This window comes from Tasmannia lanceolata, unplaced genomic scaffold, assembly GCF_043159265.1.
Source record: "Tasmannia lanceolata isolate RefF3 unplaced genomic scaffold, GAP_Taslan_0.1 ptg000016l, whole genome shotgun sequence".
NCBI lineage: Eukaryota > Viridiplantae > Streptophyta > Magnoliopsida > Canellales > Winteraceae > Tasmannia > Tasmannia lanceolata.
Genome location: NW_027518693.1, coordinates 16,346,350 through 16,490,528, shown reverse-complemented (window position 1 = coordinate 16,490,528; position 144,179 = coordinate 16,346,350). Strand labels below are relative to the sequence as shown.

Here is a 144,179-nt window from a genome sequence, read left to right as displayed (position 1 = left end):
TCTTATTTTCACCACATTTTATTTAATTTTGTCAGGGTACTAATCTTTATACTGGTAAATCTGAATTTATTTGAATTAATGAGGTTTTGGATCACTTGATAATACACCACCACCTACTTTATCAACTATTTAATAAAATATAATGGAATTAGCCACCTCTTTGCGCTCAAACAGAACTAGTACATTAAACTTTTGGATCATTATTATTATAAAATAATTAAATTGCTTCTAGTACTGAAAAAATTAGTGTGTCCGTTATGTCAATTAGTGGTTCGTATAGCGGGTCCCCCTTTGCGGGTCCCCAAAAAGGTGACTAATGGGAGGCTTTATAAGTGGTTCGTATGTTGGGCAATTTATGTTGATCATTAATAATATGCAATTCATATTGATCTCATTAGGGATAACATCCACCAACTAGAAAGTCACTACACCACCACTTGAAATGCATATCTAGAAAATCTACTTGTTTCTAATATTTGTTAGAAGACAACACTATCGCTTTGCAATGACAAAATCAATGAAAATAAGAAGAATTACACGTATCTATATGATTCACTTCCACACTATGCCCATGGGGAAGACATTTAAAGAGTATGTGTGTGGGATAAGAAGATTGGAATAGGAATAAATATTTCCATCAGTTTAACTAGAATATTGGATTTGGGTATGAAAATTGAAAATTGGATTTGGATTTGGGTATGGAAATTGAGAGGAAGAGCTCATCAGCAACCTGAAGGCTCGAGGGAAAGAGCTCATCAGCAACCTGAAGGCAAGTTGGGAGGCACAAACAACTGGCCAGATGGGTTTGGATGGTATTCATGGATCTTGGGCGTTCTAGATTTGGATTTTGCCTGTGAAGGTTCTAATTTGTGGTTGCTTCAAATTTGGGTTTTGAAAATTTGCATTCTGGGTGTCTCTGACGATATTGGATTTGGGTATTTTGGACCTTTCTGTGTTTGAATATCTGATATTTGTGGTGGGTTTTCGTAATCTTTGATGGGTTTGAGTTGGGGTATGTGAAAACTTTGAGGTTTTGGGTCTTTGTTGGGATTCAATTTTGTGGTTCTGTGGTATAGGTCTCTTTGCAGAGACCATTCGTGAAGGGCACGGTTCTAGGCAGTTTAAAGTTGCAGAAATGCTCTTGCAATTACGCCTCCTTGATGTTTGATGAAATGCCTCAAAGAGACTTGCCAACTATTGTTTGCAGGGACATTCCAGCAGTGATGCCCACCAGGTGTTTGAAGAAACGTCTATGCGAACCATATTGCGAAGGGGCATAGCGTAAACCCATATAATCTCTTCCATTTTCGGTCTTTATATAGCCCATTCATCATCACCAATCTCAGCCGATTGCACCACGGATTGTCGACGGTCATTCAGGAATCACTCAATACAAGTTACTCTCGGAGAGATACTATAAGTAGGAGCCGTGAGGGCTATACCCGCCTTCTAGTGCCACCGCACCGTTAGTATCTCAACACCTGGACACCTTGTGTGTAAAACGGACATAGTTCGTATGCCGGACGATAGTCACAGCATACAAGTAACTATGCACCCGGCCAGGTGGACCTCACGACATTAAATCTGGTCGCCATCTACAGAAAGATTCTCGTACAAGGATAATTTTGCAGGGAGAGGGATCTTCTTCTCATCTGTATCCTCTACCTCTTCTTCTTCAGCTCCTTCAGATTCGGTGTCTTCCTCCATCTCGGTCTCCGCGTGGGTTTCCGATCCAGAATCCGGTGGATTCTCACGGCTCGGTGGTCGGCACATTTTGCAGAGTGGAGGAGGATTCCGTGACAATTATGACCTCCGTCGGGGTGAGAGGTGTTGGGGGAGATCGCCCTAGATGGGCCAGTGGGGCGAATTTGATCCCTCTTGGGGTCCGGCGGATCAACCCCGAAGCAGGCCTTTTGGGCGATTCTGTAGGAGGTTGGAAGAAGTTTGGCTCTGAGCCGGCAGTTGGGCAGAGAAATTGGCCTCACCGATATGAAGAGGAGGAGTGGCTACCCGTCCGAAGCAAGAAGGGAAGACGAATGGAGAGTGCCTTCCACAAAAGAAAGAATAGAGAACTGGGAGATTGGAGATGTTGCAGATGTGCTTTCAGGAATTTTCGAAGGAGGGTTAGATGTTGGAAGTGTCATAAAGTCTGGTCCAGTTCGGACTTCAATTTTCCAGGGCACCAAGAACAGTCAGCGGATCCGATGGTGAGGAGGAGGCTTGTTCCTAAACCAACAGCGCCTCAAGCAGAGAATGTTAGAATGGAGCCGTTGCTTCCTGCAACTTCGGAAGGTGTAGCTTTCAACCTTGAAGTAGTCCCCCTTAAGTCTATTAGTAATGCAGACTTAGGCTTATGGGGGAAGATGAAGGAAGGGTGGGATGGTGATCTGGATGCGCTGGAAGACTGGCTCTCTCGCAATAGCAGGACTAAAGCTGTGGTGTATAAAATTGCTCCTTTAGAAATCCAAATTTCCATCCCAGCGGGCGCTAATCGATCTCACTTAATCAGAGATTGGTGCTCTCCATCCCATTCTCCTCTGGAAGATCTACAGAAGTGGGATACAAAATTTCCTAAGGCGGGGAAGCCTTCCTGGTGGAAAATAGAAGGAGTTCCGCCTGAAGCATGGTGCGCCGATAATTTTCAGCGTATAGGGAGGAAAATAGGCCAGGTGGTGGAGGTAGATTTGTCGTGTTATGCGGGTTTCGGATATGAAGTGGGTAGGATGCTGATCATGTCTGAAGGACGCCCCGGAAGTGAACTATCTCTCCAAAGCTCTATCGATGGCACAATTCGTTGGATTCTAGCCTCACGGGAAAGAGTTGACGACGACTCTGCAAAAATCTCCTCTCCTTCTCCGGCTGGGCAGATGGTTTCCGAAGAAGAGTTGGGTCTTCCTTTAAATACTCCTACTGAAGGGGTAAGTGAAGCTGAAGTAGTTCACCATCCCATAACTGCAATCCATGATGTCTTCAATGCCATCAATGAAACCTCATCATTGCTGTCGGTGCCGGAGATAAATGCTGGGGTCGTCGGGTTGGTGGAGTCGGAGATTCCTTCACATTCAGCCTATTGTGCGCAGAAAGCGGCACCGGTTAGCAGCATCTCACCTGGCAAAAATGTTGAATTTCAAAAAGGGGGTCCCTCACATGCATACAGGTGGTCCAGTGTAGCTGGTCCTATTCAAGACTCATCAGCAACAGCTACTCCTTACTCTAAGGTCAACAGCTTTGAAGATATTATCTCAGCCTTATCCCCTCCGCACCACATCGACTCTCCTCAAGTAGATGTAATCTACGTGCCCGATTCGGGTCCAATGGAATTTTCTGAAAGAGAAGTTGCTTCAGAGGACCTTTGGGCTTCTCCACTGGTGAGTCCTGGGAACCAGGAGGAGAGCCTCATCCACGACTCAAGCACAATGGGCGCTACTCGCACGTATTCTGAGACTGAGGAGGAGCTCGGTGACAACCGGGTGTGGGGGCATAGTCTGCAACGTCACAAGAGTAGGTGTATCCTTATCTCTCGTGATGACCGTTTCTTCATTCAGTGCCGGGTGGGGCAAAGGAAGGTGATCATTGATTATAGTGGTTTGGGAGGTATGAAGCATTTATTCTCTGGTGAAGTTAGGGAGTGGTCTTTTCGCTCGCTCGTCAGGGTATCGGTTGGAAGTTTCTCCCATCTTTGTCCACTGAGATGGTGTAGCAAGGCGGATTTTCAGCTCCTGCCTTGTGACTCAGAACTCTCTTATGTCCCTCCACGGAATGACTCGGGCTTGGTTTCTTCCCAACAGGTGCTTGAATTGATGGTGGATCATACCATGCACATTAGTTCTCATCTGGGTCTAATATTTCCGGGTCCCGTTGAGGAATATAGGTCTAGCATAAAGGAGGCAGAACTACGAGAGGTCGCTGGAGTGTCATCTCCAGTCTCCATATCCGAAGTAAACCTGAAACGCACGGAGCGCGAATTGGTGAGACTTCAATCGGATATCAATTATGATTCTGGATCGAATAGCAAAGGTCTCACATCCCAGAAAAAAGGAAGAAAGTCTGGTATCAGGGCGGGGAGGAATTCATCGGAATATAGTTGTTAATGAAGATTTTATCCTGGAATATAAACGGCTTGGGCTCTCTGGAGAAAAGAATTCAAATCAAAGCATTAGTTAAACATCGGCGCCCTGAGGTTGTTTGTCTTCAGTAAACAAAGATGGAGCAAATCCGTAACATAGATATGAGAAGCATGGGGTTCAATACTGACTGGAATTTTGCTTTCGTAGCATCCAAAGGAGCTTCAGGGGGCATCTTGGTGGCTTGGGATTCAGTCTTGTGGGCCAGCACGGATGTTTGGCGTGGAGTTTTCTCTCTCTCCGTAGCTTTCCGTAAATGCAATGATAATTCAGTCTGGTTCTTCTCAGGTGTCTATGGTCCTTTGTCATCCTCTGAGAAGTGTCTTTTTTGGGAAGAATTAAATCAGACGCGTCGCCTATGTTCCGCTCCTTGGTGTATCGGGGGGGATTTTAATGAAGTTCTAGGATCAAGAGATCGACTTGGGGGTCAGCGAGTCACTGCGGGCATGAGATCTTTCGCTGATTTCATCGCAATCAACGAGCTCGCAGATTTACCTTTGGGTGGCTCCTCTTTCACCTGGGCCAGAGGTTCGAACCGGAGTCGGCTTGACCGATTTCTTCTCTCGGGTGACTGGTTGGCAATTCTTTCTGAAGTCTATCAGCAGGCTTTACCCCATTCAGTTTCCGACCATTGCCCTCTCCTTTTGTCTCCTAAAATGGAGTTCTGGGGCCCGCCCCCCTTCAGATTTGAATTAGCTTGGCTGGAAAATCCCCAAATGGAGGCTCTCTTAGTCCGATGGTGGTCTGAAAGCGTCTTTGAAGGTCCAGGGGACGTAGTTATAGGCAAAAAATTACGCTTCATTAAGGGGAAATTAAAAGAGTGGGATAAGGAGCAGAAAGAAGTGGACCAAGGCAGGAAGAGGATTCTTGAGGACAGATTGATGGAGATAAATACATTGGTAGAGAGTGGTTTGGCCTCGGCGGAGGATTATGAGCAACAAGGAAGATTAATTCAAGAGCATAAAGAGTTGTTGATGCTTAAAGAAATCTCTTGGCGCCAAAGATCTCGAGTCAAGTGGTTGTTGGAGGGAGATAAAAACACAGCCTTCTTCCATGCCATGGCTAGTGCTCGCAGAAGAAGGAACATAATTGAATCCTTAGAAGTGGAGGGGGAGATTGTATCTGACAAGGAGCGAATTATTGAAGAAATTATTGAATTCTACAGATCTTTATACTCAGCTGATGGGATGTTACGCCCAATTCCTCAAGACATTTGTTTTGCTAGCTTAAGCCTGGAAGCCTCAGCCGGATTGGAAATCCCTTTCTCTGAGGTGGAAATCCGATCAGCACTATTTTCTCTGGCAAAAGATAAAGCCCCTGGACCCGATGGTTTTTGTTTGGCTTTCTTTCAAACTTGCTGGGAAACAGTAAAATCGGATATTCTTCGATTCTTCATAGAATTTTTTGAGGGAGCCATCCTTGACAAAGGGACAGGTGCAACTTTTCTCGTCCTCATTCCAAAAATTGAAGGAGCAACAAAAAGCTCGGATTTTCGCCCGATTAGCTTGGTGGGCAGCCTTTACAAAGTCCTCGCAAAGGTTCTGGCGGATCGTATCAAAGTGGTTCTTCCTTCAATTATATCGGTTTGTCAAAGTGCCTTTATAAGCAACCGGCAAATTCTTGATTGTTCTTTAACAGCCAATGAAGCCATTGACTATTATCGGAGGAAGGGGGAAGGCGGCATTCTATGCAAGCTTGACATGGAGAAGGCATATGACCGAGTGGATTGGGCAGCATTAGATTTTCTCATGGGTCGTATGGGCTTTGGGGGAAGGTGGAGAGGGTGGATCCGGAACTGCTTATCGTCCGCCTGGTTTTCTGTCCTCATCAACGGATCAGCAAAAGGATTCTTCAAATCTTTTAGAGGATTGCGGCAGGGCGATCCTCTCTCTCCTTTTCTTTTCCTGATTGTGGCTGAATCACTGTGCAGACTGCTGAAAAAAGGAAGTGAGTTGGGGCTATATCAAGGGTTCCTTATTGGCGAGAGCAAGGTGGAAGTATCGCTTCTTCAGTTTGCGGATGACACTCTTCTGTTATGTTCTCCGGTCATATCCCAGATTCTTAACCTTAAAGCTATGCTTCGTTGTTATGAGATGGTTTCGGGTCAAAGATCTAATTTCGCAAAATCTCGGTTGTTCGCGATCAACGTTTCTGAGAGCGATGCATCCTTTTTCGCCGGAATTATGGGGTGTGATTTAGATGTCTTTCCAGCAACCTATCTGTGGACCCCGATCCGAGATAGGCGGCGAGGGAACGGGTCCCTAACACCATCTGGATCATCCACGTGTGAAGGAGAGCTCTACCAGGGAACTCTCGAAACGAATGCCACCCTCATAGCATAGCACGAGTGGCGATATAAAAGAGATACCTTTCGATTCGGGAACAAATCCGGATTCGAAACGTACCTAAACAAACTCAGAGTCGCCATCCACGGTATACGGCCATGGATCCTTTAAACAAAAATATGCTTTGTATACCATGGATAACCAAAAATATATATGGGTCCGTGCCTGATTACGAATGGAGAAGGTCTGAGAGCACCCCCAATTCGTCCAAGTGCAAGCACTTGGTCTCTTATGCCATTTATTATTAACCTCAAAGAGTTTCGGGCGAAAATCATGTGAAATGGGAACAATCCTCAGGAATCGTCTACCTAAGCATGCATTTCCTGAGGATAAAGAAATAAGCATACAAAATAAATAAAAAAATGTGTCACCTAAGCAAAGCTAAGTTATGGGTGACATGTCTAATGGGTGTCTAAGTTCTGGTAGACATACACATGCAAGCTACAGCTAAAGGTATAGTATCAGTACAAGAAAGTAAGAAAACACATCAAAACATAAAACACAAGTCAAACCTATATATGACAGGACAAGACAAGTCCTAACTCTAATGCGACTTGACTCGGACCAAGATGGCCGTCCATCCCAGCTGCTCTACGTATCCCGGCCTCAGGAAGAATCGGAGTCAACGTAGTTCGAATGACCTATTCTAAGCTATGATGCCTAAGACACCTAGCCCTCTATCTTAGACTCGATCTAAAAGACCGGACCAGTTATTAAAGTTTCTTATACGATTATTTAAGTTCCAGTGAATTGTGAATTTTAGGACACCCTATATGCCCTAACTAAATGCAGATTAGCCCTAGGCTAATGCAGGTGGTTCCTACAACCTATGTGTAACTAGGCTGTGTTTCCTAAGGAAAACAAAGGTTGACTATATGCCTAGTCTAGCCATCGGTTCGACTAAATGTCTAACCGATCGACTCGAGGCCTTCTAACTCTAGGGACACTCACACGACAGGACACACCATATCAATACAAATCAAGACAGACTCCTAACTCTAGAACACACTAAACAGCTAGGACAGACTCCCAACTCTAGAGGAAGATCTTTTAAAAAGGTTTTGAAGAAGCTTTGTATTTTTTTTTTTTGAAGGTTTGACAAATTTATTTTTAAAGGTTTGGCTGGACTTGGGATATGGATCCCAAGCTGCACTACGTACCTCGTGAGAGAGGATCAAGCCAACGTAGTTCGAATCGAACTCTCCTAACTGCTATCACTAAAAGCAAACACTCCAAATGATTTAATGGCTTTTTAATGTTTTTCAAATGTTTTTGATGTTTTAAATTTCTAATGTTTTTGAGTTTTAAAATATTCAAAGTTTTTGGATTTTAAAACTTTTTACAATGTTTTTAAAGTTTTTAAAGAGTTTTTACCCTTTTGGTCAAAGACCTAAGGGAAAATACAAAGCAAAACCTTAGGGCCAAACCCTAGGGCAAACAGGGGAAACCCCTAAATCAAGTAATCAAATGCCAAAGGCAAGGAAAAAGAAAGGACCTCAAAAGGCCAAGCTCTAATGAGACTGTGCTAGTCTAAGACAAATAAGAGCAACGACAACTAAAGAGAAGAAAAAGGCTACCAGGTAATCTCAAGTTTCCATTTAATTATTATAAAAAAAAAACAAATCAAGTATTAGCAAAGTATGATTTATAACTAAAAAGCGCACAATCTGTAAGAATAGCAATCATAAAATGATAAACAACATTAATTAGTCCAGACCAGCCGCTGGATAGCCTAATAAAGTAAAACAATATCAAACACTTCAATGCCAACCACAAACCCCAATACGGGGACTCAGCGAAACCAGATGATGCCAAAGTAATCATCTGATTTCAATACACATATAATAATATTCTTACAAACCGCCTTGAAATCAGACAGTACTCATGTCGATAATATCGAATAGAGTAGTGTAGACACCCCATTTTGCTCTGCTTTGATTAAAAAAGAAATTAGGGTTTCGCTGTCAATTTTTCAATGTTTTCTATTCCGGTGTTCGTCCCTTACGCTTTCTCAAATCTTTCTGGTCATTTCTGCATTGTTCTGATTTTTTTCGCTAAAGTGCGGAGAAGGGTTATTCGTGAGAATCCGAGCAAGGGAGAATTTGTACCCGTTTGGTGGGCCCGCATTGAGCATTTGTTTAAAATTGAATCAACCGGGGGCCCACATTGTGGGGCCCGCGTTGTGGGGCCCGCGTTGTGGGGCCTCAATGGGGCCTCTTGTGAGGCCTCTTATGAAGAGCAATGATGGTAGCTCTCCACTAAGACAACATGATGGGCCCTCCACTAAGAACAATAATGATGGATTCTCCACTAAGAAACATGATGGGCCCTCCACTAAGAACAATAATGATGGATTCTCCACTAAGAAACATGATGGGCCCTCCACTAAGAACAATAATGATGGATTCTCCACTAAGAAACATGATGGGCCCTCCACTAAGAACAATAATGATGGATTCTCCACTAAGAGGGACAACATGATGAGCTCTCCACCAACATATCTCTCTCTCTCTCTTTCTCTCCCTATATATATCTTCCTTCCCATCCATAAAAAAAAAAGAGAGAAATTTATCTTCCATTATCTCTTTCTCTTCCATTATCTCTTCTAATCACTCCCTCCAATCCCTTTCCTCAATATATTCTTCCATCCCTCTCCCTAATATTCTTCTTCCATTATCTCTTCACTCCCTCAATCACTCCCTCTAAACACTCCAGAGAAAGCGAAAGACGGCGGAGCGGATCGGCGGCTGCAGGATTTTTTATATTTTTTTGGATTGGGCGGAGATCTTCACCACAGGTAGGTGCATTGTTCTCAAAATATTTCTGTATTTTTCCGAATTTTTCTGATTTTTTCCGCAAATTGTGTTTTAAAAATGGAAAACTCTTCAAAAAACATCTTTTGACGAAGAAAAATTAAATTATATACCAAACAGATTCTAAAATTAATGAAATTTCGTGGGAAAATAATATGTTACTGATTCATTTTACCATGAATTTATAAAGATTTTTGGAGTTTATTTGGTATATTATTTAATATTTTCTTTGAAACTTATCAGATTTTAGGAGAATTTTTACTAACATCAGATCATCATTAAAATTCATACAATTTTTACAGTAGTCTTATCTTCTATATTACTTGTTACTGTAAAATTTTCGTGTTATTTAGATCTGTTTTAATATGGGATGTAGTGTTAATTTATAATCTGGTCTGGAAATTGTAAAATCCGAAATTGGTAGTAAATAATTTCTAAAATTCATGAAAATCTCACTGCATGCTATTTTGATTCATATAGTATTTCTGTAGAAATTTCATATAATTTAGAGTTATATTTCTACTAGTTTATGTGTTAATTGTGCAATCTGGACATTTAATGGTTTAATCAAGATTAAATGTGAATTTAATGTAAAAATATGCAAAACTCATCCTGTAAGCTACATAAATTTTCATCTTGCTGCTGTAGAAATTTCAAATCATTTCGAATTTATTTGCAACAATTTCACTTGTAAAACCGCTCATATGCTTAAAATTGATAAAATCCATGGAAAATTCGAAATTAATTGAAAGTCATATAAAAATTCCTAAAGAACTTTAAAATTCTGTCACATGTTCACTCCTTAATCCATTGAAACAGAAATTTTAGGATCTTTAGATTTTCCTGGAAAAATGGCTAGTGCATCCATAATCGTATCCCAATTGCAACTTGATCTTTGACAATTTGAATATTTAAGTTATAGCATGTTGTTGGCTCCGAGGTTATTGTCCACGGAAATCCTGAGATTCTGCCAGGCAATAAGATGCTATAACCTAAGTATTAAATTGCACAAGGAAAGAGCGCACGATTCCCTCCTTTGGATGCCATTCAAGGCCGAAATTGGTGAACCCTATAACCATTGGTAATCCTTAAATGTCTAGAAACTGAAAATCTTCGAAATCTGAAACTCATTAACCTCGAGAACTTAAATCGATTTATCTTGTGTCTTTCGGAACCATTGGATTATGGTTTCCAATCTAAGAACCATTAGAGCCCAATTTAGGAACACTGGTGTCGTGCCGTGTCCTAGGTTTTAGGGAGTCCTAGAGTTAGGAGTCCAGCCTCATCACGGACACTTGCTATGAATAGCAACCGTACCATAGGTCTAGTTACACTAGTCACCCAATCTTTCCTTAAGACAAGCCTAGTAAACTAGGGTGTAGGCAAACCTGCATTAGTCTAAGGAACAACTTGCATTTAGATAAGAATCATACAGCATCTTAGATGAAATCCTAAGATAATAAAATCCTCAACTTGAATTAAATAACTACTTTTAAAACTGTTGAAACAGTCAAATCCGTTTAAGTCGGTGTCCTAGTTGAGTTAGGCATAAGTAGCTTAGCTTAGGTGCACCGAACTACGTCGACTCTGATCCCAGTGAGGCTTGGGTACGTAGGCAGCTTGGATGTCTGATGGCATACCACCCGCGAGTCGGCACCACAACAAATTGTGGTGTTTTGTATATTAATTTTCTTGTAAATGCTTAATCAAATCACTTAGGATTTTTCATGAAATTAGAATTTTAGGAGAACTTTCACCTAGATTGGATCCAGACAAATTAAGAAATCAAGATACACATTTAGGATTCACATTGAAATTAGATCATAGGATGCATGTCACTTAGTTCGCACATTAACATAGAGTTGAATGAGCCATTTAAAATAAATTTAAAAGAGTTAGCTTTTGGAATCGAAGACCGATTATCGGGCAGGAATGGTGCATGTGGTGGATAACTCCCCATACCTTCCATTCTTGTAACCAGGTAGCGAGTCTAGATTTCTGGTTAATTATGGGTCCTAGATCCCACATCTAGGTGGCGACTCTGTCAGTCTCTTTCGTGTGGAATTCGGATTGCCTTAGTGATCCCAAGTCCACAGGAAAGACGAATTCAAATCAATAAATAAAATGCACACGCCAATCGCGTGGGAACGAGAGACCAAGAGAGAGCGCGCGGCGGCTCGCGCCCCACGCCCCTCTCGTGGGATCATGTCCCACAGTCTGGCGACTCTGCTGGGGACCACCTAACTTCATTACAATTCCAAAGGATAACTCATTTGAATCTATTTTAACTGGCTCATGAAAACTCTATCTCTTTTATGCTTGTTAGATTAGTTTGTATGCTTTATTTTCTCATCACATATACTCAAACTTAATCTAACAAAACCTGAAGGCATCATAGATTGCGCGAACTTATTGCACACACTTACATCACTTTCATCTAAACCCCTGCATCTCACATGCACACACGTCCTATTTTAGGAACCCGGAGTGTTATCTAGCATGGTTGACTGGGATTTCATCACCTGGTGCCTCTGTGCTAGAGAAGCATTCCACCCTTAGCCTAGTACCTTTATGGTACGTAAACGGATCTCTTGTTCACGTACTGATACGCCGGACACTGGTACAGTATATCGAACAGGGATTCGCGCTAAGGGAACTCTTGGCCTTACCCCTAGATTAACCCACACATGCATGTAGTATACGAACACATGTGCATCACGTGTGTGAGCCTAGTTTAGGATATCCTACCTATTTGTGTCTAGATTAGGCCGTAGACCATCTTCTAATGGCTACGATCGGTCCTAGGTACACAAACAAAGTCATGAGTCGAGATCCTCTCTCCACTCCGCTAGATTAGGATTAGGGTTGATGCCTTCAGGTAACACTGATAAAATGTGCAAAGATTAAAAAACTTTCCCTTTGGGGTTAGGATTTAAATCCCATTCATTTCCAAAGATCTCATAGGATTAGTCATTCATGATCCATCCGTTGAAAGCAATCTTATGCTATCTCATCTCATCTCGATCGTACGATTTTTAATCTTATATTATCTGATTCGATCGAGTATCCATACTTCCTTTATATTGGTAGGAACTCATCCTAATCTCATGTTCATGTAATCCTGATTATCCCTGTATCCTTTCTCCTGGCTTACAGACACCATGTCTACTCGTACAATTCTTGATTGGATCCGTGGTACATTAAGAGAATCCCATATCTATGCCATAAGTGAGCAAGAGAAAAATCTCTTCGGTTACGTGGCCACCATCAAGCTCGATTGGGGATTACTCTATGCTGCATCAGAGTGTTGGGATCCCGATCATCATGTCTTCCGTTTTGGCAACCAAGAAATGTGTCCCACCTTTGAAGAATGGTGTGCCTTATTGGAATATCCTGTAGATGGCCCTCTGGTGAAGCCATCTTACGTGTCGGATTATCGTCCTTTGTTCCTTCGCTTGATGAATAATCCAGATGAATCCATGAACTCTTTCATCAAAGACCAGGAAGTGTCCATGCAACAACTGATTGACATTTACCCTCCTGTTGGGCATATTGGTGCTGTTGATATTCAAAAAGCCCGAGGTCGCGCTCTGAGATTCTGCTCCTTTGCTAGGTTCCTCACTGTCCAGCCTTCTCGCTGTGCGTCAGCTGTTCTCTTGGACCTCGTTGATCAGATGGATCGTGGCGCCAATCCAATTCCTACTATGCTTGCAGAAACCTTCAATGGATTGGATGAGATGGCTCGTCTTCGTGCCAGCTCAGGTCCAGGCTCTTATGTTCGATCTTTTGTTGGGTCCTTCTCAGGATGTCCTGCATTACTTCACGTGTGGTTATGCCACAAGCTAAAAATTGCAGCTCCTGTGCATTTTGATCATACGTTATACACCTTCAGTGAATGGCGTCATGATGTTTCTTTCAATCATAAAGGCGATTGGGCTGAGTGGTTGAGTTCTCGCCATGAAGATCAGATTTATTGGCAAATCCCTGGAATCCAAGAAGCTGTCTTCAATACTGGAGAAGCTAACTACGTTCGCCTTCTTGGCCTCAAAAAGACTTCCTTTTATATTCCTGCCAGGATTCAGCGTCAGTATGGAAGGGAGCAATCCATTGTGCCTCCCCTTCGTCATTTCTATCCGCCTGAGGATCTCAAGCCCAAGATTGTCAAAGCCGTTTCATCTGCTTGGGATGTTCGAGTCATCAAATCTTTCAAGGAGTCAGTTGAGGAAGATAGTCGTCCAAAGAAGAAGTCTAGAAAGAGTGCTTAATGTCATGTTTTCTCTTATCAGTCTATCTTTGAAAGATCGAACCATGTACTCAAGCTTTAATGATCTATCAATAAAAGTTCACCTTTTTCTTTCAGTATCTTCGTCTATGCATACATCAGTGTCTACTTCTTTCTGATTTTAAATATGTCTTTCAAATATTACAGGGCCGTAGACACCATAGCTAACCCTAATACTCCTTGGGTTCGGGTCTCTTCTCGATTACAGAGGAAATCTGTATCCCCGCCACCTTCTCTGAGGACCCCAGCATCTCCTTCTTTCCCATCCTCATCCTCCCCAATGGCAGAAAACCAGGACAGTCCTCCACTCGCTGCTATCACCGATACTCTTACCTTGATTCTCCGGCAGCTTCAAGAACTCAAGGAAGAGAACCAAGTTATCAAGGCTCAACTTTCTGAGAAGTTCGGACAATCGTTGTCCAAGGATAAAGGGCCTGTGCACCAAGCAGCTACTTCAGCAGCACCTGTCCAGCCAGTGTTCATCAATATCCATGATAAAACCGAAGAAGATTTGGAAAAAGAGCAGTATAGCGAGAATCGCAGTAGACCTTCTCAGTCCATGGTTGATAAGTCTGTTATGGAGAAATTAGAGACTCTTACCAGAAAAGTTCAAGACATTCAGTTTCAAGACCAGGGTAGTTTCAATCCCAGTGATCTTACTCTATTTCCCGAAATCCGCCTTCCTGCTAATTTTCAAATGCCCGATTTCGACAAATATGATGGTGTGGGTTGTCCAATCACACATTTACAAATGTTCACCATCATGTGTCAGCCTCAAGGCTTATCTCCTGAGCAAATGGCTCAATTGTTCCCAGTTTCCCTAACCAAGGTTGCTAGGAGATGGTTCATGGTCTTGGACAAGACTCGTTACAGGACATGGAAGGATATCGGCGAGCAATTCATCAGGCAGTTCAAATATGATGATGGGACAGAAATCACCAGAAAGGATTTAGAGAGAACAAAACAAGACTCGAGAGAATCCTTTCTGATTTTTGTGAAAAGATGGAGGAGAATAGCAGCTCAGATGATGGAGCGCCCGTCTGAGGAGGAGCAAGTCCAGATAATCATGAAAAATATTTCCCCCCAGCTCCAGTATCACATGTCATTGCAATACTATCCAGACTTCAAACACTTCATTGTGGCTGGCACCCAGATAGAGGAGGCTATGGCTCAAGGTGTATTCAACCGTAGCAACCCAAATCCTAGAGATTTCAAAAAATCCCCACCAGCCCAAGTCAGTAGTATCTCCCATTCCAATGCTCAATCCTCTAAATCCCAGGAACCTCTAGTAATGGACTATGCTCAACCTGCGACCGCACCTCTGCAACAAGCCCGGGTAGAATTTACTCCTCTTCCCATTCCATCTTCGGAGGTGCTTAAGCAGTGTCTGGCTTCAGGTCGCATAACCCTACCTGCCACCCGGCCTCCCCCCAATCCTTTACCTGCCAATTGGCGAGCCGACCTACACTGTGAGTATCACAGGGGTCCTGGTCATCTTACAGACAATTGCATCGCCTTGAAATTCAGAATCCAGAAACTTATTGATGAGAAAGTCATTGCATTCCAACCAAGACCCAATGTTACCCAAAACCCGCTACCTGGTCATGCTAATCCTCCCGCTGCCGTTAATGCCATAACCATAGGAGATCCTGAGTTTGACCCTCTCACCCTCATATGTGCTTTAGAACCCATTTCTGAACCCGAAATCATCTTCTGTGATGAATCATACCTGAGGGAGTCTGTACCTCCCTTGGTAATCACCTATGAGCCACAAGTCCCTCAAATTATCACCTATGGTGAGCCAGAATTGGATGAAGTCAGACATGTGACAAGGGGTGGAAGAATTTTCAAACCTGCTGAATTAAGAGTCGAAAATCCAGGGGCATTGGCTCGAGGAGAGGAGCCGCAATACGTGAAGGACCCAGATGATGAAGTTGTTCAGCAGTTGAAGAAAACTCAGGCTGTCATCGAAGAAACACAGAGAGGCTGTGTTGAAAGAACTGAATACCACACAGGTGTCCTCAGAAATATCTCCAGAGCAACTAGCTGAAGTTGTCGCTCTGACACACGCCACCAGGGCCATTAGTTTCTCAGACCAGGAGCTGTCTCCTCAAGGTCGGAATCATGCTAGAGCTCTTCATGTCACTGTTGTTTGCGAAGGCAAGAAAGTACCGTCTGTGCTGGTAGATAATGGATCCGCGTTGAATGTATGTCCATTAAGAACTGCCATTACCTTGGGTTTCGGTCCCACTGATTTTGCCGAATCAACCCTTGGTATCCTCGCATATGACAATACCCGCAGAAATGTGGTCGGAGTCCTTACCACCAGGATCGTTATAGGCGGTCAAGAATTTGAGGTGGAATTTCAAGTTATTGATATCAAGGCCTCGTTCAATATACTTCTGGGACGACCCTGGTTGCATAAGGAAGGTGTTGTTGCCTCAACCCTTCATCAAAAACTGAAGTTCATTAAAGAAGGAAAATTGATCACTGTCAGAGGCGACGAAGAGCCAGAAATAGGGCAGATAACAGGAGAAACTCGGATTCTTCCAGTTACAAAAGCAGATGATTACAACTTGAATGGTTTCGCATTCGATGTTACTGCTATTTCCTATGAAGATGCCTCTCGGGAGGAGTTGTATTTGCCTTTTGCCATCAGTCCTGTGGTTGCCAAGATGATGAGAAAAATGAACTACTTTCCGGGTATGAATTTAGGCCGTGATCCAAGCAAAGCGTCTCACTGGCGCCCAATCAAAGCAAACTCTGGAGCTTTCGGTCTTGGGTATATACCTACTGAGGAGGAGGAGGAATCCATGAAAGAATTGTTGAAATTGAAGGAAGAAATCCGCCGCACTGGAAGGATACTCCCGATGACTCCATATTCCTTATCAATGAATGGTCACTTTATCAAAGAAGGTGAGACTTCTCCATACTATGGGTTTTCTGAACCATGGTATGACTCAGTAACAGGGATCATGATACCGGGTTTTGAAATATTCAGTGGCCTTGCTCTCCCAGAAACAGAACCGCCGGTATATTGTGTTGAAAAAACTGTTGAGGATTGGATAGTCTGCCTTGAGCCAGATATGTTGGGGTCTTTATTCGAAGAAGATGTGCCTGATGCTGTTTGTCAGGAGTTGCCCGTTTTAGATCATTCTAAAAAGCAAGAAGAGACTGACTGTGAAGATGTGCTAGTGGCGGTTATTCAGGGCGATGCTACCTTTACTGAACCTCAGAGTCAAATTGCACCTGCAACAGAAAATCTTTCCAACTGGAGTTCTGATATTTTTCCATCTTATTTTACGGCTAAGTCAAGTCTAGTCAAGCCAACTGAATCAGTGTCAGTGCCTAGTCCAGGCGAGTCGTTTTCTGAGTTTATTTACTATATGAATCCTGAGCCTGTTCAGGATGAGTCCAAGAATAATGATGTAATTTCTTTCAATTCAATGAAATCCGATTCTCAGTATGTCTCTGTGTTTGCTTCTGACTTTAATAATGATAACACTCCCTCCTCAGACGAGGAAGAAGGGATCGACGAAACTCCCCTTGAATTGCAGCATATGCTCAAACAAGAGGAGGAGCGCCGAGCCCAGCCTCTTAAAGATGAAATCAAAATTATAAACATCGGAACAGAAGATTTAATACAGGAAATACGAATTGGAAATACTCTATCCTCTGAAGAGCGCGATGAATTAATAAACCTACTTAAGGAATATAAGGAAGTTTTTGCCTGGTCCTACAAAGATATGCCCGGGTTGAGCGAAGACATTGTTCAGCACAAGCTACCTTTGTTGCCAGGAATTAAACCTAAAAAGCAGAAGCTAAGGAGAATGAAGCCCGAGTGGGTCTTGAAAGTAGAAGAAGAGGTTACTAAGCAGTTGAATGCTGGGTTCCTGCAAGTGGTGGAATATCCGGAATGGCTTGCAAATATAGTACCTGTACCGAAGAAAGATGGAAAGGTGAGAATGTGTGTAGATTTCAGAGATCTGAACAAGGCAAGTCCGAAAGACGATTTCCCTCTACCACATATCGATATCCTGGTAGACAATACGGCCGGGCATGAATTACTATCCTTCATGGATGGTTTCTCGGGCTACAATCAAATTAAGATGGCACCCGAAGACATGGCTAAAACCTCGTTCATTACACAATGGGGGACATATTGCTATCGGGTAATGCCATTTGGTCTTAAGAATGCTGGTGCAACATATCAAAGAGCAGCTACAGCTTTACTCCATGACATGATACATCGAGAAGTCGAAGTTTATGTCGATGATATGATTGTAAAAGCCAAGGAAAGGAGAGATCACATCCCGAACCTCAAGAAGTTCTTTGAAAGAATACTCAAATACCAGCTTCGCTTGAATCCTAGCAAGTGTGTATTCGGGGTTACCTCTGGTAAGTTGCTTGGATTCATGGTGAGTCAAAGGGGCATAGAGGTGGATCCTCAGAAAATTAAGGCTATCCAGGAGATGCCGCCGCCTAGAACCGAGAAGGAAATACGGGGGTTCCTAGGAAGGATACAGTTCCTAAGACGATTCATCGCTCATCTGACTTCAACTTGTGAACCTATCTTCAAGCTATTAAAGAAAAACTCTTCCAAAGAGTGGACGGAGGAATGTCAACAGGCCTTCGAGAAAATAAAGCAAAGTTTGTCTGAACCACCGATAGTAGCACCAGTAATACCGGGGCATCCATTGCTACTTTACTTGTCAGTAACAGAAACCACAATGGGCTGTATGTTAGCACAGCAAGATCCAGAAACCAAGCATGAAAAGGCTGTATACTATCTTAGTAAGAAGATGTTGGAGTACGAACAGAAGTATACTGTCCTAGAAAAAACCTGCTTAGCTTTGGTTTGGGCTACTCAGCGACTCAGGCATTACCTTTTATCACATAAGGTCTTGCTCCTGTCAAGGATGGATCCTCTGAAATATCTCTTTGAAAAACCAGCCTTGACAGGCAGGACTGCCAGATGGTTATTGTTGTTGTCTGAGTTTGACATCACCCATGTAACCCAAAAATCAGTAAAGGGCCGAGTCATTGCTGAACAATTGGCAGAAGCACCCCGAGAAGAAAATCAGCCTTTCAAGACGATGTTCCCAGATGAAGAGATCATGATGGTAGAAGATGAATATCCAGAAACTGGTTGGACCCTCTATTTTGATGGAGCAGCAAACCAAACAGGGCAAGGAGTAGGGGCATTGCTTGTGTCACCCCGAAATGAGCATGTTCCCCTTGCAGTTAAGTTACAATTCAATTGCACCAACAATATGGCAGAGTATGAAGCATGCATTGTTGGGCTTGAGGCAGCATTGGCCTTAGGCATAGAGAATCTTGACGTATATGGAGATTCAATGTTAATCATTTGCCAAACCCAAGGAGAATGGAGAACCAAAGAAGAAAAGTTGCTGCCATATCATGAATACTTGGATATTCTCGCTAAGCAATTCCAGCACATCACTTTCAGTTATTTGCCAAGGTTGAAGAATAGATTCGCCGATGCCTTAGCGACGTTAGCTTCTATGATTGACATACCTCACAATATGAAAATGAGGCCCATCACGGTTCAAGAGCAATGGGCTCCTGCATATGTTGATGCTATAGAGATAGCTGCAAGATGTTCCGATGGTAAACCATGGTATACGGACATAAAGAACTACATCTCGGGCCAGGGGCATCCCAATGAGGCGTCGAATAAGGAGATAAGGACTTTGCAGAGATTGGCAGTTAACTTTGTCATTTGTGGAGGAGAGCTGTATCGACGGTCCTTCGACGGAATCCAACTCTTATGTGTCACTGAAGATCAGGCAGAAGAAATTCTCGCAGATGTTCATGAAGGGGTGTGTGGACCTCATATGAATGGGAGGATGTTGTCAAAGAAGATCCTACGTCTGGGGTACTATTGGCCAACATTGGAAGCAGATTGTCACACATTTGTGAAGAAATGCTATAAATGTCAGATACATGCGAATCTCATTCATGTACCACCTACCGAATTGCATTCTCTTACTTCTCCTTGGCCGTTTTCGGTATGGGGAATTGACATAATTGGCAAGATTTCCCCTAAGTCATCTAGTGGTCACGAGTACATACTCGTTGCAATTGACTACTTCACTAAGTGGGTTGAGGCCGCTTCTTATGCAAAGCTTACATCCGCATCAGTTGCTAAATTCATACGAACCAACATCATATGCAGATATGGAATTCCCCATGAACTTATCTCAGATAACGGATCTCATTTCAAGAAAGAAGTTATCACTCTTTGCGAAGAGTTCAAGATTAAGCATCATAAATCTTCACCTTATCGGCCGCAGACAAATGGAGCGGTGGAAGCTGCAAACAAAAATGTCAAGACTATCATTAGCAAGATGTCAGAAACTTATAAGGATTGGTCGAATAAGTTGCCGTACGCATTGTGGGCTTACAGAACATCAATTAGAGCTTCAACTGGGGCAACCCCTTACTCTCTTGTTTATGGTATGGAAGCAGTGCTACCTGTGGAGATCCGTGTACCTTCGCTCCGAGTATTGACTGAAGTCAAGTTGCCAGAAAATGAATGGGCAGACGCCAGATATAAAGAGCTGAACATGCTAGATGAAAAGAGGTTAAAAGCACTTTACCATGTGCAGGGTTATCAGCGCAGAATAGCCCGGGCTTTTAATAAAAAGGTTAAAATCAGAGATCTCGAAGAAGGCAATCTTGTTCTAAAAGAAAATCGAGCACCAGTGCTTGACCCAAGAGGCAAATTCAAGCCTAATTGGTCAGGGCCATACATCGTGGACCAAATCTTACCCGGAAAAGCCGTCAAGCTCCGTAATTTAAATGGAGAAATATTGCCGGAACCAACAAATCTTGATCAACTCAAGAGGTTCTATGCTTGAACACCAGAAGGCCGTCTTTTGGCCGAATAAAACCCAAATTCATAACCCAAAATCAAAAAATATATAACCTTTTGCAAACCCTTTCGAGCCTACATAAAATTTTCCTTCAAAACCCAATGTACTAGGGGCATTCCCCTGAACTACGCATGACCTGATTCCTACACTGGGATACGTAGGCAACCTGTTCACAGGTTCGGTCGAAACTCTTGCAAAACCTTAAGCCATTCTTTGAAAAGCTCTACCTCACCTGTAAAGTCCTTTTGGTGTTCAAAAAAAAAAAAAAAAAAAAAAAATGGAGCTTGAAAATCCGCTAGATTGAAAACCTGAAAAGGCGATCTAGGCAAAATTCAGGATCATTCCTCTGCTAAGTTGAAAACCTGAAAAGGCAGCTTAGGCAAAAGTTAAGGGGGTAGCCTGCTGAGTTGAAAACCTAAAAGGCGATTCAGGCAAAAGTTAAGGTTGAACGGTCCGCCAAGTTGAAAATCTAAAAAAGAATACTTGGTCGTGGTAAGATGGGGTTCACGCCAGAAGAATTACATCGACCTCTGAACTCTCAGTAGGTCAGGCAAAAATAACAATGATTCCCGAAACTAAGGGCATTAATTTCAAAACAATCCGAAAGTTGATAGAAGGATATATGAAGTATCACTGTCTTAAAAAATAAGTGAAGATGTTTATCAGTGGAGAAACATTCTTTAAAAGAGGCTAACCTAACCCAAAAGAAAATACTGATAAGTCAGAAGCATCACGAGATCACTTGAGTAATCTTTCTTATTTTGTCTTTTTATTACCAATGTCTGTGGTTCTATTTTTAGAAAAATTTACAAATGCTATTTTAAAGAATTGTTGTAGGGTGCAATCACTCTGAAGGCAGGTTCATTAACGGATTCCGAGAAACTTGGAAAAGGTGCGACTGTCACGAATGGTGAAAAATCGTTGCAAGAATGATCTCTGGTCAATGAATAGAAGAAGGTTAGAAGGCCTTAAACTGGGGCAGGTTGCTAATAAAGTGGCATCTCATATTCAAGCCTTGAAAGACCTTTGCTGCATGGTGGTATTGAATCATTTGCTTCCAAAATTGTTAATTGGAGATTCCAGTTCCCCCTTTCCTGATAATCTCTGTTATCATATACTCTCTGAGTCCATTTGAAAGTGGTCTTCTTTCTTTGAACATCATACAAATATGATATCTCATTTCCTTGGAACTCCGTAAAAATACGGTATTCCATTTTCTTCTGAGTCCATTCAAAAATGTTCTCTTATTCTCTTTGAGCATCATACAAATATGATACCTCATTTCCTTGGAATTCCGTAATTCATCAAATCCAATTCTACGTTAAATTCAAATTCCCAAAATTCATCAAGTCCAATTCTACGTCAAAATTCAAAATCCCAAAATTCATCAACTCCAATCCTACGTCAAATTCAAATTCCCCAAATTCATCAAATCCAATTCTACGTCAAATTCAAATTCATAAAAAAACCTCCAAATTCATTAATCTCAACCGAAGATTGAAGCCGTAAAAATACGGTATTTCATTCTGAGTCCATTAAAAAATGTTCTCTTATTCCCTTTGAGCATCATACAAATATGATACCTCATTTCCTTGGAACTCCGTAAAAATACGGTATTCCATTCTCTTCTGAGTCCATTCAAAAATGTTCTCTTATTCTCTTTGAGCATCATACAAATATGATACCTCATTTCCTTGGAACTCCGTAAAAAATAAGGTATTCCATTCTCTTCTGAGTCCATTCAAAAATGTTCTCTTATTCTCTTTGAGCATCATACAAATATGATACCTCATTTCCTTGGAACTCCGTAAAAAATACGGTATTCCATTCTCTTCTGAGTCCATTCAAAAATGTTCTCTTATTCTCTTTGAGCATCATACAAATATGATACCTCATTTCTTTGGAACTCCGTAAAAATACGGTATTCCATTCTCTTCTGAGTCCATTCAAAAATGTTCTCTTATTCTCTTTGAGCATCATACAAATATGATACCTCATTTCCTTGGAACTCCGTAAAAAATACGGTGTTCCATTCTCTTCGAGTCCATACAACTACGTTCTCTTATTCTCTTTGAGCATCATACAAATATGATACCTCATTTCTTTGGAACTCCGTAAAAATACGGTATTCCATTCTCTTCAGGTCCATACAACTATGGTCTCTTACTCTCTTTGAGCATCATACAAATGTGATGTCTCATTTCCTTGGAAGCCGTAAAAATATGGTATTTCATTCTGAGTCCATTCAAAAATGGTCTTTTCTCTTTGAACATCATATAAATGTGATGTCGAGCGGCACCGCAGCGGGATTTTTTTACTACATTCCAATTCTAGGACTTCGTTTTGGGTTTTACATTAGGTAGTAAATGCTTGCGTCTAGGTTCCGTAGAGTCTTTTGTCGATTAAAGCTACGCAAAATGGTTCTGTCATTTTGACTTTGGTATTCGATGACTACGTCATCTCTACCAAAGAGGGGCATCTGTAGACACCCCATTTTGCTCTGCTTTGATTAAAAAAGAAATTAGGGTTTCGCTGTCAATTTTTCAATGTTTTCTATTCCGGTGTTCGTCCCTTACGCTTTCTCAAATCTTTCTGGTCATTTCTGCATTGTTCTGATTTTTTTCGCTAAAGTGCGGAGAAGGGTTATTCGTGAGAATCCGAGCAAGGGAGAATTTGTACCCGTTTGGTGGGCCCGCATTGAGCATTTGTTTAAAATTGAATCAACCGGGGGCCCACATTGTGGGGCCCGCGTTGTGGGGCCCGCGTTGTGGGGCCTCAATGGGGCCTCTTGTGAGGCCTCTTATGAAGAGCAATGATGGTAGCTCTCCACTAAGACAACATGATGGGCCCTCCACTAAGAACAATAATGATGGATTCTCCACTAAGAAACATGATGGGCCCTCCACTAAGAACAATAATGATGGATTCTCCACTAAGAAACATGATGGGCCCTCCACTAAGAACAATAATGATGGATTCTCCACTAAGAAACATGATGGGCCCTCCACTAAGAACAATAATGATGGATTCTCCACTAAGAGGGACAACATGATGAGCTCTCCACCAACATATCTCTCTCTCTCTCTTTCTCTCCCTATATATATCTTCCTTCCCATCCATAAAAAAAAAAGAGAGAAATTTATCTTCCATTATCTCTTTCTCTTCCATTATCTCTTCTAATCACTCCCTCCAATCCCTTTCCTCAATATATTCTTCCATCCCTCTCCCTAATATTCTTCTTCCATTATCTCTTCACTCCCTCAATCACTCCCTCTAAACACTCCAGAGAAAGCGAAAGACGGCGGAGCGGATCGGCGGCTGCAGGATTTTTTATATTTTTTTGGATTGGGCGGAGATCTTCACCACAGGTAGGTGCATTGTTCTCAAAATATTTCTGTATTTTTCCGAATTTTTCTGATTTTTTCCGCAAATTGTGTTTTAAAAATGGAAAACTCTTCAAAAAACATCTTTTGACGAAGAAAAATTAAATTATATACCAAACAGATTCTAAAATTAATGAAATTTCGTGGGAAAATAATATGTTACTGATTCATTTTACCATGAATTTATAAAGATTTTTGGAGTTTATTTGGTATATTATTTAATATTTTCTTTGAAACTTATCAGATTTTAGGAGAATTTTTACTAACATCAGATCATCATTAAAATTCATACAATTTTTACAGTAGTCTTATCTTCTATATTACTTGTTACTGTAAAAGTTTCGTGTTATTTAGATCTGTTTTAATATGGGATGTAGTGTTAATTTATAATCTGGTCTGGAAATTGTAAAATCCGAAATTGGTAGTAAATAATTTCTAAAATTCATGAAAATCTCACTGCATGCTATTTTGATTCATATAGTATTTCTGTAGAAATTTCATATAATTTAGAGTTATATTTCTACTAGTTTATGTGTTAATTGTGCAATCTGGACATTTAATGGTTTAATCAAGATTAAATGTGAATTTAATGTAAAAATATGCAAAACTCATCCTGTAAGCTACATAAATTTTCATCTTGCTGCTGTAGAAATTTCAAATCATTTCGAATTTATTTGCAACAATTTCACTTGTAAAACCGCTCATATGCTTAAAATTGATAAAATCCATGGAAAATTCGAAATTAATTGAAAGTCATATAAAAATTCCTAAAGAACTTTAAAATTCTGTCACATGTTCACTCCTTAATCCATTGAAACAGAAATTTTAGGATCTTTAGATTTTCCTGGAAAAATGGCTAGTGCATCCATAATCGTATCCCAATTGCAACTTGATCTTTGACAATTTGAATATTTAAGTTATAGCATGTTGTTGGCTCCGAGGTTATTGTCCACGGAAATCCTGAGATTCTGCCAGGCAATAAGATGCTATAACCTAAGTATTAAATTGCACAAGGAAAGAGCGCACGATTCCCTCCTTTGGATGCCATTCAAGGCCGAAATTGGTGAACCCTATAACCATTGGTAATCCTTAAATGTCTAGAAACTGAAAATCTTCGAAATCTGAAACTCATTAACCTCGAGAACTTAAATCGATTTATCTTGTGTCTTTCGGAACCATTGGATTATGGTTTCCAATCTAAGAACCATTAGAGCCCAATTTAGGAACACTGGTGTCGTGCCGTGTCCTAGGTTTTAGGGAGTCCTAGAGTTAGGAGTCCAGCCTCATCACGGACACTTGCTATGAATAGCAACCGTACCATAGGTCTAGTTACACTAGTCACCCAATCTTTCCTTAAGACAAGCCTAGTAAACTAGGGTGTAGGCAAACCTGCATTAGTCTAAGGAACAACTTGCATTTAGATAAGAATCATACAGCATCTTAGATGAAATCCTAAGATAATAAAATCCTCAACTTGAATTAAATAACTACTTTTAAAACTGTTGAAACAGTCAAATCCGTTTAAGTCGGTGTCCTAGTTGAGTTAGGCATAAGTAGCTTAGCTTAGGTGCACCGAACTACGTCGACTCTGATCCCAGTGAGGCTTGGGTACGTAGGCAGCTTGGATGTCTGATGGCATACCACCCGCGAGTCGGCACCACAACAAATTGTGGTGTTTTGTATATTAATTTTCTTGTAAATGCTTAATCAAATCACTTAGGATTTTTCATGAAATTAGAATTTTAGGAGAACTTTCACCTAGATTGGATCCAGACAAATTAAGAAATCAAGATACACATTTAGGATTCACATTGAAATTAGATCATAGGATGCATGTCACTTAGTTCGCACATTAACATAGAGTTGAATGAGCCATTTAAAATAAATTTAAAAGAGTTAGCTTTTGGAATCGAAGACCGATTATCGGGCAGGAATGGTGCATGTGGTGGATAACTCCCCATACCTTCCATTCTTGTAACCAGGTAGCGAGTCTAGATTTCTGGTTAATTATGGGTCCTAGATCCCACATCTAGGTGGCGACTCTGTCAGTCTCTTTCGTGTGGAATTCGGATTGCCTTAGTGATCCCAAGTCCACAGGAAAGACGAATTCAAATCAATAAATAAAATGCACACGCCAATCGCGTGGGAACGAGAGACCAAGAGAGAGCGCGCGGCGGCTCGCGCCCCACGCCCCTCTCGTGGGATCATGTCCCACAAGTAGTCATCTGATTTCCTTCTTCAATTAAACAATTTATTTAAATAAAGAATGAGTATGATAAGCTTTCAAGATAGTCTCACCTGAACAGTCCATTTATTACCGTCTACGAACCCTAATTCAAAACTTAGTATGAAAGAAAAGTATTAAATTTCCAACAGATTATAGAAACACATGAAATGATATTTAAATGTTTTTTTTTTTTTTTTTTGAATTTTAAAATATTCAATTGTTTTTAGGTTTCAATTTTCTAATTTTTTTGTGATTTTAAATGATTTCAATGTTCTTGAGATTCTAAGATTTCAATGGTTTTATGGATTTTAAAATTTTAAATGTTTTCACCCTCTTGGTCAAAGACCAAAAGGAACACACAAAGTAACACCCTAGGGTAAAACCCTTAGGGTAAAGGGGAAACCCCAAACCAACAAACTAGTAACTCAAAATAATTTGTAACAATCCACAAACAAGTAAACAAACATCTCAAGAATAATGAAAATGATCTAAGAACCCTAGCAGGTAAAAGCAACTTAAATGATAAACTTCTATCTAAAGACAAACTAAAAGGCTACGGGCGAATTCCTAACATGCAGGATAACCAATTCTAAATGAGAAGCCAACGAGTCCAAAATTCTCTATTGCTCTATACAGGAAGGCGAATGAGTCAAAGACTCGCTCTAGAAATGAGAAAGACACTAACATGAGGTTGAGTAAACCTCCTAAAAGAGGAACTCCCTAAATGAGACAAGGCTTGTCTCTAAATAAGGACTCCACAAATGAGGCAAGTCATGCCTCCTATGAGTACTCTTTTGCTAAGGTAAACTTCTCAAGGATACGCTCTAAATGACTCTTTCGTCACTTAAACAATGAAAAGGAGAAGCTATCATCTAAAAGATTAGAAAAAAGTTTCTAAATAAATAGGGAAAACCCTATTGGGACTAAGCAAGTCCCCTATAGATGGGTTTGGGCTACTAATGCCCAACGCCCAAACGCACTTAAAAGGCTAAGCTAGCCTACTAAAAGAAAGAAGGAAAAACTACTTGGACTAAACGAGTCCCCTAAAGATGGGCTTGGGCTAACGCCTTCATTGCCCTTACAAGGAGGACGGAAACCTGAGGCTCAAGGGCTTTTTAAAAAAAAAAAAAAACTAAGTAAGTCTAACTATACAATAGAGAGGAGCGCTACTTGGACTAAGTAAGTCCTCTCAAGATGGGAAAATAACTCGAATTTTAACAATATTGACACTTTAAGATTCAATTACATTATTATTAACATTACAATTAAAGAGATTTGAATATATATGATACTTTTATCAGTGTAATATCACAGTTACCACCCTATAGGCTTCCATAGATTTCATGTTATCAAGCAACTATGAGATCATGATTTGAGTGCTAATATAAAATCTGATTCCCTAAAAAAAATGCAATTTCCTTATATTCAATACTACTTAAAGAAAATTCTTATATATGACCACAAGACAATCAAGCTTTATCGAAAGTCAAACTCAACTGATCACAACAAAATAAGTCATTACAAGCATATCACAATTAGCACTGCATGATAAAATTTATTACAGATAAACAAAATTTCATTTTCCTATTAAATGATATAATTAACTTTAACTCAATAGAAAATACAAACTCTATGCTATATCTTATAGAGAATAGTATATCATGAAATCCCATATACAATAACTTGCCTCTAGAATTCAGTCAACTAAAAAAAATGATGGGTAGATAATTTCCCAAGTGAATGCTTTAATGATCATCAAATGACATTTTGATTCAATATTTTCCATTTAAAGTTCACTTTGGAAATATTAAATTCTAAGGGCTGCAATAGTCATAAGTCGAAACTACACAAGGTTTGTATACTGCTGATCAAAATTTGGTTACCATGAATTCGAGATGATAGTGAAAGGGTATGCGGCAAGTGGTGAGGCGGGCTTGATGGGTAAGCTATTGGACGAAATCAAAGAAAGAGAGGACGTGTATTGCGGTGTTCATGATTGGAACAATGTGATCCACTTCTAAGAAGAGATTGATGCAAGATGCTGAGAAGGCTCTAAAGAAAATGAAGGCTTTGGGGCACCAGCCTAATGCACAGACATTTCATTCGCTGGTCACTGGGTATGCTGCTCTTGAGGGAAAATATTTGAAGGTAATTGAGCTGTGAGGAGAAATGAAAGTGCTTTCCATTCCAGCTCAATTAAGTTTGACCAGGAGCTTTTGGACGCATTGTTGCATAGCTTTATGAGAGGTGGGTTCTTTTTGCGAGCTAATGAGGTCATGGAAATGATGGAGCAAGAGAGTGTTCATTGACAAGTATAAGTATAGAACCCTCTTTTTAAAATACCATAAAAACTTTTTATAAGGGTAAGGCCCCCAAGTTCCAGACAGAATCTCAGTGCCAGAGGAGGGAAACAGCCTTGGCTTTCAAAAAAAAAATGGGTTGGCCTTATATCTTACAGAACGGGGATTGAATCGTGGACTGAACTTGTGCAAAACTGGAGTGATTTGTGAATAGATTTCAGTGCAAAAACTGAGTTGAAATATGAACAGATTTTATGCAAAAAACTGAGCATGAAATGGGACAAATTTCATGGGCTAAACCGGGCAAGAATTGGGACAGATTTTGTGGGCTGAACCGGGCAAGAATTGGGACAGATTTTGGGGCAGAATCTGTGACAGATTCATAGGTGAAATATGGACAGATTTTGGGGCAGAATCTGTGACAGATTCATAGGTGAAATATGGACAGATTTTGGGGCTAAAACTGGGTTCAAACAAGGACAGATTCTGTATTGAAAAATGTGCTCGAATATGGACAGATTCTGTGCTGAAATTGTGCCTCCAATATAAACAGATTCTGTGTTGAAATTGTGCTCAAACATGGGCAGATTCTGTGGATGAAACCTGGACAGATTCGTGGGGCAGAATCTGTGCTGAAACAGAGGTGAAACATGGACAGATTTGTGGGCAAAATCTGTGCTGAAACAGAGGTGACAATGGGGTAAAACTATGCTCAAACGAAAAGGCTGAAGTAGGGGAAAACTGGGCTCAATAAAGAGAAAAGTCTGCTATGAGTTATTATCATATCTTTTAAACATGAAGTATACTTTATCTCTTAACATACAATCAGTCCAACAACAATTTATAACTTTTTGTTCTCAATCAAAAGTGTAGTAAATGTGTATCAAATTGAAAATTCAGTCTAAACCTTCCTCCACAGAACAAACATAGTATTATTCAACTTGTACAAAATCCAATAGTGACAAAGCAAGATCAAAAAGTTTCTATATTGTGTAGCAAAAGTAAAATAATGATTTAAAGATATTGACCTCAAAATTAATATTGAATAACTACACTTCATGGACAGCAAACCGAATGCTTGATTCTAATAAATAAAAGATGAAAAATTTCATACGATGACATCATCAAATTCAAAGCAATGAGCCCTAAGAAATGAACCATGTGTGGAGCTATGCTATATGTTTATAAAATCATCAAGACATAGTTGGGAACGAAACCTTATAAGATCTCTAAGACATGATTACATATGCTACCATTGTTAAAACATACATAAAAAAGGAAATCACCATCAGTCACTTGAATAATTAAAAGGCAGTAAAATAAAATAAATATTAATTTATAGGCATAAAACACTATATAATGTTTTAAAATGAAATCAATTTGTAAGTATATGGCAGTTCAAATGTACAAGGAACTGAACTATATGAGGATCAGAATATGAAATTTGAATGTGTAAAATCTGATAAAGGTTAAACCTTGGGTCTGTACTATTATGACTTGAACCCATATATCTAAACTCGTTAAATCATAAGGCTTGTGACACAAATGCCACTATGAAAAGCTAAGTAATGGGCGTGCCCACGTCTATGACAATCTATTTATATACCAAAGCCTCTTTTATCTTAACATATATTTTGAGTAATGCAATAAAATGTGAGACATTTTATGAACCTCATTAAACATAGAAATACTAATGCCAATTTCCTACAGAACACTAAATCAGTTAAGTATATCATAGGTGACACACAATAACCTTTATCACGAAAAGATTGATTACATCATAATTTCAATTTATTAATCATGCATCATTTAATTCATTTTATCGTCATTTTGTCCAAGGTATTCAATTATCATAAGTACATAACCAAACGTCCATACAGACAACATCTACCTTAGATAATGATCTATATGAATCTTCAAATACTCATGTTAAACTATCATCAAATTAACACACACACACCCGTCTTTATAACAGGTTATAACAATCCAGGCATATTTGCATTCTGAGTTATCATAATAAACATCCTCTTGCAACTGATGAGATTTCTAATCCAATTTAAGCGACTCACCTCCAACTGGATATCACACCCTATATAATATATTTAAATATAAATATTAACCTTGAATAACAACTAGTAACTTGAGAATAAGCTTAACATAACACAAAGCTTTTAACTCCAACAGTTTCATTATTACCAATTTATAACATCAATAGTTATGTTGCTGTCTAAAAATACATCCATATCAAATTCTTGAAACACATAAATGCTCTTTTCATGCTCTTCTCATTATCCTTAATCAATTCAAATACCAACTTACTCTAACTAATACATTTACATTACTTCATTCTAATCATAACATGAAATTATCATAGCTCCTTAAATATTATGAGAAGAACGGTACCAAAAATATAGAGCAAATTACACCCAGCCCACTCTCTATTTAAAATTATCATGTCTGTTGATCTAATCAAGATAAAAAACAACAAAATGAGCATGCCTATTATATGAAACTTGACTCTATGCCACTAAAAATCATTTTGTCATTCACTATAAAAACAAATCATGAAACATCATTAACATTTCCAAATAGTTCTAAAGAAAACCTCAAAACAGAGCATACAAACTGATCATGCTTCTGTCAAAACCTGATTCTGTTATTAACATGCCTAGAACTAACACACAGTCTACCAAAACAACCATAACTGTTTAACCACAGCTCCAAATTTTGACCAAGAGTACTTGTTGGAAAGATATTGAAAAGACCTAAAACTTCACAGTTTATCATGTTTCCTAATTCTGTCATTTACTAGCCTAAAAACACGATTTAAAACAGTCCAGAAACTTGTAGCGAGAATTACATCTACACCATTATAAGAAAAGTCTACCTTAACAGTGTATCATGAAAATCTGGAATGATAACAAATCAATGAATTCCTCTATAGCTTAGAATCATGAACAAGTTCCTTTTTAGCTCAGAATCATGAACAAGCTCACTTAGCTCAAAATTATGTACAAGATCAACTCAAAACAATACTAATTCTAAATTCCTTGTAAAAATCAATTCGAGCACCATACATATCAATGCTCAAACAAGAAGCCAAATCTCTAAAAAAAAAATTATAAATACCGCCAGATAAAAATAAATAAATAAATAATTGGATACAAAACATACACTTCAAGATCAAAACCTACTGGAATCTTAAATTGCTATAAACTATACTACCTATAAGGTTAATAAAGCAATAATAAATGATAACATGAACAATCAATTCAACAATTATAAAATCAAGGAACTAGAGATCATGTAGATCAAAGAAAAGTAATTCAATTAAAAAAATAAATACCTATTTCCTTCAGATTTTCTTCAGGCTACACAATCAATGGATCAAAGGCTTACAAGGCTAGATTTGCAGATGCTCCTTCCTTTCCTTCATATAAAATCCTCACAATCAACAGATCTAAGATTTTTCGAGAAAAAGATCACCGATCATAGATCTAAGTGTAAAAATTTGCAGATCTAAGATTTAAGCAAGGGAAAATTTCAGATCTACAAATTTCCAGGCTAGAAAGGGACGAAATTTAATGGAGAATGAAAATCTATACTGGATGCAGATCAAGGGAATAAAAGAGAGTTTTGGCTGAAATTGATCGGAATCTAGCCGGATCTTGCCTGAGAAGATGATCGGAGATAATAAATCTCACCAGAAAAAAATGGAGGAAAGGAAAAAAAAAAATAGATCCGGTTGGACTTTTGGAGTTTAAGGCGAAGACAAAGGTTTTTAGCTAGATCTAAGAAGAAACTTATGATAATGAGTGAAAACGAGATTAGATCTGCAGATCTCTCGATGAAAAAGGTGGCCGGACAAAAGGATTACACCAGCCGGAGCTTATGATCTCGCCGGAGTTTTGGACGGTGCTCGATCGGAGAAGAAGATCGGAGAATGTAATAAGGGTTTCAAAGAAAAAGAAAAGGGAAAATGGGTTTCTCTTCTATGAGCTCTGCTAGGGTTTGTGAAGAAAGCCTCAATCCCTTGCAAATGAGAGTCTAATCCCTTTTATAGAAAATCTCAAAATTTTTACCCCCATTATGCTATGGGACAACCCCCATTAGTAAATTTAGCTTTGCTTTTGGTATGAAAGGGTGGTCCACTGAAAAAATTTTAAATGAAAATTAGGAGAACAAATTCGTCCCTTTTTAATTGCCCCGGGACACCTTCCTGCAACAAATTACCCATGGACAGCCCCTATCTCGATTAACTCAACCCCCCTCTTTCACGCTTACACTACGGTCTTCTCCTGGCTCGTTCACTAAGCAAACGCGCTCGGATTTCGACGAAATTTTGCGGGTACCTAGATGAGACCCTAATCTAGCTTAAGGTGAAATTTGGGACCCTACCTAGCTGATTTGATAGGGTTTTGCACAAACACGAGAAGTTTACGGTACGGTCAAAATGGGGTGTCTACAGATGCCCCTCTTTGGCAGAGCGTGCTTGTCACGCGAATGCCAAAGTCGAACAGACAACACATTTTGATCGACGCGAAAACAAAAGAAAATAATTTTTGGGTTTTTTTAAAAAAAAAAAAAAAAAAAAAACGATATTCACAAAAGTAAAACAACTACAACAAGACTCAAAGCAAATAGGAAAGTGGTCTCTCACTAACCTTTAAAAATAAAGGTAACCATGATATCTCAAAGAGACAACCCTTTTCTAATGCTTATGACTCAACTCAACAAACAGAAAACACAAACACTCCTTCATTTTTATTTTTTATTTTTTTTTATATTTTTATTTTGAAATCACAAACACTCAGAGAAAATTTGTTTTACATGGTGCCACATAAACCAGCTGCTCCATAGAAATCCAAATTCATATGGCTCGGCATAAACTAGATCCATATGAATCTCCTCTTAGACATACTAAAACAAACATAAAACCAAACACTCAAAGAGTTTTTTTTTTTTATATGATGCTGCATAAACCAGCTTCTCATATATCCAGACTCTTATGGTTCTGCAAAAATCAGATCCATATAAGTCCTTCACAGATATACGATAATAAGCATAAAACCAAACACTCAAAGAGTTTAAAACCAGGGCGATAACTATACAGACCATTGCTAAAAATCCATCTGTTTAGTTATCCAGGTAACTCTGACTCCTCTCTTTCAAGGTAGCGAATCACCTAAGATTTATATGGTGCCGCATAAACCAGCTCCATGTAAATCCAGATTCATATGATTCTGCAAAAATCAGATCCATATGAACCTCTTCGCAGATATGCCTGACTCCTAACCAGTTAGGTAGCGACACATTACGGATGTATGGTGCCGCATAAACCAGCTCCATACAGATACAAAACCAAACACTCAAAGAGTAAGAAAAACTTCACCAAAACGATTATAAAACCAAACACTCAAAGAGTCTCATTTTAAAAATTAAAGAAAAAGACCAAACCACATAGCAAAAACTCCGGTAATTTCCAACTTCATTGAAAACTTCTCAAAACGCTAAATGAAAACCAAGACCGAGAAACACGAAGCATTTAATTTCTAATCTTATTAGAAACTTAAAACAAAGGATGATTGAAAGGAAAAGGCATTAAAAACTTTCAAATTGATGAAAGAAAAGTATCAGGTCATGAGATACAGACTCTGGTAACTTTCTACCTTAAAAAAAAAATCTCAAAACAAAGAAGCAAAAGATTGACTCTTATAGATTTCATTGATGAACAAATCATCTCTCACAAAGAGTAACTAAAAAAAAATCTCGGTCAAAGACCGGACTTGAATAATTTGAAGAAATTCTCGGGTATCAACTCTTTTTCAAAAGTAAAAAACATTTAACAAAGGTTTGAAGATTGTTAGAATGAATTCTAGACTCCACTGGGGTAGAGAATTTTCAAAAAATACTTGACTTCAAAGGAGAACAACCGGACTGAGGAATTCGACTTAAAAGAACACGCTCAAACTTCTCTAGTCGCTATCCAATGAAAATATCCATCTCAGAAATCATTACTTGATTGATATCTTTTATAACGTAAGTTATAAAAGATGCCCCTAGTATGATTACTTCCACAACAAGATTCATCATAGAGCAACACAAGAAAAATAGGCCAAAGGTTTTTCATTATCAAACACTTGGGATTTACAAAAGATTCTTCTCACGAACACTTGAATTTACAAGGCTTTTCATTGGGTACAAGAAACTTGTTCTGCTCGAAATTCTCTTCATTTCTGCCATTTGCTGATACTGCAAAGGAGTTTAAGGGATGTCATTTTTTGAACTCTGCTCGGTTTCACACTATCCACGAGAGTCGCTAATTCTCCTCTTCTCTGAGGGATTTTTTTTATCACCACAGCTTTGGGAGAACTCTGACTAACAAGACCTCAAAACTTGAACTCGACTCAACAAAGGAAAGACTTTGACAAAAACAAAACGAAGACTTTGACAACACATGACTTTTACACTAAGAGACACTGGATCTGCTTCTTAGACTGATAAATGTTTTTTTTTTAAAAGGTTAAAAGTCAACCACTCTCAGAATCTTTTGAATACCGCGTTTAAAGGTGTTTTATTCCCCCTTTCGGTATTTCAGTCATGGTTATTATCTCTTTGAATTGCTTAGTCTGAACCTCCCTAACTCAAAGAGTATCAAAGAAAGCCTTGCTGGCGCTTATTCAGACATTGAAGTAATGCCAAAGAAAAGAAAGTCTAGCTGACTCTTGAAATTGTCCTTTCTGCATGAAGTCACTGCCATGACCAAATCGCCTTTTTAGGTTTTCGATTTAGCGGACCGCATGCCTTAATTTTTGCCTGGACTGTCTGCCCTTGCAGATTTTCCATCCAGCAGGCTTTGCACCCTAATTTTTTTTTTTTAGACCGCCCTTTCGGGTTTTCGATCTAGCGGGTCTAAGACTCCCTCATCTTTTTTATTTTTCTATTTCTCTACAAACCTGGGCCAAAATACACCAGAAGGACTTTCATGTAGGCTTAGGTTCAAGTAGGGGTAATCATTGGTGTGTTTAAATGTTTTTAAACCGAATCTGGACCCTCCAGACTGCCTACGTATCCCTGAAGAAAATGGGAATCAGGTCTGCGTAGTTCGCCCATTTGGGGTTTCAAAGATTTTTATTTTCAAAATGTTACAAAAGATGTGACCGAACCTGAATTAATCAGGCTACCTACGTACCCTTAAAAAGGGATCAGGTCAAAACGTAGTTCAAGTTCAATATCTTTTATGACGCAAGTCATAAAAGATGCCCCTAGTTCGAGTTTGTCAAAGAAAAGAAGTATTATTTTTTTATTGGCTCAAAAGGGTTCACAAATGGTTTTAAACATATAGGTTGTTGGCTCAAAGCTCAAATCGATCAAAGATGGCCTCCTGGTGTATCAGGCGTAATATTTTTTTAACTGATCCAGGTTTGTAGGTTCATTTAATTTTTCTCCGCTTTCATTGAGGAGTCTTACGGCTTTTCCAGGCAAGACTTCATCAATAATGTAAGGACCAGACCAGTTTGGCCTGAATTTCCCTCTCGGGTCAAATATTGGTGCCCTATTGGACTTCAAAACAAGGTCTCCAGGCTTCAAGTCTCGAACGCGAACTTTCTTGTTGAAAGCTCTTTCAATCCTCCTTTGATATCCCTGAATGTGATATAAAGCTCTCAGCCTCTTCTCATCTATCATCTGCAGCTCATCATGTCTGGCTCTTGCCCACTCAGACTCTGGTAAGCTAGCCTCTATCATCACTCTCAAAGAGGGAATTCTCAGCTCAACCGGCAAAACCGCTTCCATTCCGTACACCAAAGAATACGGAGTCATACCTGTCGAAGATCTGATCGATGTCCGATAAGCCCACAAAGCATATGAAAGTTTGTTCGACCAGTCTTTATAAGTCTCAGTCATCTTACTGATAATGACTTTGATATTCTTATTCGCTGCCTCTACAGCCCCATTTGTTTGAGGTCTGTAAGGAGACGACTTATGATGTCTGATCTTGAACTCTTCACACAGGTGTAAAACCTCCTTTTTGAAATGTGACCCATTATCTGAAATCAACTCGTGAGGTACTCCGTATCTACAAATAATATTCGCACGAATGAACTTCGCAACTGTGTTCGAAGTTATGGAAGCATAGGATGCAGCCTCGATCCACTTTGTAAAATAATCGATAGCTACCAAAATGTACTCATGCCCGCTCGAGGACTTCGGATAAATCTTCCCAATTATGTCTATTCCCCATACTGAGAATGGCCATGGCGAAGACAAAGAATGCAACTCTGAAGGAGGAATATGAATGAGATTTGCATAGACCTGGCACTTGTGACATTTCTTCACAAAAGCAAAGCAGTCTGCTTCCATTGTGGGCCAATAAAAACCAAGTCTCAAAATCTTTCTGGATAACATTTTCCCATTCATATGAGGGCCACAGACTCCTTCATGAGTCTGCTCAATAAGCTCCGCAGCTTTGTCTTCATCCACACACAGGAGTTGAATACCATCAAAAGATCGCCTGTACAGCTCTTCACCACAAATGATGAAGTTGGCAGCTAATCTCTGAAGAGTCTTTCTCTCTTTGCTCGAAGCTTCAGGAGGATGTCCTTTACCAGAAATGAGATTCTTGATATCAATAAACCACGGCTTCCCATCTGGACACCTGGCTGATATTTCAATCGCATTCACATGCGCAGGAGCCCACTGTAATCTCACAGCTAAGGGTTGGACTTCCATAGTTGCAGAGATGTCAAGCATCGAAGCCAAAGTAGCCAAAGCATCAGCAAAGTGGTTCCTGGTTCTTGACAAATGAGTAAAAATGATATTCTTAAATTTTTTAACCAGAAATTCCAAATATGTATTATAAGGAATCAATTTATCCTCTCGAGTTTTCCATTTCCCATTGATCTGACAAATAATGAGCATTGAGTCCCCAAACACATCTATGTCTTGAATTTGAAGAGCTAAAGCTGCCTCAAGCCCTGCAATACAAGCTTCATATTCTGCCATGTTGTTTGTGCATTCAAACTGCAGTTTGATGGATATAGGGATATACTCTTTCTTTGGAGATATCAAAACAGCACCCACTCCTTGACCCCGATTATTGACCGCTCCGTCAAAATACATCGACCATCTAGTACTCGGAGTTTCTTCTTCAATATCCATGATCTCTTCATCAGGAAACTCAGCCTTCAGAAAAACATTCTCCTCTGTGGGAGAATCAGCTAACTGCTCTGCTATAACCCGTCCTTTGATGGACTTCTGAGTGACATAAGTGATGTCAAACTCCGACAACAATAACAACCATCTTGCAGTCCTTCCTGTAAGGGCGGGTTTTTCAAACAAGTACTTTAACGGATCCATCCGTGACAATAAAAATACCTTGTTTGATAACAGATAGTGGCGAAGCCTTTGGGTAGCCCAAACTAATGCTAGACAAGTCTTTTCCAAAACTGTGTACTTTAACTCATATTCTAGCATCTTCTTACTGATATAATAGATAGGCTTTTCTCGCTTAGACTCTGGATCTTTCTGAGCAAGCATACAACCCATTGCAGTGTTTGTAATTGACAAATACATCAACAAGGGTTGGCCATGAATGACAGGTGATAAGACAGGAGGCAAAGATAAACATTGTTTAACTTTTTCAAATGCTTCCTGGCATTCATCATTCCACTTCTTCGAGGAGCTCTTCTTTAAAAGCTTAAAAATTGGTTCACATGTCATAGTTAAATGAGATATGAACCTTCTCAAGTATTGAACTTTTCCGAGGAAACCTCTGATCTGCCTTTCTGTTCTTGGCGGTTCCATTTCCTGGATTGCCTTGATCTTTTGAGGATCTACCTCAATTCCTCTTTCACTGACCATAAATCCAAGGAGTTTCCCTGATGTAACTCCAAATACACATTTGTTTGGATTCAGGCGAAGCTGATATTTCTTGATCCTCTCAAAGAATTTTCTCAAAGCAACTGTATGCTCCGGTCTAGTCTTTGCTTTAACGATCATGTCATCTACATAGACTTCGACTTCTTTGTGAATCATATCATGAAGAAGAGTAGTTGCTGCCCTCTGATAAGTTGCACCAGCATTCTTTAAACCAAATGGCATTACTCTGTAGCAGTAAGTACCCCACTGAGTGATAAACGCTGTTTTCATCATGTCTTCGGGTGCCATCTTGATCTGGTTGTATCCCGAGAACCCATCCATAAATGATAACAAAGCATGTCCAGCAGTATTATCCACCAGGAGATCAATGTTTGGCAATGGAAAATCATCTTTTGGACTTGCTTTGTTCAGGTCTCGAAAATCAACACACATTCGAACCTTCCCATCCTTCTTGGGCACTGGTACTACATTAGCGAGCCATTCAGGGTATTCAACCACTTGGATGAATTTCACCTCTAGAAGCTTCTTGACTTCTTCATAAACTTTTAACTCCCATTCAGTTTTGAGTTTTCGGAGTTTTTGCTTCTTTGGATTAATGCCAGGGATCAAGGGTAATTTGTGCTGAACAATCTCCTCACTCAATCCCGGCATGTCATCATAAGACCAAGCAAAGACCTCCTTGAACTCCTTAAGTAAAGAGATTAATTCCTTGCGTTCCTCAGGAGATAAAGTTTTGCCAATCCTTATTTCCCGAATTAAGGTTTCATCACCAATATTCACAATTTCAATCTCCTCTTCAAGTGGTTTTGCTCGGCGACTCTCCTCCTGTTGAATCATGTGTTTGATTTCAGGGGAAGTTTCGTCGGCATCCTCATCAGAGGGGGAATCTTGATTATCATTATTATTATCAGATTTTAAAGCAGATTCAGTAGATGAAACAGAAACAGGAATGTACACAGAAGAAAACTCCTTTATTTCATTGAAAGTAGAATTGAATACATCCAATGACGAATGGCCCACATCAGGCTTTACAATGGACTCATGAAACGTATTTACAGACTCGAATGATAGGTTGACATCAGTATCAACCGATTCAAACAAATGCAAAGGAGGAACGCCAGGCCCATCAGCAGAAACATCCTCCAACTCGACTTCACTAGGTGAGATGGACTCATCACCGACCTCAGAAATAGACTTGACCTCTATAGTACCTGCATTAAAAGAATCATTAGAAATGGAAGACCCCGAATTAGACTCAGAGAACGACACATACTTATAAACAACTGACTCTTTTGAGGGAGAATGACAGGACTGGAAAGTAACCTGAGGTAGGACCTGAGAGGTCCAATTAGTCAAAGGTCCATCAGCCGGGGTAATAAGGTGAGTGGGATTCAGTACAAGCGGGCCCCTGCTGATCATGGCCACAGTCTGCGAATTCTCATGGAAAAGGGAGCTCAGTGCATCTGGCCCCATTGCATCTGCCCAGTCTATTTCAGCGGTCTGCAAACTTATCGGCTCATCATCCAAATCACAATCAAAGAAAATTTCTAACCCAGGAAGTCTCTGCCCAGTAGACTCGTCTATCCAGGTTTCAGTAAAGCCACAGAAAGGAAAATTTGCTCCTTCCTTACGGAAACGCCCATTCATCCTTAAATCAAATGGCCCCATCGGCAAGTCCAAACCTTTGCGACGAGACTCTGCCCATTTCATCATATATCGCTTCATTTCTTTGACCTCTGCCTTGGTTGGTTCATACCCAAGTCCAAATAAACCATTAAAGGTCTTGAATACTGGCCACTCAGTCATACCCTGATGGTATCTGCCAAGTCCTGCCCCTGGGATATAGCCCTGTAGACGTATCATCCTGACTACATTGGAATTTGTACTGCTCAAAAAGAAAATCTCTTCATTCATCGCTTCTTTAACGGTTATAGTCGCCACTTCTAAAGAGAAACCAGTCAAACTAATATCTCCTTCTTTTCCCAGGGTCAATTCCTGCGAAATTTGACCCACTTCCAAATCCGGGTCTCCTTTAACAGTAATCACCTTATGGTTCAGAATGAATTTCAATTTCTGATGTAAGGTGGATGGGACAGCTCCAACCTTATGTAACCATGGGCGACCGATCAACAACAGAAAGGAGGCCCTAATATCAAGAACTTGGAACTCAATATCGAATTCCTCTCCACCTATTTGCACTTCAGTTATTAAGGTCCCTATTACATCCCGCCTAGTCCCATCATAGGCCAAGATACCCTGATCTGAAGGAATGAAGCTTTCAGGTCCAAAACCCAAGGTAGTTGCTGTGCTTAAGGGGCATACGTTCAGTGCAGACCCATTATCGACAAGGACTTCAGGTACCTTCTTCTTGTTGCAAATAACAGTTATTCTGAGGGCTTTCGCATGATCTTTCCCTTCGGGTGGCAAATCGCTGTCTGTAAATGATAGAGTTTTCGCCGCTTTAGACATGGAAACTATGCCGACAAGCTCGTCGGGAGTTATTTCAACAGACACTTGAGCAGAATTTAACTCTTTCAACACCACTTTCCGGTGCTTCGAAGATGACATCAAAAGTCCCCAAACAGAAATATTTGCTTGGGTTTTCTTCAACTGCTTCAGAAGATTATCATCTTCTTCATTCACCACGAACCGATTCTGCCTCTGGCCATCAACAGCTCTTGCAATCTCTGCCGGATTGTCAGCGCTCAACTCAGGAGGTTTAAAGACTCGCCCTCCTCTGGTCATGTGACGCATCTCGTCACATTGATCATCTAACAGCAACAATTCATCGTCATCCATACTCAAAACGTAAGGAATTCTGACATCTTCTTGCTGGAAGTCATCCATTTCCAAAACATATGGAGTCTTCCCTTCTTTCCCCATATCACCATAATGAGAGGTATACGACTGAGACGAAGAGGACTCAGCAATCTCTAAGTCACTGAATGACAATATATAGGGCTGCTTCCCTTTCACATCTTGAAGTTCTTCCTCGTCAAACTCCAAAACATATGTGTTATCTGTCATGATAGCACATATAAGGGTAGATGGATCAAGAATGGGCTCATCACGAAAGATGGCATTTGCTGTAGGAGGAGGAGCAGCACGATGATTCGGGAGAGGATTCTGAGTAATATTCGGCCCTTTAACTGAGAGCTCATCTTTATCAATCAGATTTTGAATTGCATGCTTCAAGGCGAGGCAATTTTCAGTTAGATGACCAGAATTCCTGTGATATTCACAATGCTGATCCAGCCTCCAGTATGGTGGTAATGGATTTGGCACAGGTTTCAGATCCGGAAGCTTTATCTTTTTGTCCCTCACCAGCTTTTTCAATATCATCGGTAAAGGATAAGGGAGAGGATCGAATTGCCTGAAAACATTTTTTCTTACTGGTCTAGCCACCTCAGCGACAGCCTTGACCTCTGGTCTGAAAGCCGGCTTGAAATAGTTCACTGCATGAACTTCTTTAGGTGGGGCCATAGGCCTCTTGCCTTCCCGCACATCAGACAGTGCCTTTGCTCTGAACCCCTTAGCTATAGCATCCTCCGTCTGGGTGCCAGTTTTTATCAAATGATCAAAACTGGGATAGTGTTGGGGTGCTATGAAATGGAAGTATTGCGGAGACAGACTCTTGATCACTAACTTGATCTGATCTTCCTCGGGCATCCTCTGACTCAACTGTGCAGACTTGCGCCTCCAGCGCCTGATAAACAACGTGAAAGTCTCCTGAGGACCTTGCTTTAGCTGCTTCAGGTCTCTCTTCGTTATCTCAATCCCTTCCTCCATCGAAAATTGTTCAACAAACAAGTTCGATATATCATCCAAAGACCTTGTTTCTTCCGGCTTTAACCTCAGAAACCACTTCTTAGCTATTCCTATGAGAGACATGGGAAATAGCTGAGCCATTTGTTCACGGCTCAACCCGTGCTGCTGAGAGAGGGTTATGAACCATCTGACATGGTTTCTGGGGCACCCAGTGCCATCATATCTATCATAATCTGGTGCTTTGAACTTCGGCGGCAAAGTAACAGTAGGAGTCTCAAAGTATTCAGAAATGTCGAATCTTTTCGGCCCCTGGAACTTCATGTTTTCAATGTCCTTGGCCATCTTCTGACACATATTGAATAACTCATTCTCCCTATTTGTCTGCGGAGCACAATACTCTTCAGCATATTGGCCCTCGTCTAGGTCAATCTCCTCAGCAGGAACATGAGGTCTATTGGGAGCAGGAAATGCAGAAGGAGCAGGCTGGACGACAGGCGCTCTAGAAGTAGAGCTCTTGTCAGTGCTTTGGGATTTTAACACGGCCATTTCTTCTTTCAATCCCGAGATATCTCGAGACATGTTTCTCAACATTTCTTGAATGACCATCATGGGATCAGTTATATCAGCCATTTGGTCAGACTCAGATGAGTTAGATAACTCAAAGGTAGGGGATAAAGATTCTCTGGATGATATAGGTGAGTCAAAATGACGGACAAGTCTAGAAACAGAGGAAGATCTAGACCAGGTAGGTTTGGACTGGTTTTCTTTTGATGGAGCGATGGTTGCTCTCTTTCAGAATCCTGAATGGAAATTAACATATTAGATTAAATGAATGATGAGTGAAATAAGACATTCTGAGCAAATAAAGATAAGAGAAAAACAAACACACTTTCATTGATAAAATTTGAATTGTGATTACAACATATGACAATACGAATCTCTGATCACAATTTGGATAAGAAGATTGACAAATAAAAAGGAAATACAAAAAATCAAGATAATCCAAACAGATATGAAATTTCAAGACTCTTCAATCCGAGCCCTCCTGCTTGCAGGCTCTTCCAATATTTCATCACGTCGGGCTTGGGATGATAAACTGAACCTTCTTTCCATATTTTTGTTTCCCCAAGCAGCCACAATGGATCTGATAAGATCAGGAGTGAGATCTTCACAAAGAGGAGGGACTACAGCTCCGGGAGGACATAAAATTCCCGTAACCTGATGGAGAAATCTCATGGGTGCATAAAAAGATGATTTCTCAAGACCCATGAGGTAAACAAACGGATGTGGGTAAGTGCTAGTGAAAATTTGGAAGCACGAATGACTCACCCAACGAAACTGGTTCCACTCTACATGTTGTAACCAATTGCGCCATTCATCAATAGACTGAGGTTGATTGGCGATTGGTTTCCATGTACGGAAATTTTTCAGGGTATACGGATTTTGGTTTTGTCGCTGAAGAAATTGAAGTTTTTCACCAAGCCAGACATACAACAACTTTACACACCCACAAAAATTGTCTTTGATCTCTTGGGAAGCAATAAGATCTAGTCCCAAGAAGGTCTCTGCTAACATGGTGGGTATAGGATTCCTCCCCTCATTAATCTGATCTACCACTCTTAATAGGGTCAAAGATGCAACGTGGGAGTTTCCGCGAAGAACGTGTCGTGCGAAGACCATAAAGATTAAAGCGCTACGTCGACAATCTTGAAAACGAGAATTAGTAGGATCGACGTTTTTGGAAAAGAGCTTAATCAAGTCTTGAATTTTTACGCACTTATCCGTTAGACACGGCAGAGCATCCACAGTTTCATTTTTGAATAGTTTGCAAAACAGATTATGAGGAGATTCTATCCTTGAAGGTTTGATCCAGAGTCCCTCAGATGGGAGCTCTAGCAGGGCACACCAATCCTCAAATATGGGACAGAGTTCAAAACGACCAAATTTGAATACATGAAGAACAGGATCCCAAAGTCCAGCGGCTGCTTGGAGAAACTTCCAATTTATATCCCGACTGTTCAAATGAGTGAACGAATTGATGAAATGATCAGCCATATTTCTCTGTGACTGTTCACGCGGAAGAGCTTTAATTGCATCGGCTATCCAGTTATCCAACAAAATGTTCGCCATAATCAGACCTGACACAAAGATATGAAGGGATAATGAGGGAATGAAGATAACTTGGAATAATCAAAGATTAGAGATAAACTTAATGATCAAACATAAGAAGGATACAATTGGTGACATCGAATGTTCCAATGATGATCAAAGATGATCAGAAACTCAGAAACAAGACCGCGGTCACAAAATGACAAGAGTAGATCATAGACCGGATCTAAATCTGGAAGATGGATGTCAAAAATGTATGATCAAGGAGATCAACAATGATAGACTATGGTCATAGAGACAGTAGACAAACTGTCGACCATATCTAAAGACAAAACAAGCAAAAATTTGATTAATATATACAAAATATGAATGACACAACAAAAGAATGGATAAATGAGGTTTGAATTTGAAGAATAAAACAGGTGAAATTTATCATCACTGGGTCAAAGAATAAACCGTAGCTATGAGTGTGACAAGTATAAGTCACTAGCCAGGTTTAGATCTGAGAGATGGATAAACAAGACGGACTGATTCAAGCCAGAAATCTCTACTAGAAAGTAGGTCCTGATCTTATAATCAAGAGATATATGGACAAAATCTCAATGAGAAGAGCAAAAGATAGGCCACGACCATGAGAGGGGCAAGTAAGGCCACTGGTCGGGTCTAGATTTGAAAAACGGATTGATATGACTAATTAGATTAGACAAGGAAACCTCACTAAAGAGTAGGCCCTAATCTGATAATCAATATATAAGATATATACATATATATCCTAACCAGGGGCACCAGCCCTAAAATATGATCCCATAGAGTCAAGACACTTGACTCCAGACAAACATGTGAGTGTACTAGGACCGCGCTGTAGTCACATAAAGTGAACTACAATAGTCTATGAATAGGACATGGCTCCTAAATCTAGGCTCCAACATGTGTGAGAAACACATGTTCGTCCTTATATGGATACAATATATATAAACACATGCAGATCCTAATTGGGTTTCACTAAGCCAGCAAATATATTCATGTACATAATATATGTAAAATGAAAGTAGAGCTCCGAACTCAATATATCGGGTACTATGCTTATGATCCATACTTAACATGTATAACACAAGTACGCCTAGTGTTATACATAGTATGCTTCATTGCTCATCGGCTGCTGTAAACACAAGTACGCCTAGTGTTTACGTCTGCAGCACCGGCGCATAGCTTGGTAATAGATACAACAATCCCAGCAGGGTAATGACATCCCATCTGGCATGTACTGTATCTATCCCATGGAGCCAATAATAATAAAATCAAATAAGAGCAAAAATAAAAACAAAATGATGTATGCCGTGCAGTGTGTGAATCCCTTGTTTTAAACATCTATTTGGTGCCCCTGGATTCTAAGCGATTAAATTCCCATTTACAATGATTTTAGCCAAAAATTCCTCAAAGTTAGTAACAAATGGCATTTTAACAGAGTTAGGCAACGTTTCAAGAACATCCCCAGCAGAGTCGCCAGCCTGTGGACCCCGATCCGAGATAGGCGGCGAGGGAACGGGTCCCTAACACCATCTGGATCATCCACGTGTGAAGGAGAGCTCTACCAGGGAACTCTCGAAACGAATGCCACCCTCATAGCATAGCACGAGTGGCGATATAAAAGAGATACCTTTCGATTCGGGAACAAATCCGGATTCGAAACGTACCTAAACAAACTCAGAGTCGCCATCCACGGTATACGGCCATGGATCCTTTAAACAAAAATATGCTTTGTATACCATGGATAACCAAAAATATATATGGGTCCGTGCCTGATTACGAATGGAGAAGGTCTGAGAGCACCCCCAATTCGTCCAAGTGCAAGCACTTGGTCTCTTATGCCATTTATTATTAACCTCAAAGAGTTTCGGGCGAAAATCATGTGAAATGGGAACAATCCTCAGGAATCGTCTACCTAAGCATGCATTTCCTGAGGATAAAGAAATAAGCATACAAAATAAATAAAAAAATGTGTCACCTAAGCAAAGCTAAGTTATGGGTGACATGTCTAATGGGTGTCTAAGTTCTGGTAGACATACACATGCAAGCTACAGCTAAAGGTATAGTATCAGTACAAGAAAGTAAGAAAACACATCAAAACATAAAACACAAGTCAAACCTATATATGACAGGACAAGACAAGTCCTAACTCTAATGCGACTTGACTCGGACCAAGATGGCCGTCCATCCCAGCTGCTCTACGTATCCCGGCCTCAGGAAGAATCGGAGTCAACGTAGTTCGAATGACCTATTCTAAGCTATGATGCCTAAGACACCTAGCCCTCTATCTTAGACTCGATCTAAAAGACCGGACCAGTTATTAAAGTTTCTTATACGATTATTTAAGTTCCAGTGAATTGTGAATTTTAGGACACCCTATATGCCCTAACTAAATGCAGATTAGCCCTAGGCTAATGCAGGTGGTTCCTACAACCTATGTGTAACTAGGCTGTGTTTCCTAAGGAAAACAAAGGTTGACTATATGCCTAGTCTAGCCATCGGTTCGACTAAATGTCTAACCGATCGACTCGAGGCCTTCTAACTCTAGGGACACTCACACGACAGGACACACCATATCAATACAAATCAAGACAGACTCCTAACTCTAGAACACACTAAACAGCTAGGACAGACTCCCAACTCTAGAGGAAGATCTTTTAAAAAGGTTTTGAAGAAGCTTTGTATTTTTTTTTTTTGAAGGTTTGACAAATTTATTTTTAAAGGTTTGGCTGGACTTGGGATATGGATCCCAAGCTGCACTACGTACCTCGTGAGAGAGGATCAAGCCAACGTAGTTCGAATCGAACTCTCCTAACTGCTATCACTAAAAGCAAACACTCCAAATGATTTAATGGCTTTTTAATGTTTTTCAAATGTTTTTGATGTTTTAAATTTCTAATGTTTTTGAGTTTTAAAATATTCAAAGTTTTTGGATTTTAAAACTTTTTACAATGTTTTTAAAGTTTTTAAAGAGTTTTTACCCTTTTGGTCAAAGACCTAAGGGAAAATACAAAGCAAAACCTTAGGGCCAAACCCTAGGGCAAACAGGGGAAACCCCTAAATCAAGTAATCAAATGCCAAAGGCAAGGAAAAAGAAAGGACCTCAAAAGGCCAAGCTCTAATGAGACTGTGCTAGTCTAAGACAAATAAGAGCAACGACAACTAAAGAGAAGAAAAAGGCTACCAGGTAATCTCAAGTTTCCATTTAATTATTATAAAAAAAAAACAAATCAAGTATTAGCAAAGTATGATTTATAACTAAAAAGCGCACAATCTGTAAGAATAGCAATCATAAAATGATAAACAACATTAATTAGTCCAGACCAGCCGCTGGATAGCCTAATAAAGTAAAACAATATCAAACACTTCAATGCCAACCACAAACCCCAATACGGGGACTCAGCGAAACCAGATGATGCCAAAGTAATCATCTGATTTCAATACACATATAATAATATTCTTACAAACCGCCTTGAAATCAGACAGTACTCATGTCGATAATATCGAATAGAGTAGTCATCTGATTTCCTTCTTCAATTAAACAATTTATTTAAATAAAGAATGAGTATGATAAGCTTTCAAGATAGTCTCACCTGAACAGTCCATTTATTACCGTCTACGAACCCTAATTCAAAACTTAGTATGAAAGAAAAGTATTAAATTTCCAACAGATTATAGAAACACATGAAATGATATTTAAATGTTTTTTTTTTTTTTTTTTGAATTTTAAAATATTCAATTGTTTTTAGGTTTCAATTTTCTAATTTTTTTGTGATTTTAAATGATTTCAATGTTCTTGAGATTCTAAGATTTCAATGGTTTTATGGATTTTAAAATTTTAAATGTTTTCACCCTCTTGGTCAAAGACCAAAAGGAACACACAAAGTAACACCCTAGGGTAAAACCCTTAGGGTAAAGGGGAAACCCCAAACCAACAAACTAGTAACTCAAAATAATTTGTAACAATCCACAAACAAGTAAACAAACATCTCAAGAACAATGAAAATGATCTAAGAACCCTAGCAGGTAAAAGCAACTTAAATGATAAACTTCTATCTAAAGACAAACTAAAAGGCTACGGGCGAATTCCTAACATGCAGGATAACCAATTCTAAATGAGAAGCCAACGAGTCCAAAATTCTCTATTGCTCTATACAGGAAGGCGAATGAGTCAAAGACTCGCTCTAGAAATGAGAAAGACACTAACATGAGGTTGAGTAAACCTCCTAAAAGAGGAACTCCCTAAATGAGACAAGGCTTGTCTCTAAATAAGGACTCCACAAATGAGGCAAGTCATGCCTCCTATGAGTACTCTTTTGCTAAGGTAAACTTCTCAAGGATACGCTCTAAATGACTCTTTCGTCACTTAAACAATGAAAAGGAGAAGCTATCATCTAAAAGATTAGAAAAAAGTTTCTAAATAAATAGGGAAAACCCTATTGGGACTAAGCAAGTCCCCTATAGATGGGTTTGGGCTACTAATGCCCAACGCCCAAACGCACTTAAAAGGCTAAGCTAGCCTACTAAAAGAAAGAAGGAAAAACTACTTGGACTAAATGAGTCCCCTAAAGATGGGCTTGGGCTAACGCCTTCATTGCCCTTACAAGGAGGACGGAAACCTGAGGCTCAAGGGCTTTTTAAAAAAAAAAAAAAACTAAGTAAGTCTAACTATACAATAGAGAGGAGCGCTACTTGGACTAAGTAAGTCCTCTCAAGATGGGAAAATAACTCGAATTTTAACAATATTGACACTTTAAGATTCAATTACATTATTATTAACATTACAATTAAAGAGATTTGAATATATATGATACTTTTATCAGTGTAATATCACAGTTACCACCCTATAGGCTTCCATAGATTTCATGTTATCAAGCAACTATGAGATCATGATTTGAGTGCTAATATAAAATCTGATTCCCTAAAAAAAATGCAATTTCCTTATATTCAATACTACTTAAAGAAAATTCTTATATATGACCACAAGACAATCAAGCTTTATCGAAAGTCAAACTCAACTGATCACAACAAAATAAGTCATTACAAGCATATCACAATTAGCACTGCATGATAAAATTTATTACAGATAAACAAAATTTCATTTTCCTATTAAATGATATAATTAACTTTAACTCAATAGAAAATACAAACTCTATGCTATATCTTATAGAGAATAGTATATCATGAAATCCCATATACAATAACTTGCCTCTAGAATTCAGTCAACTAAAAAAAATGATGGGTAGATAATTTCCCAAGTGAATGCTTTAATGATCATCAAATGACATTTTGATTCAATATTTTCCATTTAAAGTTCACTTTGGAAATATTAAATTCTAAGGGCTGCAATAGTCATAAGTCGAAACTACACAAGGTTTGTATACTGCTGATCAAAATTTGGTTACCATGAATTCGAGATGATAGTGAAAGGGTATGCGGCAAGTGGTGAGGCGGGCTTGATGGGTAAGCTATTGGACGAAATCAAAGAAAGAGAGGACGTGTATTGCGGTGTTCATGATTGGAACAATGTGATCCACTTCTAAGAAGAGATTGATGCAAGATGCTGAGAAGGCTCTAAAGAAAATGAAGGCTTTGGGGCACCAGCCTAATGCACAGACATTTCATTCGCTGGTCACTGGGTATGCTGCTCTTGAGGGAAAATATTTGAAGGTAATTGAGCTGTGAGGAGAAATGAAAGTGCTTTCCATTCCAGCTCAATTAAGTTTGACCAGGAGCTTTTGGACGCATTGTTGCATAGCTTTATGAGAGGTGGGTTCTTTTTGCGAGCTAATGAGGTCATGGAAATGATGGAGCAAGAGAGTGTTCATTGACAAGTATAAGTATAGAACCCTCTTTTTAAAATACCATAAAAACTTTTTATAAGGGTAAGGCCCCCAAGTTCCAGACAGAATCTCAGTGCCAGAGGAGGGAAACAGCCTTGGCTTTCAAAAAAAAAATGGGTTGGCCTTATATCTTACAGAACGGGGATTGAATCGTGGACTGAACTTGTGCAAAACTGGAGTGATTTGTGAATAGATTTCAGTGCAAAAACTGAGTTGAAATATGAACAGATTTTATGCAAAAAACTGAGCATGAAATGGGACAAATTTCATGGGCTAAACCGGGCAAGAATTGGGACAGATTTTGTGGGCTGAACCGGGCAAGAATTGGGACAGATTTTGGGGCAGAATCTGTGACAGATTCATAGGTGAAATATGGACAGATTTTGGGGCAGAATCTGTGACAGATTCATAGGTGAAATATGGACAGATTTTGGGGCTAAAACTGGGTTCAAACAAGGACAGATTCTGTATTGAAAAATGTGCTCGAATATGGACAGAATCTGTGCTGAAATTGTGCCTCCAATATAAACAGATTCTGTGTTGAAATTGTGCTCAAACATGGGCAGATTCTGTGGATGAAACCTGGACAGATTCGTGGGGCAGAATCTGTGCTGAAACAGAGGTGAAACATGGACAGATTTGTGGGCAAAATCTGTGCTGAAACAGAGGTGACAATGGGGTAAAACTATGCTCAAACGAAAAGGCTGAAGTAGGGGAAAACTGGGCTCAATAAAGAGAAAAGTCTGCTATGAGTTATTATCATATCTTTTAAACATGAAGTATACTTTATCTCTTAACATACAATCAGTCCAACAACAATTTATAACTTTTTGTTCTCAATCAAAAGTGTAGTAAATGTGTATCAAATTGAAAATTCAGTCTAAACCTTCCTCCACAGAACAAACATAGTATTATTCAACTTGTACAAAATCCAATAGTGACAAAGCAAGATCAAAAAGTTTCTATATTGTGTAGCAAAAGTAAAATAATGATTTAAAGATATTGACCTCAAAATTAATATTGAATAACTACACTTCATGGACAGCAAACCGAATGCTTGATTCTAATAAATAAAAGATGAAAAATTTCATACGATGACATCATCAAATTCAAAGCAATGAGCCCTAAGAAATGAACCATGTGTGGAGCTATGCTATATGTTTATAAAATCATCAAGACATAGTTGGGAACGAAACCTTATAAGATCTCTAAGACATGATTACATATGCTACCATTGTTAAAACATACATAAAAAAGGAAATCACCATCAGTCACTTGAATAATTAAAAGGCAGTAAAATAAAATAAATATTAATTTATAGGCATAAAACACTATATAATGTTTTAAAATGAAATCAATTTGTAAGTATATGGCAGTTCAAATGTACAAGGAACTGAACTATATGAGGATCAGAATATGAAATTTGAATGTGTAAAATCTGATAAAGGTTAAACCTTGGGTCTGTACTATTATGACTTGAACCCATATATCTAAACTCGTTAAATCATAAGGCTTGTGACACAAATGCCACTATGAAAAGCTAAGTAATGGGCGTGCCCACGTCTATGACAATCTGTTTATATACCAAAGCCCCTTTTATCTTAACATATATTTTGAGTAATGCAATAAAATGTGAGACATTTTATGAACCTCATTAAACATAGAAATACTAATGCCAATTTCCTACAGAACACTAAATCAGTTAAGTATATCATAGGTGACACACAATAACCTTTATCACGAAAAGATTGATTACATCATAATTTCAATTTATTAATCATGCATCATTTAATTCATTTTATCGTCATTTTGTCCAAGGTATTCAATTATCATAAGTACATAACCAAACGTCCATACAGACAACATCTACCTTAGATAATGATCTATATGAATCTTCAAATACTCATGTTAAACTATCATCAAATTAACACACACACACCCGTCTTTATAACAGGTTATAACAATCCAGGCATATTTGCATTCTGAGTTATCATAATAAACATCCTCTTGCAACTGATGAGATTTCTAATCCAATTTAAGCGACTCACCTCCAACTGGATATCACACCCTATATAATATATTTAAATATAAATATTAACCTTGAATAACAACTAGTAACTTGAGAATAAGCTTAACATAACACAAAGCTTTTAACTCCAACAGTTTCATTATTACCAATTTATAACATCAATAGTTATGTTGCTGTCTAAAAATACATCCATATCAAATTCTTGAAACACATAAATGCTCTTTTCATGCTCTTCTCATTATCCTTAATCAATTCAAATACCAACTTACTCTAACTAATACATTTACATTACTTCATTCTAATCATAACATGAAATTATCATAGCTCCTTAAATATTATGAGAAGAACGGTACCAAAAATATAGAGCAAATTAAACCCAGCCCACTCTCTATTTAAAATTATCATGTCTGTTGATCTAATCAAGATAAAAAACAACAAAATGAGCATGCCTATTATATGAAACTTGACTCTATGCCACTAAAAATCATTTTGTCATTCACTATAAAAACAAATCATGAAACATCATTAACATTTCCAAATAGTTCTAAAGAAAACCTCAAAACAGAGCATACAAACTGATCATGCTTCTGTCAAAACCTGATTCTGTTATTAACATGCCTAGAACTAACACACAGTCTACCAAAACAACCATAACTGTTTAACCACAGCTCCAAATTTTGACCAAGAGTACTTGTTGGAAAGATATTGAAAAGACCTAAAACTTCACAGTTTATCATGTTTCCTAATTCTGTCATTTACTAGCCTAAAAACACGATTTAAAACAGTCCAGAAACTTGTAGCGAGAATTACATCTACACCATTATAAGAAAAGTCTACCTTAACAGTGTATCATGAAAATCTGGAATGATAACAAATCAATGAATTCCTCTATAGCTTAGAATCATGAACAAGTTCCTTTTTAGCTCAGAATCATGAACAAGCTCACTTAGCTCAAAATTATGTACAAGATCAACTCAAAACAATACTAATTCTAAATTCCTTGTAAAAATCAATTCGAGCACCATACATATCAATGCTCAAACAAGAAGCCAAATCTCTAAAAAAAAAATTATAAATACCGCCAGATAAAAATAAATAAATAAATAATTGGATACAAAACATACACTTCAAGATCAAAACCTACTGGAATCTTAAATTGCTATAAACTATACTACCTATAAGGTTAATAAAGCAATAATAAATGATAACATGAACAATCAATTCAACAATTATAAAATCAAGGAACTAGAGATCATGTAGATCAAAGAAAAGTAATTCAATTAAAAAAATAAATACCTATTTCCTTCAGATTTTCTTCAGGCTACACAATCAATGGATCAAAGGCTTACAAGGCTAGATTTGCAGATGCTCCTTCCTTTCCTTCATATAAAATCCTCACAATCAACAGATCTAAGATTTTTCGAGAAAAAGATCACCGATCATAGATCTAAGTGTAAAAATTTGCAGATCTAAGATTTAAGCAAGGGAAAATTTCAGATCTACAAATTTCCAGGCTAGAAAGGGACGAAATTTAATGGAGAATGAAAATCTATACTGGATGCAGATCAAGGGAATAAAAGAGAGTTTTGGCTGAAATTGATCGGAATCTAGCCGGATCTTGCCTGAGAAGATGATCGGAGATAATAAATCTCACCAGAAAAAAATGGAGGAAAGGAAAAAAAAAAAAATAGATCCGGTTGGACTTTTGGAGTTTAAGGCGAAGACAAAGGTTTTTAGCTAGATCTAAGAAGAAACTTATGATAATGAGTGAAAACGAGATTAGATCTGCAGATCTCTCGATGAAAAAGGTGGCCGGACAAAAGGATTACACCAGCCGGAGCTTATGATCTCGCCGGAGTTTTGGACGGTGCTCGATCGGAGAAGAAGATCGGAGAATGTAATAAGGGTTTCAAAGAAAAAGAAAAGGGAAAATGGGTTTCTCTTCTATGAGCTCTGCTAGGGTTTGTGAAGAAAGCCTCAATCCCTTGCAAATGAGAGTCTAATCCCTTTTATAGAAAATCTCAAAATTTTTACCCCATTATGCTATGGGACAACCCCCATTAGTAAATTTAGCTTTGCTTTTGGTATGAAAGGGTGGTCCACTGAAAAAATTTTAAATGAAAATTAGGAGAACAAATTCGTCCCTTTTTAATTGCCCCGGGACACCTTCCTGCAACAAATTACCCATGGACAGCCCCTATCTCGATTAACTCAACCCCCCTCTTTCACGCTTACACTACGGTCTTCTCCTGGCTCGTTCACTAAGCAAACGCGCTCGGATTTCGACGAAATTTTGCGGGTACCTAGATGAGACCCTAATCTAGCTTAAGGTGAAATTTGGGACCCTACCTAGCTGATTTGATAGGGTTTTGCACAAACACGAGAAGTTTACGGTACGGTCAAAATGGGGTGTCTACACTATCTGGGTCTTCCTCTTGGTGTGGGTCGACCGAAACACAACCTATGGGCTCCTATTATTCAAAGGATTGAGCGACGTTTGGCCACCTGGAAGCGCCGGTTGGTTTCCAAAGGAGGTAGATTGGTGCTTATAAAGGCCGTCCTATCCAATATGCCGATATATTTTCTATCTCTTTTTCAATGTCCCGCCTCGGTTGCTAAAGGCATCGAACAAATTCAGAGACGCTTCCTGTGGGGCGGATCAGGGTCTTCCAAGGGGGTCTCCCTGATTAAATGGAGTATGGTCTGCTTGCCTACTAAAAATGGAGGTTTGGGTATCAGGAGGGTTCAGAGTTTTAACCAGGCCCTTATGGGCAAGTGGCTGTGGAGATTTGGCGAAGAACAATCCTCTTTGTGGGTCCGGGTCATTGGAAGTAAGTATGGTTCAGATCATGGGCATTGGGACTCTGTTGATAATTTTAAACTCAAAGGTCTCACGGCTTGGAGGGACATCTTGAAGTTGAAGTCGTTATTTGCTCCTGGCGTCCGATTCAGAGTATATAGGGGGGATCAGATTCGTTTCTGGCAGGATCCTTGGTGTTCGGACGATCCTCTTCAAGTGATGTTTCCTGACTTATTCATCGTTTCATCTCAGAAAGAGGCCTGGGTGTCGGAATGTTTTGTAAGGGAACATGGGAAGGTGGCTTGGTCTCCTAAGTTTCGCAGAGACTTCTTTGTTAGGGAGTTAAACTCTTACAACGCCCTCCTCTCCTTATTGGATTCTTGCTTCATCAAGTCTTCGGGCGTAGATCGTAGGATTTGGATTTGGAATCCTTCGGGGATATTTTCAGTCAAATCTTTTTATAACCATCTGATCCCTTCTTCAGTGGAGCATGTGTCCTCCTCGTTTTGGAGACAATCTTGCCCTCCGAGAGTTGCTTTCTTTGGGTGGTCGGTTAGCTGGGGCCGCATTCAAACTATGGATTTTTTGAGGAAACGAGGAATGTGGTTGGTAGATCACTGTCCTCTATGTTTATCCGCTGGGGAATCCATTGACCACCTTTTCATACACTGTAAGGTTGCTCGCCATATTTGGGGTCTTATTTTTTCTCGTTTTGGAATCAGTTGGGTCCCCTCCAACTCTATGGCTGAATTCATTCAGAGTTGGGCCTGGACTCCTTGGAAAAGGAAAGGCAGAACGCTGTGGAAGATGTGTCTCCTGGCCTCATGGTGGTTCTTGTGGAAAGAGAGGAATGCTCGTATCTTTGAAGGGAAGGCTAGATCTCCCTATTGGATTTATATTCAGTTGATAGCTGCGGTCATATCCTGGGCTCGAAGCCTTCCTCTGTTTCGTTTTGTTTCAGCTTTCGACCTCTGGGAAGGATGGTCAATCATATGCTTGGAATCGGCTACCAAAGTGAAAATCCTCCCCTCCTGGATTCCTCCTCCTCCGGGGTCCCTGAAACTTAACTTTGACGGATCGTCTATCGGCAATCCAGGAATGGCAGGAGTAGGGGGGTTATGTAGAAACCACAAAGGGGAAGTCCTCTGGGCCTACTCGGGGCCTATCGGAGTGGCAGACTCAAACGAGGCAGAGGTCCGAGCCGTTCATAGCGGGCTTCTCTCGATGCCTCGCCTAGAGTGCGACAAAATTATCGTCGAAGGGGATTCCTTAAATGTTATTCGCTGGCTTTTGGGTAACGCTTCTCCCCCTTGGCGATTTTTGCCTCTCTTAGAGGAAATAGAGGACAGGGCTAAGGGCTCCTCAATAGTTTTTCGCCATGTCAGGAGATCAGCCAATGCGGAAGCAGACTCCCTTGCCAAGAAAGGAGTCTTTCGGGCCGCGTTTGAGTGCTTTGACTATCTACCTCCTTGAATTATTGTACTGCTATCTTTGTATTATCTTTGTTCCTTCAGGACCACCTCGGTTCTGTTTTTACATATATATATATATATATATATATATATATATATATATATATATATATATAATCTGTTGCCCTTTTCAAAAAAAAGTTTAACTAGAATAAATTGGGCAATACCTTATTTTTTATACTGACACATTCTGGTGACATTTTAACCAAGACACCCACACAAAAAGGTATATAGTAGCATTGGATGCAAGACAACCACGCAAAAAGGTATATAGTAGCATATTTGGTCTTTCTTTTGTATTTTTAACGTAGAATTCATACCTCACAACACCAATCCATATACCTCGATGAGAGCTTCATTCTGAAGTCACGTCTGAACAGGGTCTCAAAAGAGGAACATAGAATATTGAGGGTCAACAAAAACAATAGATTACTTAAAGAAAAGAACAATAAGATCAAGAAAACAGGAGGGTTGGTTGTCATTTTCAGGTGAAAGCTTGTGGCTGAACAAAGAATAACATGTACTATCAACTAATTTAAAGACCTTTACAACTTAAATTAAAAATTGCTCCGAGTTCTCCTAAAACTGTAATAACATTAATTGTCAACTTTTAGCCTAAACCAAATAAGGGACTCTATAACTCAATTTAAAATATTATTCATGCTTTTCAAATGAGATCTAACTTAACACCTACCTCAACAAGCATTTGATGTTCCCTACATAATTACGTATCCCTACTACTATTATATCTGTTATCATGACCCTACCCCGGTTATTTAGGGGTGCAACTCGGGTCGGGTTGGGTCGGGTTGGCCCATTTTGCCAACCCGACCCGACCCAACCCGATTTCTAACCCGGCTGGACCCAACCCGACCCAACCCGATTTGCAATTGGGTCAACCCGACCCGACCCGACCCAACCCGATTTTCAATTTATGCACATGTTTTTTGTGGGCCCTACTGTTTTTTTTTTCTCACATTCCCACAGAGGCATCCACCATATAAAACCTCTGTAACTGAACTGAAGGATAAATTTATGTTGAAATTTAAGCACATTTCTAGCTTCAATGGGAAATGTGTTCAGTTGAAATCGGGTTTTAAGCATATATCGGAATTGGAAATCGGGTTTCGGGTCGGGTCGGGTTGCCCGACACCCCAACCCGACCCAACCCGATTTCCAATTCGGGTTGATATTTCCCAACCCAACCCAACCCGATTTTGAAAAAAACCCAACCCAACCCAACCCAAATTCGGGTTCAACCCGTCGGGTTCGGGTTCAACCCAACCCAAGTTGCACCCCTACGGTTATTGTTGCCTTTGTGTTTTACTGCCATGATCCCTTAACAACCAACTAATAATTTAGTTGGGCAATGGGATCGGGGTTTCGAATCTAAGTATTTGATTAAACGTATGCTTACAAGAATTTGAGTTCTGGTTCATGTCTTTACCAAGTCATTTATTAGAACAATTGTAGTTGTGAAGTTCCACCCATCCTTAAAAAGCATTTGTCAAATGTCACATTATTGAAGAGGCACAGTATAAAGGCTTTGACAACGAGGAGGAGCTTAGGGAAATTAAGTAGAGCTTATAATACAATCAAGTCATGTTTGAAATAGTCTCTGCAACCAAATTGTTAATCGGTACCCTATATAACACGCATAGACAAACCCACAGCTTTTAATCATATTAAGCACCTCAGCCTTTTATCAGATCTACAAAATCATTCTTTTATTTCCCACAAAAAAAAAAAAAAAAAAAAAAAAATTGGACCAGATCCCCATTCTTAAACTCCAAACTGGTCTTGTTGATTTTCCTCTGGACCTAGATCTTCTAATCTTGTTAGGCTGTTAGCTGATCCACTTTTTCAAAACTCTCTGCGTCAATCGTCGACTCGTTTGAATCATTTCCCTTTTAGGTCGAGTTATGGTCTGAGTCCACATTTTCCCCTACGAAGCCAATCAAAACTCATTTGATTCTCCCAAGTTATGACCATGTTAATTGAGTAATTGAACACACCTCGTTGAGTTGAAGTCAACTAGGATTTCTTTGCCAGCATTTTGGCTAACAAATGTGTTTTGAAATAATAAGCTGATCTGGCTTCTGAATCTCCTGAATCTACTCTTAGACTGCCAGACTTTCATCTCCATGAGATTCTCTAATCCTCTCTAAATCTCCAATGTGGTTTACCCAGTAAGGTGCTACTAACTTCCCTAAGCTTCCTAATCTTCAATATTCCTTTGTATTTGTAAAAAGGTACAACTCCCATCTCACTAGGTGAAACTTATTCTCATAGTCCTTACAGTGAAAATCCATTTGACTCCTTTCTACCTGTCCTGAGTGCCCTTGGGATCTGCAAAAGAAAAAATTGTAATTAGAGATGCTAGCAAGGATCTCTTTGATGAGCATGATTGTCTCTGCCTCCCTTCTTAAAATCAAACAAACTGGCTCTTCCATGGGGCAAGGGTTCTTTGAAATCCGTCTTTCCACCCCTATTTTCCTAAATATACTTTTGGATTTACTTATGTATGGAGGAATCTGTTAGTATTTTAATACTAAAGAAAATTCAAATGAAAAGACATTTGCTTTTGCAAAAGCTTCTTTTTAATTTTGAACTTCCCACCCAAAATTCAAAATGTCAAATTGATTCTAATCTCTTGTACTTTCCCACCAAAATCATTTAAACTTTTGAAGGTAGCTCTCTTCTTACCTCTTAAAACTTTAGTCCAAGATGGGAAGTTGAGAAAAATTCTCCCATCCATATAAGAGGGAGTGTTGAGCAAAGGCTTGGGCCTTTCAAGGGCATTCGATTTGTTTGCCTTTGGTGTTTTACAAAGAACAAGATCAAATAAAAAAAAAAAAACACACACACACACGCGCGCCGAGCCGTGCCGTGCCGTGCCGTGTCGGGTCGGGTCGGGGTGCGGGTGCGGGTGCGGGTGCGGGTGCGTGTGCGTGTGCGTGTGTGTGTGTGTGTTGGGTTGGGTTGGGTTTTCTAAACGGATTTTTTATTTATAAATCCAACGGTCATGTTACAACCCTCTTAAGTAACGTTTTTAAAAAAAAAACGGCAATTTTTTAAATGACGTTTTTAAAAAGGTGTCTCTACTGTTTTAAAGAGGTGTCTTCAACAGACACGTTTTCTCTATAAAAAGAGATTGTTTCTAACGTCTTGAAATACAGTTCTTACATCTGTTGAATCTTTTTTTTTGGTTTTAGACGAGCCTTTCATCTCTGCTGATTCGTTTTTCCATCTCTATTGAGTCGTTTGTAAAAACATAACAGTTTCCTTTCTGTTATTTTTGTTTTCTTTTCTCTGTTATTTGTTGGCCATTCGGAGTGTTCGCTGTTTGGTTCGGATCTATCTGATTGTGCACTTCAGATAGATAGCGACGGTGCGTCGGGCTGTTGTATCCTGGGGGTGATTGCGTTCGGATCTGTTGCACCGGAAGGTTTTCCGCAGAGGCGCAAAATCACCTTAAAGAGAGCGACCTAGTCCGTGCCTCAACTCGCCGCATCGAAAAGGTTATACTAATCATCTATTCTTTCCGTTTTTCACAGAAATCAGTAAACAGGTACGCCATATTATTTATATTAAGAGGAAAATCTCATAACAATTTTAAGGTGATTTTGTTTTGTTTCTGTTTTCCTCTTTCTAAAATATGGCATCCCATGATGAGATTATCTCGGATTCTTCAAATCCGAATAAACCTTTTCGATTCAGTGGTGTTAATTTTAAGAGATGGAAGAAGAAAATGTTTTTCTATTCATCCACCAAGAAACTAGCCCATGTTTTAGATGACCCAAGGCCATGGAGATAAGAACTTGATCCCGTTAGAACTGTAATGAAAAAGAATTGGAAAGATTCTGATTTCCTTTGCCAAAATTTTATTCTAAATTGCCTCTCCGACGAACTATATGATTTTTATAGTGACTGTAAGGATTCCATAACTCTTTGAGAAGCCTTACAGAAGAAATATGATACGGAAGAGGCTGGGTCTAAAAAATATGCGGTTAGCAAGTATTTTAGATATTACATGGTGGATGAGAAGACGGTGATTTCTCAAACCCACGAGTTGCAAAAACTTGTTCACGACATTCTTGCGGAAGGAATGACTATTAGTGAACAATTTCAAGTTGCAGCCGTGATTGACAAATTACCTCCTTCTTGGAAAGAATTCAGAAATTCCCTTCTTCATAAAACTAAGGAATTATCTATGGAAGGTCTTCTTGTTCGTCTTCGGATCGAAGAAGAAAACCGTAACCAAGATAAGAAAGAAGGGAATACTGAAAATGTAACTAATGTTAATGCCATTTCTGAAGTTAAGAACCAAAATCAGAAACCGCAAGTGAATCTGAAGCCCAAAAAGAAGTTGAAGAAAAAGCAACAGAACCAAAACCGAGGTACCTTCAAGCGTCCGAACCAAAACATAACTTCTGGAAAGAATGACTATTCCAAAGTTGTGTGCTATATTTGTGGTCTAAAGGGTCATATTGCACGGATGTGTCGACGTAAGAAGACTGCGCCAATCCCTCAAGCCAACGTGATAGAAGAGCCACTTGTGGCTATGATCACTAAAGTGAATATCATTGGAGGATCTGAAGGGTGGTGGGTCGACACTGGTGCGTCCCGTCATGTGTGTTTTGACAGGAAGTGGTTCAAGACGTATGCTCATGCAGATAATGAGAAGAAGGTTCTTCTAGGGGACTCGCATACAACAAAGGTACTCGGTGTTGGGGACGTTGAACTTTGCTTCACTTCAGGGCGAAAAGTGATACTGAAGGATGTTCTTCATACTCCAGACATGAGGAAGAACTTAGTTTCTGATTTTCTTCTTAACAAGGCTGGTTTTAAACAAACCATAGAGTCTGACCAGTATGTTGTAACCAAGTTTGGATCCTTTGTTGGTAAAGGATATGCATGTGATGGAATGTTCAAACTGAATGTTGAAATAATGAATGAAAGTGATTCTTCTGTTTACATGCTTTCTTCTGTTAATTCATGGCATGCTAGGTTGTGTCATATAAATAGGAAATATATACATAACATGAGTGTATTAGGTATGATTCCTAAAGTAGTCTTAGAAGAATTTAACAAATGTGAAATATGTAGTAAGGCTAAAATTTCTAGAAAGCCTTTCAAAAGTGTTGAAAGGAATTCAGAACTTTTAGACTTAATTCATAGTGACATTTGTGAGTTAGACGGTATCTTGACCCGTAGTGGTAAAAGATACTTTATAACCTTTATAGATGATTTTTCTAAGTATATAATCATCTATTTAATTAGACATAAGAGTGAAGCCTTAAAAATGTTTAAGGAATACCTATTAGAAGTAGAGAACCAATTCAATAGGAAGATTAAGAGACTAAGAAGTGATAGAGGAGGTGAATATGAATCATTAGAATTCACTGACTTTGTTAAGTCATTAGGAATTATACATGAAACAACCGCTCCTTACTCTCCCGCTTCAAATGGGGTTGCAGAAAGGAAAAATAGAACACTAGTGGAACTTACGAATGCTTTACTCCTAAGTTCAGGAGCCCCCTCTAACTTATGGGGAGAAGCAATTCTAACTTCCTGCTATGTTCTTAATAGAATTCCTAATTACAAAACTAAAGTCTCACCTTTTGAATTTTGGAAAAATAGGAAACCCAATGTGAGTTACTTTAGAATTTGGGGATGTTTAGGTTATGTAAGACTTTCTAATATTAAGAGACCCAAATTAGGAAGTAGAGCCATAGAGTGTGCCTTTATGGGTTACTCACTTACAAGCAAAACATATAGGTTTTTAGACCTAAATAACAGTGTAATAATAGAGTCAGTGGATGCTGAATTCTTTGAAGATAAATTTCCTTTTAAATCTAGACATAGTGGGGGTACCGTGACTATTGGAGATAGTGGGGGCACCGAGCCTAGGATTGAGGTAAACCCTGAAGTAGAAATTGAACCTAGGAGAAGTAAAAGATCCAAAATAGCCAAGGATTTTGGCTCTGATTTCTATGTCTTTAGTTTGGAGGGAGATCCTTCTTCTTTAGAGGAAGCTTTGTCCTCGTCAGATGCTGACTTTTGGAGAGAAGCTGTCAATGATGAGATGGAGTCTCTGATATCAAACCAGACTTGGAAATTAGTAGATTTACCACCAGGATTTAAGACCATAGGGTGTAAATCGATTCTTAAAAGAAAATTGAAACCAGATGGAACCATAGACAAGTATAAAGCTAGGCTTGTTGCTAAAGGCTTTAGGCAAAAAGAAAATATTGATTTCTTTGATGCATACTCTCCTGTTACTAGGATTACATCCATTAGAGTCTTGATTGCAATTGCTGCAATCCATAATCTGGTAATTCATCAAATGGATGTAAAGACAGCTTTTTTAAATGGTAGTCTAGAAGAGGAGATATATATGGACCAACCTAGTGGTTTCATATCTCCAGGTCAAGAAAATAAAGTATGTAAGTTGGTGAAGTCACTGTATGGTCTTAAACAAGCACCAAAACAGTGGCATGAGAAATTTGATAATGTCATTATATCAAATGGTTTTAAAATCAATGAAAGTGATAAATGTATATATTATAAGTATATTAATACTTATTGTATTATTATTTGCTTGTATGTTGATGATCTTTTAATTTTTGGTTCTAACTTGGAAATAATTAAACAAACCAAAAATCTATTAAAGCAAAACTTTGATATGAAAGATCTAGGAGAAGCAAATGTAATTTTAGGGATTAAAATTACAAGATCTGATAGTGGTATATCTTTAGACCAGTCCCATTATATAGAAAAGATACTTAAAAAGTATAAGTACTTTAATTGTAATCCAGTTTGTACTCCTTTTGATCCTAGTATTAGATTGTATTCTAATGAAGGTGATAGTGTTAATAAAAAAGAGTATGCTAGTATTATTGGTAGTTTAAGGTATGCTACAGACTGTACCAGACCTGATATAGCATATGCGGTAGGCATATTATGTAGATATACTAGTAATCCAAGTATAGAACATTGGAATGCTATATCACGAGTTATGAGATACCTTAAACGAACCATTAATAATGGGATTCACTACCATAGGTTTCCTGCTGTTCTAGAGGGTTTCAGTGATGTCGATTGGAATACTTTGTCAGAAGATTCCAAGGCTACCACTGGGTATGTATTTACTATTGGTAGTGGTGCAGTTTCTTGGAGATCCAAGAAACAGACTATTATTGCTCAGTCCACTATGGAATCTGAGTTGATTGCACTAACCTCGGCATTTGAAGAGGCTAGTTGGTTGAGAAATATTTTATCTGATATACCTATTTGGGAAAGACCTGTTCCCGCTATTTTGATTCACTGTGACAGCACAGCTGCTATTGGAAGAGTACATAATAAGTACTATAATGGAAAGTCGCGACAGATACGCCGGAAACATAGTACTGTGAGAGAATTGATTTCTAATGGATCAATCACCATTGACTTTGTGAGATCTGGTGATAATTTGGCAGATCCCTTAACTAAGGCCTTGTCAAGGGAGAAAATCTGCAATACATCGAGGGGGATGGGACTAAAGCCCATTTATAAATAGTTACCTATGATGGATACCCAACCTAAGGACTGGAGATCCTAAGAACTAGGTTTTCAATGGGAAAAACGAGTCATAGTGTAACTTGTGGACGATCATGCTGTTTTCAAGTTTATCTCAAAGTCCATCCCTATGGTGTATCTCAAGCATGATATCTTGAAGCGTTTGGAAGGTTGAGTTATTACTCTTAATGAGATCTATAGCTCGTATGAGTGGGATGTATAGGCTACAGGAGCATCCTTGATAGACTCACCTACATGTTAGCGCGGAAGTGGGCCGCTTCCAAAGAGAATAAGGGCTTGTTCTCTTATGCTTACATGAAAACTGGGATGTAGCACATGGCCGTAATGTGCGAGCTTTTTTGGAACCAACTGAATACTTTATGTATCATGTGTGTGGTGTACGTCTCTCTGTACCCAAGGATTGTAGTTCAAGACATAGTCACTATCAATTCCTTACAGTTAGAATGCACTAACACTAAGTAAAGGTTCAAGACATAGTCACCTTTATTATACGTGATACTTTGCTGATTGTCCAGTGTAAAGTTTTACGAGTATTTTTTCTATTAAAATAAGTGGGGGATTGTTAGTATTTTAATACTAAAGAAAATTCAAATGAAAAGACATTTGCTTTTGCAAAAGCTTCTTTTTAATTTTGAACTTCCCACCCAAAATTCAAAATGTCAAATTGATTCTAATCTCTTGTACTTTCCCACCAAAATCATTTAAACTTTTGAAGGTAGCTCTCTTCTTACCTCTTAAAAGTTTAGTCCAAGATGGGAAGTTGAGAAAAATTCTCCCATCCATATAAGAGGGAGTGTTGAGCAAAGGCTTGGGCCTTTCAAGGGCATTCAATTTGTTTGCCTTTGGTGTTTTACAAAGAACAAGATCAAATAAAAAAAAAAAAAAAAAAAAAACACACACACACACGCGCGCGCGTGCTCGCCGAGCCTAGCCGAGCCGGGCCGTGCCGTGTCGGGTGTGGGCGTGGGCGTGGGTGCGGGTGCGTGTGTGTGTTGGGTTGGGTTGGGTTTTCTAAACGGATTTTTTATTTATAAATCCAACGGTCATGTCTCTTTAGTTTTAACTTAATCCAACCGTTACAACCCTCTTAAGTAACGTTTAAAAAAAAAAACGGCAATTTTTTAAATGACGTTTTTAAAAAGGTGTCTCTACTGTTTTAAAGAGGTGTCTTCAAGAGACACGTTTTCTCTATAAAAAGAGATTGTTTCTAACGTCTTGAAATACAGTTCTTACATCTGTTGAATCTTTTTTTTTGGTTTTAGACGAGCCTTTCATCTCTGCTGATTCGTTTTTCCATCTCTATTGAGTCGTTTGCAAAAACAGAACAGTTTCCTTTCTGTTATTTTTGTTTTCTTTTCTCTGTTATTTGCTGGCCATTCGGAGTGTTCGCTGTTTGGTTCGGATCTATCTGATTGTGCACTTCAGATAGATAGCGACGGTGCGTCGGGCTGTTGTATCCTGGGGGTGATTGCGTTCGGATCTGTTGCACCGGAAGGTTTTCCGCAGAGGCGCAAAATCACCTTAAAGAGAGCGACCTAGTCCGTGCCTCAACTCGCCGCATCGAAAAGGTTATACTAATCATCTATTCTTTCTGTTTTTCACAGAAATTAGTAAACAGGTACGCCATATTATTTATATTAAGAGGAAAATCTCATAACAGAATCCACATCAATCACTAGCAACGACTCCTTAGTCATGCTTATAGTCATTTGACCTCTAAGCGTATGCATTTTGATAGTAAACTGAAACATGGAGAAGGATCGGATCCTCTTGGTGTGTGCTCTTTTAGTTCACGAGTGGTCCCTTCAGGGAATATTCACGGGGATGGAGAAGTGAGCCAGCCAAACACAAGCATGCATTCAGATTTGTGTGCTGTAATATGTTCATGTTTGTAATAATATTTTCTTGGACGGCAGCATTAGCACCTTGATTTCTATGGTCTTGTTTTGTATGTTGTATTGGTAATTATGATAGGCATGGCTATTTGAATAAAGTAAGTAAGGGTCTTATACCACAAAATCTGAGATGTAACTATTCAGGTGTAAAATTTGTTCCAGAATTGTGACTAACCAGGAAGGGAAGGCCAAATCAAAGGCAATACACATTGAACTAATGGGAAAGCGTCGGGAGATTCACAATGGAATCCATCTTGTCTTTTTTGTCTAAGCACTTAGTGTTTTTTGTTTAATGATGACAATAGCATTAAAAGGCCAAAAGGCAGAAGGAAAGCACTCAGAGTTATTTCCTACTAAAATCTCATCTCTAATGTTGTTTCTATGGCAATTGATTTCTTTTTTTCTCCATCTCTATTCATAGTTTCAGCCATATACAATTAATTGGTCTTTAATCATAGTTGGCTGGACAAGTAACTCTGGGTAACGTACTTTTGTCCTGAATAATGGTTGCATGAGACATTTTTGTAGACATTTTCTCAGCCACGTATAATTGACTGGCCTTTAACCCAAATTGGCTCGACAAGTAACTGGACTTTGGCTACCATACTTCAGACCTGAATATGCTGATTGAATACACGGAGGACTTCTTTGACATTATTTTTCTTCTTTTTGCCATAAGCATGTGCAAAGTACTTGGTTGTATTTATAATAAAAAAGTGCTTGTTTGAATTGGAATTTATAAAATCCACATAAAGATTTAGGAGTATCATGCAATGTAAGAATCATAGGATAGAAGTTATGGATCTGGAAATCGTCCGTGAATTATTGGTATTAGATCCATAGCATATTTACTTGACCGTTTCTAATTTTTTTATTTATTTGGAATATCTTCTATGGCTGAGGGCAGCTTTCTGTTATGTTACATCATATATGATTCGCTTGTTTTTGTTTTCCAATGAACTGTTCCAGCTAGATGCAGTGATTGAAGCTGAGAAGCAAGCTGCAAGGGACTTGATTCGAGAGAAGAAGAAAGACAGGGCCTTACTTGCATTGAAGAAGAAGAAAACCCAGGAAGAATTATTGAAGCAAGTTGATACTTGGCTCATTAATGTTGAGCAACAAGTATGTAATTCCATAGCAACGGAGAAAGCCATCTTTTAATTTCGTTTCTCTTTTCTCTATTTTCAAGAGTAAATTGATGCTACATTTATTAGAGATACTCTTCTTTTAATAGGTCTTTTATCTTTAAGTTTTACATTGAAAATAAGATATCATGGTGCTCTAATCTAGAACGTGTTTTAGTTGGCAGATATTGAATTGGCAGGCAGGCAGAAGGCTGTTTTTGAGAGCCTGAAGACAGGGAATATTGCTATTAAAGCTATACAGAGTGAGATTAATTTGGAGGATGTGCAAAAGCTGATGGACGATACAGCTGAGGCTAAAGCTTATCAAGATGTAATTTTCATTTCAATTGTTTTTTTCTCCTTGATGTTATTGCGAGTTAAATAAGCAATCTAAGTTGTGTTATTTTTTTTAAATAAAGCAAATTAAGTTGTTCCGAGCATAAACTTTTGTGGTTGTGTTCTTTCTCTTCAAGAAAGTAAGAGAAGCATGCGATGATTTATTAGAAAAAGGGGGCAAAGCCCAGGGACCGAGATGGTCAAAACACATCACGATAAAAGGAAAATACAAAGAGAAAAATCAAGGCAAAACAAAGCCTCAAGGAGGGAGAAAGTAAAAACAACTCCAAACTAAGTCTCTCCACCGCAGTCCGGTGAGTCGGTCGGCCTTGCTGGCAGACGGTCGGTGAACATGCCGAAAGATCATGGACTGACCCTCAATACAGGCTAAAATTTCTTATTTTTCTGAGTCAAGTATTCAAGAGATACAAACTAATTCAGGGTTAATATATCATTATTTATGCTTCTGGAAATGATTGTACACCACTCTCTTCATTGAGTTCTATTCCTACTCTCATCAAATTATTGCCCTGGATGAATAGATGATATTAGATTTTCAGGTAACTGCCATGACAATGTATATATAAATATATACATATATATAATTGGTATATGTACTGATTATGTGTCTTTTGTTTGGACGATGCCTATATACTGGTTATATATAACTGTATATTGTATATGTAGTTAAGCTACTGATGGTGGCACTACCATGTTTTAATAATTGCACAAATTCGTGCTGTATTTTCTTTTTTAAACAACTGTCAAAGGTTATTACAGTCCCCAAAACGCTCTCACAAGCCAATTAAAAAAGAAAAGACAAGCCAGGTTTGAGAAAATATACTGCTTTTTATCCCATTGGCCTATGAGATCCTATGCAGCACTGCAGTGTAAGATTTCAGGAATTCCACACATGAATCATTATTTTGAACGTCGTGTCTCAGTCAAGAAGATTTTGGTTAGAACAAGAAGATTATGATTAGAAATACTTTTGGTGTCACCAATTAAAAGAAAAAGTACATCTGGCCATGTGACGTTTTTTTGGTGGACTTGTTTTTTCAATTGATAGGCGCTGTTTCAATTCTAGGAGCGGAATTTTGTTATAGTCATTAAAAAAAAGCTAGCAACAGAAAGAATCTGTGTATCTGGAGATCACTGGACTATTTTTAACATGCACATACATTTGTTGCTTCACTTCTAGTTGCACGTTGTTTCTGTATGTATGTGTTAGGATCTCGTGGATAGAAAAAATGGTTGTTTTTAATTTGGAATTATGGTTGACCCATTACGTCTAAAAACATTCTGGTATTGTCATCCTTCTGATCCCTCTGGTTTAATCTTTATGGTGTGCTATTCATTCTTGTTAGAAAGTACCCGGTTGCCAATGTTTTTGTTAAACTACCTTTTGCTTGTGCTTATGCCTTTTCTCATTTCTGAATTATTGTTTCTAACTAGAATTTATTATCAGTTTCACTGTTAAACCTCTTCATCTTTTTGCCTTTGCCAGTTTTTGTTTGTAACTATAATTTAATATCAGTTTCACTGTTAAACCTCTTCATCTTTCTGCCTTCCATCTATGCTCCTAACATTTTCTTGTTTCTGAACTTCAGCTCTCATCTTTTTTTTTCCTTATTCTGAAGGAAATTAATGCAATATTGGGAGAGAAGCTGTCAGTAGAAGACGAAGGGGACGTTTTAGCAGAGTTTGAGAACTTGGAAACGGAGGTATGTATATAAATAGTAGAATAGCCGGACCATATTTACCATCTCCATAAGCACATAAATGAATATGTTTAGTAGTTTAATGGATTCGGCATTTTTAATCCATATCACTGACATTGTGTCTTGTTGAATGAATGAAAGCATATCAGACTTCTGTAAGGTTAGGGTCTTCTACCAAATTAGAGGTCTTCATGCCATCTTTCTTGAGAACATACCGAAATTAGTTTGACGGAATAATCTTCAATCTTCATCTCTCTCTTTCATCTTCATAATTCTTATATGCAGCCTATGTTATAATGTGTGAAAATTCTTCATAATTCTTATATGCAGCCTTATGTTATGATGTGTGAAAATTGGCTTCTCTGACTCCGATGACATTTTTGCAAGTTTTCTTTTGGATGCCATTCAATGTCAGTGAACCCTTTCTGTTACAGAATTGGAATTCAAACTGACTATTCAGTTCTGTTTTGTGATTCTGAGTGTTCTTATGCTGTTTGGAACTGTAGATTGAAGCTTACTTTGAAGATAAGTTTTGTTCTTTTGAGACTGTCATCAAAATATCTCATCCTGTTTCAATTATGATTGAACTTAGTCATTTAGATTTTCCTCCTGATGAATCCAGCCTGTTTCAATAGAAGTTTTGTTGTTTCATCCTGCATAGTACCGGTCTTAAACCAGTTTTCTCATTCCAATCCACTGTGTGCGTTGTTCAGCAATAAAAAAAATGACTATGCTATGTCTGTACCTTAGTGTGTCTGAATTTGCAGCAATAAAAAAAAAGACTATGCTTTGTCTGTACCTTAGTGTGTCTGAATTTGCAGTGTGCATGTTTTTCCTGTATCGAATATATAAACTTTTCTTAACACCTTTCTTTCCTTTTTTAGATCACCCTTCAAGCTCTGCCAAAAGTTCCAGTCCCTCCAGTGCCATCTCCAGAGGAACCTGATGGTGAGAATATCGAGATAGTTGAAGGTGATGAAATGAATGAGGAATTGATTTTTCCTGATGTGCCAACCAAAACCCCAGTTGCAGATGGTGTTGGAGATGTTTCCAAATCATCTAGGAGAGAAAAAGGTGAGCTCAACCCTGGTTGCCATTCACACACACACACACACACTACCAATTTTGCACATTGAAATATGGTTACGCACTGATTTACTGATTTTGTGCTGAAAACCACAATTTACAGTCATGGAGGAACCGTTACCTGCTTGATCGACGGAAGATTGAAGCGGGCTCAATTGCATTTGTACCTATAGCATGTAAGTGGTAACCAGTTCATTATTTTGGGAGGTCATTTGTGATTCTCAAGTATTTGTTTACAGCTATCCTCCCCTGGACCCTAAACCCCAAAACCCTAAACCCTTGTATTACCCATCAATACTAAAACCCTAAACCCTAGACCATTGTATTACCTCTCCACATACTTTATCCGAAGTCATCTTCAGCTTACAAAATACATACTTTGCTCACAGATTGCGGCTTGCCTCAGCTTGGATTGGTGTTTGAAAGGCTCAAATTCAGGTTTTAGATTGTGAAGAGTTTCATTTGTTCTGCTTTAATGTTTCAGGCACACCATTCCGGCTTCTTAATCAATCAAGTACCATTTGTGTTTTTTCATGTTGATTTGAAAGCGTACGATTTCATTATGAGTCTCATGCAAAACACCAAAGACATTCTCTTCTTTATCAATGGGTTGGTATTGCCCATCTGGCATGGAACCAATCATTCCTATACTGTCCCATTATGATAAAAAAATGAATGATCCAGTTACAACATCCACATGCCACATTTATGTTGCCTGGAGAGTGAGATGGGAAGTGGTGCTACCAATCCTCATTCAGGCATGTCAATATATTTAGGCTTCCATGTCACACTTTTCACTCTTCAACTAAAGATTGTGACAGTTGTGATGATACCGTTCGTATGTTTTGTTTCTGATTTGCTATTACGCCATGAACTTCTGTGCTTGACAGCTACTTTTGATGTCCGCATATACTGATACTTTTTCTCACAACAACCATTTTGAATTCCTTCATATGCAAAGATGAGTAGTCATCCAGCTTCTGCAAATCACAAGTGCCTAACAAAAATATTCTCAATTGAAGCTAGCTAGAAAAGTTCCCTACATACACAAGATAAAAAACAATGCAAATGATGGACCACATAAACAAATATAATCTTCCAAATGAAATAATATATCTGTGTGTGCGTGTGTGTGATTATATTCCAAAATTAATAATCACACCTTAAAGACTATGAGACCATGACAATATTAAAAGGTCCAACAAAATCTATACCGTGCCTTAAAAGTGTAAGAAAAGTGCAAGGAAACATACTTACCAAAAATATTGATCCCAAGATGAGTATAAATAGGAGAAAAGAATCCATCCACAAAATGAATGAACCACCAAGTGATGTAAAATGTAATGGCTATAGGAAGAAGAATAACACTGCAAAACAACAATAAACTTATGATAAAAAAATTAGATCATTTTTACATGCTAAACTTCCTCAATATAGAATAAAAAAATTAAGAAAGCTTAAGCAAATGTCAACACATTAGGTATTTCGAGGACAACTTTTAGTGAAGCCTGAGTTATCAACTTTTGGTTTGCCTCCTAGAAACTTGTTCATCCTTCCTTCTTTTTTGCAAGTAAAACAAGAGATATACCAAGAACCAACATTGCAATAGATAGATAAAAAAAAGTAGTAGTGGAGAGAGAAACATAGTATTGGGTAGTGGGAACAAGCTTTCCCCTTGTATATGCAAAATGAAATTAGAGTTTAAGATGATTCCACGTTGGCCCAGCTAATATGCCATGCCAAGAGATTCGCCGACCCAATGATGAGAAATTTGTATCCAACATTTGAAGAATATCGACATTTAAAATTCATGGAAAAACCATCAAGAAAATCTGTTCTTCTCTTCTAGAACCAAATGCTAATTAATATTTGATACATCACATTACAATGCTTGAAAAGGAGTAGAAATACTTTCTAGGCCAGCAACATACGTGTGTAACTTCCCCAAAGTGTAGCTCATTAAATCACGAGGGGTTATTTTTAGAGCCTTCGATAATGCCAACGACCGTGGCTGTTCCAACCGTGCTTCATCCCATCGAAGTTTGTTTGATCCAATCTCTCCATGAAGGAGACTACAGATCCCAACATTCTTTAAAACTTTTGTTAAGAAAGCAACAAAGGAAATGGGCTTAAATCAACTTTACACAGATATGTCAATGCCTATCATGGTCATGCCATTTCAACTACAATTTACAACAACTAAATAGAAGTAATTTCCATCTTGGCCCAGAAAAATACTCACCATCCAGACATAAACTTTTTTTATGCCCAGCTCCGAATGACTTTAGCAAATGCCTGCATAATAGCATTCGGCTTAAGCTTTCTAGGAATTTAAAAAACGAAGGCAACAAATCTAATACTATGAATATAATACATTTATAAATCATAAGGTTTCTATCGTAATTAAGATTCACAAATTCATGATGAAAGATAGCCAATTACACACTTAGTTTTAATGATGTAATGTATAGAAACTATATGGCAGATGTATCCTCTAGTTTTTGGTGGGGCTGTTGATATTCTGTTTATGTCCTTTTCAACAAACTCAACTTATGTGTTGAAAAGAACAGAAATGAACATCATCCGAGTTCAACTTCAGAGTTGCCAACAAGATTTAGCCTTGGTCCAAGCCACTTGGAAGGAGCTCAAAAGTTAAGTTCTACCCCTAGTCTACTTCAACCACAACTACATAAGAAATATGCCCAGTCACGTGGATTGAGTGTCCCTAGATAGGAGAAACAAAATTATCCTATGTTATGCATTGTCATTAGTTGAGAACTCAAAAAATCATTAGTCACTAACTTTTGGATCACTTGAACGAGATTACACCTGGTGCAAGTCCTTCAGATGTAAGCCCACTTTAACTACCGTACAGCCTCTCAATATTTCAGCGTAGAGACAAAAGGGCGTCCCCTAGAAAAGAATGTGCGAAATCGGGTCCATACACGGTGGACGCACACGCACTTGGTTGCTGGTTCCAACCCAATATACTTGCACGTATTTTTCAAAATAATATGGGGGTTCCACTTCGTCAGATAATCCAAGCCATTCATTTGTTGGGCCACAATGTAGACTTGCCATACACCGAAGATTATACCAATAGGATGAGGATGATCCTAACCCGCCAATCTATTGACACATTATAGCATCCTATACAAATTAGAGGGTTAGGATCATCCAATGTGGTTGATTTTCAGGTAAATGCTACTTATGGTGTGGCCCTGAAAATGAACGGTTTGGATCATCTTATGAAGTAGACTCCACTATTTTTTTTTTTTTAATAATACATAAAAACTCTTAATTTATAATGGGGATTTGCTAGGGACCATCACATAAGGCAATTCGCAGACCAGCTGTTTCATGAGAGAGCAGCCCACGCAGGATGAATTAAATATTTTTTTGAAAGAAAAGGAGGATTTTAAAAATTCCCCGGTGCGGGGAAGGGGAGGAGAAGGGGATGGAGTTGTCCCCGCCCCGCCCTCATTAATGCTATTTTTTTCTTGTATTTTTTTAAGTGTTCTTTTTTTTTTGGAAAACTACTAGAAACCCCTTGGATCGAAACATATCTACAAGATTTCCCCAAATTTTTCATAATTTCCATTAGTACAGTTTTGTCCCTGAAATAACTTTTTATGTTTTCTTTTACCCATAATCCATTCGGCATTGTCCCTCATTATATTAGTATATTACCCTTAGAAATCCCTAAAATCTCTCCATCGAACCATCACTGTAAGGCAACATTAAATCCTTTGAAAATCTCCCTCCCCCAAATAAAGGCAACATCTCTCTGATGACTGATAGGTGATGAGATTTTATATGGTGTGTGCTCGTATAGTCCATTATTTTTCAAAAAGTAATGTATGGGCTACGCCATAGGATTTGATAGGCTACAATTTAAAAGTACTTTACAGGCCACACCATAGATATCCAAACCGTCCATTTGTTGGGCCACAACGTAAATAGATTACGGCCCAAAAATCATTTCCATAGGATGATTGCAACCCTCCGATCTATAGAAGGTACCATAATATGCAATTCCTCTATAGATCAGAGGGTTGGGATTATCCTATGGAAATGATTTTTGGGCCACAACCTATTTACGTTGTGGCCCATCAAATGGACAGTTTGGATCATCCTACAATGTGCCCATCAAGTGGAAGGTTTGGATCATCCTATGCCTATGGTAGTATGGTGTGCCCATCAAATGGACGGTTTGGATCTTCCTATGGTATGGCACGTACAATACTTTTTGGCAAGTGGGATTGGGAATTAGGGATCTGCTAGGGACTATCGATCAATTAAATGAATCTGAGACCAACTACCTATGTCTTCAGGTTAATAAAATGAATAAGACAAAATCTTAGCCTGTGTGGGTTGTGTGGCTACTCTCACATGCAACAGCCAAGCCGCAACATGCCTGAAGTGATTGTCCCTAGCAAATCTTTAGTTTTAAACCTAACATTTAACAAAGTAAAGTGATTGTCCCCGAATGATGCGGGGCGGGGAAGGGGAGGGGATGGGGATTAGATATTCCCCGTGGGGAGGGGAGGGGGATTCCCCATGATCCCCGCAGTGGGGAGGGGAAGGGGAGGGGGAAAATTCCCCGCAGAGGGGAAGGGGTAGGGGTAGGGGACCCCAACATCCGGCCCCGACCCGCCCCGTTGCCAGCCCTACCGAATATGTTGCAAAACTGTTTAAATGCCCTTGTTTTCTGAGAAAACTACGAAAATACCTAGTGGTGTTTGAAAGTTGAAACAGGGAAAATAAATGATGTCACCACAACTGCGTTTTGATATTTGCACTAACCCATCTTGTCTTTTATTATTTTGTTTGAAATGTAATCCTGAAGAAGAATATCTAAAATGCAGGAATAAAATAAAATAAAATAAAGTATCTTTTATGATGAGCTAGGGCTTGCAACGGGGCGGGGCGGTGCCGGATGTTGCATTCCCCGTCCCCGCTTTGGATCTGCATCGACTCATCCAACACCCCCTCTGTTGTGCAGGACAGATTTAACTCACAAGCCGCTCATTGCAAGATCCAATAAAAAAATAAGAGAACAAATCTGAATTTTAAAGAAAACCCTTTATTTGACAAAATCTCTCGAAAAAGGTTGTTCCCTTAAAAAATCACAGGGGGCATATCTCAACTGCTTAACCTTCAAACCTCTAGGATAGGAGAGGAGTTGTAGTACTCAAGGTTTTAAATGTCGAGACCGAAACTGAAATCGGGTATGCCCAAAATGCTACAAAATTTCGATCAAAATTTCAAAATTTCGATCAAAATTTCAAAATTTCGGTTGAAATTTAAGGATTCTTCCTGAAATTACCAAGTTAGGTTACGGAAGAGAAAGAGAGAGAGAGAGAGAGAGAGAGAGAGAGAGAGAGAGAGAAATATTTAAGGAAAGGTAATGATATTTTCCCCCCTTAGACAGATAAAACCCCCCTTCAACTGTTCAACGTTATCCCTTAACTTTCAAATGTAAGGAAAAACGTTAAAGGGGGTGAATTTATCCTCAAGCAGTGAACATTTCTCACGGAAAACGTTGAAGGGAGGGGTTTTCCCGAAATTTCGGCCGAAATTTTGTATGAGATATAATATTACTTTAACTGATTTCGTAGGATTTCGCCCGAAATTTCGAGATTTCTGAAATTTTGGTTTCGGTGATGACCGAAATGCATTACCTCCACAAATCGTGGGGTCGGGATGATCCTATGGAGCTGATTTTTTTGGCACACCCCATCTATGTGAGGGCCCATCAAATGAATACTTTGGATCACCCAAAGATGTGCCCCCCACTGCATTTTAAGCTAGGTTGTAGATAACTTATCTACACTAGTGTGTAGAAACTCTTCTCTCTCTCTATATATGTATATACATATACATATATATACATATACATATACATATATATATAGAGAAAAGAGTAGCTACACATACGTGTAGCTAACTTAGATACACCAACGGCTTAAAATACAGTGGGCCCCACATTGTTTGGGTAATGCAAACCATTCATTTGATGGGCCCTCACATAGATAGGGTGTGCCCAAAAAATCAGCTCCATAGGATCATCTCAACCCTACGATTTGTGGAGGCAAAAATGGACGTGTAAAAACCTTCACAAATCTGTCCATTTTTGCCTCCACAGTTTGAAGGGTTGAGATCATCCAATGGAGCTGATTTTTTGGGCACACCCTATCAATGTGAGGTCCTATCAAATGAATGGTTTGGATCACCCAAATAATGTGGGCCCACTGTATTTTAAGCCGTCGGTGTAGCTAAGTTAGCTGTGGACCCCGATCCAAGAGAGAGGTGGGGGACGAGCCCCCAGCGGCCTCTTGGATCATCCACACGTAAAGGAGAGCTCTACCAAGGAACTCTCAAAATAGTGGCCACCCTCATAACATAGCACGGGTGACTATATAAAGAGATACCTCTCGATTCGGGAATAAGTCCGGATTCGAAACGTACCTAAACGAACTCAGAGTCGCCATCCATGGTATACGGCCATGGATCCTAAAAAAAAATATGCTCTGTATACCATGGATAACCAGAAATGAATGGGTTCGTGCCTGATTACGAATGGAGAAGGTCCGAAGAGCACCCCCAATTCGTTCGAGTGCGAACACTTGGTCTCTTATGCCATTTATTATTAACCTCGAAGAGCTTCGGGCGAAAATCATATGAAATGGGAACAATTCTCAGGAATCGTCTACCTAAGCATGCATTTCCTGAGGATAAAGAAATAAACATAAGCAAAATGAAATGAAAGATGTGTCACCTAAGCAAAGCTAGGTTATGAGTGACATACCTAATGGGTGTCTAAGTTCTGGTGGACATACACATGCAAGCTACAGCTAAAGGTATAGTATCAGTACAAGAAAGTAAGAAAACACATCAAAACATAAAATACACATCAATTCTATACATGACAGGACAAGACAAATCATAAAACTCTAATGCAAGACTTGACTCGGACCAGAATGGCCGTCCACCCTGGCTGCGCTACGTATCCCGGCCTCGGGAAGAATCGGAGACAAACAGTGTCTTGCAACTCTATGAGAGGAGGAGAGTATGAGGCTAGGTAAGCCTCCTAAAGGAAGAACTCTCTAAATGAGACAAGGCTTGTCTCCAAATAGGTGTTTTGCAAATGAGGCAAGGCATGCCTTATAGACATAAAGATGGGCTCTAAAATGACTCTTTCATTGCCCTAGCAATGAGGGAGCTAACTATCTAAAAGGGCGTTTAAAAAACTATGCAAGTCTACTATATAAAGGAGGGGGAACACTACTTAGACTGAGTAAGTCCCATAAGGATGGGCTTGGGCTAACGCCTTCATCGCCCACTTCCATGAACCAACAGTAAGTCCAAACTGTCATCATCATGCTCAGCCTTCGGCGCAATCACCTGAGAACTCAAACTCTGAACAGTCTTGCATGAGTGGTTGCATACTAAAACACCAAGAAACTGCCCTTTCTTGATGACCCATTTCTCTTCCTGCTTTGGAACAACTTCCTTTGGAATCCCATTTTCTATATCATCAGCAGGCCCTGGTAGTTGAATGGGGTTCTCGTCCACCCAGTGAGGCTCAGTATCCCACTTGGGTTCAGCGTCCCAAATTGGACCTGGATCGGACATTGTTGACGAAATATTCTCTCTGTCATTCATTGCCGTGTTTCCCGAAGAGGATCTATTATCATTTGTAGCTGTCAAACCAGTCCAACCTTTGTCTGTCCTTGACCTTGACCTGGTCCTTGGCCAGTTAGGGGTGGTTGACAGAGGTAACTGAGGGTGAATAACAACCTCTGTTCTTCTGTTACACTGCTTCTTCCTAAGGATAGGCGTTTCGATTTTGGGTCAAGACCACGCACATACTCCGATGGTTCACTGCTGGCAAGTGTGCTGCTAGTTGTGTCCAAGTCTCCACTCGGGCTCATGATCAAATCTATACTTGATAAACTAGAAGCCCTAGGAATACCATCTGTGTTTGATTTCCTAATAATGTCTGGATATAGGTCTGTCATATCGAGTCTTTCACATTCTGCTGCAATCTTTCCTTCAGGGTCTGAAGGAAGATATTCGACCTCAAAATTATACTTTGGTAAGCATAAGAATTTAAGGACACCAGCCACGAAATAGCGAAGTGGACCAAAACGTTTCTGATAGTTCTCAGATAGCTCCAGTACATCACTAACAAATCCAAAATATGAAACCGTCATTCCATACTGATAGCGAATAAGACCATTCTGAATCCACTCAACGGCAAAAACATCGGTTGCTGTGAGGCCTCCATTCACAATGGCAATTGCAGCAGAAACAGGATCTCTAACTCCCAGAACTGTCCAAACAAGTGAGTTATCGGAACCAGCGGGGATTATGCCGATTGGAATTGAGATTGCTTCTTTCTGATTAGTTCTACTAAGTAGACCATTCAGAACCTCATTTACAATTCCATCACCCCCAACACATATAATTCCATCAGGACATGTACTGAAGTCAACACTAGAAGCAAGGGACTTAGCATGACCGGCAGATGTTGTTTTGACTACTTCCATCTTGAACCCTGCAAGCTTAAATATCGGTTCCACCTTGCCATGAAAAACTTTACTCGAACGACCACGTCCAGAATGAGGATTTAGTATCACAAGCAATGTTGGTGGACTTTTACATTTGATATGTTGTTCAGGCAGAAAATCACTGGCTACTATGTTAGGGCCTTGCTTCTTAGAAGATGTCAAGGGATGAGGTAAACAATTCACAAAGCACCGCTGATCTGCAAACCCACTAACCCATTGAAGGGCTTCCTCTGAATTGGAAGCCACAAAACGGAAGTCCTTTCGACTTCTTCGAGGCTTTAAGAAACAAGAAAGGCCAAATGATCTTTTTGTTATTGGGTATGAATGCACAGTAAAATATCTGACACCAGCACTGTATGACACAGAAATCACGTCCTCAAGATGTAGCACATGAGATCCCCAAACTAATACCTTGCTTGTAAGTTTTGCATCAACCCCGTCCTGGTTTTTAGTTTCAGTAAAGGTTTTCACATCAGTGCTAGTACTGGAGGTTCTCTTATCCAGAACAAGTTTCCTAGAAAACACTTCATATCCTAATAAATCGGACTTCTCATCTCCTATGTCAATCCTGTGCTCTTGTGCCTTTATCTTTCCTGGATCTTCACTGGAAATATTGACCCCATTTTTCCTAGCGGATTTTACCTTGCCACTTTTTTCTGGAAATACTGTTGGAGAGGAGTGCTGACCAGTTGCTATTTGAGAACACCTACTGCTCAAACTGCGATGAGGCTGCTTTGGCGACACTCTCAAGGGATTAACATTTTGGGAAAGATAGCCAAGCCTCTGCATCTCTGTCCCAAAATCAAACCTTCAAAGGATGAGTACAGACCACAAAGGTTAAATGACAGTGTCAACCTCGTATAAGCTGTAGAGTAGATGGCCCCACGAATCTCAAGAGAAAGATCCAGCAGTAAAGCCTGTAAAAAGAACCCCGATCCGATCCTCCAACAGATTACACCAAATCCGATACGAAATCGAGACTCAATCACTGCTTTTTTTCTAGCTGATCAACCTAAAGAACGAGAAATACAGATCGCCTCGAAAACCCTAGGTTCAAAAGCGAAATATGAAACAGTGAGGAAACTGGGAAAAACAAAAAGGCATGTCGGACAAGAAGAGGCAATGTTGGGGTATGAGAGGGACTTTTTGATCTTTTCACCTCCTTTTACCTTTGTCTCTCTTCGTTTCCCTACTTTTTTCAAGAGATACACGCCATGATCGGCCTTAAGCTTTTGATCTTAAAACAAAAGGCACAATGGTATATTCAAACAACAAGGACGAGAATTTCATAGCAAATCACACAAATTCCAAAACTTATTCTAGGAATTAGGCATAAGAGAGTAAATGAAGAATACCTAAAATTACTTACCTCTTCTCTTTGATGCCTTTCTCCTTCGCTTTTGCTTCTGTAGAGAAAATCTCTAAAAAAAAAAAATCCATCTCTTTGAGTTTCTTCCAGAAGATGAAGATCGAGACAAGGATGTGAAACTGAAGGCGTAGTTTCAATAGATGTAGGCTCGATCTGCTTCAGATCTGGATCTTTGTTCTCTCTATCCTGTTCATCTTGCCATTGAAACGTTTCGTTTCTTAAAGGAGACATAGATCTAGCTCTACGTTGCATAGATCTGCTCCCTAACCTCAGAGCTCTCCCTCTCACCACAAATTCTTTCCGATCTACACTAAAGACTAAACTCTTTGTTTTCTTCCTCTTCTTCTTCTACATCTAGCAAAGGAGCGAGATTCTGAGGCCTCTGTAAGTGAGATTAGAGCTTCATTGGACGAATTTTTCAGATCTTACACCGCCCTCCTCTCCTTATTGGATTCTTGTTTCATCAAGTCCTCGGGCGTAGATCGTAGGATTTGGGTTTGAAATCCGTCGGGGATATTTTCAGTCAAATCTTTTTATAACCATCTGATCCCTCCTTTAGTGGAGCATGTGTCCTCCTCGGTTTGGAAACAATCTTGCCCTCCGAGAGTTGCTTTCTTCGGGTGGTCGGTTAGCTGGGGCCGCATTCAAACTATGGATTTTTTGAGGAAGAGAGGAATGTGGCTGGTAGATCACTGCCCTCTATGTTTATCCACAGGGGAATCCATTGACCACCTTTTCATACACTGTAAGGTTGCTCGATATATTAGGGGTCATATATTCTCTCGTTTTGGAATCAGTTGGGTCCACTCCAATTCTATGGCTGAATTCATTCAGAGTTGGGAAGGAGCTCCTTGGAAAAGGAAAGGCAGAATTCTGTGGAAGATGTGTCTTCTGGCCTCATGGTGGTTCTTGTGGAAAGAGAGGAATGCTCGTATCTTCGAAGGGAAGGCTAGATCTCCCTATTTGATTTATATTCAGTTGATAGCTGCGGTCATATCCTGGGCCCGAAGCCTTCCTCTGTTTCGTTTTGTTTCAGCTTTTGAACTCTGGGAAGGATGGTCAATCATAAGCATGGATTCGGCTACCAAAGTGAAAATTCTCCCCTCCTGGACTCCTCCTCCTCCGGGGTCCCTGAAGCTTAACTTTGACGGATCATCTATCGGCAACCCAGGAGCGGCAGGAGTAGGGGGGTTATGTAGAAATCACAAAGGGAAAGTCCTCTGGGCCTACTCGGGGCCTATTGGATTGGCAGACTCGAACGAGGCAGAAGTTAGAGCCGTTCATAGCGGGCTTCTTTCGATGCCTCGCCTGGAGAGCGACAAAATTATAGTCGAAGGGGATTCCTTAAATGTTATTCGCTGGCTTTCGGGCGCCGCTTCTCCCCCATGGCGATTTTTGCCTCTCTTAGAGGAAATAGCGGATAGATATAAGGGCTCCTCCATAGTTTTTCGCCATGTCAGGAGATCAGCCAATGCGGAAGCCGACTCCCTTGCCAAGAAAGGAGTTTTTCGGGCCGCGTTCGAATGCTTTGACTATTTCCCTCCTTGAATTATTGTATTGCTATCTTTGTATCATCTTTGTTCCTTCAGGACCACCTCGGTTCTGTTTATATATATATATATATATATATATATATATATATCATGTTGCCATTTTCAAAAAAATTGTTAAATAGAAGGCATTTTCGCTAGTTTAACTAGTAATGGTGAAAGGGGTATTTCACCCCTTGTTTCTAGGGACAATTTAGGCATTTTGGCAGACAACCCCCACCAATGGAAAATACCACTAAAGACATATGCAAGAAGAAAATTAAAAGCATTAAAACACAGAACAAACTGTCCTAAGGAGATGTGAACGACGACGTAGAAAATCCAGGGGATGCTCCTTCATCAAACTCCCCTTCTTGAAAGAACTCATCCTCGAGTTCCCCATTAGTCTCTGTGTCGTGGTAGTATGCCTGAGTCGAAGACGTAAATGACCGACTCAAGCAGTAGGAGAAGTAATTCGTCGAAGTCAACATCTTTGTGATCGATCATGTAAAAACCGATCCATCTTGGTGAAGTGGTGACTTGTATTGATCCATATATATCTCCTAAACATGGCAAAGAAGTAGTGGGCCACCATACGCATCAATAGCCTCGTCTGTGGCGACTATAGGAAGGATCATGAAAATATGAACTACATCTGCCAGGTGTAAGTCATCACAACTACATCTGTATGTATCTCCTCTGCATCATCAATCACTGACATTCTGACTCAACATCAATACCGACCTCATCATCACAAACAAGAGGAGCATAGCTAGCATCTTCATCACTAGCGTCAATCTCATCACCATCCATGTGTGGATTTAGAAGGGTGGCCTCCTCTAAGACATCCTGACACTTTAGTTGTCTGTCATAGATGGAGGTGGTTAAACTACGCTGATAGTAGTAGGCGTAGTGACGGATCTAATCGGACGTGGTGGTGAGGAAATAGGCACATAGCTACTGGACCGTTGTCGTGTCAGACGAGGGTAGTCAATTGGAATCAATTCTCACCCAAGTACCCTTTTCATTTCCTCCCATGTCTGAATCGGAGGCTTGCCGATCTCCTGTCTCCGATTTGTCAATGTACACCACCAATTTCGGGCCTCATCTCTAAATCTCGATGCGACTAAGGGTACTTGCCTCTTTTGGAACACCCTTCTTGATGTTAAAAACCAGCTCAACGTGCTCATCCAATCAACGATCTCTTCGGCTTCCATTCCCAAATGAAACTCAGGGATCTCCATCATTCTGTCACCGTATGTGCATGAAAAAAGGTCTAGGGTCTAGTCTTTATGTAAAATCATGATCATAGTCATTTCCAATATTCATATCCTACTCCCCTTCTTGAAAAGATTGGGTACATGAAGGAAGAGACTGGTTGTGTTTTGCATCTAGCCTTTTGGAAGTCATTTTCAGCTGTTTTGGGTTGTGGTTGTGGATGCTACTATCACACTTGGATGATTCCAATACAATGACAAACTGAAAGTACAAGTCTCCCACTGTCCAAGCGCCATATTAAATGAAGTATTTCTTGGAAATTTACACCTCAGAACCGCATACGTAGTAACCAGAATTGTAATGGAAAACAAAGTGAGGTAATTGTTTTGCAATTCCCCTTCAAAGAGATACCAAACGGTTGGGCTCAATGTCATTTATGATTATCTACTTGCAGTGGTGTGGTATTAAAATAGGTGGATTTTTTTTATAGGTAAACTGGGGTATAACGGGGACCCCGACTGATTTATTAGAAAAAGAGAAAGATGATAAGATAAAAGCACAAAACCATCCCTAACTCGGAACATGAGAGGGCACCCCCATTGGGTCCATGTCACCGTTTTGCATTTAATAAACATTCTATTGGTTTTTAGGGCCTTATTCTTCTCTTTCTAGGGTTCGAAGACGATGTACCTTTGCATTTGTTCATTCTTCCAATTCTTCTTTCGATTGATTAGAAGAACCACTGATTTTGCTCTTGGTATTACAGAGATTAGGGCGACATCAACCAATTCAACATCTTCTATCCTTGTATAAGATAGATGACATATGAAGAGTGCATGCTATGGTAGTTGGAAAAATAAGATAGAATCTCATCTTTATATATTATGAGTCCTACTTAGTAAATACTCCTAGAAATACTGATCAATAAGATTCATGTATTGCTATTCGTATTTCAAATTTCATGTAAAGGATTCTTACGAGTTAGAGGCTCGATAGAGGAGATGTGCATTACAATGGGAAATGAAAATAAAGTAGAAATTTAGGTCGTTATGATTCTCTATTAATTTCTGAATTCTGGTTTCATTTGGATTAGAAACCTTATTTCAGAAAGGGAAATGTTATCAGCACTACCATATTTTGACGATCGCACTCCTTACTTTACTAAAAAGTACAGTATGGCCCGCACCATAGGATGATCCAAACCATCTATTAGATGGGCCACAGCCTAAATAGGTTGTGCCGCAAAAATCATTTCCATAGGCTGATCCTAACCCTCCGATCTATAGAGGGTTAGGATCTTCCCTCTAAGATTCAGTCCCTATATAGGAAGATTTTCCAACTGTAATTATGCACGCCTTTAATGGATAGTTGGAAGCAAGGAATATGGTTATTATCTATAAGGTGAAGTTAAGAATTTACTTGACTTGAAGGTACTGAGTATAGCTGGCCCAGGCGGGTTACTGGACCCAGATTAGAGTATGACAGCGTGGTCCTAGGCCTTGTGCCAGTAATGTCCCTTGGTCTGGACTCTTAATAAAGATAATGGTAGGCCCATTCTCATCAGCAATTGCTTTTGGGAAAGTTGGCAAGCACTACGGTCCTACAAGTGGCATCAGAGCCAGATCTCAGGTTTGAGTCCCCCTCCCCCTCCCCGAGGTCATTGTTGGTGGGTGGGGGAGGGTTGGGTTGTTGGCCAAGGCGAGTTATAAGACCCTGATCGGAGTATGGTTGCATTGTCCTGGGCCTTGTGCCAGCAATTAGGCTACACAAAAAACCGGCCAAACCGATAAACCGAACCGAACCGGGCCTTTTGGTTTGGGTCAGTTCGGTTTTTCTAGGCATTAGTTCGGTCATGATTAAGGTTGATGGTTTTTTTAGTTTTAATTCGAAAATGAAAAACATCGAACCGATGGGAAACTGTAGACACCCCATTTTGGCCACCCCTGTAGACGCCCATCCCCCCCCCCCTGAATTGCACCTCCTAACTCTATTAGAGGGCATTTTTGCCATTTTGGGTAGTCTAGGGGTAATTCTGTCTCTGTAGTCACCCAAAGGGTATCAACCCTAGATATAAATGCAACATAAAAGCCTCATTTGACTACTTGATTTGGATATGTATTAAAGCTGAACCAAAAAACAGGATAAACTGTGAACCGAACAAAATTGAACCGGTCAAAATTGGTTCGGTTTGGTTCGGTTATACCCCCCATCGGTTCTGTTACAGTTTGGATTTTCTCCAAACCGATGGGATCGGTTCGGTTCAAAAAACCTTCCTAAACCGAACCGGACCGAACTGTGTGCATCCCTACCATCAATGCCCCTTGGTCTGGACTCTTAATAAAGATAATGGTAGCGCCTTTCCCATCAGTAATAGCTTTTGGGATAGTTGGTAAGTGCCATGATCCTACAATAATAATAAACTCTTAGAAATGGGTTGCAATCTAGGTATATTCGTCTCATATTTGAAAGAGAATGTCATTATCATAGCATAATTCCATACTCATCCGGGCAAGATAAGGTAGCTGAGAAGTAATGTTGTACTCTTATGGACATGACGAGGAGCATGTTGTGCAATTCATCGTTGCCTGAGCTTTGCGGAGTGATGCTCTAAGACAACAGCTCATTTTATGATTGTCGTTACAACTAAGGCTATGCCTAAGACCCTTTATGAGTCAGAAGAAAGCTGGACTCGGGACACTTACACTTTTAGTGATGTTTAGCAGGTGCAGAGGTTTAATCTATCTGAGTGAGTGTGATATGGATAATATTTTCATTAGTCAAGCCAGAATGAGTGATGATGGGGTGTAAAAACACAGCAGCCTAGTAGCGGCCGACACGTGTCTCAAGGGGGACCCACCGTAGACCAGCCTATTAGCTACCGACACGTGTCTCGAGGGGGACCCACAGCAGACCCCGCGTCAGCAGGGGTAGTTTGGTAATTACCCCAGAGTAGGTGAGCTTGAACTAATAGCTGATTGACACCTGCACTGGAGCATTAACTCCCCAACTACCCTAATTTTTCCCTATAAAAGGGCCTTCAAAGCTCATAAATCAGGGTATTGAATTCTCACCCACCACTCAAAAAACTCCCTCTTCACTCCGGTTCATACTGACTTGAGTGTCGAAGGGCCTGTCCGGAGTACACTCCGGGTCGGTCATTCTGACCTCGTTTGCTTCTGTGCAGAGCACAGTGCCGCCGGACTCGCTTCCCTCGCTTCGGCTCCTCGGGCCCTCCAGCTCGGCTCATACGTCACTGCCATATCTGTTAACCGATTTCGGGCCTAACAGATTGGCGCCCTCAGTGGGACCCCAGAACTAAAAGCTGTTCTACTCACCTCACAAAAATGGCAGGGCGCAAGAGCGCGCGCGTCCCCGCTGCACGGACTACCCAAGACGTGCTACCCCGCAGGACCCGGAGCGGACGAATTGCCTCGCTGGTGGTGGCAGCCTCCGCTACGGCCGAGCAGAGCCTTGCTCACTTAGAGCACCTGAACCCCATGCCCACTCCAGAGCAAGTTCAAGCTCTCTTTCAGCAAATGACAACTCTCGTTGGGCAGTACCAGCAGCTACTCCAGGCGCCTCCCCAACCCCCTCCAGAAGCTCCACGACATGTCCAAGAGAGGCCAGATATTCACAGGGGGGAGTCATCGCGCCATGGTGAGGACCGAACTCACCACTCCACCAGGCAAGCCCGTCGCCCCACAGCCAGGCATGCACAGACAGAGCCGCACCGCCGTCGGAGGTCGCGGTCCCGTTCTGCGCAAAGGCACCGAGCCCGTGAAGAGCGCGCACAACAGGCAAAATCCCGGTCTCGTCGTAGGAGTCCGGAGAGCCGCTCCGGCTCCGCGGCGAGCCAGTCTGTGGAAAGAAACAGGTCCCCAGACCGTAGAGCCGACCCGATGCTGCAAAGAATAGAAGAGATGGATCACAGGATTGAAGAGCTGGCTAAGGATCAAAGCCGGCCTGTTTCTAGGGCGTTCTCAAGCAGAACGCCATTTACTGACGACGTCATGGGTGCCCCAGCACCTAGGGGATTCAAAATGCCAACTATCCCGCAGTATGATGGGACCACTGACCCCGTGGACCAATTGGAGACGTTCCGGACAATGATGCTCCTCCACGGTGCGTCAGACGGTTTCCTGTGCAGAGCATTCCCGACGACCCTGACCGGTGCTGCGAGGGACTGGTACTCGAGGATCAGACCGAATTCCATCAGCAACTTCGATGACTTCGGGGAAGATCTGGTCCGCCACTTTATGAGCAGCCGCAGGCCACGGAAAACAACTGCATCCCTGATGGCCTTGCGGTAGGAGGATAATGAACCTCTCAAAGCCTTCGTTAGCCGCTTCAACAGGGAGGCACTCCAAGTGCCAAATCTAGACCCCTCGGCCGCTACGAACGTGCTCCTTGCAGGTGCTAGATCTAATGAGTGCTGCCGGGCAGTGGCCCGCAAGAATCCGCACTCCCTAGCAGATCTAATGGCTGGGGCGGAGGAATACATATCAGTAGAAGAGACCTTGGCTGCCCTAGATTCAAATCGGAGGAGAACCTCTGATGACAAGAACCAAGACAGGAACCCTGCTAAGCAGCGTAGGGACGACAAGGGTGCTAGAAGAGACAAGTCCCCCCAAAGGAAGGAGGAGAACTTCACCCCTCTCAACACCTCTAGAAGACATATACTGGCCGCTATCAGCGGAGAAGAGTTCATAAAGTGGCCAACCCCAATGATCTCCAAGGGAAACAGGAGAGACAAGTCGAAGTACTGCCGGTTCCACAGGGACCACGGTCACGACACGGACGACTGCTGGCAGCTGAAGGAGGAGATCGAGCAGTTGATCAGCCGGGGCTATTTGAAAAAATATGTCCGAAGTGACACCCACAGAAGTGAACCCAAGGAGAAAGGTCAACAGGGCCGGAGCCCTCGGCGGTCTCAACCGCCCCCGGCCCGACGACAATCTCCTCCGCCGCCTAGTCCACAGCCAGAGGCACACCGTTCCCAACCAAGGGGAGTCATTGGCACAATCATGGGTGGTCCGGCAGCGGGAGGCACCTCGTCCGCTGCTCGAAAAGCGTATGCACGACGAGTCAATGTCGTACACACATGCAGCAAGAAGATGAAGACGGATAATGAGATCTCCTTCTCAGATGCGGACCTCGACGGCCTGATATTACCCCATGACGACGCCCTGGTCCTAACCATGCTCGTCGCAAACTAGGAGTTAAAGAAAATTCTGGTAGACAATGGGAGTTCAGCCGACATTCTATATTATCACGCCTTCGAAAGAATGATGATAGGCGACGACCATTTAAGGCCGGCAAACTCAGATCTCTTCGGCTTCTCAGGAGAGGTCGTCAAGGTCGAAGGACAAATCGAACTTCCTGTTCTTGTCGGAGAGTCACCCTGCCAGGCTTTCGCCATGGTCAACTTCCTAGTAGTGAGGGCCACCTCGTTCTATAACGCTATTTTAGGTAGACCTGGCCAGAACCTGATCCGCGCCGTTGCGTCTGCTTATCATCAGAAGATGAAGTTTATTACGCCAAACGGCATTGGAGAGGTCAGGGGAGATCAGCCACAATCTAGGGAGTGTTATGCAATGGCACTCAAGGGCAAAAATGCGACGGAGTCATTACCGATCGAGCTGCTCGACCTGAGGGATGAAGCTCAGGGAACCCAGCCCGCTGAAGACCTCATCTCCATCCCCTTGTGCAAGAATGATGACGAAAAGGTCGTCCAAATCGGCTCCTCTCTAGATGACGGCACCAGGCACAGCCTCACCCAATTCCTTCAGGGCAACACAGATGTCTTTGCATGGGCCCCCGCGGACATGCCCGGTATAAACCCAGAGATCAGTATGCACCGGCTCGGTGTTGACCCAACCAGCAGGTCAGTGAAGCAGAAGAGAAGGCACTTCGCCCTCGAAAGGCGGCAGGCGATCAAAGAAGAAGTGGAGAGGCTCCTAAGAGCTGACTTCATTCGAGAAATCCAATACCAGGACTGGTTGGCAAACGTAGTCCTGGTAAAAAAGGCGAATGGGAAATGGAGGACCTGCGTCGACTTCACCGATCTGAACAAAGCATATCCCAAGGACAGCTACCCTCTCCCAAAGATCGATCAGCTCATCGACGCCACTGCAGGTCACGAATTACTGAGCTTCATGGACGCCTTCTCCGGATATAATCAGATCAGAATGTATGAGTCAGATATCTCGAAGACCTCCTTTGTGACAGACTAGGGGACCTATTGCTACAGGGTCATGCCCTTCGGCCTGAAAAATGCCGGAGCCACCTATCAGAGGCTCGTAAACAAGCTATTCCGAAATCAGATCGGCCGCAATACGAAAGTCTACGTCGACGATATGCTGGTCAAAAGCCGAAGCGCACAAGATCACGTCTCCGATCTAGAAGAAACATTCCACGTCCTGAGGGAGCACAAGATGAAGCTCAATCCAACCAAGTGCACCTTCGGGGTCAGCTCGGGAAAATTCTTAGGGTTTATGGTTAGCCAAAGAGGAATAGAGGCCAATCCAGAAAAAATCAAGGCCGTAGTGGAGGTCACCCCGCCAAAAACAATCAGGGAAGTGCAGCGGCTGACAGGGATGATAGCCACGCTGGGGCGCTTCGTCTCAAAATCTGCAGAGAGGTGTCTCCCCTTCTTCAACGCAGTCAAAGGACTCAAGATCGCGCCCTGGACAGAAGAATGCCAGGCCGCCTTCGAGGAGTTAAAGCAATATATGTCCTCTCCACCGCTATTGACAAAACCGGAGCCTGGTGAGGAGCTTCTCTTGTATCTATCTATAAGCCCCCTGGCTCTGGCAGCAGTCCTAGTTCGTGAGGAGCACAGCCAAGAAAAGCCGGTCTACTACGTCAGCAAAGTCCTGCACGATGCTGAAATAAGGTACCAGCGGGTCGAGAAATTGGCTTACGCGCTGGTGATGGCAGCCAGGAAGTTGAGGCCGTATTTTCAAGCCCACACGATAAAGGTCCTCACTGACCAGCCGCTCAGGCAAGTTCTCCATAAGCCGGACACCTCAGGACGACTCGTCAAGTGGGCCGTGGAACTGAGTGAATTTGACATCCGGTACATACCCAGGCCCGCAATCAAGGCTCAAGTATTGGCAGATTTCATAGCTGAATGCTCCATTCCCCAGCAGATCACCGAACCTGAAGTCGCCCCAGCCCCAGCAGCGGAAAGTGCAATCGCAGCTGAGGAGCCAACAGGGGATGGAGCCGGAACGGAAATCATCCGCGTACCACCAGCTGAGCAGGGTCCTTCAACAGCCGAACCGCTCTGGGAAGTGCACGTGGACGGATCTTCAAACAAGGCTGGCTGCGGAGCCGGTCTGGTTTTAACCGGACCGGACAATTTCGCTCTAGACTACGCCTTGAGGTTCGGATTTCGTGCATCTAACAAGGAGGCTGAATACGAAGCACTCCTCGCCGGAATGAATCTTGCAGCCCAGACTGGCGCCCAGAGATTGAAAGCCTACTGCGATTCCCAGTTGGTCGCCAACCAGATTCAAGGGACATACGACGCCCGCGACGAGCGTATGATTAAATACCTCTCCCAGGTCCGACAGCTATCCTCCAAGTTCAAAAGTTTTGAGGTCGTCAGAATCCCCTGAACAGAAAACACAAAAGCAGATGTACTGTCTAAGCTGGCTGCATCCGGATACACGACTCTCGGGAATATATGCATGGAGTTCTTGCAGACATCCAGTATCGAAAGAAAGGCTGCCGAAGTGATGCAGGTGGAACAAGAGTCCTGCTGGATGGACAAGATCATCGACTACCTGCGTAGTGGGAAACTACCTGAAGGCAAGAAAGAAGCCCGCAAGGTGATACAAAGGGCAGCTCGTTTTTCACTCGATGATGAGAACCTATTCAAAAGGTCCTATACCCTCCCATACTTAAAATGTCTCCAACCCAGCGACGCTACGTACGCCTTACAAGAAACACACGAAGGTATTTGCGGAGAGCATCTGGGGGCAAGGCCCTGGCGATCAAAGTTCTGCTGAGGGGTCTGTATTGGCAGACATTGAGGCAAGACGCACTGAACCTGGTCAAGAGGTGTGATAGATGCCAAAAGTTCTCCCTCACCATTCACCAGCCCGCTGTGTCTATGGCTCCAATCATCAGCCCACAACCCTTTGCAATTTGGGGGATGGATATCTTGGGCCCCTTTCCACCGGCCTCCGGAAGGCGCACCTTCGTAGTAGTGGCCATCGATTATTTCACCAAATGGGTGGAGGCTGAACCTCTAGCCCAGATCACCGAGCAGAACGTGCAGAACTTCTTTTGGAAATCAGTGGTCTGCAGATTCGGGATTCCTCGCGCCTTGATAACAGATAACGGGAAGCAGTTCGACTACCGAAACTTTCGGAAGTTTTGCTCCGACTTGAAAATCGAACAGAGGTTCACCTCAGTAGCGCACCCACAGACCCACGGGCAGACGGAAGTCACAAACCGAATCCTACTGCAAGGGATAAAGAAAAGGCTGGACGAAAAAGCTGGCCGATGGGCAGATGAGCTCTATCATGTCCTATGGGCGTATCGCACCACCCCGCGCACATCAACGGGTGAGTCGCCATTCAACCTGTCCTTTGGAACTGAGGCAGTAATACCAGTTGATATAGGCACCCCGTCCCCTAGAGTCACCAACTTCGATGAACAGCTCAACGGTGACGGGCTCCGCGCGAATCTCGACTTATTGGAGGAGGCCCGAGAAGAGTCCCGAATACGAGTTGCCGTCTACAAGCAGAAGGTGTCCCGCTATTACGACTCCAAGATACGACCTAGAGAATTTCGAGTAGGGGATCTGGTCTTAAGGAAAGCTGCTATCTCCCAACCCAAGCAGGTCAGTAAACTCTCCCCAACTTGGGAAGGGCCTTACCGAGTAAAGAAGGTGATTCGTCCGGGGAGTTACAAACTGGAAACACTCGAGGAACAGCTACTACCCCACGCCTGGAACTCAAAGAACCTCCGCAAGTACCACCAATAGCGAGCCAGCCGGCACAAAAAGGACTTTGTAAATATATTCTGAATGTGAATGAAAGCTCTTTACAAATCTCTTTCTACTCATCAAATTGGGAGCCCACTCCTGGTCCGGAACCAGCCAGGATGCAGAAACCAAAGCTCCTTGGAAACCCAGTTCACTAAAACTAGGGTACTCGACGCTTGGTTCGCCACGGCTCGTCTCCGCAAAGACCGGGAGCCCACTCCTGGTCCGGAACCAGCTCGGATGCAGAAACCAAAGCTCCTTGGAAACCCAGTTCACTAAAACTAGGGTACTCGACGCTTGGTTCGCCACGACTTGTCTCCGCAAAGACCGAGAGCCCACTCCTGGCCCGGAACCAGCCCGGATGCAGAAACCAAAGCTCCTTGGAAACCTAGTTCACTAAAACTAGGGTACTCGACGCTTGGTTCGCCACGGCTCGTCTCCGCAAAGACCGGGAGCCCACTCCTGGTCCGGAACCAGCCCGGATGCAGAAACCAAAGCTCCTTGGAAACCCAGTTCACTAAAACTAGGGTACTCGACGCTTGGTTCGCCACGGCTTGTCTCCGCAAAGACCTGGAGCCCACTCCTGGTCCGGAACCAGCCCGGATGCAGAAACTAAAGCTCCTTGGAAACCCAGTTCACTAAAACTAGGGTACTCGACGCTTGGTTCGCCACGGCTCATCTCCGCAAAGACCAGGAGCCCACTCCTGGTCCGGGACCAGCCCGGATGTAAAGACCAAGCCCACTAGGATCGTCTAAACAGTATAAACTAAAGACGGACAAGCAGAGAAGAGGTAGACAACAAAAGTTTGCTTTCCATTCATGTGTTGGGGCCGCAAAGGACCATTAAAAAAAATGACGCCTCAACGGGCTGTTACAAAAAGTTGGGCCTCAGGGGGCCATTACAAAAAGAAATTAAGAAGTCGCCAAAAGGGGAGGAGAACTCAAGACGCCTCATTACCATCTCCCGGCGCTGAACCTGCCCCCTGGGCCAAGAGTGCATCCATGGTGGCCGGCTCCTCATTAGTAAGCGTCGGTGGGTCAGGTATAACCACCTTGGACAGATTAACGCCCGGATCGGATTCCTTGACCTGCCCAAGGCAGTCAAAAAACCCTATCTTATAGGCCTCGCTGGATAGAAGGAGGAGTTCGTCCTCCTTTTCTTGAACGGCCGTCGCCTGCCTCGTAAGGGCTCTCTCCCTCTGAGCGTTGAGGGCTTCCGTCGCTTGCTCCTTCTGTGTGGCCAGCTTGGTGGCAAAATTCTCCTTCTGCCGCTTGTTCTCCTCGCCCAAATTTTCGAGGGACCTCTTCAGCTCCTTCACCTCCTGTGCCAATCTCCCATTCTCCGCCTTAGACTTGGTTATAGCCTCGGAGAATTTCTAACTCTTCTCCCGGAGGTTGTTGTAGTACAGCAAAATCTGCAGACCGAACGATGTCAACACGGGGAAGCGAAGCAATAACTAAGAGCAAACAAACACTCGAGTACTCGAGGGGCATTTCACCTAGTAAGCAGACGAGAAGATAGCCTCATCAGCCGCGGCTGGCGGCTCGTTGAGGACCTGGAGTTTGTCGCTTTTGAGGAGGACCTTACTAAGAATCTCCTTAGCTACCCGGCTCTCTCCAAGGCCGGTATCACTCTTCTGAACGGCCCAATTGGGCCGAAAAACGTTGTCTCCCGTTCTCGAAGGAGGAGGTGAGGGTCCAGCCGATGTCCCCACAGTCTTCGAGGACCCGGCACCCCGACCAAAAGACCCAACCACTCTCACCGAACTCTTCGCCTTGGGAGGCGCCGGCGCGTCCGGGGTTGGGACCGGACTCCCCATCTCTGGGGCCTTTCTCTTTGGGGCGCCCTGATGGACCTTCCCAAAGGCCCCCTTCCTCATCTTATCAACTAAAGACTGCTGCTGCATCTCTGAAAGACAAAAACAAAACCAGTCAGGAACAAGGGAAGAAGGAAAAATAAGTTTAGACAAGACTTGCCACGTACGTGCCGGGGTCGCAGTACTGAGGCCCAGCCCAACCAGAACCCCTTCCTCTTGGAAGTCCGAGCAATCAGTGGGCCCCTCACGGTCCAGCACCCCCCTGAGTAAAGCCAGTGTCCTCGCATCTTCACCCTCAAGAAAAGGCTTGCGACTCATCGCGAATGCATCTGGGGTGCCCCATTTCAAAGGGACCGGCCAGGGCTCGCTGGACTCCCTGTCCTCGACATAGAAGAACCTGTTCCTCCACAAATGTATCGAGGAGGGAATGCCGGTAATCATTTTGATCTCCGGGCGCTGGCTAATGTAGATCCAACCCCCGCCCTTGTGCCTCTTCAATTGCGCGCAGGCGCGGAACAACGGCACTGATAAGTTCCTCTGAAGCCGGCCCTGAATGAGGTACACGAACCCTGTCAGCAACCTCCACGAGTTTGGCGCTACCTGAGCTGAGGCCAGCCCGTAGTATTGAAGCACAGAGGCAAAGAAGGGATGCAGAGGGAATCTGAGTCCGGCCCTCAGCGACTCGTCGTATATGCACACATCAGAGCTTTCGTTACAGGCCCTATCCCCCTCAATCGCCTCCCTCAACCCGAACCTGGACAGGATGCAGTATTTATCCCTAATCACCGCCATCGTGGACTCATCCAGGTAATTCTCCTCGTTGAGAGCCTGTATGTTGTATTTGGGATTCGCATCCATCCGGGCCCTCGCCACTACCTCAACGGCCTGGCCCGGGAGAAACGTTGTGGACGCCTCGCCGGCATCACTACCAATGCTCCCCCCCACTGGGGCGTAGCTATCCGTAGGAAGCGGAGTGGTGTTCAAGTCCAATATTACTTCCTCCACTTCCTCATCACTACCTATGATATCCACATTTATGTCGGGACTCGCCATTTTCGGGGTCGGTGACCAGGTAGGCGACCAGGTAGGCCTATCCTCGGCTCTAATCGACGATCTAGACCTTGAACTACTAGAAGACGACTCCCCCGAACCGGACTCAGTACTAGAGCTACTAGACATGAAAGCAGGAAAAGAAACGAATGGGGCGTGCTGAAGAAAATTACCGGTCTGAACTGAAATCTCAAGGCACTGAACTGGTAGCTTCCGAATCCGCCGCCGTCCACAACTGCGAACTACATGAGCTGAACTAGCCTTCGCCGAACTGGCAGAGAAAAGAAGAGGAGGAGTAGGAGAAGTAAAAAGTGAAAAATGAGAAGGTAAAAACCTCATCTTTATAGATTTTTCTAAGGCGATGGGCATTAAATGAAGGGCACACATTTCGAGGACGCTAGAATGGTGCCGCGTGTCCTTCATTAATGACGGGCACAAACTTCGAGACAAATGCATAAGGGAAAATACGCGCGTACCCCCAAAAGACCAAGGACATTCATGCAAGTGCTCATATAAAGAAGAGCAGTCCGGAAAAATCCGGACTGAAAAGCAGTCCGGCCCAAGCCGGACTGGATATGACGCGTTTTCACAAAACGACAAAAAACAGTCCGGCCCAAGCCGGACTGGATGGCTAAACGACAAAAAACAGTCCGGCCCGAGCCGGACTGGATATGACGCGTTTTCGCAAAACGACAAAAAGCAGTCCGGCTCAAGCTGGACTGGATGGCTAAACGACAAAAAACAGTCCGGCCCAAGCCGGACTGGATATGACGCGTTTCAGAAAACGACAAAAAACAGTCCGGCCTAAGCCGGACTGGATATGACGCGTTTCGCAAAAAGACAAAAAGCAGTCCCGCCCAAGCCGGACTGCCAAAATCCGGACTGATAAGCTCCGGACTGCTCCAATCTCCGGACTGTTTCAAAATCCGGACTGTTCCGGTCTCCGGACTGCTTCAAAATCCGGACTGATAAGCTCCGGACTGCCTCAAAATCCGGACTGTTCAAGTCTCCGGACTGTTTCAAAATCCGGACTGTTCCAGTCTCCGGACTGTTTGAATTTTCGGACTGCTACAATATCCGAACTGTTTGAATTTTCTGACTGCTCCAATTTCCGGACTGCTTCAAAATCCGGACTGCTCCAATTTCCGGACTGTTTGAAAATTCGGACTGCTCCAATTTCCGGACTGCTTCAAAATCCGGACTGCTCCAATTTCCGGACTGTTTGAAAATCCGGACTGCTACAGATTCCGGGCTGCCTCACAGGCCGGACCTCGACCACCCTCAATCAGGGATGTACTCTACCACTTTTCCCCAAGTCACCATAATAACTTGGAGAACTGGGGGGCAACTGATGGGGTGTAAAAACACAGCAGCATATTAGCGGCCGACACGTGTCTCAAGGGGGACCCACCATAGACCAACCTATTAGCTGCCGACACGTGTCTCGAGGGGGACCCACAGCAGACCCCGCGTCAGCAGGGGTAGTTTGGTAATTACCCCAGAGTAGGTGAGCTTGAACTAATAGCTGATTGACACCTGCCCTGGAGCATTAACTCCCCAACTACCCCAATTTTTCCCTATAAAAGGGCCTTCAAAGTTCATAAATCAGGGTATTGAATTCTCACCCACCACTCAAAAAACTCCCTCTTTACTCCGGTTCATACTGACTTGAGTGTCGAAGGGCCTGTCCGGAGTACACTCCGGGTCGGTCATTCTGACCTTGTTTGCTTCTGTGCAGAGCACAGTGCCGCCGGACTCGCTTCGGCTCCTCGGGCCCTCCAGCTCGGCTCTTACATCACTGCCATATCTGTTAACCGATTTCGGGCCTAACAAGTGATTAGTCAGCTCAGTGGCTCCAAGCCATGAAAAGAGAACTACTCTCAATGAAATCATATTTGGAAACTCAAGAATCATACTAGTAGGGTCTAAATGGGTCCTCAGGACAATAGAGACTTTAAAGATGGAATTGGGAGATATAATGGAAGATTGATTGAAAAAAGCATCACTAAGAAAGAAACTACGGATATAAGGAATCGTACAGGCTTCCTATCCATGGCTTTCTATAGCAAATAACACGTACTCAATGCCATGAGGTTACTCACTGTTGGATGAAATAAGGCTGAAATCGGTATTTTCATTATAGGCACGAGTACTAGCTTTGTATTAATTCAACTCATTTAGGGCAAATATTTCCAACCACATGCATCTCTTAAACAACCAGAGACTTTCCTAAAGCATGGACCTTATGAGAGTGCTTAATAACAGCTCACTAAGTTCACTAGTTTAAAGGCCGCTAACTAGTGGAAATTAGTGTTGATTTTAATTAAGTTTTCAAAGACAATGACCTAAGATTTGAAGCCGAGAGTTGTATTCCAACATTATGGCTATTCCCTCATTCTGATTTAGATCACAACATTATAACTCACGAATTTGAGTTCATTGGTGAGGAAAAACTAGCAATCAGGGATTATTCAAAGGGCTAGTTCATAGTTAGTGACAGGTCCTCATTCGGCAACGCTTGACCGTCACTTCAGCAACACTTTCCCTGCATCGCCTATCCATTGGGAGAGGCTGATGCCTAGTAGATGAACGTTTTTAATTTATCATTGAACTAGTGGCCCTGCCTTATCTAGTTAGGGATAATAAAAACGGAAATGATATATTCGTCCCTTTCTACCTTGGGTAAACCCTTTATATGAGTGGTGGCTCAGGGATGAAAAGGGGGCGAATGTATCATCCCTAATAATATATAGGTAAGGACTCTAATAATTAATATAATATATAACTTCCCTAATAATATACATGGTTTTAAATTTTGGTTTCGGCTAAAATTTCAGACTTATCTGAAACCGAAATTTCGGGCGTATTGCGCGTAAAATCCAGAATTTTTTGGGACAAAATTTCAATCGAAATTTCGTTGGAAATTCCTTAACGGAATAAAAAAGTATAATTTTATTTTAAATTTCGGCGAAATTCCTGAAATTTCCGAAATTTGGAACGAAATTTGGTAAATTTCAGGAATTTCGGTTTCGGTACGATTTCGTTTCGTTCCTCACTGAAATCCAAAATTTCAGTCCGATTAAGGGCTCTAATAATTAATATTGCTGGTTGCAACATTTTCTAAAGAGGCCATCTACCGTATACATGGTTGTAGTGCTCATTCTTGCTTAGGATTATGGATTACTGAGAGGAGCAACCAAAGTTAAGCTTATCCAATCATTTAAGAAAGTGGTTCAAATGATTTGATGTAGAGCGTTCTACTAGCTCTAAATATATATTACACAAACAAATGGTAGATTTTCTTCCACCCACAACATCTCATCATCGTGCATCGGTGAGGTTCCAAATATGTAACAGATACTTTACTTGCTAAGATCATATTATTTACTTTCACATATAATTGAGGCATGGTGTGTGGCCCATCATATATATAGCCCATATCTGATCAAAGAAGCTTAAACATTAATTTGGAAGTGTTGTCTGTAGCTAGTATCCAAACTGTATGGTTATATACACTCCAACTTGAGGAGGAGGGTTGAATAATGTAATAATTGTTGCCCTTGAAGCATAAATTTATGGTAATGCTGTTGTAGCGAGAAGCGCACAGGACTTGGACAATATAATTAAGTGACTATCAACGTTCCAATATCTTGTACTAATGACATTAAAGTCAATGGCCAAGGATTATTAGTATGGAATTTTCAATCAGTACCTCCATAGAAGGAAATCAAGGAACACAAGGTTCAATTAGCTCAATGATTATATAAAAAACACAAGAGCTAATATGAAAAGGGGAAACGATATCTGCACCAAGGTGTTTCGATAAACAAGCGCTCCACTTGTTTGTCGTGTAGTATATATTTAAAGGGATTTCAGAGGATATTACGGTTCTCAAAAAGCTCTTTAAACCCTTTAAATACTACACGACAAACAAGTGGAGCGCATGTTCATCGAAACACTTGGCGCATATATCATTTCCCATATGAAAAATGGTGGGAAATGGAGTTATATAGGTTGCCTTTACATGAAAAAGACTCAAATACCCCTCTCTAAGGCCAAATGTCTAAAATGCCATAAACAATTAAGAAATTAACCAAACTACCCTTACTAATGATAAAAGACATGTGAAATGACCAAAATGACTGAGATTCCCTACCCTTACTCCACTAACAATGACAAAAATAAGGTAAATTTAGTCTAATGAGCAATCATAAGAGATTCCCAGGGGATGCTCTTGCATCCAAGGCCTTGGACTACTCGTTCCTACCTGATCACGGCCCCTTAATATTGTCGTGATTTTATTGCAACTCGAACCGACTCAACCCCGAAACTAATACCCTTCTTTTTTTGTATTTTTTCTCATATTGCCCCAAGTTAACCCGAAGCCATCCCAGCTCGATTTGAAAAATCGGACTGGTTGGGTTAGCGTTGAGAGATTTAAAGGCAGGTTGGGTTAGGGTTGGCCTTTGTAATACTCAGGATGGTCTTAATCAAGAAATCAACAAATGACATTTGTAATAACTCGTATAAAAGAATTGATGAACCTTGAATGACAATGTATTTTGCACCCTTATCCAGCAAGTCCTGCAAGTGACTCATCATAAGGAGAAGAAAATTTAGTTCATAAAAGAATGATGAAATGTATCTTCACTCCCATATTTTGTTCATGCCAATCTTTCAAAATCGAAATCATTTTCACTTTGTTTTGTTTGTCTTTGCTAATGTTTCCTTACATGTATTGGAATTTTATCTTATGACCGAAAGCTTGAGACAGGTAAGACTTTTGAACCCTATAATAAAAAAAACATCTCAAAACGTTCAAAGCCATAGGTGGGTTTAATCTTAAAAATTAAAAAATATTCTCAACTTTTACTTATATTTTGATAGTAAGATAAGAGAAATTATATGATGGACGAGCTAGCGTGCTTATATTCATTGTACGATAGAAGTACTGCCTTCTTCTTTTTTTTAATTGACAATTATGTTGGGGACCAGTAGTCCCACCAGATTTACATAGTATGAATTGTCCAGGAGCATTGTCCTTGGCCCAAAAGGAAAACCCATTACCCCTTACATTACCAAATAGCCTCAATTGAATCGAATCGAGAAAAAATGCCATATTTGTGGGGCCCACCAGGTCAAGATCGTGACCTGCCACCAAGTCAAGATCATGCCTTTGATATTTGATCCGGACGCATCTTAAAAATTGTACTGCTCTCGGATGAAATACCAAGGGTGGTATGATGAATATCGGGCGAAAATTGCCTATCAAATCCCATATATATAGGGAATTATTGAATTTCTTTTAAAATATAACTTCTTGTCCATACCTGCACAAGATGGATGACATTGGCGACTGCAATCTCTCTAAGGGTGAGGGGGCTGATGGAAGTCCCATTAATTCTGCGATAATCATTGCCCCCCATCGTCCCCACCCAGAAGAGTGTACCTTCCATTATTGCCTTACATTGAGCAGGACATTTCCCGGCACACTCGACCCTGTCGATGAATTCGTTAAACCAACCGAGCTGAGTCTGTAGGGAATTTGTTATCTGGAAGGGTAGAGCCTTCGTTGCATTGTGTTCAACATAGAATTCATAATCTATGGCCGTTGATCCAGCATATGCAAAGTTAACACCATGGGAGAAATCAGAACTTTTGTTAAGATAAGGGGGAACGTAAGGAAGTGATACTTCTTTGGCGAGGAAGTCAAGGACAAGGCAACCGTCCGACCAACGACCAGAGGGTTTGCCGAAAGTAGTCATTCCGTAGGGAGGGTTCAAATAAGGGAGTAACTCTATGCAATTTCCTGTGTCTGTGCTCGAGTCACCGAAGGCGTAGATTTTTGAGAACATGCCGTCGTAAGTTGATGGGGGTAAAGAAAGAGAAGGATAGACAGATATGAAGAAGTAAAATAGAGTAAGATGGAGAGATAGAGATCTGCACCAAGCCATTGTTTTAGAGAGCTTCTTCCCCTTTTCTTTTATGGTATTCCGCCTTTTGGTACCAAAGGAAGAGTTGCCTGTGAAGAGTGTAAGAAACAATATATATAGGGGGCTAGACAACCCAAAATTAGTTTAGGTCACAGTTACAACATGCCGAAATTTAGGAGGCTACACCCTTTCCTAACATTTCGAATTGCTTTTGTTTTTCTGTTTTTTCATATGATAGAGAGGTGACAGATCAAATTATAAAAGCCCACAATAGGATATCCAGTTGCATTTGTTTTTCTGTTTTTTTTATATGATAGAGAGGTGACAGATCAAATTATAAAAGCCCACAACAGGATATCCAGTTGCATTTGTTTTTCTGTTTTTCTATCGGGCTTGTATCCTTTCTTCAAGGCAAAACAATAGGAATTCTAGTTGGATTTTCTTTTAGTTGAGCTTAATTTGAGGATTACAACTAATTAATTGCTTGCCTACACATTCTCAAGTTGTGGTCCGAGTCACTCATCCCTAGAATCGATTCCAACAACGCTGGATGTGTTCCTATTGCATACTATATATTGCCACAAATTAATGAGAATGGATTAAAAAAATGAGGGGCATTTTTAATTTGGACGTGCGTGCTGGACACATTGGCACGTGTAATCCGTTTTCTGTTGATTGGGTACTTTGATTTGTTGGCCACCCCACCCGTGTGCCCATTCCATTGTTGCCTGTCCCACTGTGATAGGATAATCCTAGGTCTCTTCTAAGGACATCTTTTTAGGATATACCCTACACAGTGGGAGAACCAAGGCTCAGCACATATGCGCGACAAACACTAAGCCTAAGAGATCGAAATGTTCAATGCTTGTGAATTACATAATCAACTAATTTGGTGGGGTTTTGATGGGCTCTTAGGCAGCGTCTTGGCCAATTTTTCTTGCGAACTTCCTGCCCTGATTCATTTGATTTCTCAAGTTTTGGATTCTCCTCTTCACTACTATCCTAATTCTCGACTGGGATCACGTAGACTTGATTGCATTCATCCACCCAGAAAAATTCTTTTAAAATAGTTGGATTTGATATAACCTGAGCAGGAAAATCAAGTAGAAGCTCCAACAAATAGCTGTCAACCGATTGAAGTCATGTTGCTACATATTGCAAGTTGGCACTTAACCGAGAAGTGCATGAATGACATAGATGCATGCCATCTGTTCAACTAAGGTGGCAGCAACCAATACGATTTAAACTTACTAAGCAAAACTCCTTAGGCCTCTTTTAATCATCTACATCCATATTCATAGAAGTAAGAGCTAAGTGTGCATGTGACAGGTGATGATTAATCAATTTGACACCATGAATATCTTGGCTTCAGTAGGATTTCAAATCATGCCTTAAACCTTACTCCCTTGGGCTGAATTAGATTGAAGTTCCCTCAATATGTGGTTTTATCTTAGCCTTACATTTAGCAATCCACCAATATAAGCATAAGAGGGTTTGTTATCTCTGAACACAAATCCACTTGTGTAGTGCAGTGGCTGGAGGTGTCTTAGGGTGAAATGGTTTTCAATAAAAATTTTACAAACTAAAGGCCTCAATTAGAACAGAAACAAACTGAAATTGTAGAGAAACCAGCAGGCTTGTTTGCCAAAGCTTGATTGAATTTACACTAGGGAAAAATTCTTCTCAGCGAAAAGCTTCTCATTTTTTGTCGTCTACCCATTCTCATTTTCATACCAAGAATTTTTCAAATATTGGAATCGTCAAAATATGAAAAGAAGATTTCACTAATTTTCACATGGTGTCAGAGCTCTGGGTTCGAAACACCTTGATATTAAAATCCACATATAATGGCCAACCCAAAAGAAAGGCCACGCGTGAGGGGCAGTGTTAAAGTAGAAAAGATTAAATAACACCATCTCCAAAAGCTTAAGCTGTTGGAGAAATTGGTTGTTTCACAGGAATTCAAGAGATTGGTGCGATTTTAACACTTAGAAAATTGAAAACCCACATTCAAGTGAATTGTTAGGCTCATGAGCATGTCCGTTGAATCTGAGGTCGACTTTATCAATTATGTTTAAAATTTTCCACATCTTTGAGCCAAATGAACAAAATCCCCAAGATAATGACCAGATCTTGGAGGAGAACAAGCGAAACTTTAAGATAAGTTCGTTTTCGGCTAGCAGCTATGAAAACAAACATACAGAGCATTCTGCTTGCTCAGTCTCGTGCCACTAAGTTTCAATCCGATCAATGTTAAATCTTAGAATTCATTCAAATATATGAAAAAGCTTACCTTAAACTAGGATAAATCTATAAAGAGAAGTGAAAATTCACAACATTCAATATCAAGTACAAGAAAAGACTCACGATCAGTCAATTGTAGAAAAGCTCTACTTCTTTGTGGAGGTTTCTTTCTTTCTCTTTCTTCCCGAGATGAGTAAGAATTAAGAAATTCTTGCAGATCACTCTGACACCACTTGATGCAGATCACTCTGATATCACTTGAGATGCAAGTGGTTGTGTAGGAGCTTGTAGATCGGACCACTAATTGCTAGCGATGAAGTCTCAGACCAGATCATCAAAATTTTGTTTCTTCAAAGAATTAACTTTGATTCTTGCAAGGGGATGCAAGAATAACAAAATCTATGGAAATTCATGACTCACAAGGAAAAATGTACTGGAATTTAAAGAGAAAAGCTGGAAATTCAGCTTACAATTTTCCAATCTCCATGAAAATACAAACAAGAAGCTCCTTCTAGCAAGTAGGAAATTTTCCCTCCAATTTGCCAAAGCTAGGATTCTCTTTTTAAATTTCAAATTCAAATCAAAGTTGTTACAAAATGAGAGGGAATGCCTTTTATAGGTTGCCCTTACAATGTAAAAGACAAGTTAACCCCTAACCAATCCAAAATGATAAAAAAGGACAACTAAACTACATAATACCCATACCAATGGAAAAGACTAGTAAAGAAAAAAGAAAGAAGAAAGAAGAAAGAAGAATATTACAATCATGCCACTATATGAAACACAGAACAAGCGGAGATGTGAAGGCCGACGTAGAAAATCCTGGGAATGCACCTACATCACCTTCATCTCTCATTTGCAAATAAGATTAACTTAAAATTGTCTTATTTGCAAATAAAGATTGTTTATATATGGTATCCAAAGTGGCCAGGCACAATGCAGGATGTGTAACAACCAATTATTCCAAAAGTATAAGTTGTTAGAGTTGGTGCTATTTAATAATTTATATTTTAACACTCCTCCTCACATGTGGCTCCTAATATTTTTTGTTTTGGTTTCGCTGTACACGTGGCAAATGTGGCCTCTCTTTTCGGTTGAACGGACATGTGGATTTTTAATATCTCCAAAAGCTTAAGCTGCAGAGTTGGTGTTATTTAATCATTTATTTTTTTTATTTCTTTTTTACGAGAAGAAACCTTCAACTTAAGCTTGATGTTGTTCAAATGATCAGATGTATTGCCGAGTTTTGGAGGCTTAATTGTACCCAAGCGGCGGGCCTTGTTCATTGGGGTTGACTTTGGATTAGATCTTACACTTAATAACATTATCTATCGATCGATCGTATGTAGACTCCGATCAGCCAACTATACATACTTAATATATACATGTGTGATGGGAGATTAAACAAAACGATTAACTCGAGATAGCCTTAATCAAGAAACCAACAGATGACATTCTTGTAATCACTCATATAAAACATGTATCAACATAGAAATATCATATTAGTGTGCATCAATGTATATTTTTTTGGCACTTGAGTCGATTCAAGGGGCCTTTCTATTGGTAAACAAGGTTTCAAATAGAGGTTTAGTGAAATTTTGATGGAAGAAGCGGTCACAAACTTTGCATTCATGGCTTCTGTGAAGTGCGCCGCATCCCACATGATGTACTTACTAGGGTCCGCACATAAGGGTGCACCTGGCGTTCCACATACGTGCGTCGTATTTCCACAACATGACTGACGGATATCTGCTGTGAAACCATTCTTCACGGCGTTCAACGCAATGTCAAAATAAGCTATGCTTGGAATCAACGTAGAGGATGGTGGCGCTGGGGTTCTGTTTATGGAGTTCATCTAGCTTTTGTCGGAGGAGTGCGAGGTGAGTTTCGTGATCAGACACTGACTGTCGTTGGCACTACAAGAAACCCTTGAACGATAATGTATTTTGCTCCCTTGGCTAACAAGTCCTGGTGAGCCACACATCATAAGGAGAAGAAAATTCTATTAATTAGAAAGGATGAAAATGATATCTACACTCCCACAATCTCGAGGAGAACGCTAGCAAAACGAAAATCTTTTTTGTTAAAAAAAAAGATGAAATTCACTATCGTGACTAGTACGCAAAGAAAAAAAAAAAGGAAATCTTGAACTCTCACCAAACCCCAAAAATGTTGTGAAAAGGACCAATTCGCCTTTCATTTTCTATTAGAATTTTTTACTCAAAAATTTGGAGGGAAGATTCAAAATAAGAATCTCCCTCTTGTTTTTAAACTCCTTGTCTTTTAGTGTTGTCTTGAAACTTGAACCCAAGACCATGTGTGTTATGAGAGTGTGATTGAAATACAATGAAAGGATTTTAGTTCCATGTTAGAAAGTTGAAGAAACTTTTGCCTCCTTAGAAGAGGTGATGTGGAGCCGGAGATTTTGGTCTTTCAAGGGGCATTGCAATTATTTCAGTGGGCCAATTTTAACAAGAACTAAAGGAAACACATGCATGTGCCCCAGGCCGTGGCACGTGATCCGAGGTTTGGGTTTGGTTATAGACCACCATTTTATTTCTGACGTTTTGTATTTTGCGTCCAAAATAATGTGTTTACTGTTCTCTACTTTTAAACATAAAATCCTACTGTTTTGATTTTAATTACAAACTGACACAATTTAAGTGTCCTTTAATTTTGTTATCATTTTTGTGACCGATGTCTATTGGTTGTAGTTCGTCTTTTCTAAACAGTTGTAGAGAGACGTTTCCTCTTCTTGAAGGGGAGAGTTCTTCTCTATAAAGAGAAAGTAGTTCCAACACCCAGAATACACTGACTTACAAAAAAATGATTTTCTCCTTAAGATTTTCTTCCGTGTTCCTTCCTCTGTCTTTGTTTGGTCTGAGCACTGTTCCAAAGTGACTGGACATAGACTAGCAAGCAAGTATATATCTACTAGAGACTGCGGGCTATTTTATCATGGAGCATCGATTCGCGGTTCCTAGTTGTACCATAGCGGGTGAATATGATTTTTAAGGAGAGTGACCAAGTAGCACAGCTCAGCCTTTCCATTTTGCATCTACATCTTCTTCAACAATCAATAAGCGGATTTTCCAATTAAAGGTTTTACATTGAAATAGATAAGTGCATCTGCCTTCTTTATTTCGTATTCGATTTAATTTAAAACTCGGATTATCCATATTACAGATTATCCTAATTTAAATTCTTAAGAATCGTATTGTTGATCGTATGGCTACTGAAACCCCCAATTCCAGTTCCGCTCTTTCCACCATTGCCACAAACAAAATTGTAACCATCGTTCCTGATTTTTCAAAGATCGACCAGTTCAATGGTTCAAATTACACGAGGTGTGGAAAGAACAGATGTTATTCGCATTACAACAAATTGGGGAAGCATTTGCACTAACCCTGCTGACACCAGTAGAAGACAGTGCTGATTTTAACGGATGGAATCAAGCTGATTATATTGGCAAGAATCACATTTTGAATAGACTGTCGAATGAGTTATATCATGTTTATTATTCAGAGATTTTATATGGTGTAAGCCCTTATAGTCCCTTATTTTTCTAAAATTACTGTACGGCCTGCACCATTGGATAATCCAAATTATCCATTTGAAGGGCCACAACGTAAATGGGTTGTGCCCACAAAATTATTTACGTATGATGATTTCAACCCTCCCATCTATAGAGGTTTCCATAATATGCATTTCCTCTATAGATTGAAGGGCTATGATCATCCTTTCGAAATAATTTTTTGAACCCAAACTATTTACATTGTGGCCCATCAAATTGACGGTTTGATCAACCTATGGTATAGGCCACGCACTACTTTTAGAAAAATAAAGGAATATAAGGCTTTACCCGGTATAATTACTCATTCGGAGAGTTTGGATAGGAAATGATAAATGCGCCCCTTATCATTACTCTGGACACCCTGGTACACTTTATCTATGACTGCAAAGAGGCAGTTGTACATAACATGGGAATGATTGAAGGGTCCTGATTGCCATCGTACACTGCACCTAGGTTAGGATTGAAGGGGAAAATGGACAGATATTGTTTATCCACAAATCTCCAAATGGAAGGGTTAGGATGATCCAATGGAGATGATTTTTTATGAACACCATATCTATGATAGGGCTCATCAAATGAATGCTTGAGATCCCCAAAAATGTGGGCCCACTCTGTTTCTACACTCAAGCGCAGGAACAGTAAGCACGCACACACAGATATATATATATATATATATGAGGAAACTATTGGTGAGCTTAAGCGCACCAAACTTAAAATGCGCTTAAGCTCCCCAATCACATGGGTCCCACATTTTTTATGGTGATCCAAACCATTCATTTGCAAGGCCTTATCATAGATAGGGTGTGTACCAAAAATCAGCTCTATAGGATCATCCTAACCCCTCCATTTGTGGAGGACAAAAATAGGCAAATTTGTGGACAAACACTGTCTGTCCATTTTGTCCTCCACAAATGGAGGGGTTAGGATGATCCTATGGAGCTGATTTTTGGTGCACACTCTATCTATGATAAGGCCTTTCAAATAAATGCTTTGGATCATCCTAACAAAGTGGGCCCCCATGTGATTGGGTGCTTAAGCGCACCAACAGTTTCCTCTATATATATATATATATATATATATATATATATATATATATATATATATATATATATATATATATATATATATATATATAAGAGGGATATCTTTTGCTATTTTGGTTCATTCCTACATAAGGAAGGAGAGTTTGAAGAGGATGTTAACCACAAAATAAGAGCAGGTTGGTTGAAGTGGAAGCATGCTTCAGGAGTTCTGTGCGACCGTAAAATGCCTACCAAGTTGAAGGGAAAGTTTTATAAGACAGATGTAAGGTCAGCCATAATGTACGGCTCAGAATGTTGAGCCACCAAGAAGCAGCATGTGCATAAGATGAGTGTAACGAAGATGCGAATGTTTAGATGGATGTGCAGCTACACAATGTTAGATAGAATTAAAATTGAAGACATCCGTAAAAAGCTAGGGTTGGCACCAATTGGAGAGAAGATGAGAGAGCACTGCTTAAGATGGTTTCGGCATATCTAACGTAGGCCTTTGGATGCTCCAGTGATAAGAGGGGACTCGTGCCAAGTTGATGGTGTAAGAAGAGGAAGGGGCAGACCGAAAACAACTTGGGTAGAAACAGTAAGGAAACACTTGATGGCTAGGAACATAACAGAGAATATGACCTTATATAGGAGAGATTTGAAGAAAATGATCCATATAGACGAACCCAGCTAGTGTCAGGATTAAACTTGGTAAATTTGAGCCAGGTAGACTCTTTCACCATCTTCATGAAGATTTTCTAAAGGATTCATTAGCCAACCCAACTGGTTTGGGACAAAGGCTTAGTTAAGTTGAGTTGAGTATATATATATGAGGAAAGTGTCTCTAGTCTCTCCCCTAGATAAGCTTATCTACTCCTCCCTTTAAAAAAACACAGTGGGCCCACGCTGTTTGGATGATCCAAAGCATTCATTTGATATGTCCTAACATAGATAGGGTGTGCCCAAAAAATCAGCACCAAAGAGTCATCCTAGAACTTCGTTTTGTGGGGCACACCGTGTCCATTTTGGGTACCACAAGGCCCCACAAAACGAAGTTCTAGGATGACCCTTTGGTGCTGATTTTTTGGGCACACACTATCTATGTTAGGACCTATCAAATGAATGCTTTGGATCATCCAAACAGCGTGGGCCCACTGTGTTTTTTTAAAGGGAGGAGTAGATAAGCTTATCTAGGGGAGAGACTAGAGACACTTTCCTCTCTCTCTCTCTCTCTATATATATATATATATATATATATATATATATATATATATATATATGGGGACTTCATGAACTTTATTGAAGTAGTGAACCCTGTGTTCCATACCTGCACAAGGTTGATGACAGTTGCTACTTGCTAACCCCATCTCTCTGATGGGGACGGGGCTGATATTAGCATAATGAGCTATGACGTAATCGACCATGACGCGGCCATTGGACACACGACCGGTGGGTTTCCAGTGTCTGTGAGAGAGTCATCGAATGAATACAGCTTTGAGAACTTGCCTCTATGTGCGGGATGGGGTACATAAACAGAAAGACATACAGAAGCCAAAAAGAAAAAGAGAGCAAGATGGATAGATAGAGAGGTGAACCGTGCCATTGTTTTAGAGAGCTTCTTCCCCTTTCTTTTATGATATTTCACGTTTTGGCACCAAAGGAAAATGTAAAAAACAGTATATATAGGGGATTAGACATCCTAAAATTAGTTACAATGTAGTTACAAAAGGCCTAAAACTCATGGGTTTCATATCAATACCGAGTAGCTTTAATTTTATATAGCATTTTCACTTTTTGTTAGGGGAAAAGGCTTGTGGTGTCTGTTTCTTTGGATTTTCTGTTTTTCAAATGATAAAAACCTGCATTGAGGCAAAACAATAACAAATCTCGTGGCATTTATTTTTCTGTTTTACAGTTTGTTTCCGCTCTTCAAGGCAAAACAAAAGTAACAAAAGCAAGGCAATTCTAGTTGCATTTTGTTTTAGCTTTTTTTACATGCTAATAACCCATTCTCCAATGGTCTCGTCCCTAGAATCGATCCCAAAACCACTCAATAGGTTCCAAATTCATATTACATTGCTATAAATTAACAAGAAAAGGTTCAAAAAATGGGCAATGTTCAATGAAGAATGCTAAAAGAAGGACGCCCTTGCAAAACCACAGCCACAAATGCGCCTCATTGGATCCACGTCACCCAACCGTGTTTATCATTCCTTTAATTTTGTATTTTTTTTGGTGGGGTTGTAAATGTGGATGTGTGACAAAGGTCCAATGGGGGTGCCCCTTGCAAGGCTAAAATAAACCCCGGTTTGCTACCCCTTTGAATAACAGCCCAGTTAAATTTGTTCAACATGGGATAGCAAGCCAGGACTATTTTATCCTTGGATAGACTTGCTTTATGACGCCAAACTTTGTTCTTGGATTCAATCCCCTAAGTAAAAAATCCAATCTATGTTCAATTAGCTTGATTTTGGGCTACTTTTCTAATAACAACCCATCTATATCTAGGCTTTTAATTGGATGATCATTTTAACACAAGGCCTATCTGCAACGAGCCCTACATTATGAGTGGTTGATCACCCTTATTTACAACTAGCATTTTGATCGATTAGAGTGGGATGATAATTTCTAAGTGACTTATATTGTGGCCCACTTTTCTAACACAATTTATCATCATCCTGCAGTGTGGGCCCGGTTCACAAGTGACATCATTAAAAAATATTTGAATTATTGGGGTGGCCATGTTGATTACGTGGCAATGGTATTAAATAGCTGAAAAAACAGTATATCTCATCTCAGAACTAGGTGGGTCCCCACTTTCGACAGGCCATCCCGAGAGGATAACATGTAATTAACCCGGACCATACGTCCCCCATTCTCAGGTCAGTGCCTAGGACAACCACAACTTTGTTTTTCTCTTTTAGTACAAGCACCTGTATGAATATGGCTTATAGTTTTTAACATGATAAAAACTTTTGGATAACACGGAGAAGGTGTTATAAAAAAAATAACAAAAAATAACACCTTCTCCGACACAGCTTAAGCTTTTAGAGAAGTTGGTAAGTTTTTAACATGGTATCAGAGCCAATAGTCTCGAATTCAAACCTCCCAGATAGTAAAAATCAACAAGCGATGGTCAGCCCAAAGTGGGACCACATGTGCCACGTGCTTGCCAAGTGGGCCACACTTGCAGGGCTAGATGTATCCATTTCAACTCGATGAACATAATATGTAACCAATGCTGTTTATATAGTCGCTTATGATTGAACAATCCTAACCATCCGATCATATGGCTTCGTTGAGTAAATGGCTTTTACATTGCATATGAGATGTTTGATCGAAGAACTTTCTTCAGTCTTGCACTCTGAAACTCACCAAATTCGGAGATATGTAGTCAATGTTTTATTTCACAGATCCTCCCATCAATGAGTGTGGAGGAGCTTTAAGACAGTCACATGAACGTAATGGAGGTTTGTGTTGAACTTTGAGACATATCGTGCAATCAATGCGGGGTTTTAGTGCATGTTCACCTTGACTTTTTAAAAAATTTCGAAAGTAGACGAATCTTTAAAGAAGTTGGCCGGTGTGGCTTCTTAGGTTCATTATCAGCCATTAAAAGCCTCTTCGGAGGAAAGCTGGGATTGAACCTATGACCTCTTGGTTGAGGAACAGAGGCTCTTACCAATTGAGCTAGTGGATGCTTCTAAAGGTCATTTGTATATGGGACATTCTCTCCCTCCCCCGAGGAGTGCATTTGTAATCTTCTTTGATTTAATTAATGAATTAATAGTATCTTTCTCAACAAAAAAAAAAAAAAAAGAGATAGATAGGGGTGTAAACAAGCTGAGCCGAGCTGACCTTGGGCCAGCTCGGCTCGGCTCGTTTAGCTCAACACCTGAGCTCGGGCTCGGCTCGGGCAGGCTCACGAGCCTTATCAAGCTCGTTAATGGCCAATTGGGCCCCAAAATCCTACATAGTTTGGGCTATTTTGAGCTTTTTTGGACTCCTGTACAATCAAATGATTCAAATTAAATAGTTACATAACATGTAAGGGATTTAGGGTTATATATATATATATATATATATATATATATATATATATATATATATATATATATATATATATATATATATCTATGAGGAAAGTGAAGCTACACCGCCCGTGTAGCTAACTTAGCTACACCGCCGGCTTAAAATACAATGGGCCCACATTGTTTTGGTGATCCAAACCATTCATTTGATAGGCCCTCACATAGATAGGGTGTCCACCAAAAATCAGCTCCATAGGATCATCCCAACCCTTCAAACTGTGGAGGCAAAAATGGACAAATTTGTGAAGGATTTTACACATTCATTTTTGCCTCCACAAATAGTAGGGTTGGGATGATCCTATGGAGCTGATTTTTGGTGGACACCCTATCTATGTGAGGGCCAATCAACTGAATGGTTTGGATCACCAAAACAATGTGGGCCCATTGTATTTTAAGCCGGCGGTGTAGCTAAGTTAGCTACACGGGCGGTGTAGCTTCACTTTTCTCTCTCTCTATATATATATATATATATATATATATATATATATATATATATATATATATGTGTGTGTGTGTGTGTGTGTGTATTTAAATATATTAAATTCTTAACAAGCCTTAACGAGCCGAGCTGCTAGCTCAGGCTCAGCTCGTTAAGGATTCAAGCCGAGCTCTTACCGAGCCGAGCTCGAGTGAGCTTCCGAGCCCGAGCCCAAACTGACACCCCTAGAGCTAGAGGCTCGACCCCGTTTGTTTGTTATTTTTTTGAAGAGATACATAGTGCATTCTTGCAATAATCAATCGTTATCAATGTATAGTTGGATACGTGGCCAAATAGGAAGTGCTGTTAGGAAGATCCCTGACTTGGTTTCCTCGCAGCTCAATAACTAGGGATTTGCTAGGGCCCATCACATAAGGTATTTAGTGGAGAATCTGTTGCATGAGAGAGCAGCCACATAGGCTTAGATTTTGTCTTATTCATTTAATTCATATTAGGTGGCTCTAAGAAGTGGCCCCCAGCAAATCCTCAATAATTAATATACATACTTCCAATTTTTTTCTTCTACATCAATTTATTGAGAGTGATACAGTGTTCGTGCGTGTAATCCTTGTCATAAAGCCGCGCTGCATGAAGAAGAAAAAGACAGAGACCACGTATTCAAGTGCACCAGCACAGGGCCAACCCCCATTAAAGCAAAGTTGGTTGGAAGGATACCATAAATTCCTTTCCAACTTTCAAGCTTTCAATATGGAGTAAATCAAAGATAGACCAGCATATGGCACCTATATTTTTTGCTATTATCTGAACTCATTTTTGTAGACTTACAAAGGGTAATTTCATTATTTTATCAATAAGATCGATATACATTTAAGTTCCAACCACTACCTTCCCCCCTCTCCCTCTATAAAAGCCCATGAGAAGCGTAGTAGATCCTGCAACAATTTGTACTCAGTTAGAAGCCAATCAGTGAGTAAGTGTCAAAGAGAAAGGATATGATGGCTAGCTCTAGAGTTGGATTGGTTGCATGCATAGTGGTTGGGTGCATGGTGCTAAGCGCCCAGTACGCAGAGGCCGCATTTTCGTGCGGCCTTGTGGTTACTAAGCTGTCCCCGTGCATTACTTACCTTCGGTCTGGTGCGGGCCTAACCAAACAATGCTGCGATGGGGTGCAGGGGCTCAATGCAGCTGCCAAGACCACTTCTGACCGCCAGACGGCTTGTGGGTGCCTCAAAACGACTGCAGCCGGGATCTCTGGGCTGCAGCCGGGGCTCGTTGGCGGTCTCCCAAGCCGATGCGGTGTCAGCATCCCTTACAAGATTAGCCCCACCACTGATTGCTCTAAGTAAGATCTAAGATCCTTTCCTTCCACCATTTTTTTCATCTCTATCTATGCATTCGATCTAAAGAGTGTTTAATAATGCGAGGAGGGCCATAATCAAGGCCAGTGTTTAAAAATTGGACTAAGAAAAGAACTCAGAAAGTTTTTACAAAAATGTAACCCCGTCGAATTAATGATTGATGTGGTCAACTTTTCACTAACTTGGGTGAGTCAAAGGAATTTTCGACTTGGATTCGAGGAGTCAAGCAGGTCCATAATCCATAATTAACTTGGAGAGTGATAAACAACAAGAGTACATGTAGGAATAAGACTGAGTTAAGGGCATGATTAAAAACTTAAATGGGAGAGTTGAACCTTAAAAAGAAATTAGTATATGAGATATTGACCGATGTAGATGGGTTATGCCCCAAAAGTCTTATATTATTAATTTCCTTTTTCTGTTTTGTTTTCATGATTTGCAGGGTGAAGTGAAGTGTGCTAGTGGGTGGAGTTTACTTGAGTAGGGTTTGAGGAATGTGAGAATAAATTGGGCGTTGGTCCTTCAATGAGAATGCCCTAGTTCTTTATGTTGCATGTTTTCAATATGCTTATGTGCTTATGTTCTGTTATGTAATATGTTATTAATAGTACTAGTTGCCTTGTCTCTATTGTTTCTTCTCTCTTTTCTTTCCTTTTCTCTCTGTTTTTTTCTGAATTCAATGATCCTGCCATCCACATGGAAAGCACTTGAACATCCAACTATCCAACCATAAGTTAAAGGCTTGATTTTATCAAAATTGCACTCATTGGATAATCCGGCCCGTTTGAATTGGCCATCAGTCCACATTCAATGGATACGAAGTCCGTCGATAATGGTTGGGCCATTTCATCTGTGCGACTTTGGAGCTATGGGCCATCCACGTTTGCTCGCATGATTTAGATGGAACAGACCCACTTGCACTAACTAAATGCAAAGCCCATTCCACCTAAAATATAGTGGTCAAAGCAAGAGAGATAAACTATATGATGCCCGACCGTCAAACAACAAGGGCGGAGAGAGAGAGAGAGAGAGAGAGAGAGAGAAAACTCCCGCCCTTGATTTCCGATCCAGCAAAAAGACAAAAAAGGGGGGCTTTTGCTGGATCAGAAATTAAGGGTGGAGGAGTTCTCTCTCTCCGCCCTTGTTGTTTGACGGTCGGGCACCATATAAAATCTCAGCAAGAGAACACTAAAAGGGAAAGATAATCCACCTTTAACTATTTTTCCTGCAATCCAAACAAGGCCTAAATCCAATACTTAGAAAAAGATAACATGAAATTACAGGAGTAGCTGAAACTTCTGTGTGTGTGTGCGCACGAGAGCGAGAGCGAGAGCGAGAGAGAGAGAGAGAGAGAGAGAGAGAGAGAGAGAGAGAGAGAGAGAGAGAGGAGAATGTGTGTTTGTGTGTGTGTGTGTGTGTGTGAGAGAGAGAGAGAGAGAGAGAGAGAGAGAGAGAGAGAGAGGGAGAGAGTTTGATGCAAATGAACTCTACATGTGTGTGTGTGTGTGTGTGTGTGAGAGAGAGAGAGAGAGATTGATGCAAATGAACTCTCCATGTGGGCTCATAAGGTGTGTGTGTGTGTGTGTGTGTGAGAGAGAGAGAGAGAGAGATGAACTCTTCATGCAGGCTCACAAGGAGGCTGTCTAAGGGAGAGAGAGCATTTGATGCAAATGAACTCTCCATGTGGGCTCATAAGGAGGGTGACACATGGCCATAGTTAATTGGATTGGCGTGGATCCCTCCCAGCCATAACACCAAATAATTCACATGTTTATTAGCTACTTGATCACTAGCTAATTGCTTTGTTAGATAACCATAATTTCAACTCAGGGAGAATCTTTGTTTTTTTAATTAATTAGGAACTTCGTTGGGTTGATTTTCAGACACTGATGAATCGTTTATGGACATTTTCCATTGCTCACATAATTTGAAAAGTAAAGAGATTCTTTCTTATACTAGTCTCGGTGAAAAGATCTGTTTAATATACATAATGGAAATATCACAAGTTACTGTAGAAATCGCAATCCCACGAGTAAAACCCCAAAATAGAAGTAGAAATTTAGAAAGATATGTACTATTCGAGGGTTAATCCACATGGGATGCTTAAGTGAAGTATTACCTGTGCTTAAGTAGAGTATTACCTGTGATTCTAATCAGATTAATTATAGTTGAAACATAATGGAAATAACACAAGTTACTGTAGAAATTGCAATCCCACAAGTAAAAGCCCAAAATAGAAGTAGAAATTTAGAATGTACTATTCGAGGGTTAATTCACATGGGATGCTTAAGTGGAGTATTACCCTGTAATTCTAATCGGATTGATTATCGTTGCTTTGATATAGGCGTTCTCATTGATTTTGCATGGCATTTTTTACTAAACTAATTTGTGGAGAGCTTGTTTGAAATCCTGAGTAATGGTATTATCTAGATCTATCTGATATGTAGATAAACAAGCTATGATAATCTTAAGTAGTTTAAGGCGTCATGTAAATCTATTCAAATGAGACACACACATATACTAAAAATGGTTGGATTGAGTAAGTCATCAGCCAACCTCCCCAAATCTGTTTATTCTGGAATCAGATTCTAGATTTGGAGTTTCTTGTTGATCTCTTCCCTGCTTTTTATCATTTTAGTTATCAAAGTTTTGTTTCCAATCCTGCATATGAGGAATGTGATACCAGCGATCAAATCGGATTGGGTTGGCCTAATGTAGCTCTTTGTAAAAATGCATTCACACGAGACACTTGATCTTAAACATTATGTATCAGGACAGTGAGGGGAGGGGATTATGTAAGAATGTAACTCCTACATTTTCTGAATTAATACATCTGGTGGGGGTCCTCCAAATCCCCAGAGAGAGAGAGAGAGAGAGAGAGAGGGACACTCGACCGTTATTGGGGAAGTCCTACGCCCATCGTACTTAAGCTAAAGTAAGGGTGTTGTAACTCTGACATCAACTTCAACAAAACAAGGTAGTTCGGTTGTGTAGCGATTCTATTCCAAAAAAAAAGGGGGGAGGAATCAAACCTTCTTGTTGTCAATGATCAAAAGACTCGATTCCAGTTAAAGTTTGAACCATTTTTAAAGTCTCCACCTTAGTTTGAGGTACGTAGGAACCTGCTTATAACACTGTAAAGCTAGTCATATGTCATCTGATAAATATTGGAAGACGTAAGGCACCAATCCTATCCCACCTATGATCAGTCTTTACTTCACAATTATGATTAATGTCATATTTATATGGTCAATGAAATTTTATGTAAAATATATTCTAGATATAATATTTAATCTAGAATTATGCAAAAGAAAACAACACATTCGTGAGCAAGATTAAAAAAATAAATAAAAAAAATGAAAAATGGCAAAATTCATAGATTTCAAATTCAAAATTATTGGAAAATCTACTTTAGAAAGGGTGATCAGTCAAAGCTTAAGGCAATTGACTTTCAAGAATGAGAATTCATTTTCACCTTGACTTAAACGTTGAATTTTAATATGAATTTTCTTCAGCCAATGATATCAACTCAATCATTCTTTAATAATTGCACAAACGTGACTTGTCTTTTTTCCCTTTTAACTGGTTTAAGAGCTTTTTGGGAACTGTATAACCCTTGACAGGTCTTTAAATAATAAACGACAAGATGAGTTAGTGCAATTATAAAAACATGGTTGTGCTGATCATTTCCCTTCTCCTCAAAACCGTTATAAGAATTATGTTAATGATTGAATGTGCATATAAAGAAGAATTAGAGCTATAGAAATGGAACTTCAAAATATTCAAAAATACCAGAACAAAATGAGAGGAAACTTCTCCTAAAATAACTTCTCAGGAGCTCTAATAATGATCCTAGTGCTGCGACAAATGGGAGGTGTAGTAGGAGGTTCGGATGGTAGGGCTTACCTAGAACTCCTCTAAGGTCTTTTTCAATCGGATCCTCAGACCGCTCTTTAAGAGAAATCTCATCCCTATTTTCATCGTTGAGGATGTCATCCTATTTTAAGAGTTTGACATTCCTATTAGCAAAATACATTTGATCGATAGGGAGATCAAAGTAATATCCTAATTTAATCTTAAAATATCTGATGAAGAAACACCTCAGTCCTAGTTCCTAACATATATTTGCTCACCTTTTCTTTACATGAACGTGACATCCTAAAACTCTTAGATATCTAAACTCAGTCTCTTTCCAATCCATATCTCATATGGGGTTTTCAGGTACAGATTTATTCAGGACCCTGTTGAGTATGTAAATTGCATTCTCTAAGGCAAAACCCCATAAGAACACAGTGTGAAGATCATCATTGAATGAACTATATCTAATAATGCCTGGTTTCTTCTTTAAGAAACTCTTTTTAGTTTTGGTGCATTGAGGGGAGCCCATTGAGATAATATTCCAAGTTATTTCGGATAATGATAATCTCTAAACTCATCCGATAGATATATATTATCTACGGAGTGAAGAGACATATATTCTTACTAGTTTCCTTTTTTACTTCATTCTTGAATTCTTGAAACTTTTAAATGATTCAAATTTATTTCATATTAAGTACACCTAGCCATATTTGGAATGATCATCCTTGAATGTAATGAAGTACACATAGCCTCCTCTCGCATCATAGTTCAAAGGACCGCACATCAATATTTACTAAATCCAATATATTTGTGACCTTAAACCTTTTTCCATCATGAGTAAGCAAGTCATTTTTTTCCCTTGTAGACATAGCTCATAAATCGGAAAGGATTCTACCACGAATGAACTCAGTAGACCATTCTTAACCAATCTATTGATACTATCTAAATTGATATCACATACTCTTAAGTGCCCCATCTATGTAGGATTTACTGAATCTATTCTCTTTTAAGAGTGAGCTTTCATGCTCGACATCGGCCACCAACACACAATCATTGTCAACACCCACTCGGACTTGAACCCTCTCACTTGAGAACCCTCCGCATTGGGTCCTCGCTATATCAATATTCTGCAATCGCCAGTGTCACCATTGCCGTTAGGGCACATGGCTGACCACAATTTCATTGCATCATCGTGTTACGAACCAAATCCCAAATCAGTTTGCAATGTGATTGATCTATAGAGGGAAGATCAGACTCACGACCCACTTTGAGGGAAGGGTCAGTCCTCTGTGCATAAACACAGTTTTTTGTTTGTTTTTTTTAATGATTGCAGAAACACAGTTTTGAGTTCGAAATTCATCATTAATTTGAATATGACTGCTTACATGTTATTTTTAAATAGAAAGCCCACTTGACCACTTCCTCTAAAACTCCTACCCAAGCCAATCTAGATAACTCTTATCTCTAAGACTTTCACCTGTACCAAACAACTAGAGAGCAAAATGTAAAAAACTACAAATACCTAAACTAATTTATGCTACCCCAAGCAGGGCTCATTTAGATATGCAACATTCCACCCGCCTTGAAATCAACACTGTCGTCCTCAAGGTTGGAGATTAAGCATTGAACGGTTGGTGAGAGATGAGATCATCTTGGGCGGGACTTTCCAAAATTATTTTCTCTTCTTTTTCTTTTTCTTTTTCCTTCTCTCTTTTTCTTCTTTTCCTCTTGTGATTAGTATTACAATGTCCAAAGATCTCCAGACATATCCTATCTAACTTCTCAGATATGCTATAGAATAGGTTTACAATGTCCTTTAAGAGCCTATATACATGTACTTCCATTTCCTTGAACACAAGAGTAAAATTTAAAGTTCATGATAAGTTCTCTTAAGATTATTGTAGCAACAATTATAGTGTTCTCAAGTAAATGGGGCCACCCATTCCATCAAATTGGTATCATACCCAAATTCCTAGAGAGTAGAGCATTGTCTTCTTCATTGTCTTACGGCATATGTAAATGAATTTTTTCCTCCACAACTTCCTCGTTTGAATGGGAAAAATTAAAATATCCGAAATATCCAAATCAAAGAGTAAATTGGACCTCAAGATTTATGGGATGTTGAAAATGGTTATGTAGAACATGCAAATGAACAAGCCTCTAATGTTTTTTATCCGACTCAAATGATTCTTTCAAGGAGTAGGGACAAGGACAAGGGATTATTTCTCATATTCAACACAATGGAGGAAAATAGTTTTGAGAACAGCTATTATTAAGAGCCTAAAATAGGTCTTAACTCTTAATCTAAGATGATAGTTGGACGTCTCATCTAATTAAAGATTGGCATATAAATTCTGGCTATAAATAATGATATATAATTGAGTGATATATCTTTGTCATGGTAGAGACGATAGGCAGATATGTGGGTGTATGTAACATGTATACACAATAAATATATTCATGTATAGGCCACCCAATGAATTGATTATTGTCAATTGACTTAGATTGTCTTATTTAGATAATCACATGATTCAAAAATCCGAGGGACTCATATTACCAAACAGCAAAATCCAATATATATCATAGTTGCAGGAAACTCCTAGGGTGGATGGGAAACTCATTTCCATGGAAATGCATTTCGGAAATGCTTCGAAAAAAAAAAAAAATTGGGTCTAGGTAAGCTGGGGAAATGCTTTTGAAACGTGAAACAAAAAATGGGGAAACATTTCCGAAGCACATGGAAAATAGGTGAGAAACATAATGTGTGAAATGCGTAAGTAACGAACGGGAAATGCACATGAAACGTATGTTAAACGTACATAAAACATTTTGAAGAAAATCACACCAAAAAAACTGTAGAATACACATTAAAAAGGAAAACAATAGTATATATAACAATAAAAATAGAAATAAGCAAAAAAAGTATGCTAAAAGTAAAATAGGTATAGAACATACATAAATCATCTATGTATACCTCTAATTTAAGTAACAATTTAAGTAAAAAATATGAAACAATTATAAATGCATGTATTTATGTGTAAAATCTCATAGTAATTTGAAACTAATAAATTTCAAATCAACAAAAACACATACTTAATATTTTCCTTGTTCATACGTGTTTCTCTCTTGACGTTTCTCTATATTTATGAAATATTTCTAGCGCAGTTCCTAAGACGTTTTTCAATGCATTTCTTTTATGATTTTTTTCAATGTAGACACAGGGACGGCCACGGAGTATGGGCGTAGTATGGTTGGAAGATTCTTTTTTTTTTTTTGGAATAAAGACAACGGAAGGGTAAAGGATTACCACGACTCTGGAATTTAATGTCAAAGAACAGGGCATCATATAGTGGTGTGAACAGGCTATAGATATCAGTACGAGGGGTGTTGTAATTAGCTATTATATGTGCAACTTCAAAGGGCAGTAGATATAATGTGAGGGCGTGCTGTAATTAGCAATTATAGGTACCACCTCATCAAATAGTAGCAACCAAGCGACACATTGCTACATCAGCCACCAAGTGCTGTACACTTTGCCACATGGCGGCCAAGTAGGCATGAAGGAGATTTGGGGACCACTATCCAGAGGACATGTGTCATCTAGAGGATGCCATGATGAATGGGGAAGACCACTTTGAAGAGATAGAAGCATGCCATTTGTCATTCGATTGGAGGTTTAGAGGAATGGGACCGCATTGGGAAAGGGGACCACAATATTGAGTGCCTCAATTAACGCCAAGTGGCGTGCCACATCAGCCAGACAGCTGGCTTTGAGCTGGCACAAGCTGGCGGCACCTTCTTGAAGGCTTCCCTCTCTCTATAAATAGAGGTGAGGCCCCTTTTCGAAATCAGTTCTTGGAGTGGAGAAAAATGAGAGGGAAAGAGAGAACTCTCTTGGTTCATGAAGCTTGAGAGAAGCTAAGGGAGAAGACTCGATTGGAGGTTGAATTGAAGCCCCTTGGGGAATAAGGTTATTCCTTTTCTTCTCCTTTTCAGTAGTGTAATTCGCTGAAACGAGTAGGATCTTCCATTTATCTATTCGTTTCTTTTGTATAGAGTAATTCATCTTCATCTCTTCTTCTTATATCTGCTAGTTCAGTTACTGTAATTCCTTTAATCATTACAAGATAGTGTTGTCTCTTTTTATCCAAATGTGTTCCTTTGTTTTCATCAACCTCTGCAACAAACGATTCTTTCACTGTTGAAGTTCTTAACTGGTAGCATCGGATAAACTATCACGAGAATTAATACATGTGCGCTTTGTTTGGCGGGTTGCTGATTTACTAGCCGATTTGTTGCTGACCGTTAGATCCAGAATAGCCAAGCCATTTCCAGCATCTTCGTCATTGTTTTCTTGAAACTCGGTCCAATTCCAAGGCAGTGGCGAATTTACAGTAAAAATCTATCTGAACCCATCATCAGTCTTAAAATTAGCTGCATAGGTGATGATTCATATATACTGTTAATTTTAGAGTTGGTTCTACAGAGTTCTCTTGAAAGTCCATCTCAAATTCCCTTGCAGTCATAATTAAAAAAGGGTGGCCCAGTGCACGAGGCTCCCTCCATTGCGGGGTCTGGAGAGGGCTAAACTCGCGCCTTGCAGTCATATTATTCAGAATTTTATTCCATCTGGACTGTTTTTGAATTTGGAAATTGAACGAATCTCTCTCTATAAACTCTCATGTTTGTCTTGAAATACAAGAACCTATTGATCACAGTTCAACCCAAGATTGGCAGAGCAGGGAGTGAAGGCTCCCGGCGTGGTGGGAAGCGGGAAGGGTCGGGGGGAAGCGCGACAAGTTTTCCATTTTTGTGATTATCATAAAATTAAAACGATGGGAAGCGTCGGGGAAGCGCGTTCCCATTTTGGTGAAGCGCGATTCCCATTTTGGGGAGGCGTGATTCACATTTTGGGGAAGCGTGATTCCCTCTTTTTGGCGAAGCGTCGAGAGTCCCAATTCGGAATCGCGATTCCCCGATGCAGGGGAAGATTCCTGCTTTCTTGGTTCGACCTTACTATTAAATCTGATTATCAACTGCTCTTGCTTATTTTATTTTTTTCAAGAACACCTATGCCTTTGTTTGAACAACATCATAAGTATTATTAATGAGGAAAGGAGGAGTCTCATCTTTGGGTGAGAGTTCGCCGGGGCATTGGCTGTCGGAGAACTATTTCAGATTTTGAGAGGTAACGATTTGGAGAGACATTATGCGCTCTTGCCAATTGTTTTAAGCCCGGCATCAGATATAGAGTTTATTCGGGTGACAGAATCTGATTCCGGCTTGATAAGTAGTGTTCATATCGTTCTCTCAAAGAATTTTCCTAGATTTGTTTGTTATTGCGACACGTAAGGAAGGGATGGTGAAGGATAATTTGATTAGAAGGGATGGGACAGTGGTTGGGAGGAGTTCAGGAGGAATTTCTTTAATAGAGAGTTGACTTCCATTGACGGGCTATTGGAAATGCTTGAAGAGGGATACATTAAGCAGGGTGGGGAAGATAAAAGGGTTTGGATTTGGGATGCATCTGGTGACTTCTCCGCCAAGTCTTTCTATCATCATCTAGTGGCTTGCCCTATGTCTTCCAAGGTTGCTAGAGTGTGGTCAATTCAAGCTCCGCCAAGAGTGTGCACCTTTGGTTGGGCGGCGCTTCTTGAGAGGATCCAGAAAGTGGATTTTCTTCGAAAGAGGAAATTTCTCATCATTAACCACTCCCCTCTATGCATTGAGATGAGGGAATCAGTATATTATCTCCTTATGCACTACAACCTTGCCAGGGAGATTTAGGGAAAGGTCTTGCAAAGATTTGGTATTGCATGGGTTTACCCTGCTCATCTTATTGACCTCCTCCTGGGTTGGGCGGCAGTCCCATGGAAGAAAAAAGGGAAAATCCTAAGGTGTGTGTTTTTTAGTAACCATTTGGGTTCTTTGGAAATAAAGAAATGCAAGAGTATTCGACTGGATATCAAGAAGCTCATCTTTCCTTTTTATTAAAGCAATCGCCCTGACGATCTCTTGGGTTAAGCATCTCCCTAGCTTCAAATTTATATCTGCCTACGACTTATGGGAAAGATGGAAAGGTATAGGCCTCAACTCGGAAATTCAACAAAAAGTTGTGGAAGAATGGATGCCTCCTCTCAGGGATTCATGAAGCTCAACTTTGACGGTTCACGCTTAGGGAATCCCGGACCCACTGGCATAGGAGGTCTCCTGAGAAACGAGCTTGGGGAGGTAATATGCGCCTCTGTCGGTCCCATTGGCGTGGCGGATGCCACTGAGGTAGAGGTGTGCACAGCTCACCAAGGAATAAAGTTGGTAGCTAGAGATTGTTTGGATAATGTGATGGTCGAAGGGGACTCCTTGAATGTTATCCATTGGCTCGAGGGCTCTCAAAAACCACCTTGGAGGTTTGATAGGTTTTTTTATGAGATCTTCAACTGGTCTGGCTCTTTCTCTATGGTTTTTCACCACGTGCATCGCTCTGCAAATAAGGAGCCGGATAGTCTAGCTGGAGAAGGAGTCTCTAAGGATTCTCTGGCATTGTTTGACTCTCTTCCGCCTTAACATTCTGTTGTTTTGTTGTTTGTTTTAGCCTTTCTTTCTTTTTATTTTCCTTGTATTGACCATCTCGGTTTTTTCCTTCGCAATAAAAGTTGGCTACCATTCAAAATGCTCCTATTAATAAGAACCATGAATGTGAATTTTTTGTGGGCCATGATTAGACAATGATTTTATCCATGCCTAATGGCCAATATACAATATTGTATGGTAGATGGACTGTTCTAGTCAATTTCTCTAAGAAGGTGCTCGAGGTTAAAAATATTGTGTTGATGAACAATAATATAATTGAAGAAATTCTAAATTACAAATCATTTAATGAATATTTAATATTAAGAGTTTGGAAAGAATTGAATTTTTAGATCACTAACAGCCGAGGAATATTAGCTAGAACCTTTTTTTAATGGTCAAAAATTTCATTAAAGTAAAGGAAAGATCGAGGAAGTCAGACCATGATAAGTACAATAGGATCCACACGAACAAAAGTAAGAACAGAGACAGAAAAAGAAACAATTAATGATGAAGATAATCGAACATCTCGAGACCCAACTTATTAACACCCTCCCTTGCTAGTCTATACGTCGCAGAGTTGGCGGATCTTCGGATATGCTTGAAGACAATCAAGGATCCACCCACTATATTCTGAATCTCATCAAAATGTGGTGCAAATCTCCAAGGCGGGGCAAGGGAACAACTAAGCCATCGAATGACATCAAGGGAATCTCCCTCAACTATAACTCGGTCCAAGGAATCTTTGTCCAAGTATTTTAATTCCTGATGAGCTGCTTGAACCTCCGCCTCACTTGCATCTGATACCCCTATTGGCTCTGTTGTTAAAATCTTACGATTTACGATTTGAATCTCGATTCCTGGGTTGAACTGTTCAAATCAGACGAAAAATCTTTTTTCGTAAAAATTTTACTATTCGACTTTGGATAGTGCAATTTTTATAATTTTTACGATTATGTCTGTTTTGGATTTTGAGAATCGATTGGGATTTCAAAATGAAAATCATTTCAAAATGCTTTATTTACTGCTGACATCTCTTTGTATGATGATTATTATAGTTTGAGTATGTGCTTTGTTTACTGTTGTGATAAATTATATAATTATTTATGGGAAAGGTGTGCGTACTCGGTCGAGTAGATAAGCTTATCTACTCGGTCGGGTTAAAAACAGTGGGGGCCCACATTTTTGGGGTGATCCAAACCATTCATTTGAAAGGCCCTTACCTAGATAGGGTGTCCACAAAAAATCAGCCCCATAGGATCATCCTAACCCATCCAACAATGGAGCGGAAAATGGGCAGATTTGCGGACAAGCTGTGTTTGTCCATTTTTCCTCATTTTTCCATCCACTGTTGCATGGGTTAGGATGATCCTATGAGGCTGATTTTTTGTGGACACCCTATCTAGATAAGGGCCTTTCAAATGAATGGTTTGGATCACCCCAACAAAGTGGGCCCCCACTGTTTTTAACCCGACCGAGTAGATAAGCTTATCTACTCGACCGAGTACGCACACCTTTCCCATTATTTATTATATGATGAATATAGGTTGTGCTTTGTTTAGTAATTTATTGTGCGCTGAATATGGTTTGTGCTTCGGATTACTAATCATGGAATTTTATATTTAATTTAATAGTTTCAAATGGAAAATAGATAATTACTCATTTTATTCTTATTTTTTGCCTCTTATAATTTTGTAATATTTTTTCTCATTTTTATATAAAAATCTGAAAAAAATCTTACAATTTACGATCCGATTTACGATTCGAACCCTGTTACGATTTACGATTCGATTCAGATTTTCAGAACCTTGCCTATTGGACCCCATAAAGGCCCAAATGACCTCACCTTCTACATCCCTTAGAACACTTCCATTGCTTGTCGGTCTCGATCCATCGAAGTTGAGATTTAGAAAACTAGGAGCGGGGGCAATCCAATCTTGCACAACCACAGGACGAAGCTCCACATTGAAACAGATCTCTCTCCATCCGTTGCAAAGATCAAAGGCAAATATAAACTTAAAGCACGGAAGGATTCTCACCCAAGAAATGGTAATAGTAATCACTTTCACATCCAGGAAAGAAGAGAAACGTTCCACAAAATCTTGCCTTTTTTCTTCCAATGAACCTCTAACCAACTTTCCAAAAGATCCGAAAGGGAAGAGGGGGAAACCCAACATATCCCAAACCGAGGATACAGCTCCATACCTCCCTGGATAAAGAGCAATGGAGGAAGATATGGTCAACTGATCTCCCCCCCCCCCCCCCCCCCCCCGTTATACAAAGGGCACACTGGTCAACTATTAGCATCTCCTGCTTTCGCAGGAAATCTACTTTCTAAATCCGTCCAAGAATAGCGGCCCAGCCAAAGGTAGATAATCTGAGAGGGGCAAGGATCGTACATACTCTAGGTACTCTGGAGAGCATGCAAGGCACAAGATGATGATAGAAAGATTTGACAGTGAAAACCCTAATTGAATCCCAGATCCAAACCCTTTTATCCACTCCTGACTGCTTGACATAGCACCCTTCCAACAATTCAAGAAGAAGTTTAGGTAGGACCTACAAGTTAGAAAACCCTATCAGATCCTAATCATACTACTTCTCTTAGAGTCATTATCCCAACAAATTGGTGAAGCTCACCATGCCAAAAGAGGAATAGGGATTTCAAGAAGTGAATCGAGGAGGCAATAAATTTGGGCTGCTTAAGGCAAATCTTTATTTATCTTCTTTATTAATATGAATATTCATGTGGTGAAGATCCAAAATTCTAGTTCTGTTATTATTTGAGAAGTGATATATCCCCCCCTTTTAATTACTTGGGACACCAAGCAGCAGTGCACGTGGCAATCAGCCCCATTGAATCCTTTTGACCTGAAGTACATCAGCCCCTTTGCAGTCATTGATACACTGCTGCTGGGTGTCCCAAGTAATCAAAAGGGGCGAATATATCACTTTCCTGTTATTTTAAATCATACAAACTTCAGAAAAATCTAAAATTGATTGTGTAAAGCCGTACACATATCAATATCATTTAGCCCATACATAACAGATGTGCATTCTTCTTCTGCAAAAGCATTCCTTTTGTTGGTTATCAAAATCTTTAGTTTCAAAATAAAAAACAACTAACAGCTCATAGAAACTCTTCAATAGGGAGTTATGGTGTGTCCAACCATAAATTTACGCATTTCTACCAATGTCACTTGGCTTAATTGATAAATGCAATTTGTTCAATCAAGTAATTAATGGTCAACTCACACCCAAAATCTTGTTTGTGTCCAACTCCGTTTCGAGTTCTAAGACTTGAGTTAAAAGACATAAACCAGTGAACTGGTCAGTCTTATGACTAGAAGGGCAAAGAGTTAATAGTTAGCTTATTGTTATGTTGGCAACAGTGAAATCAAAAGGTGAAAAAAGCATTTTGAGAAGGTTTGGCTCCAAAAGGAGAGAGAAACATTACTTGTAGTACAATTATCAACTTCCCTACAAAATTCAGACACGTCTGAAATTCTCACAGAAGCACACTTTCTCTTTCAGTAAAATTAAGGAATGATTCACAAATTTTGTAACTTATGTAGTTTAAATATGCCTAAAAGGAAATACCATTGTGAATGGGACTACTTCCTCCCTCTGCTAAGCCTCTGTAGATGGTAGTTGATGCTACCCCAAGGTTTTCTGCTTTTGCCACTCTGCATAAGCAATCACAAATGACAGTTTCATTTCATCCACCCTACAGAATATAAACAAAACAAAGAGCAATTTTCTAAAAAAATAAATAAACAAAAAAAAAAACAATTTGCTATCAAAGGAATGATCCAAAGCATCACACCCATCCTGCCATACACTTAACCATCTGATCAAAAGAGCAAATGTGGAGCCACAAAAAACGTAGGCAATAGCCCATATTTCTCTTAATATAATCTGAAAAATGGTCAGTGGAGAACAGAGAAGATATATATCCTAAATTGAATAATATAAAATTGGCTAATAATTATAATCATAGTCGCTGAAAGAGTAGAAGAGAAAAAAAAAAGAACCTGAGCATCCACACAAGCACTCAAGCGTTCCTTCTGACGCATGCACTTCTCATCGTCGTTCTTATTGAGAGACAAACAATTAAGAAATGATATCATCTCTTGCATGCACGGTTTCTGAATAGTGCCAAACTTCTTTGAATTTATATACAATGACCCTGTCTTCCTGCCCATATTGCTAGTTCAACCTACAAAATTAAGGGTTATAGTGTTTCCCTTAATCAGTATCCAGATCATAAATTCCTTCCAGCCCAACATAATTTAGATTGGTTAAATGATGAATTATTTTTTTTTCCTTTTCTTTTTGAAAGCTAAGGTTTATTAATAAAAAATGATGAAAACATAATTATAAGGTGAAAAAATAAATCTGTACAGGTTCTTGCTTCATATTTCTGATGAAGTTCGAAAACCTACCCATTCTGGGAACATATGGCCAAGGATTTAAATGTCGGCTTCAATACCAGTTTCGGCCACCACCGAAACCGAAAGATTCCGGTTTTGGGGGAAATTTCGGCCGAAATATTTCGGTTTCAGTAGAAATTTCTTCCGAAATCAAGTAAAACCATGAAAAAAAATTCGGTTTTTTTTTTAATTTTCAACCAATGTATAAAATTCTAGTAGAATAGAATTTTAGGTAATTCCACTGGAAATTTCAATAATTTTGGTGGAAATCTTTAAATTTCGGTAGAAATTTTGTAAATAAGGGCGAAAAATAAAATTTCTGCAAAATTCTGTATTTTTTCGATTCAAAGTGCTATTGGGTTTCGGCCCAACATATAGCCATGAGCAGGAGTTGAAAAAACAGTAGATAAAATTTCAAATCCTACAGCATACAAATAACACCTAGATAAATACACAACACCAAAACATACAAATAATCCTCTAATAACATAAATTGGCCACTGGTGATAAAACTTCAAAACTAGCACTTCCAAAACCATTTAGATCAAGATTTCAGTTTTAACATATAGCCCGAAAGCACATGAATGCAAACCAAGCACACTACTAAATCCCTACGGATTTAACATATAGATCGAGACTGAAAACCATTGAATGGAATTGAAGTCTATATTATATATGATTTGATAAAATAACGAAAAAAATAAACATATCATGAATGACAGGCTCCTACCGGAGGGGAAAAACCACTGTACTTTGTGACCTTTAGATGATCCTTTCAAATCAGAACAGAGAGGGTTAGGGTTTGGGAGAAAGAGATGGGATATTTAGGGTTTACGCCCCTCACGATGGCAAACTTGTAATTCAGGATTAACGGATGGGTAAAATTAGAAAAATATCATAATTTTGTTTTAAAAGACGCTTTCATTTTTGCGTCGAAAGAAGCAGAGCCTTAAGGAAATTCGTTTAAGGAAAAACTTTTCTTTTCACAATTTAGAGGGAAATAATATGATTATGGTTAATTTAGAGGGATATATCATCATAAAATAAAGCTCTCTCTAGGTAAAAATGGAATAGGATTCATCTGGTTATCCTTTTTCATGTGTAAATAAAGTAGGTAATTTTCAAAATATTTTTCCTTTCCAAACTTTTCCAAAAAATTCCGACAATCCAAACAAGGCCTCGTGGGGCAACTTGTTAATGATAAAAACATCCATCTACGAGGCATCAATCTCTCACTATGGATAGGCTAAGCCCTATAGCTATCTTCCAGAGGATCCTAGCCCCCATTTCATGGAGACTTCTTTACTGAAGGTGAAACATATCATATGTAAATTTACCTAAATTAAGTGTGACTATTTAGAATGAAAAATGCGCCCCTTTTCATTACTTGGGACACCCAGCTAGATTGTATCTATGACTGCAAAGGGGCTGATGTACTTCACATTTGAAGGAATGAAGCGACCTGATTGCCACGTACAATGCAGCTGGGTGTCCCAGGTGATGAAAAGGGGTGCATTTACCATTTCCCTTTAGATATGGTCAACCTATGTTATTTAGCTATGAATTAGGTATATTGGAGGTTTTTATATGGTGAAACCGGTATAATCCAGTATTTTTGAAAAAGTACTGTAAGGCCCACATATTAGGATGATCCAAACCATACATTTGACGGGCCACAATGTAATTAGGATGTGCCCTAAAAAACATTTCCATAGGATGACCCTAGCCCTCGGATCGATAAAGATTTGCATAATACGCAGTTCCTCTATAGATCTGAGGGCTAGGATCATCCTACGGAAATGATTTTTGGGGAACAACCTAATAACACTATGGCCCATCAGATGGACGGTTTTGGATCATCCTATTATTTGGTCCGTACAATACTATTTCAAAAAATTGGACTATATGTGCTTACACCATATAAAACCTCAAACTACTGTATTAAGTTATGTTATTGGAAAGCGTCGTTTAAAAAGGTGTTTAAAACGAAATTATGATATTTTTCAAATTTTACCCATCCGTTAATCCTGAATTACAAGTTTGCCATCGTGAAGGGTGTAAACCCTAATTATCCCATCTCTTTCTCCCAAACCCTAACCCTCTTTGTTCTGATTTGAAATGATCATCTAAAGGTCACAAAGTGCAGTGGTTTTTCCCCTCCGGTACGAGCCTGTTATTCATTATATGTTTATTTTTTTCATTATTTTATCAAATCATATATAATATAGACTTCAATTCCATTCAATGGTTTTCAGTCTCGACCTATATGTTAAATCCGTGTGCTTGGTTTGCATTTATGTGCTTTCGGGCTATATGTTAAAACTGAAATCTTGATCTAAAGGGTTTTGGAAGTGCTAGTTTTGAAGTTTTATCACCAGTGGCCAATTTATGTTAATAGGGGATTATTTGTATGTTTTGGTGTTGTGTATTTATCTAGGTGTTATTTGTATGCTGTAGGATTTGAAATTTTATCTACTGTTTTTTCAACTCCTACTCATGGTTGTATGTTGGACCGAAACCCAGTAGCACTTTGAATTGAAAACATACAGGATTTTGCAGAAATTTCTTTTTTCACCCTTATTTACAAAATTTCTACCAAAATTTAAAGATTTCCACCAAAATTACTGAAATTTCCAGTGGAATTACTGAAATTTCTACTTGAATTTTATACATTTCGGTTGAAATTTTAAAAAAAAAAAACCAAAATTTTTATCATGGTTTTACTTGATTTCGGAAGAAATTTCCACTGAAACCCTAACGATGGCAAACCCTAACTATATGTGCTTTCATCCTTGGAGTGGACATTTGTGAAACAAAAGCTTTCAAAAGGACGATAAGAGACTGCTGAAAACAGAGAATTGATTTATATGAAGGTGATAAAAAAAGATTAAGGAGAAGTAAAGGAGTTACTTGGTCAAACTACAAATAATCTAAAATCAAAGTTCAGATATTCCACATTTATCACCCATTTGTGACAGCATCTAAAAACCCAAGAAAGACTAAGGTAATAAATTTAAAGTAAGTTGTTCAACTGAAAATTATGCAATTAAAAATTGTCAGATCAGATCTTCAGATATGGGTACTGTTGAATCTAAGAACCCAGTATCAGATGATAAAACTATATAAGCCTAAAATCTGGATCCCACAAATATCTCCAGCTAATAAAAGACAATGGAATCAACATACTCATCGACAGAACAGCAAAAGACTGAGATGCAAAAAACCCTAACCCTAACCCTAATCTGAGCGCCATAGATTTTACCGAGTTTAAGAATGAGTAGGAAAAATAAGAGAAAAAGGGAGAAGCATAAATGCAAAGAACGTACCGATGATAAATTCTTCAGCAGCAAAGAATGCGAGGGAGGAAGGAGACTGAAATGCCAAGAGTTAATGAGTCATTATCCCTCTCTCTTAATTTCTTAAACGAGAAAGGGAATGAGAAGACAGGATGAAAAGTGCGTTTGGATTGTCGGAAATAGACGCTGGAATCGGGACCCGATTCCAACTCTCCCGATTCCAACTCTCCCGATTCCGACGTTTGGTTTAAAAAAAGAGTGGGATCCAACTTCCAAGGGGCTGAAAATTGAAATTGATACCGAGGAGGAATTAGCTGGGGAAATGCCGGAATCTGTTTGCCGCCCCAAGAGATGGTATTCTGATTCCGATCCGGTTGGAATGGAAATTTTATTAGAATTTGTTTTGAAGAAATTTTTTTGGGAAATGATATCACCAGTACTGTATTTTGATGAATTCATTCCTCACCATAGGATGATCCAAACCGTCCATTAGATGGGCCACAGCCTAAATATGTTGTGCCCCAAAAATCATTTCCATAGGTTGATCCTAACCCTCGAATATTCTGAATTAAGAGAGAATCAAAATAGAATATCAATTCCAATTCATAATTCATACACAAAAAATCCAGAAAGAAGTATTTCTATCTTCTCATATTATCTATGGATAGGTGACGACATCATCTCTTGCAAGCATGGTTTCTTTAACAGTGCCAAACTTCTTCGAATTTATATACAATGACCCTGCCTTCCTCCCCATACCGCTTGTTCAACCTACAAAATTAAGGGTTATAGTGTTTCCCTTAATCAGTACAAAATAATCCAGATCATAAATTCCTTCCAGCCCAACATAATCCAGATAGCTAAAATGAAGAATTTCTTCTTTTTTCTTTTTTTTGAAAGCTAAGGTTTATTAATAAAAATGATGAAAACATAATTATAAGGTGAAAAAATAAATATGTACATGTTCTTGCTTCATATTTCTGATGAAGTTCGAAAAGCTACCCATTCTGGAAACATATGGCCAAGGATTTAAATGTTAGCTTCAGTACCGGTTTTGGCGACCACTGAAACCGAAATATTTTGGTTTTGGGGGAAATTTCGGCCGAAATATTTCGGTTTCAGTGGAAATTTCTTTCGAAAACAAGTAAAACCATGATAAAAGTTTCGTTTTTTTTTTATTTCAACTGAAATGTATAAAATTCCAATAGAAATTTTGGTAATTCCACTGGAAATTTCAGTAATTCTGGTAGAAATCTTTAAAGTTCGGTAGAAATTTTGTAAATAAGGGTGAAAAATGAAATTTCTGCAAAATCCTTTATTTTTTCGATTCAATGTGCTATTGGGTTTCGGCCCAACATACAGCCATAAGCAGGAGTTGAAAAAACAGTAGATAAAATTTCAAATCCTACAGCATACAAATAAGACCTAGATAAATACACAACACCAAAACATACAAATAATCTTCGAATAACATAAATTGGCCACTAGTGATAAAACTTCAAAACTAGCACTTCCAAAACCCTTTAGATCAAGATTTCAGTTTTAACATATAGCCCGAAAGCACATGAATGCAAACCAAGCACACTACTAAATCCCTACGGATTTAACATATAGATCGAGATTGAAAACCATTGAATGGAATTGAAGTCTATATTATATATGATTTGATGAAATAACGAAAAAAATAAACATATAATGAATAACAGGCTCGTACTGGAGGGAAAAAACCACTGCACTTTGTGACCTTTAGATAATCCTTTCAAATCAGAACAGAGAGGGTTAGGTTTGGGAGAAAGAGATGGGGTATTTAGGGTTCACAAACTTGTAATTCAGGATTAACGAATGGGTAGAATTAGAAAAATATCATAATTTTGTTTAAACGACGCTTTCCAATAACATAACTTAATACAGTAGTTTGAGTTTTTATATGGTGTAAGCACATAAAGTCCAAATTTTTGAAATAGTATTGTACGGACAAAATAATAGGATGATCCAAACCGTCGATCTGATGGGCCATAGCGTTATTAGGTTGTTCCCCAAAAATCATTTCCGTAGGATGATCCTAGCCCTTGGATCTATAGAGGAACTGCGTATTATGCAAATCTTTATCAATCCGAGGGCTAGGGTCATCCTATGGAAATGTTTTTTAGGGCCCAACCTAATTACATTGTGGCCCGTCAAATGTATGGTTTGGATCATCCTAATATGTGGGCCTTACAGTACTTTTTCAAAAATACGGATTATACCGGCTTCACCATTTAAAAACCTCCAATATACCTAATTCATAGCTAAATAACATAGGTTGACCATATCTAAAGGGAAATGATAAACGCGCCCCTTTTCATCACTTGGGACACCCAGGGACACCCAGCTGCATTGTACGTGGCAATCAGGTCACTTCATTCCTTCAAATGTGAAGTACATCAGCACCTTTGCAGTCATAGATACAATCTAGCTAAGTGTCCCAAGTAATGAAAAGGAGCGCATTTTTCATTCTAAATTGTCACACTTAATTTAGGTAAATTTACATATTATATGTTTCACCTTCAGTAAAGAAGTCTCCATGAAATGGGGGTAGGGGTGTAAACAGATCGAATTCGAATCGGATATGGCTATATCTGAATTCGATTATAGTATACACTATCCGAATTCGGATTCGGATTCGAATTCAAATATTTAATATCTATTACCAAATTCGATTATGACGGATATTGTTCGAATTCAGATATCATCCGTATCCGATTATCCGGTAAATTCGAACATTTTACTGCAGCACTTTATCTTTCTTCTCTTTCTTACTCGAATGAATTTTTCAAACCCTAAAACTAGACCTCTACCTTCTCTTCTCAAAATTAACTCTCAAACCCTAAAATATATGAGATCCTCTTCTTCCTTTTAAAACAAAGGCAGGGAAAGAGAGAGGGGCGGTGGGGATGGGATGATGCTACTGGTAGTGGTCTTTGGGTTTTTTCTTCTTCTTTTTCTTTTTTGTGTATATGATGGAATGTGTTTGGGCTATTTTGAACAGGGGAAGTGGGAGTGCTGATGGTGGAAGATGAAGAGAAATGGGGATGGGGATGGAGATGGAGATGGAGATGGAGATTGGGTTAGAGATGGAGGTGACTGGCGGTGATGGAGGTGGCCGTGAGAAGGTGGAGATGGCCGGCGGTGGATTTTGGTGTGGGTGGGGGCACCAAGGAATGCCAGAGATGATGTCTTGGCCTCCTCCTTTCTCCTCTCTCTTCTTCTCCATGCAAACCTTAGAAGTCCTGTCTTTTAATTGCATTTTGGATTTTTATAAAACCCTAAGTTGGAAAATTGATATGAGCCGTCCATTTACCATCAATGACCTAGATGACCTATTTGCTTTAGAATTCTCTAGAAGCTATGCCATCTTTTTTCAATCACCATCATCCATTTGTCTCTTTCATCCTACAGCCCACATTTGTTGCTTCATAAAGAAGCCATGTCAAACTCCAAGAATGCCCTTAAAATGAGAGATTACTCTATTTCCCACCCAAACCACTTTTTATTTTTGTTTTTTTTCTCTAAAAAGAAAATTCATTGTTCTTTTAGAAACAAAAGATAGTGTGTCATTACTAAAAATAAATATTAATGCTATTATTAATAATAAATAAAAAGGATGTACTTCTCGGATTCGGATGTTAAACGGATCGGATATACCATTTACCAGATTTGCATCTGCTAAGAGCTGGATATCTCATAAACGGATTCAGATAATATTTGCTTGAAACAGATTCAGATAATATTCACTTTAAACGGATTCGGATGCGGACGGTTATCGAATTTTCGAATATCCATTTACAACCCTAAATGGGGGCTAGGATCCTCTGGAAGATAGCTATAGGGCTTAGCATATCCATAGTGAGAGTTTGATGCCTCGTAGATGGATGTTTTTATCATTAACAAGTTGCCCCACAAGGCCTTGTTTGGATCTATTCCATTTTTACCTAGAGAGAGCTTTATTTTATGATGATATATCCCTCTAAATTAACCATAATCATATTATTTTCCTCTAAATTGTGAAAAGAAATTTTTTCCTTAAAAGAATTTCCTTAAGGCTCTGTTTCTTTCGACGTAAACATGAAAGTAAAATCTGTTTTATGTTGATCCGTTTCTCTTCGACGTAACATTTGTTTTATGTTTAAAACAAATGTTACTTCCATTTTTACGTCGAAAGAAACGGAGCCTAAATATATGCTTTTTTTCTTCTGCAAACTCCATGTAACAGTCGCGAAGGCACCTAAGATTGGGTTCTTTTCATACAATTTCAAAAAGGGATTTTCTAGCGACCATCGCCCAAGGCATTTCGTAGATGGGCTGTTGCATGTGACATCAGCAACACAAGCTTACAATGAAGACAAATTATGCTAAAAAGTGAGCCTGCGTGGCTGTTGTCACATGCAACAGCCCATCCGCAAAATGCCTTGTGCGATGGACGCTAGCAAATCCCTTTCAAATAGCTTTCTAAAATAACTAAAAATTAACTCTTAAGATGCCCAACCTGCCACTCTATTAATCCAACGGTCAGATCTTTCTAGATCTGATATGAGGATTCTTTAAATTCTAAGGATGAGCCACTCTTTTACCAGGAGGCTATATAAGGATTCTTTAAATTGTACTTGGTGTATAATTCAGAATCAATCGCCATTGATCAGGGAACTGCAAAATTAACACCATAAGAGAAGACGCCACTTGTGTTTTTTTTTATGGGTAAGCTCGTATTTGGCGGGGAGCCCTACCGGTTTGTTAGTTAAATAAAGAAAAAGATGATACAATATAGCCACAAAACCATCCTAACTTGGAACATGCGAGAGAGGGAGAACCAAGGCTCAACACAGATGAGCGACAATCACTAAGCCTAAGAGATCTAAATGCTCAATGCTTGCGAATTACATAATCATCTAATTTGGTAGGGATATGTTGGGCTCTTTGTGAGAATCCTGGCCATAATCAGCACATGTGTTACAATACGCAGGAAGAAGGGGAAATCACAATTCTTCGGTGAGGAAGTCGAGGACAAGGCGGCCGTCCGACCAATGACCGGCGGGTTTGCCGAAAGTAGTCATGCTGTAGAGAGGGTGCATATAGGGTATTTCCCGTGTCTATCAGGGAGTCATCAAACGAGATGATATTTGAGAACATGCCTTTATGTGTGGGTCGGGCTAATGAAAGAGAAGGGCAGTTAGAAATGAAGTAAAAGAAAGTAAGATGGAGAGATAGAGTGGTGCACCATACCATTGTTTCAGAGAGCATCTTTCCTTTTATGGTATGTCACGTTTCTTGGCATGAATGGAAGAGCTGCTTGTAAAAAAAAATAATGTAAGAAACAATATAGAGGAAAAGGATTGTACGCTTGAGTGTACCAAGCTTATGGTACGCTCGAGTGCCCAATCACATGTGGGCCCACTTTGTTAGGATGATCCAAAGCATTCATTTGAAAGGCCCTTACATAGATCAGGTGTGTACCAAAAATCAGCTCCATAGGATCATCCTAACTCATCCATTTGTGGAGGTCAAAATGGACAGACATTGTTTGTCCACAAATTTGCCCATTTTTGCCCTCCACTTTTGGAGGGGTTAGGATGATTCAATGGAGCTGATTTTTTGTACACACCCTATCTATGATAGGGCCTTGCAAATGAATGCTTTGGATCACCACAAAAAATGTGGGACCCATGTGATTGGGCACTCGAGCGTACAATAAGCTTGGTACGCTCGAGGGTACAATCCTTTTCCTCAACAATATATATACATTTATATATGGGGCTTGAAACCATAATGTTAGTTCAAGTCATAGTTACACAATGCCTGGATTTATGGGGCTACGCCTTTTCCTAACATTCCTTATAGCTTTTGTTTTTTTGTTTTTCTTTTTTCAAGGGAGTGACAGATAAAATAATAAAAGCCATCATTTGAACGAAAAATTATAGCAAATACTCACCCTTTTTTTTACTTGGGACAGCCCATGTACTGTATTTATAACTACTCTTTTATACTAGAGGGGCTGGAAATAGAAAATATGTGATAGGAAATTTTTTAGACTTTACTATGGAAGATGGGAAACCTATTTTCTGCCCAAATAGATGAGTATCAGTTTATTATTGGTGAATTAGCTAAGGAAGGTATGAAATTACCTGATACATTCGTGGCTGGTTCTCTTATTGAGAAATTGCCTCTGTCTTGGAAGGATTTTAAAATCGGAATGAAACACAAGACAAAGGAATGGACCTTAGACCAAGTGGTTGTTCGGGTTAAAATTAAAGAGAAAAACAGACTTAAGGATAAGCAACTAAAGGCCAAAGAGTACACCTCTAAGGCAAACATTGTTGAAAGCAAGAATGATGGATCTAAGAATCTGAAACCGAAGAAGGATAAGAACTTCAAGAAATCTGGACCTAAGAAGAAATGAGTCTGTTTTGAATGTGGGAAACCCGGACACTACAAGAAGGATTGTCGACACTGAAAGACTGGTTCATCCAGTGCTAAGGTTAATCTAACCGAGGCAGATATGATTGCAGCAGTTGTGACTAAGGTGAACTTGGTGGAAAATCCAAAAGAGTGGGTGCTGGATACAGGTGCTACCAAGCACATATGTGGAGACCGAAGTTCCTTCAACAACTTCACTACAATTGATGGAGGAGATCAGGTCTATATGGGCAACTCACAGACCTCGAAAGTCATGAGCAAAGGCAAGGTCCTTCTGAAGTTAACTTCAAGAAAGATACTTGCATTGCAAGAAGTGCTGTATGTGCCGGATATACGGCGGAACCTGGTGTCTGGCACGCTCATCAACAAAAATGGATTGAAGCTCACTTTTGAAGCAGACAAGGCGATCCTTAGTAAAAGTAATGTATTTGTAGGAAAGGGCTATAATGCCAATGGTTTGTTTGTACTGAATGTACTTGAAATTATGAATGAAAAACCATCTTCTTCTGCTTACATAGTTGAATCTTTTGATATATGGCATGGTAAACTAGGTCATAGAAGTGCACCTTATATTAAAAGACTTTGCAACTTAGGTTTAATAAATGAAAAGATTGAACCTAGTAAAGAAAAATGTGAAATTTGTGTTGAAGCAAAATTCACTAAGAAACCTCACTTTAGTGTTGAAAGAAAAACTGAATTATTAGAGCTAATTCATAGTGATCTAGCTGACTTTAGAAATCATGAATCTAGAGGAGGTAAAAGGTACTATGTAATCTTTATAGATGACTACTCTAGGTTCACTAAAGTATACCTTCTTAGATCTAAAGATGAGGCTGAAGAAGCCTTTATCAAATATAAAAATGAAGTGGAAAATCAGTTAGATAAAAGAATTAAAAGACTTAGAACAGATAGAGGAACATAATACTCTATAACTAAGTTCTGTGATGATAATGGTATTATCCATGAAACCACAGCCCCATACCAACCTGAATCAAATGGTATAGCAGAACGGATGAACAGAACCTTAAAGTATATGTTCAATGCTATGTTAATAAGTTCTGGTTTACCCTTAAACTTGTGGGGGGAAGCACTTCTGTAGGCGTGTTATATATAAAACAGGATACCTCCAAAGAAGAAGAGTCAAATACCATATGATTTATGGCATAACAAGATGCCTAGTTTATCTCACTTAAGAGTTTGGGGTTGCTTGGTTAAGGTTGGAATAACTGAACCTAAGAAAAGAAAACTAGGACCTAAAACTTGTGACTGTGTATTCATAGGATATGCTCAAAATAGTACTGCCTATAGATTTCTGGTTTTGAAATCAGTTGAAAATATCCTAGAATATAACACTATAATTGAATCTAGGGATGTTGAGTTCTTTGAACATCACTTCCCTATGAAGAAAGAAATTCCTAAAGAACCTAGTAATGTTTCAAGAAATCAAACTGAAACTGAAAAGGAATTGGACCCTGAGTTTCAAGAACTCATAAGAAGTAAAAGACAAAGGAAAGAAACAAATCTAGGAGATGGGATGTTCACCTATCTAATAGATAAAGATCCTGTAATTTATACTGAAGCTGTAACTTCTCCAGATGCTGTATTCTGGAAAGAAGCTATAAAAAGTGAACTAGACTCCATAATAGAAAATCACACTTGGGAACTAGTGGACCTTCCTCCTGGAACTAAAGCACTAGATAGCAAGTGGATATTTAAAAAGAAGCTAAGACCTGATGGGACAATTGATAAGTTTAAAGCAAGGCTAGTAGCTAAAGGCTTTAGACAGAAGAAGAAGATAGACTACTTTGATACTTATTCTCCTGTTGCTAGGTTGTCCACCATTAGGATATTATTAGCTATAGCTTCTATTCATAAATTGGTAATACATCAAATGGATGTAAAAACAGCTTTCTTAAATGGAGATTTAGATGAAGAAATCTACATTAAACAACCTGAATGATTCATTGTAACTGGACATGAAAACAAAGTTTGTAAATTAATTAAGTCACTGTATGGCTTGAAACAAGCACCTAAACAGTGGAATGACAAATTTGATAGTGTCTTAATTACAAATGGCTATAAGATAAATGAATCTGATAAATGTGTTTATAGTAAGTTTAATGGTGATGAAGGTGTAATTTTGTGTGTATATGTAGATGATATACTGATTATGGGTACTAGTTTGGACATAGTTTAATCTACTAAGAGATTTTTAATGTCAAACTTTGAAACCAAAGATATAGGTGAAGCTGATGTAATTCTAGGAATGAAAATCATTAGAAAAGAAAATGAAATAATATTGTCGCAGTCTCACTATGTAGAGAACATTCTTAGGAAGTTTGGACAATACGATAGTTCACCTGCAAAGACACATTTAGATTGTCAGGTTCACCTAAAGAAAAATAAAGGTGAGTTGGTATCCTAAAAGGAATACTCAAGTATTATAGGTTCAGTGTCATATTTAATGAACTGTACTAGACCTGACATTGCACTAGCAGTTGGAAAACTCAGTCAACACACACATAGACCAGACCAGGACATGAACACTGGCAGGCTTTGACTAGGTTGTTGAGGTACTTAAAATGTACAATGAACTTTGGACTGCATTTTATGGGGTTTCCTGCTGTCTTAGAAGGCTATAGTTATGCGAATTGGTCTCTGATTCAAGAGATTCAGTGTCTACCAGTGGATATGTATTCACCCTTGGTGGTGGTGCAATTTCTTAGAAATCGGTTAAACAAACATGTAGTACAAGTTTCATTATGGAAGCAGAATTTATAGCCTTAGCCCTAGCAGGAGCTGAAGCCGAATGGCTCAGGAATTTTATGGCAGATGTGCCTTTTTGGCCAAGGCCAGTTCCCTCGGTGTTTCTACACTGTGACTGCCAAGCTGCTTTCGCCAATGCAAAAAATAAGACCTATAATGGCAAAAGAAGGCATATTCGCCTGAGGCATAATTTGGTAAAGCAATACTTGAGTGAGGAAACAATAGCACTCGACTTTGTAAGGTCGGAGAGGAATCTGGCAGATCCTCTGACAAAGCCGGTTTATGAGGCATCGCAAGGAATGGGGTTAAAGCTCGTGGCATGAACCATTAGTGATGGACACCCAACCAATGTGAAAGGAGATCCCTGGAATTTGGTTCAATGGGTACTAACAAGTCACCGGATGGTTTGTTAACACTATCACCCCCTACTCCTAGATGCAAAATGTTGGAAGATAGTGTTCACTGCAAATGAGAAAGGATGAGTTATAAGCTCTTAATAAATTCATAACCTATATTGGGTGGTATGTTGCAGTGCATACTTGATGACTTACCTAAGTGAATGTGGAAGTAAGGCCGCCTCCTATGAGAATTTAACGAGTAATTCTCTAGAACATTCATGAGAACCAAGAGGGGAACAAGGCCAAAATGTTCCAAAACTGTGATTGAATCACCAAGGAATCGATGGTAGGGTGTGGGAGACAGGTTAGTCGGTTACACCTACGAGGAAAGGTTGAAGGAGTCTAACTCTATCCGTACTCGGTAACGTAATCTGTTTGTCCTAAATATCGGTTGAAGTCCAAAAGACACCGGTATGAACCCGCTCTATTATTCTAATGTGCTCAGATACTTCTGTTTTTAAAACTGTAACTGTATTTTGAATCTTGTGGGGGATTGTTGGACAATTTCAAATATTTTAAATAGAAAAGTCAAAGATGCTTTTGCTTTGTGTTTAAAATTTGGAGGGAAGATTCAAATTAAAGTTCTCCCCCTCTTTCTTTAAAAAACTAGAATCAATTGCATGAATGGGGACTTGAACCCAAGACCTTGATGTGTGTGTGAATGTTGTGCTCTCTAAACCAAGGCAAAATAAATAGTTCCACATAAGAGCTTGAGAGAAATTTTCTCATCCATATAAGATGGAGAGTTGGAGAAAGGCTTGAGCCTTCAAGGGGCTTTAGAATTTGTTGGGTCTTGGGCTTTTAGAAGAGCACAAGCCCATGTGTAAAAAACACACACATGCGCGCGCGCCTCGGCTCGTCGGGCCATGGCCCGTGGTCCGGGTTTGGGTTTGGGTTTAAATGAAAAGGTTATTTTTATTGCAAAAAACCGTTTTGATTTTTACCCTTTGGTTTTGATATGGACACACCACTTAATTGCAAAGAACCGTTTAAAATCTCAACGGTCACAAAAATGACTGTTGGGAGAAAAATGTTACTGGCCTTTAAGGGTATGTTTTAATGGTGGCTCTCCCCAACAAACATTTTCAGGTCTATAAAAGGGGACGGGACAGATTGTTTTGGACATAGAAATTACACAGACGTTTTTGCAGATTCTAAAATTTATAACTCAAGGCTTTCTATTCTGTTCTTCTTCCTCCTTCGTTCCATTCATTCTGAGCACAGTTCCGTTGGTGATTCTGGGTGGACCAGCCAGCGAGTGCACGTGAACAGGGGCAAATTTCGGCTGTTTTATCTTGGAGCGTTGGTTCCAAAATCCCGGTTGCACCAGTAGGGGACGGATACGATTCTTAAGGAGAGTGACCAGTGGCACGACTCAGCCTTATCCTTTTCAATCCGATTTCCAAAGGGTTTTCAACCAAACAGATAAGTTCTATTTTATTTCTGATTTCCAAACAGAAAGAGTTTTTTCATTTCAAGTTGCAGATTTTTTGGGTTCGAATAAACCATAGATCAGATCCATTATCTAATATTCCAACATCCTTTCATTTTTATCATATTTGGTTTGAATTCCGTTAATGGATCTGCAACTTAGATACAATATTATCAACAGTAATTTCGTATTCTTCTAATTAGTTACTTGATTTATCACTTTGAATTGATCTATAAACCCCAAATTACCCAACAATCTTAAGATGTATTATTGATTGGTTCAATGGCAAAGATTATACACTCCTCGAGAAGTTTGATGGGTTGAACTTCAAGAGTGGGCAACAACTACTGTTCTTTTGGTTGTTAGCGCTAAAGTCAATGTACGTGAGTCTTGAACACATCTCAATCATCTCCTGAAGAACATGAATCCACTCAATTGTTTCTTAAACCCAAGTAGGTAAGTGATGAATTTCTGTAATGTGGTCATATACTTTGTTCCATGATGAACTTGTTATACAACGTTTTTTGTGAAATGAAAATCGCCAAAGAAATGTGCGAATGCAAGACCGAAGATGCAGGAGTGAAAAAGTATGTAGTTTGAAATTATCATAGATAAGAGATGATGGATGCATGGAAAATTAGGCCTGGGCAAGTTCACGAGCTCCAACTTCTATTGAATGAAATCTTAGTTCAAGGTATACAAATGGATGACTATATTTCCATTCAACTGCAATCATTGATAAGGTTCTACTTTCATGGAAGATATTTGAAAAGGCTTTTAAGCATAAGAAAGAGGAGTAATCTTTAGAAGATCTCCTAGTGACTTTGAATTGAAGATGAGCATAGGACTTGTGATCGAAATGACGAGGAATTAGAACTCCTCTACCGTTTTCAACATGACACGGGAATGAATGCCATTTGAAAACAAAGTTTGTTTCGCACTTTTGGGTAATATGACTGGATTCAAATGTATATTAACCCTAAACAGTAAGCAATAGTGCAACCTCAACATCAAAGGGAGGATTGGCTGAGTAATAGGTAAAGAAGACAACAGCCGATATGTGGGGTAATATCACGCACACTTTGATGCCATGTGAAACTTTTAGGTGAATAGTTACATTACTATTCATGCAATGACAGAATAAGCAAAGATTTTGTAGAAAGATGGAAGTAATTTTTAAAAAGATGGATCCCAAATATAAAATCTGTGTCTAAGGATGTACGGCCTATATACAACCTATACTTACAAAGGTCTGTCATTGACCATCACATCTTTCTTCTTAATAAAAACAAGGTTTATTACTTAAAGACGTGGTTTTTTGTAGAAAAGCATGTTCAAAGGATTTTGGTATTTTAAATTGGCCATAACATCTTTCTAATATATGCAAGCTTCTTAATAAAAACACTGTTTATTAATTAGACCTGATTTTGTTGAAAATAAATTTCTAAGGAGTTACATTTAAGAGTATTTTGGTATTTTAAATTGACCATCACATCTCTGTAATAAATGAAAGCTTTAGACTTTATTTTTGCAGAAAATAAATTTTAAGGAGTTACATTTAGGGGTATTTTTGTATTTTAACGATGTCAAGAGCTCGTGTTTTATAAACTTGTTTGACAACGTGGGAAACATCTCGCAATTATGTCTCTGGTTAGACGACAGGGATAACATGGCTTTAAGCTAGATCACAATTTAATGCATTACTCTGTACCCTATTT

General features: G+C 39.9%; 5 protein-coding genes, 1 long non-coding RNA gene and 2 pseudogenes across 9 annotated transcripts; 4 read left to right on the top strand and 4 right to left on the bottom strand.

Moving 5' to 3' along the window:
* The first annotated feature begins 66,442 nt into the window (after positions 1–66,442).
* LOC143849151 (vacuolar protein sorting-associated protein 20 homolog 1-like) lies at positions 66,443–71,083 on the top strand. The gene is made up of 7 exons (XM_077358200.1): positions 66,443–66,604; positions 66,746–66,898; positions 67,079–67,231; positions 68,877–68,960; positions 69,842–70,031; positions 70,147–70,219; positions 70,433–71,083. Exons 1-6 carry the CDS (start codon positions 66,545–66,547, stop codon positions 70,170–70,172), a joined length of 666 nt encoding a protein of 221 aa, XP_077214315.1. The 5' UTR covers positions 66,443–66,544; the 3' UTR covers positions 70,173–70,219; positions 70,433–71,083.
* On the bottom strand, positions 70,564–80,719 carry LOC143849152 (uncharacterized). 3 transcript variants are annotated; one of them, XR_013235576.1, is made up of 4 exons: positions 79,989–80,693; positions 72,286–72,338; positions 71,301–71,410; positions 70,564–71,082 (listed from the first exon to the last, which is right to left on the bottom strand). It is a non-coding gene; the product is annotated as an uncharacterized LOC143849152 (long non-coding RNA). The 3 variants fall into 3 exon arrangements; XR_013235575.1 differs by lacking the exon at positions 72,286–72,338 and having other exon boundaries at positions 79,989–80,684; XR_013235574.1 differs by lacking the exons at positions 70,564–71,082; positions 71,301–71,410 and having other exon boundaries at positions 71,861–72,338; positions 79,989–80,719.
* On the bottom strand, positions 76,929–79,978 carry LOC143849150 (sphingoid long-chain bases kinase 1 pseudogene; annotated as a pseudogene).
* An 8,612-nt stretch (positions 80,720–89,331) lies between the features above and the next one.
* Positions 89,332–90,357, top strand: LOC143847939 (uncharacterized). Its single transcript, XM_077356713.1, has 2 exons — positions 89,332–89,630; positions 89,826–90,357. Exons 1-2 carry the CDS (start codon positions 89,332–89,334, stop codon positions 90,355–90,357), a joined length of 831 nt encoding a protein of 276 aa, XP_077212828.1.
* Positions 90,358–99,037: 8,680 nt separating this feature from the next.
* LOC143847937 (GDSL esterase/lipase At3g48460-like) lies at positions 99,038–100,554 on the bottom strand. Its single transcript, XM_077356712.1, has 2 exons — positions 99,931–100,554; positions 99,038–99,184 (listed from the first exon to the last, which is right to left on the bottom strand). Exons 1-2 carry the CDS (start codon positions 100,552–100,554, stop codon positions 99,038–99,040), a joined length of 771 nt encoding a protein of 256 aa, XP_077212827.1.
* A 12,076-nt stretch (positions 100,555–112,630) lies between these two features.
* LOC143848317 (uncharacterized) lies at positions 112,631–131,602 on the bottom strand. 2 transcript variants are annotated; one of them, XM_077357227.1, is made up of 4 exons: positions 131,446–131,602; positions 127,721–127,905; positions 127,287–127,372; positions 112,631–112,835 (listed from the first exon to the last, which is right to left on the bottom strand). In XM_077357227.1, exons 2-3 carry the CDS (start codon positions 127,889–127,891, stop codon positions 127,301–127,303), a joined length of 243 nt encoding a protein of 80 aa, XP_077213342.1. In that variant the 5' UTR covers positions 127,892–127,905; positions 131,446–131,602; the 3' UTR covers positions 112,631–112,835; positions 127,287–127,300. The 2 variants fall into 2 exon arrangements, with proteins under 2 accessions (XP_077213342.1, XP_077213341.1); XM_077357226.1 differs by lacking the exon at positions 112,631–112,835 and having other exon boundaries at positions 127,079–127,372.
* LOC143847936 (non-specific lipid-transfer protein 1 pseudogene) lies at positions 112,899–113,713 on the top strand (annotated as a pseudogene).
* On the top strand, positions 123,183–123,683 carry LOC143847935 (uncharacterized). Its single transcript, XM_077356711.1, has one exon. It carries the CDS (start codon positions 123,183–123,185, stop codon positions 123,681–123,683), a length of 501 nt encoding a protein of 166 aa, XP_077212826.1.
* Positions 131,603–144,179: the final 12,577 nt, after the last annotated feature.

Bases quoted from the DNA above. Each gene is read 5' to 3' on its own strand.
- LOC143847937 (XM_077356712.1), bottom strand. From the start codon at position 100,554: ATGGCTTGGTGCAGATCTCTATCTCTCCATCTTACTCTATTTTACTTC. The intron at 99,185-99,930 runs GTATGGACAAGA...AGTCACTTGCAG, and splicing joins ATGTCATCCATCTTGTGCAG to GACTTGCTGGATAAGGGTGC.
- LOC143847935 (XM_077356711.1), top strand. From the start codon at position 123,183: ATGGGAAAGATGGAAAGGTATAGGCCTCAACTCGGAAATTCAACAAAA.
- LOC143847939 (XM_077356713.1), top strand. From the start codon at position 89,332: ATGATAGCCACGCTGGGGCGCTTCGTCTCAAAATCTGCAGAGAGGTGT. The intron at 89,631-89,825 runs GTACCAGCGGGT...GTACATACCCAG, and splicing joins CTGCACGATGCTGAAATAAG to GCCCGCAATCAAGGCTCAAG.
- LOC143848317 (XM_077357227.1), bottom strand. From the start codon at position 127,891: ATGGGCAGGAAGACAGGGTCATTGTATATAAATTCAAAGAAGTTTGGC. The intron at 127,373-127,720 runs GTTCTTTTTTTT...TTGCTTATGCAG, and splicing joins GTGCTTGTGTGGATGCTCAG to AGTGGCAAAAGCAGAAAACC.
- LOC143849151 (XM_077358200.1), top strand. From the start codon at position 66,545: ATGCAATGTAAGAATCATAGGATAGAAGTTATGGATCTGGAAATCGTC. The intron at 66,605-66,745 runs GTATTAGATCCA...GAACTGTTCCAG, and splicing joins AAATCGTCCGTGAATTATTG to CTAGATGCAGTGATTGAAGC. The intron at 66,899-67,078 runs GTATGTAATTCC...AACGTGTTTTAG, and splicing joins TCATTAATGTTGAGCAACAA to TTGGCAGATATTGAATTGGC.